We start from the raw sequence: 144,179 nt of genomic DNA, 5'->3' as shown, positions 1-144,179 counted from the left end.
TCTAGCAAAGTTTTGCCAGGGGCCCAGGTAGGGCATTAACAGGGAAAGGGGGGCACAAAGAAATACTTTTCTTTCTTATTCTCATTTAAAATGTCTCACTTTTAACAAATAATTATCTGAATCTTACAACAAATGTTTTCATCTGATGTAAAATGTATAGAAATTCATTATTGTACATAGTAATTTTTTTTTAGCGTCCCATCACAATGTCTTCAGAAGTAGCTAAGTACTGTATATGATGCCAGTATTTCCCACATTTTCTAGATTCTGTACCAGTACTGTGTGTAAAATGCCATCAAAAAGTCAATTAAGTTTTATTCTTTCTCACCTGTCTTTCTATCTCCTTTCACTTTTTAAAGGTTGCCATGTTAGAAAAAATATTTTGCCCTGCCATGCTGTTTATTGATGTGGCAAATGAATGGTTTATGAAAATATATCTAAATCTGTCATCAGTAATCAGTAATGATCATGTCTCACCTCTAGTCTTCTCTGTCTTAATTTCAGGTTTTCACCATGTGTTGTAGATAGTTCAGGAGGTTAACTCGACCAGGCAGTCTACTTTCGGGTACTGTTTAGAATACCAGAATAGGGAGGATGGTGTAGATTTAAGTTTATTAGACTGATACATATATACCAACAAGAAAGTGTACTTCACTGTGACAACAGCGTTTGTTTTCATTCAAAGGCTTTATGGTTTTTCCTATAATACCTGGTGGGCCGGTCTCTAGTCAAAATACCCGGGCTGATTTTTTGTCCCAGTCCAGCCCTGTGAGTGACTGACAGACTTTTAATCTTCGACACTAGGCACTGCTGGAAACTTTCTATTTCATCCCTCGATAACGACAAAGAAGAAGTTGACTTTAATTAGCTGACCCTTATTACTGTAAATATAGACAGAGAATATATGTGGTTAGTTATACTGATATGATATGGCTAATGTTATTTAGAGTATTCACCCCAAAAAATACACACTCCATTTTCAACAGTTTAGGTGAGGGGTTGGAGGCGCCGTACTCAGACTATACTATCCACCCCCAGTGAATTATTTCTTTATTTCTAATCATAAAGATTAAACATTCAAATGTGTTCCAATATGTTTAATTGTTTTACTTTATACACAAATTTAAATTAATCTTGTTTCCCCATTCAGGTGATTGCTGCTCTGCATGTCTTGTTTTTAGTTTTACTTCCCTTGTTTTCTCTCCCCTCATTTGAAGTATTTATTTGATGGAGTCAAACCTCATCTGGTTTGGCCATGAAAGGTCATTCATTTATTTATGAAAGCTATTTCAATCCACCTTTCCCCTACATCTAAAAAAAAAAAAAGAAAAAGAAAAAGATCATTAAGGCACTGGTAATGGAAGAATAATAGTGAAAACAGCTGGAAATCATCATGAAATATCTGAACCAACCTACTTGGTGGTCAGTGGTTAAGGGTCTGTCCTTGTTTCACTTGAGAATTTGACAACAAGACACAGGAGTTGGGGTCCATTCAATAAAGCTGTTGTTGCTCAGCAGTACAGTTTCCAGTATATTTGTTTTGTGTACCTTGCTGTTGTAACACAACCACAGAAACAGAGAGAGAGAAAGGGGGAGGTGAAGAGAGGTAAAATGCACAGAAAAGGGACCGAATAAAATGTAGTGGAAAAGAACAGAGAAGCTTCTCTAATAGTCTTTGGGTTCACTTACACAGAGGGTCGATCTTTTTGATTGCACTAAGGTAACTGAGAATAGATATAAAAATATTAAACACAATTTCATAACTTAAATTATTTAATCTTGTAGTAAATTAAGTCAGTGGGCTTTGATCAGTGGTTGTTTATCAATGGTCATGACAGTTTGCATATTAATGATCATAAACTGACCTCCCAGCCATTGTTCATTCAGTGGTGCTAGTTTCAGTCATTGTGCAAATGTGCTGTTTATAAGTTTGGAAACCTGCAGTCAGCTGAGACTGAAGAAGTCACCTGGATGATGATGAAACATTTCTCCCACTGAAAACGTCCGGATGAACAGAATCAACTTTTTGGGATTTACTTACCTGGATGATTGAGCATGCATCAAGACACTGTTACACAAGCTGTACACCGACTACTTTACATTGCATCAAAGTCATATCTTCAGTGTTGTCCCATGAAACGATACCAGTTATGCGTGTTCCTTTGCTTCCCTCTAGAGGACAGCTACTATAACAACATGGCAAGTGCAGTAACTTGCTAGGCTCTGTAAATATGAGCGACAGAGTAAAAGTTAAAACTCTAGGATGAGACTAGTGGATATGAACTTGACTTGTTAAACTGTCATTGCACACAGCCAGAAAAGTTGAAGGGGAAATATGTCTGTATCTTTTAGGTAAATGTTTAGCATCTGAAAGTCTTAAAATAGTTTTTCATAAACCTTCAATTTAAATTTGTGAATTTAAAAGGTGGACTTGACTTTATGATTACCATCATTTGTCAGCACAGGATTTAGTCAGTGCACTTCCTGCCATAAATGTCCAGTTTATGGATACATGTAAAAACATTTAAAAACAAAAAACAAAAAACCCCCACCTTTATTATTATACCGTAATCATCCTTACTGACCTGGCAATGCAAAACAGGAAGGTGCACACAACTGCAGAACTATTACAGAAGGAAGCAAATTATTAAAAGAAAAAATCTAAATTCAATTATTTTATTTTTTAGTAGCAAAGGACTCGTCGTAACAGCATATACTTTAATAATGAAATTTTGAATTTTGAATTCTGACCAAAATCAGACAATGTATGTGAAAATTTGGCATTTCTTCGCAATCCAAGAAGGATAAAAGTACTGTGGTTATAAAATAATTTTTTATAATTTTCTTAATTTATTTAACAAGGTAGTAAAATATTACTCAACAATAACGGAAATCCATGAAAAACGTTACACACAGTATATTTTAATGCTTGTACTGCTTCAGTTCCTCAGGCATGGTGGGGCAGCATCAGGGGTGGTGGGCGAGGTGGGCGGAGTGAGCCGGATGAGAGACAGTTGAGTCTGGGATGGGCCAATAGAAGACTTCCTGGCAACGGAGCTATGAAATAAAAATTGGAAATGGTTAACTGACTTGATACAGGAACTAAAAATCTTCACATTCATTTCCTCCACATAGCTAAATTCTAACTGTATTTTTTATTCAGGTTTACAAATTTACTTTGTGATCCACCTGTGCCTTAAAGACGTTGCATAGTAAAAAAAATTATATTATAAAAAGACATGCTAAAATCAAAAGTGTCTTTTCCCCTCTGGTCTAACTCACAAAGATGGAACTTAAAGCGGATTACCCATAAGCTGGAGAGGAAATAGAAAACCTTATAGAAAAATATAAAAAAAATATAATATATATAAAAATATAGAAAACCTTCATTTAGCCTTGGAAATTAGTTTGTTTGTTTGTTTGTTTTTTAAAAAAAGCAGCTCTCCGTAAACCTAGGAAATATTACAATTCATCATTCATTCATTTAACCTTAATTAGTGATGATTTCATTAATTTCTTCACAAATACAATTTTAACCATTAGAGAAAAATATTCATAACCATCCCACAGACCTATAGCTATTTACAGCTAACACTATTTACATTTATTAAGAGTCTTTTTCTCCAATTGATCTTTTTGAGTTAACTTCAATAATTACTTCCTCCAAACCATCAACGTGTCTGTTAGACCCCATTCCTGCTCAAAGAAGTCCTGCTATTAATTAATGCTTCAGTCTTAAATCTGATCAACCTATCTCTAATAATCGGCTATGTACCACAGGCCTTCAAGCTGGCTGTAGTTAAACCTTTACTCAAAAAGCCATCTCTAGACCCAGCTGTCTTAGCTAATTATAGGCCAATCTCCAACCTTCCTTTCATATCAAACATCCTTGAAAGAGTAGTTGTCAAACAGCTAACAGATCATCTGCAGAGGAATGGCTTATTTGAAGAGTTTCAGTCAGGTTTCAGAGCTCATCACAGCTCAGAAACAGCTTTAGTGAAGGTTACAAATGATCTTCTTATGGCCTCTGACAGTGGACTCATCTCTGTGCTTGTCCTGCTAGACCTCAGTGCAGCGTTCGATACTGTTGATCATAATATCCTATTAGAGCGATTAGAACATGCTGTAGGTATTACAGGTACTGCACTGCAGTGGTTTGTATCATATCTATCTAATAGACTCCAGTTTGTTCATGTAAATGGAGAGTCCTCTTCACCCACTAAGGTCAATTATGGTGTTCCACAGGGTTCGGTGCTAGGACCAATTCTATTTACATTATACATGCTTCCCTTAGGCAGCATCATTAGAAGACATAGCATACATTTTCACTGCTATGCAGGTGACACGCAGCTCTATCTATCCATGAAGCCAGGTAACACACATCAATTAGTTAAACTGCAGGAATGTCTTAAAGACATAAAGACCTGGATGGCCGCTAACTTTCTGCTTCTAAAGTGAGATCAAACTAAAATGACTGTACTTCACCTTAAAAATCTTATAAACAGGGTGTCTAACCAGACTGTGAGGAAAGTTGTTCTTGACCAGGATATGTCCCTAAATATGCATATTAAACAAATATTTGCTTTCTTCCATTTGCGCATTATCTCTTAAATTCTATCCCAGTGATTAAAAAGGGAAGAACAACAACAACATACATTATTATCAGGTTGTGCTAAAAACTGTGAAAAGCCTGTAGTTTTATCCAAAATGTTGCAGCGCAGAGAGAGCCAACACCAAGTGAGAGCACCTCGCTTTTTCAAGGAGCGGTTCTTGTTTGGGGTGGCTGTACGTCAGGAGTTAGAGGCGGTCATCTACTAGTTAGAATGCTAGTGGTTTTATTCCTGGCTGCTCCAATCTGCATGTCAAATATCGTTGGACAAGATACTAACCCCAAGCTGCACTACAGTGCGTCCATTAGAGCAGTGGTTCCCAAAGTGTGGGCGCACAGCCATTGCAAGGGCGGCGTGGTATGAACAAAAAAAAGAATGCTTGGACATTGATAGCATAATAGACGGGGCAAAGTGGAAGATGAAGCATCACCAAATATTCTTCCAAACCAACTTCCTTCCAAGCCAAAGACTGGAAAATATGATGAAGGATATCTTGCTTTTGGCTTCACCTGCAACTTTGGTGCCAAGGTAGGTATCCCTGGCAGAAATTGTTTCCCCTGCGTTGGGAGCACACGCTGGGCTGTCCCCATCATGGACCAACAGATTCCAACAGTTGTTTATGTTTTTAAACCCATTTTGCACTGAGAGGCATTTTTTGAAAAATGTATATTGCATCACTTGATAGCAGTATTGAATATTAGTACATGGTAAGAAAAAAAACAACCACATGCAAAATAATGGCACCATAAAGATGGTTTGTTTTTCTGTTATTTAAAAGAGGTAGTAGTTTATTTTACTCCAACCTGTAATTTGTTGCAGTTTACTTTTATTAGTTTCATTGTTTACAAAAGGTGTGAGGTGTGAAATAAACCGCAGTGGGATTTTCTTGTAAAACAAAGAGAGACCTAGCAAAAACTGTTTGGAAACCACTGCAATAGAGAATAAATGTTAGATAGTAAGTACTTATGAAAAAAGTGCTTGGGTTAAAGAGGCAAGTTGTATGAAGCGCCTTGATTTCTCAGGGAGCAGATTCCTCTGCTTCCATGGCTGTTCCCAGGACCCAGACTCAGTGCTGGAAATTATAATTATCTGCTCTTTACCTTTCTTCCTTGTCCTCCTGCTGCTGTCCATCCACAGAGCTCTCTGTCATTTGATCAGCACTTCTGTTGTCATCAAGTTCTTCCTCCACATTGCTGCCCATAGGACATCCCAAAGGCCAGCGCAGTTCCCCACTCTCCTGTTCACTGTGGTCTGTGGGCTCCACAACAATAGAGGGAAGACGCTCCCTCCTATAAACAAAGTCTTCAGGATAATCTGACTCTTCATTCATGTTGGCTTCAGGGAAGATCTGATCAGGGAACAAATTCATAATGCTCTTAGAAAATGTACATTGAAAATAAGTAACTGTAAGGACTGAAAGTCATGTGCTCATAAACAATACAATCTTATTTCAGTAGATGACGTTCTCAGCCTCCTTAGTTTTTTCAGGTACTGGAATAAATGCCAACTGGTTGCAAATTAACAGAATTATTATTATTATTATTATTATTATTGTAAAAAGGAATGAAATGAAAACCACAGTGAACTAAGATGCTACTCGGACAAGCTCTGCAGCATCAATTACAAGGCTGATATTCTGACAAGTTGAAATTGTGAAAAAAAAATAAAGAGAGAAACATACCTAAATGACTTTGAAGAAGGTTTCATTACATGTGATAGCAATATCAGTGAACGACTGCTCAACGTGTGTTTCAGTAGGCACAGTGACATAAATGGCTGTAACTGTTAAATGGTTTACTTTTGTTAAACCCACTGAATTAAAATGAAAGTCTGGGCTTTAATCACATCTCATGTGGTGGTGTTAACTGTAAAAACTGTCATTAGATCAGGCCTAAAATGTTCCTCTTTGGCAAAGTATATACTTAGGGCTGGATCAGGTGAGTCCTGAGTCCTGCAATAAGCTGCTGTTTCTTCTTCACTCATGTGTTTATACACCACTCTGCATTTAACCATTAATTATTATTAATCTGCTCTTTTCAACAGGGTGTCCTTTGTCCCATCTTCCTCCCCTCACCCCCAGCCATTTGGGGCAGTTGGCCGCCGCTCCCTGAGCCTGGTTGTCCAGGAGGTTTCTTCTTGTTACGAGGGAGTTTTTCCTTCCCACTGTTGCCAAAGTGCTTGTTTACAGGGGTTCATATGATTGTTGGGATTTTCTCTGCTTTTCTCTTTAGTGTTGAATGTGCCTTAAGGTAACTGTTGTTGTGAATTGGCACTATAAAAATAAAACTGAACTGAATAAAATACCTACCTGATAGGCTCTGCTTCCTCTCCTCTGAACTGGACACTCCTCCATCTGAGATTCAACTTGACTGAGAATGGTGTTCATACTACACACACACACACACACACACACACACACACACACACACACACACACACACACACACACACACACACACACAGGTGTGATTGCCATTGTTTTGCTTCTTTTAGCAACACACTCTGTATTTGGCTTCTAGTAATCTCCTCAGTTCCCGTTCACTTGATAAAAATTTTGTGTTAGTCATCTGAATGCCATCCTCACATTTTGTGCAGGACACAGCCTCCACAGTGGTGAAACACTCTTCGTGGATAGGGCTCAATCGGGTTACCCTGAACCCTCAGTTAGAGAAAACCTGTTTACTCTTTGTGTTTATACATCACTCTGCATTTAATCATTAGTTATTAATAATCTCTGGTTCTCTTCCATAATGTGTCTGTTTTCCTGTCTTCCTCCCCTCACCCCCAACTGCTTGAGGCACATGACTGCCTCTTCCTGAGCCTGGTTCAGCCAGAGACTTCTTGGTGTTAAATGGTTTTTCCTTCGCACTGTTGCCAAGTCCTTGCCCAAAGGCGGACCAAGCAGGGACTCGTTGGGGTTTTCTTCATAGTATTGTAGGGTCTTTACCTTACAGTATAAAGCACCTTGAGGCAACTTTTTCTGTGGTTTAGCACTTTATAAATAAAACTGAATGGAAATGAATTACTTTCCAGAGTGTGCCTCTCTGAGATATTCTCACATGCGCAGCCTCATTGGATGTGAGACATTCCATCATTTCCTTTATCCTGTCACAAATATTTTTGAAACACTTTGGCGACATAAGGTTCAAAATTTCTAAATCGGATTTGAAAGAATATCTAACTCAAGGTATGAAAATCAAAGATAAGATATACATGTCACATTTATGAAACTGTAGTGTTTATACAAGGTGCTGATGGGCATTAGTAGACTGGACTGAAATGCGTAAGGATGAAATCTGCATGTCAACTATCAGAGACTTCACACTCTCAAAGTTTAGAGATTTCCAACGGGGTTTTAGGAATGTCCAGCTTAGCTCAAGTTTACAGGAAGCAGTGGACTGAAGAATGACTTACTGGGTTTTTGCAGTAGAGAAAAATGTCAAGTGTTGGTATATGGTATACTGTAGGTATACGGAGGGAGACAGCTTCTCCTGCTGAGTTAATCTGCAGCTAATTACTAAGTACAAGCTTGATTAATGCCTCAACCTCATGGAGGGTACAAGAATGTAAAACCAAGAACATTTGTTTTCACTACTACTACTACTGGTTCAGACAGTAGTCAGCACAAGGCATTTTCTATTATCATTAAGGTAAAGACCATAATACACAATTCAAATCCTCAAACCTATAGAAAGTGGGTAGGTGGAAGGTAGAGTATTTAAATCTTGTAACTTACCTATGTGAGGCAGGAATGCAGCTCATGTCAGGCCCAAAGACTTTGAGCACAAAACTAAAAAGGTATTCCAAGGAAAATGGAAAAACCTAGACTAGTTTCGTTAAAAGTTAGTTACTGGGTGCTATCAGTCACTTTCCTGTCCTTCCTGCTAATCACAGGTTCAGTTTCCTCCTCTGGTTCTCTTCCCTTCATTGTCCAACAGTGTCATGTTTAGTGACGCACGCAGCACTTGGCATACACACTGGTGTGCAAACCTACTTTCCAATCTGACCGGCTCAGTGTCACCTTTAATTACAAACAAAACCTTGATGTAACATGTGCAGCAACACGTGACTTGGCATGTGCTGATTAACAGGTGAGCTGTCCTGGCAGCACACATTCATCCAGTTTGGGAGATTATTTTACATCATAATTAATGCTACAAGCTTTCCTCCATATAGCTTCAAATATGTATTAGTCAGCAGAGTTGTTGATGTCATAGTAATAAAATTCCCAGCTAAGGCCGTGGGAACTACTATTATGAGAACACAATTTAGTTTAAAATCATAAGAACATGTTTCATGTAATTAAACACATGAAACATGTTGGAATTCATTTGAGATAAAGTTTTACTAACACCTTAGTAAATATTAATAAATTATGTTAAGCTCAATCATATCACAGGTGTTTTCAGCACCTGTCCACCCAGGAGGTAGTGCTATTCCATCTGTAACAGTGCTATTGTCTATTTAGTGACTTGCCACAGATTATTCTAATTGAAATTCTCCTGGTACTTAACAGCGTACACTATTTTACTCTGTTTGTGTTGGGGGACCCGATCCTTGGGGTGGACCAATTTTTGACGCAGCGTGTTTTGGGGTTTAAAAGCCACAGAGACCCGGGGTCCATTCTTCGTACCTCGCTAAGTAAGTTAGCTGGATTTGATTGTTGACGATTTCGCGTGATCTTGGATCGTTCGGTTCTCCGAAGCTCATCCGGGACTTGCTGTCATAGCAACAGATCCGTGGCGTAAACCTGCTTGGGAGCAGGCTTACTTTATGTAAACAGGATTAGATCGCGGCCACTCAGGTATGTCCGCTTCATTTATACGAAAGCAACAGCGATATTTCTCCACTGGTTTTCCATAAATAAATATTATCAATGTAACTAAAGATAATGCAGTATTTGATTCTTTTATTGATTTCATACAGATACATACAGGTCATTTCCTAAAAAAAGGGAAATGTACTATTAAGCATTCTATTTCATGTATTTGATTATTTCAGATGTAATTCATATTTTAGAGTAGTAATAGTAAATTACTTCGTGTAATCAAGATGAGAGACCACGGCTATAAAAGCGATAAATAATTTAAAAAAAAATTATATATATATATATATATATATATATATATATATATATCCCAACTTACTGTGCATGCTTCAGTCACCCCTTGCATGGGAACAGGTAGAAGTGATGGAGTGTTATGTGAAACTACACACAAAAAAAACCCACAATGTCAATAAATGTCACAGTACAAAAAGCATTTTAATTAAGGCAACAACCAAATATTTTACATTGTACAAATAGAATTATGAGCTCATTTACCAGTTATGAAGGTGCTGCTGCTACTGCACCCCGGCTGCTCGTCTAAGGAAGAGCTGCCCCCAGGGATGCCCTCAACAATGGGTCTGGTGGCATTCGACCCTAGGGCCAGCTCCTCTGCCGGGGTGTGACGAGGGGGTGCAGGACCACCACCTGTCTTTATTTGCTCTGCCCTTTTCTTGGTTGCTGTTATAAACAAACAAACAGATTATTTCAGGGTCTCTTTTCAAGAGACTAAAAGCAATATAAGTGATAAATATTACCATTCTGTAGAATATTCTTATATTTCACTTTTACTTGTTCCCATGTTCTAGTGGGTCCTGTTGTGGCTCTAATGTGAAAGAGGATATAATGTAATATAATATAATAAATTACTTACGAGTTTAATTTGGCAACTTAATTCAGCAACTTTCTGCCAGCCCTCTCTCCTTGCTTTTGCAGCCTTTGCAGTGTTCCCTTGCGTTTTAATTAAACTCTGAAACTCCTGAAATCCCTCAATCAAGAGTTCTTGCTCTGCTGCCGAAAAATACTGAGCGCACTACTTCGACGTTTTCGCCGACCAATCAAAGGGTTGCCGATCAATGTTTCTACTATCGATGCGTAGCCCCTTTTAAGCCACCCAGTGATCTCACATTACTTCATCCAGCTATACTAATCGTCAACAACAGGTGTGTTCGGAGAACCGGAATAGCGAGCTCAAAGTTGGCGCGATGATTTGATCTTGGATGTGTCATTTGATCTTGGATGTAGTAAGCAAGGTACGAAGAACGGACCCCCGGTGTTTAGAAAAAAATCAATTTTAGCTGTTCCGATACTCCTGACACACAGGATCACTACAGGTTTTGACTTCAGTGGTTGTCCTTCTCTCCTGGATCGGCTAGAGCTTTCTTTTGGTGCCTTATCAGTTTTGACAAATGTCCAGCTGGGATAACGACATTTACTCAGGGCCTTCTTGATGTGCTGTTCTTCTGCTTCCCTGGCTGCTGTGTCTGTGGGGATGATGTTCGCTGTTCAATGTTGTAGCGTCCTGATGACACCCAGTTTGTGCTCCAGTGGATGATGAGAGTCAAACCTTAAATACTGATCCGTATGTGTAGGTTTCCGGTACACGTCAGCTTTTAGATGTCCCCCATTACTGATGGAAATCTCACAGTCTAAGAAGGCTAACCTGCCACTTTTCATATCCTCCCTGGTGAATTTGATGTGTCGGTCCATCGAGTTAATGTGATCAGTGAAATGTGGAACGTCCTGAGATTTGATTGTCACCCAGGTGTCATCCACATACCTGAACCAATGACTTGGTGGTGTTCCAGGGTAGGATGACAAAGCCCTCTTTTCCACTTCCATGTACAAATTGGCCACAATGGGTGAAACTGGGGAACCCATGGCACACCCATGTTTCTGCCTGTAGAACTGACCCTTGTATGTGAAATAGGTGGAATGAAGACACAGTTCCAAAAGCAAACACACGCTTCCGTGATTGGGATGCAAGTGAAGAAAAATGTAACATCATACGAGACATGGGTTCACCTGCCTCCATAATGACATCTCTCACCTTCTTAACAAAATCCAAGGTGCTCTGGATGTGATGTTCAGAGCTGCCTGCCTACCAGCGGGTTGAGAATCGAAGCCAGAAATTTAGAGATGTTATAGGTGACCGAGTTGATCATACAGACAATCGGTCTTCAAGGTGCATTCTGTTTATGTATCTTTGGTAAACCATACAGACTTGGTGTAGATTCCCCTGGGTATAGCCTGAAGTATAAGGTATGGTCAATAGCATTGTGTTCTAACTGCTTCAGACAATCTTTCACCCTCTTCCTGTAGCCGCTTCCTGGGTCTTGTTTCAGGGGCTCATAACCTGGGTAAAATGTAGAGTACCACCACAGTTTGACCCTGGTGACCCTCTAGTGTTGTTCGAACCTGAGGAAAATTGCCCACAGTTACAACAGCTAGATGTGGGTGAGGGCCTCTTAGAAGTTCAGATGGGCAGAACTCCACATGTGAATTTGCCTTTAGGGAACCAGACAAAGATGGCAAGATGGCGGCGCGCACAGACGCAGGGGCTCTATGCTCTCCACTTAGGTGCCTTTCTTTTTTGTTTCTCCTCTTTTTCTTCTTCTTTTGTTTTCCTTATTGTGAAGCCAAATTTTCCTACAACCATCTGGAATTATGCAAGATCGGATATAACAGCCAGATCCCCATTATCAGTGATTATCAGAGGGTGCACAACATCCCCCCGGAGATAGCGAGAACATCGGATGCTCCATGGATTGTTATCGGCTCTTCCAAGAAACGCAGTCGGCGGAAGGAACGCAAACAACAGCGGGGATGCCGGTTGGGCCTGCTAGCCAGGCTAAAGAGGCAGCCTTTTAAACCACCGCTCCCGAGCATCTTTCTGACCAACGCACGGTCGGTCGTCAACAAAATAGACGAACTGAACCTACTTCTCGCCGCACAGCCAATCGTCCGCGACTGCTGTGTCCTGGTCGTCACGGAGACATGGCTACAAGAGGGAATTCGCGACGCCTCCGTGCGGCTAGCGGGCCACACAATGCACCACAGTGACAGAAAGTCTACAGCGGGGAAAAGCATAGAGGCAATGTCTGTCATGTGCAGACCTTTCTACTTGCCCAGAGAACTGCCTGCAGTGCTAATAACAGCAGTCTACATACCACCAGACGCTAATGCTAGCTCAGCCCTTGCATACCTGCATGACATGATCTCCAAACAGCAACGGACATACCCAGAGGGAGTACACATCATTGCAGGGGATTTCAACAGAGCATGCTTAAGAACTGTGCTGCCTAAATTTGTACAACATGTGAAATGCCCTAAGAGAGGAAATAACATCTTGGATCATGTTTACTCAAATATTAAGCAAGCCTATAGATCTGTTCCCCTCCCCCACCTGAGCATGTCCGACCACCTCTCCATACTCCTTGTCCCGGCATACACACCACTCAGGAAGAGGACAAAGCCCACCACCAGAACCATTAACACCATTTCTGAGGAAGCTCTCGCTCAATTGCAGGACTGTTTTGCTCTCACAGAGTGGAGTGTCTTTGAACAGGATGACCTAGAGACTCGCACAACTGCAGTGCTGGATTACATCAAACACTGCATGGACACTGTCACCACGGAAAAGCGGGTCCGGGTCTACCCCAACCGTAAACCCTGGATGACAAGCAAGGTTCCGGCACTGTTAAAGGCAAGCAACTCTGCATACAAATCTGGGGACCAGGACATGTACAGCAGAGCAAGAGCAGACCTTAAAAAAGACATCAGAGCAGCAAAACTGGACAATTCAAACAAGCTATCAGATCACCTCTCTGATAACAACTCCAGAAAGGTATGGGAGGGCCTGAAACACATCACCAATTACAAAGCCAATGGGACAAATATAGATAATATGGACATCTCATTAGCGGAGGAACTTAACCACTTTTTTGCCCGCTTCGAGAAAACTGCAGTCACCCCCACCATGCACACCACCCTGCCCACAGCGTCCTCTGAGCACAGCCCCCACACATTTAGCCTCCAACAACATCAGGTCCGCAGTGTGTTCAGAGCAGTGAATCAGAGGAAAGCTGCTGACCCCGACGGAATACCTGGTAGAGTGCTCAAAGTCTGCGCCGACCAGCTGGCTCCTATGTTCACCAGACTATTCAACCTCTCCCTGACACATGCCACTGTCCCTCACTGCCTGAAATCATCAACAATAGTCCCAGTCCCCAAGTCCACCACCATCAGTAGCCTCAGTGACTACAGACCCATTGCACTGACTCCAGTGGTTGCAAAGTGCTTTGAGAAGCTGGTCCTAAAACACATAAAGGACTGCCTCCCACCCAGCTTTGACCCCCACCAGTTTGCCTACAAGGCAAATAGGTCCACAGAGGATGCAATTTCCACTGCTCTTCACTCCGCTCTGCATCACCTGGAGAATCCTGGGACATCAGTAAGGATGCTCTTCGTTGATTTCAGCTCGGCCTTCAATACTATCATCCCAGACATTCTTATAGACAAGCTGGTAAACTTGGACTTCCCCCCTTGTCAGTGCGCCCCAGGGTGGCTGTGGCTACAACGTAGCTTGCCATCACCAGTGTGTGAATGTGTGTGTGAATGGGTGAATGACTGGATATGTAAAGCGCTTTGGGGTCCTTAGGGACTAGAAAGCGCTATATAAATACAGGCCATTTACCATTTACCATCAAAAACTTCCTCACAGACCGATCACAATCAGTCAAGGTTGGCAACCAGCGATCATCCACCCTGTCACTCAGCACTGGCTCACCACAGGGATGTGTGCTGAGTCCACTATTATACACCATCTACACCAGTGACTGCACCCCTACGCATCCCTGCAACATCATCATCAAATTTGCAGACGACACCACTCTGATGGGGCTCATCACCAACGATGATGACACCGCCTACAGGGATGAGGTCCAGCGACTGTCAGAATGGTGTAACTACAATAACCTCACCCTAAACACCAAGAAAACAAAGGAAGTGGTCATGGACTTCCGCAAAACAAGAACTGATCCCCCTCCCCTATCCATAAAAGGTGACTATGTGGAGAGGGTGTCCTCCTTTAAGTTCCTCGGCACCCACATATCCGAGGACCTATCCTGGTCCACAAACACATCAGCCCTAGTAAAGAAAGCCCAGCAGCGCCTCTATTTCTTGAGGGTTCTGAGATGGAACAGGCTGCAGACTGAACTCCTAGTGTCCTTCTACCGTGCCACTATCGAGAGAGTGCTGGTGCACGCCATCCCTGTGTGGTACGCTGGTTGCACAACAGCTGACAAGAAGAGACTACAGAGGGTCATCAGAACTGCAGAGAAGGAGATCGGCTGTCCACTCTCCTCCCTGGACTTAATTGCCAGCTCAAGAGGTCTCTCCAGAGCCAGAGCAATTATTTAGGACCACCTCCATCCTAACCACCACCTCTTCAACATCCTGCCCTCTGGAAAAAGGCTCAGATCCATCAGGTGCAAAACCAACAGACTAAAGAACAGCTTCTTCCCGTGGGCTGTCAGAACTCTTAATGCAAACTAAGAGTGTGTACAGACTTCCCCAACACATCCACTCTGACACTGCTGTTGATCATCTATGTGCAATATCTCAGTCTTTCCATGTTCTGTGCAATATTTTTGGCTCATGTGCAATTATTTTGGTCCCAGTCTGTTTCAATGTTTCCTACACATACACCATGTATATAGTTCCACACACATATGTATACATATACACTGCTTTTTATTCTATTCTATTTATTATTTATTTTTATTTTTTCAGCCTTATTGTATATTGGTTTCTCTTCTTCTTATTTTAGCACCTTTGTGGTCCAGGTACCCAATTTCGCTGTGCAAGAAACTGCACAATGACAATAAAAAGCTCTAAGTCTCTAAGTCTCTAAAAAACATGACATTATTCTACCTTGAAAAGCTTTGATTGGTAGTATCCAGCCTATCAAAAAAAATTGTTGAGACTGACTCTCCCAAACAGAGACCTAGAGATTCAGAGTCCTACCACTGCACCACCTACTCCAAGTTGTTCCACTCTATTGTGGCATCCACCGGTTGATGTACATCACCTCACAGAGGAGTAGCAGGGAGTTGTAAGAAAAATGCTGTTTGAGGAGTCAGCTGCTTTTGCAAAGGATGCTAATGATATAGGCTGTATTACAAGTCTAGAGCTGTCACTAAATCTTAAAGATGACATCCCTGTGCAAAAAGCCTACAGCTCAGTTCCAAAGCCATTATTCAATGAAGTAAAGGAGTACATCCAGGACCTTTTAGCAAAGGGCTGGATAATCAAATCAAAATTTCCTTATGCTGCCCCTGTTGTATGTGTCCGCAAAAAGGATGGTACATTACGCCTGTGCACCGACTATCGGTTACTGAACCAGAAAACCATTCCTGATAGGCACCCTCTGCCCCGTATCCAAGATCTGATCGATACGCTGGGGGGTCATTGCTGGTTCAGTATTCTTGACCAAGGGAAGGCGTACCACCAGGGATTTATGGCAGAGGGCTCAAGGCATCTCACAGCCTTTGTAACTTCCTGGGGGTTGTATGAGTGGGTCAGAATACCCTTTGGCCTCTCCAATGCGCCTGCAGCCTTTAAGAGGAGTATGGAGGAGATGCTGAATGCATTTAGGGATGAATGTTGCATTCCCTACCTAGATGACATCCTCTGCTATGCCAAAATCTTTGAGGAGCATGTTGAGGGCGTCCGCAAAGTTTTGAAAGCACTTCAGCATCACGGTGTGAAGCTAAGGCCTGAAAAGTGTGAACTTTTTCGCAGACAAGTAAGATATTTGGGTCGCCTTGTATCAGCAGAGGGTGTGCAAATTAACCCAAAGGATCTAGAGGCTGTGCAGTCACTCAGGGCCAAAACACCACAGACCGTTGGTGATGTGAAACAGCTCCTGGGCTTCCTCAGCTATTACCATAGCTATATTCAGGACTTCTCACGTATTGCAAAGCCTGTGTATGAGCTACTCCAAGCCAAGTTTGACATGTCACGAGCACCATCTCACCAAGGGAAACCAAAAGGCATTCAGCTGTGTTCCAATACTCCTGTGATGTGGACTGGTGAACACCAGGGGGCACTGGAGCGACTCATTGACATGCTCACCCACCCTCCAGTCCTGGCCTACCCAGACTTCCACTTACCTTTCTTGCTACACACAGATGCCTCAGAACAAGGCCTTGGCGCTATACTCTATCAGTAGCAAGATGGTAAGCTAAGGGTTATTGGGTATGGCTCCAGAACGCTGTCTCCAGCCGAGAAAAACTATTGCCTGCACAGTGGGAAATTAGAATTTCTGGTGCTTAAATGGGCGGTGTGTGAAAAGTTTAGAGACTACCTTTATTATGCCCCACACTTCACCATCTACACTGACAACAACCCTCTGACTTACATAATGAGCACTGCTAAGCTTAATGCTGTTGGGCATCGCTGGGTTGGGGAGTTGTCAGATTTCCGATTTGAGATAAAATACAGGCCAGGAAAGGTAAATATAGATGCTGACACTTTGTCCCGCATGCCCCTTGACATTGAGAAGTACGTGACAGCATGTACTGAGGGGCTCTCTCATGAAGTTGTGCAAACCACATGGGGTGGGGCCAAAGCAGCCCAGGAACAGGATGTAGCTTGGGTCGCCATCCTGGCTCTTACTGCTAACACGAACCAAGACCCCCCAACTTCACTTCCAACCATAAGCAGTGAGGAGTTGGTGAAGGCTCAAAGGGAAGACCCAGCAGTGGGAGAAATCATTCGGCTAAAAGAGACAAATGCTGTAATGACAAACGAGATACGACAAACAGTAGGTAAAGCTGCAACGAGATTGCTTCATGAATGGAGCAAATTGTGCCTTGATAATGGACTTTTGTATCGACGTACCACTGAAAGGCAGCAACTTGTCCTCCCAGCAGTTTACAAGGCCAAGGTACTAAAATACCTCCATGACGACATGGGACACATTGGTACTGACCGAGTACTGGCCCTAGCTAGAGAGAGGTTCTACTGGCCATTTATGAAACAGGAAGTTGAAAACTATGTCACAAAGAAATGTCCCTGCATGAAACAAACAAACAAAAAAAAAAAACGGTTGGACATGCCTGTGCCCCAATGGGTACAATCACTTCAAACTCACCTTTGGATCTTGTATGCATAGATTATCTGCACCTAGAGCCCAGCCGAGGTGGATATGAATATATCCTGGTCGTAGTAGATCATTTTACAAGGTTTGCTCAAGCATGCCCAACCAAAAATAAGTCAGGTAAGACAGCAGCTGAGCGCATCTTTGGTGATTTCATCCAGCGTTTTGAATATCCCAGCAGGCTGCATCACGATCAGGGTCGTGAGTTTGAAAACGAGCTCTTTAGGACTTTAAGAGAGAAAGCTGGAATTGGACACTCAAGGACCACACTGTATCACCCCCAATGTAATCCCGCCGAGAGATTTAATCTGACTCTCTTGCAGATGCTTAGGACACTTGGTGACAAAGAAAAGCAATGCTGGAAAGATGGTAAAATGGCCTGTATTTATATAGCGCTTTACTAGTCCCTAAGGACCCCAAAGCGCTTTACATATTGTGAGGAATTGAAGTGTTATTTTTCTGCCATTTTTATTATTTTATTTTATTAATTCTATTTTTATTATTTTGTTATTGCTATTGCATCATAATTATATAACAAACATTTGCATTGACGCATTTATTAATAGTGATATTGCATTTAGATGTTTAAACACATTGGCACCCAATTAAGCTTTATTACAGGTGCAGTTATAACCACTTTAAACTGTTGAATTGAATTTATAATCTTAAATGTTTATATGCAGACTGCAGTGTGAAAGAGTAACTCTGTGCCAAAATAAGACAGGAAGTTACATGTTTTTGAAGTTACATGCTTTGCAGGAAGTGAAACCAAAACCAGAGTCTGAGCGAAAGTTATTCTGAGGAGCTAGTCGGCAGGTGAAATGGGGTGCGATTGTGGTTAGCACATAGACATACACGTAACCACACACACACACACACACACACACACACACACACACACACACACACACACACACACACAAACACACTTAGTTAGAGGGATCATTTATAGGGGAAAGTTTAAATTGTTTTGCATGGGGTTGCTTTTAGACTATATTAGGAGGAGCGAACATATAGGCAACTTTTGAAACTGTTGGAACTTCTGTTATGAAAATGATTATAATCATTTATACATAATTGCATTTTGTGCTATTATTAAAGAGCTGTCGCTCCTTGGTCAAGTGAGGGTCAAAAACTTTTGGTTGGCGTTATGATCAGCCAATCTACTGTGAGTTTGACTGGAGCTGTGGAAGGACCGCAACACACGCTTACAAGACATGTATATCAGGTTATTTTTATGATCTTTTCTATTTGTTTACATTCTTTGATTAAGTTTTAAGTAGTACCATTTAAGTAAGACATTTATTCAATATATTACACATCAGTTTCAGTTGTGTATGTGCTGGCCTTTGTCTGGGGAGAAGGTGAGAGGTGAGACAAAGTGCAGCTGCGGTGATGACATAACCACATACATACATACACATAGTAGTAGGCCGATTTTGTGGTAAAGAGTTCAGATTTAATTCTGCTATAACTGTAAGAGTGCCGGCAGATGTGACCAAGCTGTTTCAGGAAACCGATCTGCTGGTTCCAGCGATAAGCGACAGCGGTGTGGGGGAAAACATCTGCATGGAGGCGAAGACGCGATGTTCTTTTAATTGTGTCTCAAGTTGTCAAATAGAACATTTGTGGTTTTGTGATGACACAATGAGGGGGCGTCACAAAATATACTCTGATGCATATAAAACTGTAGTTTGATGTTAGGAGGATGAGAGTGTGGGGCTCTCTGCTCACGGAGTCAGCTCATTCTCCCACGCGTGTCTTTTCATTAAAAATCATCGTCTTTACCTTTTGGACCAGGGTGGTTACTTGCATTCCGCCTGTGTTTACTTCCCTATATTTTTTAACCTTAACAATATCCAGTCATTCACCCATTCACACACACATTCACACACTGGTGATGGCAAGCTACATTGTAGCCACAGCCACCCTGGGGTGCACTGACAGAGGCGATCCAGATCACCTTCAGCAAACAGTGCACACTTACAATTGTACGCAGCATGAGTCAACAGGGTATTCCCCTTACTTTCTGTTGTATGGGCATCACCCCCGTCTCCCAATAGACTTGTTGTTTGGCCTGGTTGGGGAGACAAAAACTGTCTCACAAACATTATGCTGAGAAGTGGGCAGAAAAGATGACTGAGGCATACAAGATAGCCAGTGACAATAGTAAACTGTCCAGCGCACGGGGCAAATCCTACTATGACAAAAAACTCAGGGATGTCGTCTTGCATCCTGGGGACAGGGTACTCCTTAGAAATCTTGGTGAAAGAGGTGGGCCTGGAAAATTCAAGTCATACTGGGAAAAGAGTATCTACGTAGTGAAAGCACGGGTAGCCGACAACCCCGTGTATGTAGTCTACCGAGAAGCAGGAGATAAGGATAAGACTAGAGTGCTTCACCGTAACTTGTTACTACTTGTGAATGACTTGCCAGTTGAGACTCCACAGCACATTCCTGGACCTTGTGGAGAAAAGAGATGTTATTTTTCCTGCCATTTTTTATCAGTTCATTTTACTATTTTCAGTTTTATTATTTGGATATTGTTATCGCATCATAATCATATAACAAGCATTTGCATTGATGCATTTATTGATATTACCTTAAAGTTTGCATTCATTTTAAGTTCACTTTTATTTACTTTATTTACTTTATGTACAGGTGCCAGTATAATCATATGATAATTTGTCATTGCAGGAGCACCTATGATTATTTTACACATTGCATTTGTGCCTTAAAGGAGTTGTGACTCAAGAAGTCGTCTCTTGAGGGTTATAAACTTTTGGTTAATGTTAGGATTAGCCAATCTACTGTGAGGATGACCTGAGTTATTGAAGGATTGCACATGCTTACAATACATTTGTATTCTGTTCTTTTATTATTTTTATTCATGTATACCTTTTTATTAAGTTTTAAGTAGTGGTATCAGATTGAGACATTTGTTTAATACCTTTTTTATACATTTTACATATAAGCCAAGATCATCACACATAGGATGGCCTCAGCCTGGTTGCATAAACAGAGAGGTCACATAAGGTGCAAGGCGAGGGTAACACATGCACAGACATACACACACACCCACACGCACACAGACATACAAGTGAGTTTATTTAGGTGAAAGGTAAGCATGCTTGCTAGGGTTGCAGTTTTTTGTGGGTGTAGGTGATGGTTTGATAAGAGTACAGGATGTCTAACTGTCTTGTGGGGACTGTGGGTGCGGGGACTGCACCGAGAGAAGGATGGAAGCCGATGTTCTTTTAAAAAGGGGTCAAAAGTTAACTGGGGTTTTGTGAGTTTGAGTTGACGTATGCAAATATTGTATCTGCTTAAGACATGAAGGGGCATTGTATTAACCTGCCCATATAAAACCTTCGTGTTGTTTATTGTTTGAGAGATCCACCTTTGATGTTCTGCAGGGTGTGTCTCCCACACGTGTGATTTTCATTAAAGTCATCGCTTGAATTCATCTTTTGGACCATTGTGGTTACTTGCATTCCTCCTGTGTTTTCTTCCCAATATTTTGAACCCAACATTTTGGGGGCTCGTCCAAGGGGGAAGTACAGGACGGAGAGGGGTCCGAGGTGTCAGGCGCTCAGGCAGCGGTCAGTGGTGACAGTGAGTGACAAGCCGGCATACATCAAAAGGTAGGCACCACCTGTTGATCTTGTGAACCAAAGTGTGTCAAATTGGGCTGTGTAAATTGAAAGTCTGCTCACTGAAATTACTGGTAAATGTCTGTTTTGACTTTGGTGAAAAATCTGAAATTGAAGTAATGATAATGAAACGTTGAAAATGATAGTACTGGTTAAAGAGAATAAGTGTATTTAAAGCAGTTGGACTGCAGAGTGAATTTAGTATGATAGGTAATTGGTGAAAGTTTGTGACATTCAAGTCTCAATTGAATATAAAGCCGGGCTTGAACATCAATATAATTGCTTGTGTGATTTTAGGTGGTGTTTTCAAATCAATTAAATTATCTTAGGACGGGACTAGGGAATAGTCTTAGGAAGCGCAGAGCTCAGATGTGACGGTCTCTCCTGGTCAAGGACGCTTGACCCTGACCTATCAACGAATAGGGTTAGTCCAGTTTGGCAATCTGTGGGGTAAGGGGCATCCCAAAATACGCTAAAGTGATTGAATCACTTTTTACTGTCCGGGATAGTACATTGCGCTTTTTTGGTCAGAGAAACCGGGTTTCAGGCGTGTAATATCAACTTAAAACTTTCAGGTGAAGTTTGGGTTGGGTCACGCTTTTAAATTGTGTTAGAACTTTAGAAATCAGGCTGCGGTCCGGGATCGATAAACGGTGACATTGGTTGCAAAAAACTCGGGGAGTTTGTCCGCTGGGCGGTTAATTTAAAGTTGTCAAAATTATTTAGGTGTTGATAATGTCAGGCCTGATATTTGTGGTTGTGATTGTTGGACGTCATTGTAATATAATGTAAAAGAAAAAGAATTTTGTCTGTGATCAGCTGGTGAGCCTGAGCGCGTGCTGCAGCGCTGGAGGTTATTTTTAGATGATGCGGGTGTATGCAAATGAGCTGACTGTTGTGGAGTGCACAAAGGAGTTTTATTTTTGTTCAGCGTGTTATTGAATGTATAATTATGCTTTGCAAATGTTCTTTATAATCAAATGCTGGTTTTATTTATTATAAGAAAGTGAATGAGGTTTTGTTTCACTGCTGTGATTGAATGATGAGGAACTGTGGTGTTTGAAAGTGTTTTTGATTTAAGCAAAGTATGGTTTTAAGCAATGTATGTTTGATGCTATGAGAGTTTAAGTTTCCTTTTAAAGCTTAAAAGTTTATAAATATATTACTTAACCCCGTTATCTGTTGATTTTAGTATAGTATGTGGTGTGTTTAAGGGAAGCAAACTGTAGCCTAACTGAGGTTATATGAGCGTGTACAATTTTAATTGATTACTGTGAATTAATGAGTGTATAAAGATAAAAGGACGTCCTAATTTAGTTGAAATTTTAAAGTCTAGTTTAAACTGTACTTATAGTGTACGGTAAATTAAGTAGAGGAAATTATAGGACAGTATCAGGAGAGAATTGGTAAAGATTTATGAGCTGTCTTGATACAGAGAAACAGGAGTTTGTCAGCTTGAAGTGCTGAATGATGCTCGGTCTCTGTGATCAAGTTCAGACATACGCTTTAAGCAAAAAATGAGCCACTAATAAGTGTGACAGATTGTTAAAGTGATAAAGTAATAAGAGCATCCATGAGCACACAATAAAGTGGACTTGTTAGGGTCAGTGTAGGACCAACTTTGTGAGAGGTTGAACTAGATTTGTACTTAGGGAAAACTTTAAAGATTATTTTATTTTAATTTAAAATTTTAGGCTGGATAAAATTATATAGAAATCCAACCATGCTGTTAGAGGCGTCCTGTAAGATTGAAATTACACGAGTGGTAGGGTCTTTGGTGGAGGTTAACTGTGTGTGTCATGTAGAGACGGAGGATGACCCATATGAATTGACAATATGGGAAGAAGTAGAGGCGGAGGACTTAGATGCTTATTTGAGCCGTTGTTACTTTTTATTTCAGGGGTTGATTGAGTTGGCCGGGAATGTAGACGACCCGGGATGGGTGCCTTCTTCTGCGGCTAACTTCCTTCTTTCAATGATTGAGGCTGTTGATAGTGGGTCTGATTTTAATATAATGGCATGATGGTGGCCGTGTGATTGCTTGTGACGTTCTGGAGTGATGTGATTTTAAATGAATAATATGGGTGATGAAAGTGTGCGGGTGAGATTGTGTGGATGTGGCGGTGTGTTTGAAATGGAGGAGATTTGGCAGAGTGTTGTTTCAAAGGGTGTGATTGAATGGGTGTAATTGTGAATTAGATGAGCCTGAGTTTAATTGGTGTGTCGCTCTCTTCTCTAGAGCATGGTGTGTATTTATTTATTATTAATGTAGGATGATGGCGCCTTGATGCAAGTCTGTGCTGATTTGATGCTCTGTGAATGGAGTTACATCACATCGTGCACACAGGACAACATACAGTGCTGGTGTCTTTATGAAATTACCGTGGAAAATAAAGGAGTGTGATTTAATGCGAATGTTGCTAACTCGGGGATGGTTTCTGACAGGTTGGGTAACTGTGTGTTGTTGAGCAGGTGGAGGAGGAGATAGTGGCTGATAAAGCGGTGAGACTGATTCTGAAACTGAAAGGCAGACGTAGCGAGGTAACCCGGGAGGAGGAGCCGAGTGACGTCATTTTGGGAGAGGTAAGTCTGTGTTTTAGGAAATGGCTGACAGCCCAAGTGTGACATCAAGTGGAGAAAGGGGCTATAAGCCTCTTAAGCAGCAGCTTGAACAGCTCAAGAGAGCCATTCGTTTGGCTGCTCTTGGAGCATCCAAATCAGTGGAAAAAGAGTGTCAGGCTATGGAAGCGGAGGTAAGTAAATTTATTGCTTCCCAACAGAAAGGATTGGAGGATAAAATAGCCCTAAATATAGTACAGATTCACCTTTCTTCCCGATAATGCTTCCAACTTCCTTGCCATGCATGAGCAGCCTAATGGTAAGGGTGACATTGAGCCCGCCTTCAATCAGAGATGTGAGCAGAAAATAAAACAACTGCAAAAAGAGTCAGAGGGGCATTCAGTCAACCGGAAAGCCAAAGGAGAAATTAAGGACTTAAAGGCAAAACACACACAATGTTGCAAGTGGCTGTTCTTGTGGGATGCAGCATGTTCCTGGATGAAGGAAGAAAAGGAGGATGTAACAGGAAAATCAGAAGACATGGTAAGTATCATGGAGTCTTTGAAACAATTGAAACAAGAACATAAGACACTAGAGGACCAGATGAAGAAGTGGACTCCAAAGGCAGAAGAAGCTAACAAATCTCACACCCCAAGATTATATCCCTGGGCCACATTGACACCCAGTGCCCCACCACCACCATATGTCATGCCTATGATGACTTTTGAAGGAGGACACGTGCGTGGCCCTGAGGGTCAAACAGGCGTGGTCCTGGGGGGAGTTGCAGACGTGCAATATGTGAGTGCACCCCTGACAATTCCAAGTCTTCCCTCTGAAGAAGGGTTTAGCGTGGTGGACACTCAGCCCATGGATGGGGGAGAGACAATGGCCTCAGCTGCAGATGTAGGCTTGTCCTCGCCTCACCATTCGCTGACCGGTGGTGACGTGGCCCAGGAAGAAGACCCGATGGAAGGACCGTCAAGGCCAGAGAACCAGACTGAATTGACCTCTCCAATGGGGGATATGACATCACCAGGAGACGAACTCACATTGTCCAAATTCAAGGAATTGCCAACACCAGCCCGGGAAGCACCGGTCCGGACAGGGATCCTGGCCAAATTGAAGAAGGAACGATGGGAAGGACAAGTGCATGGGTGTATGAATGAGGACGAACGTGGCCTGTTGGAGGTTTTGCATACACTGGATGTAGTTAGACAGAAGACAGCAAGAGAAATGTCAAAGGTAGAGAGAGCTGCCTGTGTGACATCATCAGAAGAAGAGAGTGATGAGGAAGAGGACATGAGAGAAAAAGCTGAAGCTGACCCAGGTCCAGTCATCAGCCTGAGGAACAGAACGGTGGGAAAAAATCCAACAAAGGAGGAGACTGTAGGAGCACGAGGAGTAAGGAGGTCTATGTTTGACCACTCAGAAGGTCAGGGAGGACAGGGAAAGCATAGGAAAGTGAAGTCTAAGCTAAAATCTGTTATGCCCCTAATAGTTGGACCTAAACAACAGCCAATTTATCGTGCATATAAGGTCAGAGATTTGGAAGCCCTGGCTTCCCAGCTCCCACCAATAACTGAGGGAGGAGCAAGTTGGTTAAGGAAGTTAGCGGCACTGACCGAAGGAGACGAATTGGCCATTGGAGATTTTAGAGCTCTGGCTGGACGTTGTATGGTGGGCGGAGGTCTGTCTGATGTAGAGGAGATAGCTAAGACCACTGAGTACCCTAATGATGTTCCCTATTACAGAGTGCAAAACGAAATAGCAAAGGCAGTTCGTGAAAAATATCCAGCACCCAACACTGGAGCAATACCAAAGATTATTTGGGATCCAAAAGATACCCCCAGAGAGTTTTTAGCAAAAGCAAAGGAGCAGTGGCTGTCGCAAACAGGCATACATCCCGGCCAGGAGGGGGAGCATCGAGCTTGGTTTCGTGCACCGCTTCTAGCTGGACTCCCAAACAAGTCGCAGCTGACCTAGAGAAGAATCCTGATTTTGCCGTGGCAGATTCTGTGCAGTGGGAGCGACATGTGACCCATCGCTTGCAGCACGAACAGGATAGTGTGAACAAACAAAAGAAGGAGCTGGAGGAGGCTCAGGCGCAACTGGTGAAATTACAGTTGATTGAGGCAAGAGATAAAGCGGGAGAGAAAAAGAAAGAAGTTAAGGAGAACACCAAGAGAATGATGGTGGCAACCCCACAGCCTGATCCTGTGCCTGATTGGCCGGATTTGGACCCGAACCTCTACCCTGATGACCGCTGGCCCGCTAAGGCACCAAGGCAGCACCAACCTGCAGGGAATTGGGGAACCGGGGGATCGCAGAGGGGGCGTGGTGGATCCTGGAGGGGAGGACAAAGGGCTCAGAGTGCAGGGAATCCCAGCAACGCAGTTTGGAGCCCTGGCTGCTTCAGATGTGGAGCACAAGGACACTGGGCTCGAAATTGCCCCAACCCGACCCCGAGCTATCAAGGGCGAGGCTACCAGCCCCAGGCACGTGGACCCCCGAGAGGAAGAGGTGGTTTCAGGGGAGTACATCAGGCACCAAACCCAAATGCGGCACCAGCTGCTCAGTACCCAGTAGTCGACTGGGGCTGGGGGGGCGAGCAGTTCTGACAAAACCCGGAGAGAGCAGACAGTGTGGGAATGGCAGAGCCCATCCTGTCGATGTCCGTGGAGGGGACAGAATTGTCCTTTCTGGTGGACACTGGAGCAACTTATTCAACATTGAAAGCCACACCAGACAGAACATCACTCTCCTGTCACACGGTTGATGTCGTGGGCTTTTCCGGTGTTCCAATGACTCTGCCTCTCACTGATCCAGCATTGACCAAGCTGGGAAAACAGACTTTGAAACACCAATACGTGGTGTCACCACAGGTGCCTGTAAACCTCATGGGCAGGGATCTGCTTGTGAAACTGGGAGCTACAATCATGTGTTCTGCAGATGGACTGACAGTTGCTCTGCCGGGAGGAAAAGAATTCCCGTGCCTGGGATCACTTTCAAAGACTCAATATCTAGTCCAAGACTCTGAACAACCGAAAGCCGACATTTACTGGGGCAGGTTGGTGGACGAAGACATTCTGAGACAATTCGTGCTGTGGAAACCCTAGATAATGAGCCTGGCCGTCTATTCCCCGCCACGAGATCCATTCCATGTTACCCTGTTCTATGATAGAGAAGATGATGACACCTATCGGGAACATTTCCAGTCTGAGCTTGAGGGTCAGACCTGGAAGGTGCATTGTAAAAACATTTACAGGTCCTTCTCAAAAAATTAGCATATTGTGATAAAGTTCATTATTTCCTGTAATGTACTGATAAACATTAGACTTTCATATATTTTAGATTCATTACACACAACTGAAGTAGTTCAAGCCTTTCATTGTTTTAATATTGATGATTTTGGCATACATAACTCATGAAAACCCAAAATTCCTATCTCAAAAAATTAGCATATTTCATCCGACCAATAAAAGAAAAGTGTTTTTAATACAAAAAAAGTCAACCTTCAAATAATTATGTTCAGTTATGCACTCAATACTTGGTCGGGAATCCTTTTGCAGAAATGACTGCTTCAGTGCGGCGTGGCATGGAGGCAATCAGCCTGTGGCACTGCTGAGGTGTTATGGAGGCCCAGGATGCTTCGATAGCGGCCTTAAGCTCATCCAGAGTGTTGGGTCTTGCGTCTCTCAACTTTCTCTTCACAATATCTCACAGATTCTCTATGGGGTTCAGGTCAGGAGAGTTGGCAGGCCAATTGAGCACAGTAATACCATGGTCAGTAAACCATCTTCATCTCCATAAAGCTTTTCAGCAGATGGAAGCATGAAGTGCTCCAAAATCTCCTGATAGCTAGCTGCATTGACCCTGCCCTTGATAAAACACAGTGGACCAACACCAGCAGCTGACATGGCACCCAGACCATCACTGACTGTGGGTACTTGACACTGGACTTCAGGCATTTTGGCATTTCCCTCTCCCCAGTCTTCCTCCAGACTCTGGCACCTTGATTTCCGAATGACATGCAAAAGTTGCTTTCATCCGAAAAAGTACTTTGGACCACTGAGCAACAGTCCAGTGCTGCTTCTCTGTAGCCCAGGTCAGGCGCTTCTGCCGCTGTTTCTGGTTCAAAAGTGGCTTGACCTGGGGAAGGCGGCACCTGTAGCCCATTACCTGCACACGCCTGTACACGGTGGCTCTGGATGTTTCTACTCCAGACTCAGTCCACTTCTTCCGCAGGTCCCCCAAGGTCTGGAATTGGTCCTTCTCCACAATCTTTCTCAGGGTCTGGTCACCTCTTCTCGTTGTGCAGTGTTTTCTGCCACACTTTTTCCTTCCCACAGACTTCTCACTGAGGGGCCCTGAGGAGCACTCTGGGAACAGCCTATTCGTTCAGGATTTCTTTCTGTGTCTTACCCTCTTGCTTGAGGGTGTCAATGATGGCCTTCTGGACAGCAGTCAGGTCGGCAGTCTTACCCATGATTGCGGTTTTGAGTAATGAACCAGGCTGGGAGTTTTTAAAAGCCTCAGGAATCTTTTGCAGGTGTTTAGAGTTAATTCGTTGATTCAGATGGTTAGGTTAATAGCTCGTTTAGAGAACCTTTTCATGATATGCTAATTTTTTGAGATAGGAATTTTGGGTTTTCATGAGTTATGTATGCCAAAATCATCAATATTAAAACAATGAAAGGCTTGAACTACTTCAGTTGTGTGTAATGAATCTAAAATATATGAAAGTCTAATGTTTATCAGTACATTACAGGAAATAATGAACTTTATCACAATATGCTAATTTTTTGAGAAGGACCTGTATATTGGACCAGAAGGTGTCGCCGCGGCTGTGAAATTAACTGATGAACAACTGCCTTGGTACAATGTGGGAGAGGATTCAGCTCCGCACATTACCTTAGCGGTCCATGACGGGCACGAGGCGAGGGATCTGGGACCGATGGTTAAGCGAGCACTGGATAACGCTTGGTGGCAGTCCACACAAATTCCTAATGTTTCCTATGCACAAAAATGTAAAATATATCGAATCAATTGTGTCTGTGACAACACAGCAGTGCTTGAACACAAAGAAATTTCCAGAACACATGGTAGGGAGAGAACTGATCATCCTGATGCTGTTGCTGAATTGTCTAAACTGCCTGACAGTCTGTGGTCCAAAGGGCCCACGGACGTTGGTCTGGCTACTTGTTCACCTGTTCTGTTCCAGCTCAAGTCAGATGTACCGATTAACAGACCGCAGTACAGACACAAACCAGAAGCGGAGGCAGGGATCGCAGAGACCATTGAAGGGCTGCTGCAGGTAGGAGTGTTAGAGCCATCATACGCACATTGGAACACACCTATTTTGCCAGTAGAAAAGCAGGGGACAGGAAAGTACCGTATGGCACATGATTTGAGAGCAATTAATGCCATACTGCGTACTGACACTGTGCCTGTGCCAAACCCATACACAGCTTTAACTGCACTGAAATGGGATCAAAAATGGTTCACTTGTATTGATTTAGCAAATGCATTCTTCTGTCTCCCATTGCATGAGTCACTCAGAGACATTTTCTCATTTACATACAGAGGCCGAAAGTTTAGATACACTCGGCTGCCACAGGGCTTTGCATTGTCTCCAGGCATTTTCAATCAGGTGCTGAAAGAGGCCTTGTCTCCATGTCAATTGCCTGAAGGCTGTACATTAATACAGTATGTAGATGATCTTTTAATTGCAGCCCAGTCAGCAGCGGCTTGTACGGCAGCTTCTCTGGTGGTGTTGAACAGACTGGCAGAATGTGGCTTCAAAGTAAGTAAAGAAAAACTGCAATTAGTTCGACCAGAGGTAACATTCCTGGGCCGGGTGATTGCACACAAATCAGTGGGGTTAATGAACACACACAGAGACCAAATTCTGACACATCCAAAACCGAGAACTGTAAAGGAATTGCTTTCTTTTCTTGGCTTGACAGGTTACAGCAGACAGTTTATCCCAAACTATGCAGGAAAAACTGCCCCTTTAAGGGATCTTATTAAGACAGCTGGCGTTCGAAATCTTAAGGCAGTGTTGCCTTGGACGCCTGACACTGAAACCGCGTTCATTTCACTGAAACAGGATTTGTCAAGAGCTACTGATTTGGCAACACCTGATTACAATGAACCATTTTATTTGGATGTTTCTGAAACAAATGGCATTGTAAATGGTGTGTTGTTTCAGAAAAAAGGGGGAAGTAGGCAAGTGCTCATGTATGTCAGCATAAAATTAAATCCAACAGAAGCAAGGCATCCCACATGCACACAACATGCAGCAGGGGTCGCAAAAATCATTCAGAAAACAGCACATGTAGTGAGAGAGCACCCCTTAAAAATACTGACTACACACAGTGTAGAGGCGTATGTCAATTCACAGGCGTTTACCATGACATCACTGGCACAACAGAGATTGAGCAAAGTCTTAGACGCCCCAAATTTGACATTCACTCATGAAGGCATTAACAGGGCAGATTTAATAGGATCAGGAGAACCACACGACTGCGTCAAAAAAGCTCAGGTGGAAGAGAAAATCAGAGAAGACCTGAAGGCGGAACCCATACCTGGAGCCGAAGATTGGTTCACAGATGGATGTTGCCACAGAGATGAAGAAGGACTGAAGGCAGGGTACGCTGTAGTCTGCAGGGTAGGAAATGAGTATCAGGTCAAAGAAGCAAGAAGAATTGAGGGACAGCAGTCAGCCCAGAGAGCTGAAGTGATAGCCTTAATTCAAGCTCTGAGATTGGCCAAGAACAGGAGAGTGAACATCTACACTGACTCAGCATATGCGTTTGGAGCAGCGCATGTGGAATTGGCCCAGTGGAAAAGAGCAGGATTCAGAACAGCAACCAATGCACCTATTTGCCACCAAAAGGAAATGGAGGAACTGGAAAAGGCTCTGGGAGACCCGGATGAGGTAAGCATCGTAAAATGCAAGGGTCACTCACAAGGAACCAGCATGGTGGCAAAAGGAAATCAGAAAGCAGATGAAGCCGCAAAGGAAGCAGCCGGCTACAAAGGACCAAGACAAATGATCCAAGTGATAGCTGAAGAGGAAGTGATCACCAACAGGATTGAGGAGGTGAGACAGGCTCAGGAGGAGGCCACACCGGAGGAAAAGGGGGTGTGGCAAAGAAAAGGAGCCTGTCAGGACGGTGGCTTGTGGAGGGGGCCAGACGGGCGTCCCGTGCTCACAGCCAAAATGGCGAAACAGAAGGTAAGTGAGGCCCATGGGCTTGCCCACGTGGGTGTGGCACAGATGGAGAAGAATCTGTGTCATTGGTGGCATCCTGACCTGAGAGAAATGATAAGGGAAAAGGCCAGGAGGTGTTTAATTTGTGGAGCACACAATCCCAAGCCAACGGTCAAGCCAGAATCAGGTAAGTTTCAGGTGCCTGAGAGCCCAGGAGAGGAGATTGTTATTGATTACACTGACATGATTGATGTAGGTCCTGGTGGAGTCAGGTATTTGTTGGTGTGTGTAGATGCTTTGACAGGCTGGCCCGAAGCGTGGCCAACAAGGAAGGAGGACGCGAAGAGTGTAATTAAGTGTTTAATCAATCATTACATTCCTCGACATGGGTTTCCCAAAAGAATTAGATCAGATAATGGAACTCATTTTAAAAACCAAGATTTGGCAGAAGTGGAGAAAATGTTGGGTGTTCAGCACAAATTTGGAACAGTGTATCATCCTCAATCTCAAGGGAAAGTAGAAAGAATGAACTTAAATCTGAAAAATAAGATAGCGAAGATTTGCACACACACAGGGCTGAGTTGGGTTGCAGCCCTGCCGATTGCTTTGATGACCATACGTTGCTCTGTTAATCAGTCCACAGGATATAGTCCCTACGAGCTGCTGACCGGGAGGCAGTTTCCGGCACCCTGGACAGTAGGCCCGGTGGAGCAGCCCAGGAAAACTAACAGGTCTCACACTGAATATTTTAATGAGTTGAAAGCACTTGTGTCCAGTTTCACAAAACAGGTGGCGTGTGAGAAACCCACGGGGAAAGGAGAGGTTCCGGACGCGAAGGCGGTCTGGCTGAAGGTCATTAAGCGAAAGTGGAAGGAGCCCCGCTGGACGGGTCCGTTTGAGGTGACTGCCCGGACGACGAAAGGGAAAGGTGACACTTGGTTCCACTGGACGCAGTGCGTAGCGGCAGACGAGGGCTTGCTGGGGGAAGGCCAAGCTCCATCTAACACGGTTGGAAATAAGAGGCAGAATAAATCCTCTCAGCCATGCAACGGGCCAACCAGTAGTCCACCTGGGAGGCCGAAGAGAGAAGAGCAGCCGAGGAGAAGATCGCCACGCCACAAAAAAGGAGTGGTAACGAACTGATAAGCTGAGAAAAGACTGTAACAAGAAGAAAGAGTTGAAGTCTTATGCTAAAGCACAAAAGTTGCATTACATAATGCCATTACAAGAATTAGAAATCTTAGAAGATTTGCCTGACACGATGCCATCACAGCAACCAGAAACTCGTGAGGGGAGAAAAGATATTAAGATGTTGCTTGCTGTGGTATGTTTGATGTCGGTCATGATACTAATCATGGCCATATGTTTTTTGCTTTATTTTTTGCAGACCGCCCCAAGCAAACTGTCTGAACGAGGAGGTCATTCCAGCCCAACACCAACCGAGACGCCAAGTAGTGAAAGTAAACCGTGGGTGAGAACAAAGCGTGAGGTCTCAGGTAAAAAGGACGAGTGTCTCAGCACATATGGTGGCTTAGAACTAGACTATGTTAATGGTTCTACAACGGCATTTACGTTTGATTTATGTGATGTTATAAATTGTAAGGGAGCAAGCAGTAGCTGGAGAGGCTATAACGTGTGGGTCTTTTGGGATTATGCGGTAAACACACATTGCGAAAGGGGAAGTCGGCCTTATGAAAGCTGGTGCCGGAACTGGAACCAGGTGAGGGGTTACACGGGAGAAAATTGGGAGCCGCCAGAAGTAGGACTAGAGAATGAGCTAAAACTTCAGAGGGATTATAGTTCATCTCAAAATCCATTGACTTTGTCATTGGGAAATTAGCGTCGTAAAACCCTGTATATTTAGTTTTAGGTGTAGAAACTGTAGGAACTGATCCAAAGGGTTAATTAAGGTTAACTTTCTTGGTAAAAGAGGCAAATCCCATAAAACTAGTTCGAGAAGATGCAGGAACATACAGGACTAACAATTCACCAAATGCTGTTATCAATGTTACAGGAAAAGGGGAAAGCGGGTCGTTGGACGCTGTATCAGAGGAGCAGGAACCAAAGGATAGACGAGTCCTGTCAGTGGACTATTCCAGATTAAAACCTCAGGAGTTGATCGAACGTGCCACAGGGTTCAGTGACAGCAATATCTGGCTGGATTGGATGGCTCAAAATGCGAGAGAACAGGAAGTGTCCAATTGTATAGCTTGTGCGTCTGCTAGGCCGCGTTTGTTTACAGAACCTGCACCTTTACATCCAGAAGACCACTGGGGCTATGACTGTATGTTGCGAATGACCAGAGGAGCGGTGAGTACTGGCAACTGTACTGTGTTGTCCAGTTTATTCCCACCGATTGACAAATACACCAAAGCAGGACCATTTATGCCCAGAAAAGATAACTATACGTGTTTTAAGTTTTCCACAGATAGAGTAAAATGTAAGCTGGGAGAAATTGACCCAAGCTGGTGCTCTGTTATCCAGACGGGGAGAACCACAAATAATGTAAGTGATGCGACCACTCTAATTGGGACATGGGCTAGAAGTGGGTTGTATTATTATTGTGGGCAAAAACTCTCTTGGTTCGTGTTCCTCTGGGAAGCGTGGGGACGTGTGCAATGGTGAGACTAGGAGCACCACTCACGTTAATTGGTAACCAGGTAAAGGCTATTCCACAGCACAACACACGCACATTGACATTGAGGCGCAAAAGACACATTTTGGTAAAACGAGGGGCTGAGGGGACACATGCTTATGATCCTAGGATGAATTCACCTACCTGGATTGATTCCATAAAGGTGCCCAGGGGAGTCCCGAATGAGTATAAACTTGCTGATCAAATAGCCGCTGGGTTTGAAAATCTTCCCATAATTTCTGCTTTCTTTCCAGTGACCCCAAATAAGAATGTAGACAGAATTAATTACGTCCATTACAATGTGCTGAGACTCTCTAACCTTACCAGAGACGCAGTGGAAGGGCTATCTGAGCAAATGGGTCCGACTTCTTTAATGGGAGTGCAAAATAGAATGGCGCTGGACATGTTATTGGCCGAAAAAGGCGGGGTTTGTGCTATGTTCGGTGATCAGTGTTGTACTTTCATCCCGAATAACACTGCTCCAGACGGCTCGGTCACCCGAGCTCTGGAGGGTCTGAGGAGTCTGTCTAAAACTATGCATGAAGACTCTGGAATTGAGAATCCGCTGGAGGGCTGGATGACCTCGGTGTTCGGATGGTGGAAAGGGTTAGTAATTTCGGTCATGCTTTCTTTATCTGTTTTAGTGGCTATTCTGGTCACTTGTGGCTGTTGTCTCATTCCTTGTGCCAGAGGTTTGATAGAGAAGGTGATTACGAGGGCAGTGGACCCCGGAGCTGTGACTCCAATGTCCATGATGCCATTGACAAACATGGAAGGAGGCATGTGGGTCGAGGAGTGACACGACAACCAGTGTTGGTGACCTCTGGATGTTTTTCCAGAGGTCATCAGAGGGAATTGTGGAGAAAAGAGATGTTATTTTTCCTGCCATTTTTATCAGTTCATTTTACTATTTTCAGTTTTATTATTTGGATATTGTTATCGCATCATAATCATATAACAAGCATTTGCATTGATGCATTTATTGATATTACCTTAAAGTTTGCATTCATTTTAAGTTCACTTTTATTTACTTTATTTACTTTATGTACAGGTGCCAGTATAATCATATGATAATTTGTCATTGCAGGAGCACCTATGATTATTTTACACATTGCATTTGTGCCTTAAAGGAGTTGTGACTCAAGAAGTCGTCTCTTGAGGGTTATAAACTTTTGGTTAACGTTAGGATTAGCCAATCTACTGTGAGGATGACCTGAGTTATTGAAGGATTGCACATGCTTACAATACATTTGTATTCTGTTCTTTTATTATTTTTATTCATGTATACCTTTTTATTAAGTTTTAAGTAGTGGTATCAGATTGAGACATTTGTTTAATACCTTTTTTATACATTTTACATATAAGCCAAGATCATCACACATAGGATGGCCTCAGCTTGGTTGCATAAGCAGAGAGGTCACATAAGGTGCAAGGCGAGGGTAACACATGCACACACATACACACACACCCACACGCACACAGACATACAAGTGAGTTTATTTAGGTGAAAGGTAAGCATGCTTGCTAGGGTTGCAGTTTTTTGTGGGTGTAGGTGATGGTTTGATAAGAGTACAGGATGTCTAACTGTCTTGTGGGGACTGTGGGTGCGGGGACTGCACCGAGAGAAGGATGGATGTTCTTTTAAAAAGGGGTCAAAAGTTAACTGGGGTTTTGTGGGTTTGAGTTGACGTATGCAAATATTGTATCTGCTTAAGACATGAAGGGGCGTTGTATTAACCTGCCCATATAAAACCTTCGTGTTGTTTATTGTTTGAGAGATCCACCTTTGATGTTCTGCAGGGTGTGTCTCCCACACGTGTGATTTTCATTAAAGTCATCGCTTGAATTCATCTTTTGGACCATTGTGGTTACTTGCATTCCTCCTGTGTTTTCTTCCCAACATTTTGAACCCAACAACCTACACCAAAGAGACAAACAGAATCAAACAACCTGCCAGGGGACAGAGGCAGTAGAAGGCAACAGACTGAAACAAGTGACTCAGACTCTGAAGAGAGTAATGGAACATTCTGGTTGAGGCTTCCTGTAAAAGAAAGAGAGCCCATCAAAGAAAAGACTTACCATAGAATATCTACTGCAGAACAGCCCGACCCAGTCTCCGCTGAAGAAAACAGTCATGCAAAAGTACCTGTCAGGGAAGAAAGCTGTATTGGCCGGCCAGTCATCCAAGATCAAGACAGTCTAGGAGACAACTTTCCAGAGGTACTTTCACTACATGACCCAGTCCCATCAGAAAGCGCAGATGATGAACTATCAGTTCCAAATGAGGAAGAACTGTCTGCACGCACCCCTCCACTATGTTCTACTAGCGACATGAGAAGGTCGACTAGGGAGAGGAAACCAAGGCAGATGCTGACATACCAAACACTGGGTGAACCATCGTACCAGCCTCATCCTACAGTTGCAATGCTCTCCTCACCCTATATGCCACCATGGACAGTTCCTTATCATATTCCAACACCCGCAGGCTTTACACCTCACCTTCCATATGCTTACACACCTTACATATACACCCCTTTGCTATACTGAATAAGTGTATGTGTCAATGTTTTTGAGAAAAATTGAGGTTTGAATGCCAGGAGCCATTCTTATTTTGTCAGGGAGCGTGTGACACACTGTAATGTGTGGTCACATTATGTGATTTAATTTTTGTATATTGTATAAGCTTTTAGGTGTAGTTTTGTTAAGGAAGGGCCTTAATTTTGTGATTTTTGTTGGAGACCCAACATGTGGTGTGATCCCTAGTTACGCCACAAGGGGGCACTTCCCCCCTAGTGAGATGGTTTAGTGCAGGGGTGCCCAATCCCAGTCCTCGAGAGCTACTGTCCTGCAGGTTTTAGATGCATCCCTACTCCAACACAGCTGAATCAAATAGTTGGATTACCAATTCGGCATGCCATCAAGTCTGGCAAAAGCCTGATAACGAGCCATTCATTTGATTCAGGTGTACTGGAACAAGGACGCATCTAAAAGCTGCAGGGCAGTAGCTCTCGAGGACTGGGATTGAGCACCCCTGGTTTAGTGTGACGCTACTGCTCGTCTTCAGATCTGGCGGAAGTGAGAGAGGAAACACACTACCTGTCGTCCGTCTCATGATTTATCTGTTTTCTTTCAGAACCAGACATAATCTGTCAGCCGCCCTCTTGCTTGGGGCGTGTTACATTTTCTTCATTTGGCAACAAAAGGAGAACCCTTCAACCCAAAGAACACCATCCCAATTGTCAAACATGGTGGTGGGAACCTAATGCTTTGGGGGTGTTTTCCAGCCAATGGACCAGGGAACCTAATCACAGTAAATGGGACCATGAAGAGAGCAATACATGAAGATTCTCAATGACAACATCAGGCAGTCTGCAGAGGAACTTGGCCCAGTGGATATTTCAGCACGACAATGACCCAAAACACACAGCAAAAGTAGTGAAGAAATGGTTAGGAGACAAAAACATTAACATTTTGCAGTGGCCCAGCCAGAGTCCTGACTTGAATCCAATTGAGAATCTGTGGAGGGAGCTAAAGATCAGGGTGATGGCAAGAAGACCCTCCAACCTGAAAGATTTGGAGCTCATTGCTAAAGACTAGTGGGCAAAAATTCCTGTGGCGACATGCAAAAAGCTGGTCTGTAATTATAGGAAGCGTTTGATTGCTTTAATAGCCAATAAAGGCTTATCTATAGATTACTGTGAAGGGTATGAATAATTCTGGACATAAAACGTTTTGCTCAAATGTCAATAAAAGCTGAGAATTTTTTTTTTCCCACAATGATGCCTCTTCTACATCGTCTTATTATCTTTTGGGAATTGCCTGTGTCATTTCTGGTCAAAAAAAACAAAAAACAAAACCACTTGCTGGTTGAATAAAAGTAACTTTAAGTCAAAATATGCCAGGGGTATGAATAATTATGGGCTTGACTGTCTCTCTCTCTCTCGCTCTCTCACTACGATCGATAGATAGATAGATAGATAGATAGATAGATAGATAGATAGATAGATAGATAGATAGATAGACACACACATATATAATGTATGTGGTGTTCAGTGTAAGGTGGGTGTGTTTATAAATAAGGAGGAGAAATGGAAGAGAGAGAGAGGAAAAGAGGCAGGTTGTTTGGAATGTCAAAGAATGAAAAGTTGGGGACAAGAAAAAAAATCTTGTTAAAGAGAGTACAGACAGATCACTACAGCTAAGGCAGCCAAGGACAAAAGAGGGATACAAACAGTAGTAAGAGATGAACAAACAATTTTAACCCTAACAATACGATTTTTCAAAACCATTGAACTAGATGAGAGGAAACGGCTTCGACTGCATTCCTGAGAGAATGAGTGACAAAAATATCACATGATGAGAACTGAGAAGGATAATAGAGAGGCAAGAAGGGTGGGACAGGAGAAAAAATGAAGAGAACTAAAAAAAGATTTTGGACAGTTGACAAAATAAGAGATTTGCATTTTCAAAACAAAAGCAAAATCTAGAACTGATTCAGGTCAGCAGTTCCTCTTTGCTCTATCACAAGAGGAAGGACAGGGAATAAAAGCAAACAAGGGGTGGTAATAAAAAGAGCTACTAATGCACAAAATGAAAAGAGGAATTGTTTCTGAACAGTTCAGTGCTTTGCTATTACCTTAAACTGTTGCAGTAGGAACTTTGGATTACTTTGAAAAGGGGCAGCTGAAAGACAGCGAGAGGGAGATCCAGACCAAAAAAGGTGTTGAGTCAGAGTTGGAGAAACTGCAGGCTTAACAGACGCACGGCTATGGGAAGAGAAGAAAAAGGAGAGACCCAGACAGACATTCAGGCATCTGACAGATATACAAGCGAGGGAGAGTGTAAGTGACAGTAAACTGAGGGAGGGATAGAGAACATGATGAAAAAGAGGATGTCTGTATGAAAACCTTTGCTCATGTTCTGTGATCAAGCAGAACAGCTAGAAAGGAAAGGCAATTGAGGAGGGCTTTGGAGTAGAATTAGGTCGTGATCTGGAGAAAGTCGACTGTTACTATAGACATAATTTTAAAGAGTCAAACGGGAGAAACTGCAAACTCTGAAGATTTAAAGTGATTTAAAGTTGCTTTAAATCCAAGTCATGGAAATCAGGGCTTCACTACAGCACTAAAACAAACAACCAAGCCCTCACCCCCTGGGAAAAATGTCAGCAGGGCCTGACCTAGGTGCATCTGATCTGGCAGAGGGCTACCGGACCACAGGACCTGTTGGACTCCAGACACTGTTGGATCTACTGGTTGGCGTCTATCAGGAATTCTACTCTTCACCCTTCGCAAGGGAGAAGTATGTCTCTGGTTTTCTCCAGTGGGGTGAGTTCTTGCCTCTTGTTTTAGGTGTGTGTGATTAGGTATTTTATTTTGTATATAAAAGAATGTAATTAGTCAACTCCTCACAATTGCACCTTTATAATATCTCTAAATATTACCCTGCTGGACATTATATGCTACTTGGCAACCATTTTGTTTTGCTCTCAGTCTCTCATTCAGTTGTATTTGTGCTGTTTAAGAGCTACATTTCAGAACAGAAAACCAGAACTTTCCTTTTTATTCAATAATAGATGGACATACAAGTATGACTCACGTCCACTGGTGTAAATATGTGTAAGTTATAGAATCCACATTCTTCCCCTCTTAAACAGTTAAGCTTCATTTGAATATAATTCACTGGTGATATAATCTGTAGTTTAGATGTAGCAGCAGGCTGTGGAATTGAAGTATAAAGAAACTGGCAATGATTTTTACTAGATATGGGATATAAGTATTTACAGAACACGGCTCATGCATGGAGAACCTTCAAACATAGCAGCAAAGTGAGCCATAATCTATGGAATTTTTCATTATCCATGTAAATAAGTTTGATGGAATCATACTTATATACATTATGATTCAATCATACTGGCAAGTGAGTGCCACAAAAACAGCAACTGACCTCAGTTGGGTGAAAGGCCTGGCAGGGGACCTCAAAGGACGAAATACAACATCTGATGAAGTCTACACTTCAGGCAGTCATTGACTTGAAATTAATTTAATCCAAGTATTAAATGCAGTCCTCATGTTTAAAATTGTTTGTTTGTCCAGTTACTTCAGAGCCTCTAAAATTATTGAAAAGCAGCTACAGTGAACCTTGAATTCAAGCTAAAGGTCTATACAAAAGTTGGTTTATTGTGCAAGTATATATGGCTCTATCTATGTGATTTAGCTATTGTGATAAAACAGAGCAAATGTTCTAATATAGACACTAAAATAACCACCAACTGACTGCTGTGGGAAATAAATGTAGGAGAGGCTACAATAAAAAAAAAATAAATAGATTTTGTCTTTAACAACTTTCTCACCTGCCACTTCAACATGCTCATGTTTATTCCTGGCAGATTTGATTTACATTTTCCAGGGATTGATGCTATGAAAGCACTGGGCAAAACTGCTCTAAAAGTAGCTGTGCAGGTTATGTGCACAGAATGTTAGAAGTAACTGAGGGCTACATGACTGAAGAGGACTAACTGTAACTGTAAATTTTGGGTTGTGACACCCTTTGTAGTTAAAAGCAACAAAGGGTGTCACGAAGACAAACTTCTCTGCTGACTTTTGGCAATCCCTTATGAATTCACTGTCACCCCAAGGATGGTTGAACAGGCAATAGGTCGCCAAGAATACAGTGATTTAATACCAGATATAATGATATAATCCCTAGGAGAGAATCACAGCTTACATATAAAAGCTGCTTTTTGTGTTCATCTTTTGATTTTGTATCCCCTCTTTCTTCCTCATTATTGACAGAATTGATCCATACATGTGACTGGCTATAAGTATACCAACTGTATTTTCCAGTAGGGTGGAGAAGCTATCATCTCTTCAGTGACGTGACATTCCAAATTTAACAAAACATGTGTTCAAGAATGAGGATCTGGTTTCAGGAAACCGCCTGATCAACAATCAAGCAGATTTCTGTTTTTAGCTGGACTTAAGAGTGTGAACGTCACAAGAAATAATCTTGCTTCAGACAGGCGGAAGACTCATGGGCATCACAGCTAAGGGGAAAATATTCAGTTATTTTATGCTGAGATGGTAGAGCATTATCAAGTATCTCTTTCAATAAAACAATTTTAATAGAAAACTAACATAGTTAAGTACAATAACAGTTACTGTAGGCAGGAAGAAGTGTAAAAAAGCACTAAAATATTACAGTAAAAATAACTCCTGCAATTAAATAATTAACTAACAAAAATTTGCAAGTATATTTAGAAATTACTTAAAATATTCAAAGTTACACCACTGACTGTGAGAAAATAGTCTGTTTGAATTTTATGTAATTAAGTAATTAGACAAGAATTAATACAGAATCAGTGTTTTAATTAGCTAAGCACTTCAGCTCTAATTCTACATACACAAATTATAATTTGTAATTTATTTTAGATTTTTTGTTGCACTTTTCTGATTCTACATAACTAAACTGTAAATCAGGCATTCTCACAGCACAGATAATGATCTGATGGATAAATGACTCATTTATTGCTCTCCCTTCTGCTTAGTCTGCTGTACATTAGAGGTGCAAAAATGCAATAGGGGAGATGTCTGTGGAAGAGCAGCACAAAATGCAATTTAACTTGACCTCAGTCACACAGGTCTAGAGACCGGTCAGTATTGTATACACACACACACATTAACAAACCACATCAAACCAAGTTCTACAAAAGGAAAGTGTGTTTTCATAGTCCTCTTGTTCCATCTCTTTTTCTGTCTGGTTTGCTTATGGTGTCTTACCTCCCTACATGGCTACCTAAACAGAAGATGTCATTGATGGGTACCAAGCCAGTGTCAATATTTACAGGAACGAGCAATGACTCCATTACTGCTTTTTCTTTTCTTTTCTCTTTGTTGTATACTCTTAAAATGTTATCTTAACAGCACTGGTCAACAGAAGTTTTAGTAGCAAAAACCATTTTAGTAGCAAATGCAAAATCCAATATAAAAATAAAGACATATTTTGGTGGCACTCTCTATTACAGCTCCAAAAAATAGAAAAAGCTTGGTGTCAACCATGGTGGCCAAGCTGTCATCCCTGTTACAGAACACCTTCCACCCCATGCAGGTCTTTTTGACAACACTGAGCAACTCCTTCAGCGACAGGCTGTGGCAACCAGTGTGTCAAGGAGGGATTTAGGAGCTTGTTCCTTCCAATTGCTTCTTTACAATGACCCACAGCAGTACAATTACTGTATCTTTGTATCTCTCACACACATACACATGATATTCTAATAACATCAGTGTCTGTTATTACTGTAGCGTACTGTCACTTTAATATATTTAACACCTGTTACGTCCCGGTGTAGGGGTACCGGAACGCAACATAAGGGTTAAAAGCAAAGTGACCTGTTTCCCAAAACCATACCCAGAAGCCGATTTACAAGTTAAAGGTGGTTTATTGTGTCTAAACTGAAGCTTAACTCCAGGGAGAACAAACAAAACAAGCTTATTCAAAAATGGAGGTGCTATCTAAACTCTAGGTGAAACAAAAACCAAACAAAAGACAAGTGCTACTCCTAACTGAATAAACAAGAGAAAACAGTACAGACAATAATAAGGCAGTTCACCCCTTCTGCTTCAGCACCTATTTACAAGTGAAAAGTAATCTATTTACAAAGCTCAACAGTCCTTAGGAAGACATGCGCACATAAGTCACAGAGTTTGGAGGCCAAGGACGGGTCTGCTGCTGCTGTCAGTTGCTGTCGCGAGACAACTGCTGGAGAGGGTTTTTCAAAACAGTTACTTGATCAGGAAGCCAATCAGCAGCCGCCAGCTGTCCAATCAGGAATGACCTGTAGACTTTTAAACACAGAACACAGAACAAAAAAACAGCCACCGGGATTCAAATTATGGCCCGGACCGTAACACGCCTTTAACACAAAGTGTGGAAACCAGTGCAGTTAGACACATTCCTCAGGCTAAGGCAGTATGCTGCACAGTTTGGAGCTTGTTGTCAAGTGTATCAACTCTAGTCCAATGGACTGCTTTCAAACATATCCTGTTCAAAACATAATGCGTTTGCATTTATATAGCACTTTCCTAGTCTTAATAATCACTTTGAGTGATTTTAGACCACAAGTCACAAGTTACATCCTTTTCCTTCTGGGTCAATTAAATGTCTTATTCAGTTCGGAGAGAGACATTTTTTCAGAGCCTTGGCGGTTATTAGCCTTGATAGAACTAGGTTATTTATTAGGTCATGTGCAGTGACTGTCCAAGGATCAGTGATGTGGATGACATGAAAATAATCACTGAAAATAACAATCTCATTATATAAAATAAAAAGCATCAAAGCACCACATAACTCTATTTATTACTTTTAGTCTACTAACCCAGAGAATTAGGCTTGTTGTTTTTTAAAATTAAATACATGAGGGTGACTTTTCACACTTTTGTGAAGTAACTTTGCAATAAGGTGTATATCTAAAACTGTTCTTTCTTCATCTAAAAAGTTTACACTGTATGTCTGTGTCACCCATATTCCTCTCTGGACCTGAGAATGAAACAAAAAATAATGGACTGGAAAACTTGCTTCTATTCATAAACTATAGCTGCTATTTTTAGTTGTAAAGACTGAGTCCAAATCTGACAGTTGCTATGCTGAAGAGGAACTCCATTTATGGAAAACAGAACAATGTTATGCTTAACAGCGAGGACACAGAACAGGGAGCAGTATGCATACTCACAGTTTATAAGAGGCATCTGTGTTTTTGGGGAACCAGTTGGCCACATCTAAAAAAGAAAGGAATGCAAATTTCACATTTAGGGATATCTCCATTCACAAATATCTAAAAAGTGTACATACCTGATAGTATTCTGCTTAAGAATATTTGACTTGGGTCCAGCTGGAATGTAATGGAATAGATTGTCAATTATTTAGGAGTTTTCTAGTTCTATTAACTACTCCAAGCCACGTTACAAGCAAACATTCACGCATATTTATGCACCACTTTACTCTATTTACGCAGAGCCTTATCGTGGCACTCAGGTGTGTACCACGCTATGAGTACCATACATGCTAAGAATCAACAAATCAACTCAAGATGCCGATTGTTGAGCTGTGAAAACAAGCCAGAGTATATGCAGGTCACTGTATGCTAGCACAAGGAGAATATGAAAATTTCACACAGAACAGTCTCAGCCAACTTAAACCCAGAGTTGTCTTGCTGTAATAAGACTCCTGAGCCAAACTGCTGACCACATGTCCATCTATAAACTTGTGTTTTTTGTTAGTTTGATTTATAACAGTTAGGTAGGTTTAACTCCATCTTATGCTGTAGAAAGCAATTTGGTGGCATTATTTGTGTCCAGTTGTCCTAGTACTTTGAAAGGTTTTGAAAAGTCAGTGCTGAATTCTATGAATTTTCTTTTCTTTTATGATTTTGGTCTTGAATCACCACATATCATCTCACAAACAGGGACTCCACAAGGGACTGTCCTGGCTCCATTACATTTCACATTGTATATATACAGCAGAATTCAATTACAAATTTGAGACCTACCCCATTCAGAAATACTTGGATGACATTTCCATTGTGGTGTGTGTCTGGAATGGACTGGGGAGCTTGCAAAAACTTTCAGCAACTGAAGTCACGAAAACAACCTCATATCTAAAGCCTCTAAGACGAAGGACATGATAGTAGATTTCTGAAGATTCAGGCCTCCTGCAGTCAAAGTTTGTAGGGTGGGCATAGAGGTGGTAACAAAATATAAATATTTAGGTTTATACCTAGACAACAAACTTGACTGGTCCCTGGATACAGACAAACTATACAAAAAGGGGAAAAATCACCTCTTTTTGTTAAGGAAACTAAGATCACTTGACATCTCTAGTAAACTGCTGCAGGAGTTCTGTCAGCCTGTGGTGACAAGTGTGCTGTTCTATGCCACTTGGAGAGGAAGGATCAGAAAAGGCATGCAAAGAGACTGGACAAACTAGTGAGAAAAGTTGGCTCTGTAATTGGAGTCATACTGGAAACACTGGGGAAGGTGTTGGAGAGATGCAGTCTAAATATGTTAGAAGCCATCCTGAATAACTGTAATCACGAATATCTTTATGGAACAAAAACATCCCATCATTACAAGAAGACTCTACTCTCAATAACGTAAAACAGACAGATGCAGAAAATAATTTCCCCCCACATTCATCAGGCTTTTTAACTCAAATAAACATAACAGATGAGCTATGTCAGACATAAATTTCCCATTGGAATCAGTAATTATTGTTATTCAGGTCATTCACAAGAAAAGAAAAGAAAGAAATCCATTCTGGGTTTTTATCAATTAATTAGTTCTCGCCCCACAGTTTTGAGACAAGCTTCATATATGTTATATCATTTTGTGAGGCTGGATCAGGAATGGTGTGCTATGACTTTTGGTGTTTATTACTTCGATAGTTTTTTAAATATTACTATTTTAATACAAGTTTTTGCCCATTGACATGAATGGGAAAGATTTATTTGTGGTGTGTTGGCTCCATCTTTTGGTCCCATTGAAACGGATTTCAAACTTCATTTGTGGTCTGTTGGCTCTCTCTAGTGGTATCCCGGGAGTAGTTGAAAGGGTGTATGCTTGCTGGAAAACTCCACATCCCACAATTTATAGCACGCCTCGGCCGAGTCAAACAACGGCGGCCACCACTTCGTTTTTATATTGCTTTTATTAGTGTTTCTAGGTCACAAAATAAACCTTTAAGATTTTTCCAGGCGAGAATGTAGCTGTGTAAACTTCAAATATCTGCTGGTTTCATCAAGACATCCCATATTAGCAACAGTGCTCTGACGATGTCGGTGCTGCCTGACAGCTAGCCGGCTAGCTAGCACGGCTTTGCTGACAAGCGACAGCCGGCCTGGATGACAGTGAGGGTGGCTTACTCTTTCGCAAAGTCGTGGTCGAAGCTGGACTTATTTTTCGTTTATATGGGCCGATGATTTATTTATTCATTTTAGTAACGGTGTAAACAGTGGAAGGTGGTGGATTGTCCAGATGCTGGTCGATGTGAAAAAATAACTCAGTTGGTGTGAGTGGTGGTGGCTAACGTGGAGCTTCAACAGCGGGCAGACGGTGGATGAGGGAAACCGGAGGCATGAGGAGCAGAGACCCGAGGCGGCCACCGGTCCTTGTGTCAGGTGAACTGAATTGCAGGTAAGGAGTTATGACCTGCAGTCTATCTGGGTCAGATATAGACCATGTTTATGTGTAGTTTATTTTCTTTGTGCTGACTTTCTACAATCAGTTAGGTGTGTGTCGGGCTGTGAGTTGAAAAGCTACAGCCGGCTGTGTGGGTACACCAACCATGTGTGAAAAGTGGTCCATAACGTAAGGCTTCAAAGCGTGTTCATGCAAACATTGTCGGGTCTGCCGTGGTACAATGGGACTTCTGCTCATGAACCTCTGTGCACAGTGTCTGCAAATCGGGGCTGTACGAAGTCACCTCATCTTTACACAAAACTGTAAGCTGTCATCTGTGAAGCGCGAGCGGTGTTTGTTTTTACCATAGTTCATGGTGGAGAATGGCTGCTCTGCTGAGTTTTGCTCTCTGTAGCTGTATGAATGGCAAACTACAGTGATTAGCAGCGGCATAGGCACACTTAAAATTTCTTCTGAAATTTTCGCTTTCTAGTTACTATTATTATTGTTCATGTAAATGGAGAGTCCTCTTCACAAACTAAGGTCAATTATGGTGTTCCACAGGGTTCGGTGCTAGGACCAATTCTGTTTACATTATACATGCTTCCCTTGGCAGCATCATTAGAAGGCATAACATAAATTTTCACTGCTATGCAGACGACACACAGCTCTATCTATCCATGAAGCCAGGTAACACACACCAATTAGTTAAACTGCAGGAATGTCTTAAAGACATAAAGACCAGGATGGCCGCTAATTTTCTGCATCTTAATTCAGATCAAACTGAGGTTATTGTACTCGGCCCTGAAAATTTTAGAAATATGGTATCTAACCAGATTCTTACTCTGGATGGCATTACCTTGGCCTCCAGTAATGCCGTGAGGAACCTTGGAGTCATTTTTGACCGAGACATGTCCTTCAATGCACATATTAAACAAATATGTAAGACTCCTTTCTTCCATTTGTGCAACATCTCTAAAATTAGAAATATCCTGTCTCAGAGTGATGCTGAAAAACTAGTTTATGCATTTATTACTTCCAGGCTGGACTACTGTAATTCATTATTATCAGCATGTCCTAAAAACTCTCTGAAAAGCCTTCAGTTAATCCAAAATGCTGCAGCAAGAGTCCTGACAGGGACTAGAAAGAGAGAGCATATTTCTCCTGTTTTGGCTTTCCTTCATTGGCTTCCTGTTAAATCCAGAATTGAATTCAAAATCCTGCTTCTCACATACAACGTCTTAAATAATCAGGCCCCATCTTATCTTAATGACCTTGTAGTGCCATATCACCCTATTACAGCACTTCGCTCTTGCTCTGCAGGCCTACTTGCTGTTCCTAGAGTATTTAAAAGTAGAATGGGAGGCAGAGCCTTCAGTTTTCAGGCCCCTCGTCTGTGGAACCAGCTTCCAGTTTGGATTCGGGAGACACACACTATCTCTCCTTTCAAGATTAAGCTTAAAACTTTGCTTTTTGCTAAAGCATATAGTTAGGGCTGGACCAGGTGACCCTGAATCCTCCCTTAGTTATGCTGCAATAGACGTAGGCTGCCGGGGATTCCCATGATGCATTGAGTTTTTCCCTTCCAGTCACGTTTCTCACTCACTATGTGTTAATAGACCTCTCTGCATCGAATCATGTCTGTTATTAATCTCTGTCTCTCTTCCACAGCATGTCTTTATCCTGTTTTCCTTCTTTCACCCCAACCGGTCGCAACAGATGGCCGCCCCTCCCTGAGCCTGGTTCTGCCGGAGGTTTCTTCCTGTTAAAAGGGAGTTTTTCCTTCCCACTGTCGCCAAAGTGCTTGCTCATAGGGGGTCATATGATTGTTGGGTTTTTCTCTGTATTTATTATTGTGTGATCTACTGTACAATATAAAGCACCTTGAGGCGACTGTTGTTGTGACATGTCAAGGCAAGACGAGACATGTCAGCCGTGTGGAACTATTTCAAAGTGAACGAAGACTCGCAAACAAAAGTGGACTGCAAATTGTGCTCAGCGAAATTGTCCAGAGGAGGCTCAAAAGGTAGCGCATTTAACACAAGTAATTTAATCAAGCACCTAAAATCCCAACACGACAACGAGTACAAAGAGTTTACCCATGCTTATTTACCCATGCTTATTAGCACAGAGTAGCATAGCTGATGCTATAGCAGTGGGATGGAAAATAGGTGGGTATTTTGAACATTCCGCCTTAGCCTGCTCCCGCCTCGAGGACGTTCAGGGACAGCTCAACCAGCCAATAAAGAGACTGCAGCAGGACGTACAGATGCACTGGAACAGCACGTATTACATGCTCCAGTCCCTCATTGAGCAAAAGTGAGTGCTGGGGGTGTATGTGTCCGAGCATGAACTCCCTGACTATCTCACCGCTCACCAATGGGCTCTTATGGAGACGACTGTTGCCATCCTCACCCCCTTTGAGGAACTAACTAAAAAAGTGAGCAGCTACGACGCACTAGCCTCTGATGTCATCCCAGCTGTGACTGTGCTAGTGAGACTTCTAAACAGAGAAACAGACGAGGACCACAGCGTCAAGACAATGAAAGCAACCTTACTGGCAGCTGTCAAGAAGCGCTTCAGTGACGTCGAGACCAACCCACTGTACTTCATCTCCACCATACTTGACCCAAGGTAAAGTCTGTGTGCTATAGGTATTCAATGATAAACTACAGTACTAAATGTAAGATTATTTTCCATCTGAAATATTATATATTTGTAACTAAAATACACAAATACAAATGTATGCAATATATATAATATAAAATACATTTCCCTTATTACTACCAGAAAGTCAAATGGCTGGCATTTGTCAATGAGTAAGTACTCGGTATCGGTATCAACGAGTACTGAAATGCAAGTACTCGTACTCGTACTCGTTTTCAAAAAAAGTGGTATTGGTGCATCCCTAGCCTAAGGGAAGCATGTATAATGTGAATAGAATTGGTCCTAGCACTGAACCCTGTGGAACACCATAATTGACCTTAGTGGGTGAAGAGGACTCTCCATTTACATGTACAAATTGGAGTCTATTAGATAGATATGATACAAACCACTGCAGTGCAGTACCTGTAATACCTACAGCATGTTCCAATCGCTCTAATAGGATATTATGTTCAACAGTATCGAACGCTGCACTGAGGTCTAGCAGGACAAGCACAGAGATGAGTCCACTGTCAGAGGCCATAAGAAGATCATTTGTAACCTTCACTAAAGCTGTTTCTGTGCTGTGATGAGCTCTGAAACCTGACTGAAACTCTTCAAATAAGCCATTCCTCTGCAGATGATCTGTTAGCTGTTTGACAACTACTCTTTCAAGGATGTTTGATATGAAAGGAAGGTTGGAGATTGGCCTATAGTTAGCTAAGACTGCTGGGTCTAGAGATGCTTTTTGAGTAAAGGTTTAACTACAGCCACCTTGAAGGCCTGTGGTACATAGCCGAATATTAGAGATAGGTTGATCATATTTAAGATTGAAGAATTGATTAATGGCAGGACTTCCACTATACAGCCAAGATTTCACAGCACTGATCTACATATTCCTTTTCCTCTGATTTCCACTCCTTCAGTCAACGCTGTGAGGAGTACTGACGGCTGGTTCAGTCACACTCCCAGGACTACTACTTGACAAAGTTTCATTTTCTGTGTTTTTTACTTAAAAAGGGTCCTGGTGTTATTTGTCTCTCAGAAACAGTTCACAACTTCCCTTCAACTCAATCCATGTCGCCTAAAAGTTAAATCTGTTTCTCCATCACCTGTTCAGTTTTGATGATTCAGTAAGGACATCTCCTGGTTTCATCTTCATGTTTCCCTCTCACCACATATCCAAACCGATATCATGACCAGCAGCTTTTACAGCTGTGGCTCCTGCAAACATCAGCTGATACTAGAAATTAATATTAAATAAATTCTAACAACAGCTGATCACTGTGCTGCTGTTGTTTAGCATGACATCCCCTGGTTTCCTCTTTTTGGCGTAAAGTGGGCGATAAACGAACGAGAGAAAAGCCGATCAGCTGATCATTGATCAGTTTCATGATTGAAGTAGCAACAGGAGGGGGAGAGAATGAGAGAAGAAGAAGCAGCTGCTGCAGCGTAATGACACGGAATAACTCCAATTTTGTGTCTTTTTCCATTCTAGCTGAAGTACGGGACAAACTGTTTTCCTTTTCACCTCAATACGAAACGCGTAATATTTTCTCTGAATATGGGACGATTCCGTTTTTTACAGGACTGTTGGCAACTCTACTAACTAACCTTATGAATAAAATAAAGTTCACTATCAGTAGCATCATAGCACCCGCCCAGCATCATAGAAACTCCGTCATGCTAGCTAGTACTAGTACAAGTTATTGTAACTGACTGTAAAAAGTCAGCACAACAAAAATAAACTACACCTAAACTTGGTTTATATCTGACCCAGATAGACTGCAGGTCATAACTTCTTACCTGAAGTTCAGTTCACCTGATACTCGGACCGGCGGCCGCCTCGGGTCTCTCCTCCTGGCTCCCCTTTCCCTCATCTACCCGCTGGCCTCTGTGGAAGCTCCACCATTGCCACCACCAAACAACTGACCATTTTTTACACATCGGCCAACATCTGGGCAATCCACCTTTCATTGTTTGTACCGTTACAAAAATAAATAACTAAATCATCAGCCCATAAAAACGAAAAATCACCATCAATGGCCAGTCCAGCTATGGTCTTGCCATCAGTTAACCCTGCCCAGGGTTTCGACCCCTGCTCTACGCCAACCAGGAAGCAAAACAAGTATGAATCCCACAGAATACTCTATAATTCTGTCATGGTCTGCAGAAGCAGACTGTGAGGGAGGACCCAAGTGCAGACACAGAAGGAGACAGAAATGAGTTTAAATAAAAGGAGAGCCATTCATTATGGCTGATTAAACATAAAATACAAAATGAGGCAAAACGAGGGAATGTTAGGGTGCCTGGATCATCAACCCAGAATTTTCAGTTTTACATTATTATTGAACTTTGATTTTGTCATTATTTATCATTTCTAGTCTTTTGGTTTCTTTATTAGAGTTCTCTGCCTTCTGGTTTCAGTCTCTGTTTTCAATGGTTGCTCTGTCTCCCCTGTCAGCTGTATCCCCTTGTCAATTCCATGTGTCTGTGTTATGTTTCCTGTTTTACTTTGAAAGTCCGTGTCTCATGTTAATGTGTCTGTGTTTGCTTCCCTTGTCTCGTTAGTCCTGATTTGTCCCAGCTGTGTTTCCCTCTAGTCTCCCATTCCCCGATTGCTCTCTGTGTATTTAAGCCCTGTGTTTTCTTTTGTCTGTGTCACGATCTCCCTCATCCCACAGTGCATGCGAGAAACTACAGGTTGGGCCATTTATATGGATACACCGTAATAAAATGGGAATGGTTGGTGATATTAAAGTCCTGTTTGTGGCACATTAGTATATGTGAGGGGGCAAACTCCTCAAGATGGGTGGTGACCATGGTGGCCATTTAGAAGATAGCCATCTTGGATCCAACTTTTGTTTTTTCAATAGGAAGAGGGCCATGTGACACATCAAACTTATTGGTAATGTCACAAGAAAAACATTGGTGTGCTTGGTTTCAACGTAACTTTATTCTTTCATGAGTTATTTACAAATTTCTGACCACTTATAAAATGTGTTCAATGTGCTGCCCATTGTGTTGGATTGTCAATGCAACCCTCTTCTCCCACTCTTCACACACTGATAGCAACACCGCAGGAGAAATGCCAGCACAGCCATCCAGTATCCGTAGTTTCAGGTGCTGCACATCTCGTATCTTCACACCATAGACAATTGCCTTCAGATGACCCCAAAGATAAAAGTCTAAGGGGGTCAGATCGGGAGACCTTGGGGGCCATTCAACTGGCCCACGACGACCAATCCACTTTCCAGGAAACTGTTCATCTAGGAATGCTCAGACCTGGCACCCATAATGTGGTGGTGCACCATCTTGCTGGAAAGACTCAGGGAACGTTCCAGCTTCAGTGCATAAAGAGGGAAACACATCATCATGTAGCAATTTAAAATATCCAGTGGCCTTGAAGTTTCCATTGATGAAGAATGGACCCACTATCGTTGTACCCCATATACCACACCAAACCAGCACTTTTGTTGTTCCAACAGTCTTGGAGGGATCCATCCAATGTGGGTTAGTGTCAGACCAATAGCGGTGGTTTTGTTTGTTAACTTCACCATTCACATAAAAGTTTGCCTCATCACTGAACAAAATCTTCTGCGTGAACTGAGGGTCCTTTTCCAATTTTGTTTTGCCCATTCTACAAATTCTGTGCGCCAATCTGGGTGATCCTTGTTGAGATGCTGCAGTAGCTGGAGTTTGTAAGGGTGCCATTTGTGAGTAGCTAATATCCGCCGAAGGGATGTTTGACTAATGCCACTCTCCAGTGACATGCGGCGAGTGCTACGCTGTGGGCTCTTGCTGAATGAAGCTAGGACAGCCACTGATGTTTCTTCATTAGTGACAGTTTTCTTGCGTCCACATTTTTGGCAAATCCAACACTGAACCAGTTTCACAAAACCTAGCAAGTTTGCTAACTGTAGCATGGGAGATGGGTGGTCTCGTGAAATGACCCGGTTACTGCGTTCACCAGATATCAACACAATTTCGGTCCGTTCCTCACGTGTTAACCTCTTCGACATGTCAATGGCTGTGAACAAAGAGAAACTTGTAAATAAAGAAAGAAAGAATAAAGTTACGTTGAAACCAAGCACAAAATTGGAGCGTAAGTCTGATAACATCATGGAGAAGCTCACGGCTCTCCAACGGGAGATTGAGTGACCAGTGTTGGACTGTTAGAACAGCTTTGAAATTCATATGAGTTGTTTGCAGTAAAGTTAAAACCACCATCACTTCATGCGGATACCCCTTCGGCGCCAGCTGCGGTCTCAAGGCTGGAGCTGAACAACAACACCCTGATAACGACTGTGTTGAGACTGTTCTTCCCTTTCTATGCAAGGCCACCTGGGTTGGCTGGAAGACTGTTTACTTAGCCTGGCAGGGCGAAGGACACTGTCTCAGCTGAACTCTGGACACATACACACACACGCACACAGACATATATACACATGCAGATGTACACTCATCCCCCCTCCCCCTCCAAACACCTTCGACGCTTATTCCCTTCCGATGCTGACGGTGGATCAAGGAGACCAGCGCATAGGCTGCAGGCCCGGATGTACTGTCTACATTGGCTGTCTCTCACCCTTTACCCATCCCTGTTGCTTGTCATGTGTTTCTTTGGTGTATTAGAGTTTTTTTCATGTGCTATGTGCAGAGGTGTTTTTTTTCTGTTCTCAAACTGATCTCCCTGTTGGAGCTCAGTCTGGGGGGAGTTATTTTTTTCTCCTTATCTTTCCTCATGTTGTGCTTTTCCATGTTATACCTCTCTGACCTGTCTTCCCCATGTGATGTTTGTGTAATGTATGTATGGTCGGAAGGGTAAGACGGCGCTGGCACGGCTGGCAGCCTTAACCCAATTTCCCTCGGGATGAATAAAGTATAATCAATCAATCAATCAATCAATCAAAATTGTTTTGCTTGTGACATTACCATTTTTATACTCCTGTAAGTTTTGTGCAAGATAGCAAACACAGCTACAGCCAGATTGGCGTCTCAGAATAGGTTGTGTGATTAATTCAAATTAAAGTCAAATATATTTAGCTTGAAACAAAACACAAACAAACAAAAAGGAGAAAATGGCAAAGATGAGAAAAATTGAAGAAGATTTGGAGGAGATCAAGCTGTCGCTTAACTCGTTGTCAACAGACGTCGAAAGAATAGTTAAGCAACAAGGAATGTTAACGACTTTAATGGACCAAATCAAAGAATTAAAAAGCTTGATTAAGGAAAAGGATAAAACAATCCAGCTCTTAGAAAGGAGAGTGGAGGATTTAGAACAGCATGCACGACTGGAGGATGTGATTATTACCGGTTTGGAAACCAAACACAGGAGCTACGCAAGAGTTACTGAGACTGGGAGTGGTGTGAGGTCTGGTGGAGATGAGCCCCCGGTGGAGGAGCAACAAACACTAGAGCGTCAGGTAGTGGAGTTTTTTGCGAGTAAAAAACTTCCCCTGCATAGCAATAACATCGCGGCGTGTTATACCCTCCCCAGAAAGAATGCAAGGGCACCCCCAGCAATAATAGTAAAATTTGTGAATCTAAAACACTAAACTGAGCTACTGAGGCAGTCCACACAACTGAAAGGGAGTGGAGTATATGTGAATGAACATCTCACGAAAAAGAACGCCGATATTGCCAGACAAGCCCGTATCATGCGTAAAGAAAAAAAAATCCAAGCAACATGGACAAGAAATTGCAAAGTGATGATAAAGCTCAACGGAACATCAGAAGAAGCCAAGGTTGTAATGATCAGGGATCTTCATGATTTGGACAACTACGGGGTATGATTACACTGTTGCGGTCGGACGGCAGAAGGTCTGTTATGGTGTGTTTGCTAACAACTAGCTGAACTTATTCAATGAAAGACACTATTTCTTACTGTCGGAGGGGGAAAATGGAAAGGTATGAGACAGTCGACTGGAAGAGTATTACTGTGAAGCTGCAGGTGGATAAGGAACTGGGATCGACGGTGTCACCATTATGCGCAGAGATGAGATATAGATCTGAGCCGCAGTTATTTATGGATCAGAAAGAACTGTATAGCTATGAGTGGTTTCTCAAAATATGTTGTGAAATACTTGGGTATGTCATAAGGATAACAGACATTTAAAGAATACCCAATCACAATGACTGAAGATTCAGATTACAAATTACATGATTTTGAAAATAATATCGATCCAGAAAGGAATGTGCTTAATGCAATTAATGTTACATGCAAGTATTATACTGAGAATCAATTTAGGGATAATGTTGACTTAGGCAATACAGATCAGGAAACATTGAACAAAATACGCAAAACAAAACTAGAATTAAATGAGATAATTGATAAAAAAAAAAAAAAAATTCTTAGTACAAAGACTACGCTTACAAAATTATGAACATAGTAATAAATCCGGTCAATTTCTAGCAAACCAGCTAAAAATAAATAAATAAAAAACAACTATATGTGCTGTTCAAGATTCATCTGGGAACACAATATACGAACCGAAACAAATAAACAACATTTTCAGGGATTTCTATAAAAGATTGTATTCACCACAAATAAACCCATCTAAAAAGGAAATTGATCAGTTTTTAGACAACATAACTCTCCCAAAATTATTAGACACTCAAGCAATGGCACTGGATTCGCCACTGACACCAGGTGAACTCCAGGAAGCCCTGATAAGTATGCCCAATAATAAGGCTCCAGGTCCAGACGGCTTTCCTGCAGAATTCTCCAAAGAATTCTGGATGATTCTAGCACCAGTTTTTTACAGAACATTGTTGGAAATCAAAGAAAAGGGCAGACTTCCATCAAATATGAATTCTGCAAACATTAATCTCCTGCTAAAACCAGGCAAAGACCCTGTATATCCCTCAAGCTATCGTCCAATATCCCTTATACAGGGAGTGCAGAATTATTAGGCAAATGAGTATTTTGTCCACATCATCCTCTTCATACATGTTGTCTTAATCCAAGCTGTATAGGCTCGAAAGCCTACTACCAATTAAGCATATTAGGTGATGTGCATCTCTGTAATGAGAAGGGGTGTGGTCTAATGACATCAACACCCTATATCAGGTGTGCATAATTATTAGGCAACTTCCTTTCCTTTGGCAAAATGGGTCAAAAGAAGGACTTGACAGGCTCAGAAAAGTCAAAAATAGTGAGATATCTTGCAGAGGGATGCAGCAGTCTTAAAATTGCAAAGCTTCTGAAGCGTGATCATCGAACAATCAAGCGTTTCATTCAAAATAGTCAACAGGGTCGCAAGAAGCGTGTGGAAAAACCAAGGTGCAAAATAACTGCCCATGAACTGAGAAAAGTCAAGCGTGCAGCTGCCAAGATGCCACTTGCCACCAGTTTGGCCATATTTCAGAGCTGCAACATCACTGGAGTGCCCAAAAGCACAAGGTGTGCAATACTCAGAGACATGGCCAAGGTAAGAAAGGCTGAAAGACGACCACCACTGAACAAGACGCACAAGCTGAAACGTCAAGACTGGGCCAAGAAATATCTCAAGACTGATTTTTCTAACGTTTTATGGACTGATGAAATGAGAGTGAGTCTTGATGGGCCAGATGGATGGGCCCGTGGCTGGATTGGTAAAGGGTAGAGAGCTCCAGTCCGACTCAGACGCCAGCAAGGTGGAGGTGGAGTACTGGTTTGGGCTGGTATCATCAAAGATGAGCTTGTGGGGCCTTTTCGGGTTGAGGATGGAGTCAAGCTCAACTCCCAGTCCTACTGCCAGTTTCTGGAAGACACCTTCTTCAAGCAGTGGTACAGGAAGAAGTCTGCATCCTTCAAGAAAAACATGATTTTCATGCTGGACAATGCTCCATCACATGCGTCCCAAGTACTCCACAGCGTGGCTGGCAAGAAAGGGTATAAAAGAAGAAAACTAATGACATGGCCTCCTTGTTCACCTGATCTGAACCCCATTGAGAACCTGTGGTCCATCATCAAATGTGAGATTTACAAGGAGGAAAACGGTACACCTCTCTGAACAGTGTCTGGGAGGCTGTGGTTGCTGCTGCACGCAATGTTGATGGTGAACAGATCAAAACACTGACAGAATCCATGGATGGCAGGCTTTTGAGTGTCCTTGCAAAGAAAGGTGGCTATATTGGTCGCTGATTTGTTTTTGTTTTGTTTTTGAATGTCAGAAATGTATATTTGTGAATGTGGAGATGTTATATTGGTTTCACTGGTAAAAATAAATAATTGAAATGGGTATATATTTGTTTTTTGTTAAGTTGCCTAATAATTATGCACAGTAATAGTCACCTGCACACACAGATATCCCCCTAAAATAGCTCAAACTAAAAACAAACTAAAAAAAACTAAAACTAACTAAAACTAAAACTACTTCCAAAAACATTCAGCTTTGATATTAATGAGTTTTTTGGGTTCATTGAGAACATGGTTGTTGTTCAATAATAAAATTATTCCTCAAAAATACAACTTGCCTAATAATTCTGCACTCCCTGTAAATGTAGACCTTAAAATAATCTGCAAAGCTCTCTCGAAGAGACTAGAGAAAATAACCCCCCTCTTAATTCATCCTGACCAAACCGGTTTCATAAAAGGTAGGCACTCATCAACAAATACACGTAGATTACTGAATTTGATAGACTACTCATACAGTAAAAACCTTGAAACTACTTTTCTTTAGATGCAGAAAAAGCGTTTGATAGAGTTAACTGGAAATTTCTATTTGCAACTTTACACAAATTTGGTTTTGGATCTCCTTTCATCAACTGTTTAAAAATATTATATAATTCCCCAACAGCTTGTGTCAGAACAAATGACCAGACATCCTCCAGTTTCTGTCTCCTGAGGGGCACCAGGCAAGGATGCCCACTCTACGCTTCACTGTTTGCAATTTTTATTGAACCACTAGCAGCAGCAATTAAACAGAATTCAGCAATTAAGGGCATAAAATGCAAGAATGTGGAACATAAAATCAGCCTTTATGCAGATGATGTGTGTACTCTTTCTCCAAAATTCACAAACCAATATCTCTGGGGTGATTGAATTGATAAACTCTTTTGCAAGAATATCAGATTACTCAATTAACTGGTCAAAATCTACAGTCCTTCTGATTAATTGTTCCTTCCATAATTCCTCTTCTACTCCACTGCAATCGGGAAATATAAAATATTTAGGTATTAATGTTTCTCCCAAACTTGCAGATCTAACTGAATTAAACCATATCCTACTTTTAAAGAAAGTAGAAGGTGATCTGGCTAGGTGGAAATGTCTACCCATATCACTTTATCCGCTATAAAAATGATGGTATTACCAAAAATAAATTATTTATTCTCAATGATCCCAACTAAACCGCCACAAGATTGGTTCAGATCTCTAGATTCATATATGTCCAAATTCCTTTGGAAAAATAAACCCCCACGTATAAGCTTAAAAACACTTCAAAAGACCAAGGATAAAGGAGGATTAGAACTACCTAACTTTCAGCACTACTTCTTAGCCAACAGGCTTCAGTTTATCTCAGGATGGCTAAAACATATCCTCTTAGATGAACCTTGGCTAGATGTAGAAAAGGCACTTTGCAATAATCTAGAGCTATCAGATCTACCATTTATCAGCTCAAACATCCAATGACATGAATGCTTCAAAAGCATCAGCATCAGCTCTTCTCTGACAGCATGGTGGGAGTTTCTAGAATTGACGGAGTCTTCATTAATCCCATGCAAACGTACACCTATCTGGAACAACCCTGACATATTACAAAACAATAATATGATAAACTTTCCAGATTGGAGTGGTAAAGGAATCAAATATTTAGAACATATACTAGAAGGAACAGAATTTATTTCATTTGACAGACTAGTTACACAATATGGGATCAACAAGAAAAGTTTTTTAGAATATCAACAAATTAAATCCATACTAAAAAAGAAATTTAAACCGGGTCAAGTTGAACTACAAACACCAGTGTGGTTCAATTTCTTACTCTTAAAACCCCCAAATTACTATCCAAAATATACAGAATGCTTTCTAAAACAGATGAATCAATATCACTTCCTATTGCAAAATGGGAAGCGGATTTATCAGTTAACTTAGACAAAACTTCTGGTCTCAGATATGCTTAAAAACCTTTTATTTAATTAGAAATCCCAGTCTTCAATTAATTCAATACAAAATACTACATAGAGTGCACTATACAGGTCATCGGATGTTCAAGATGGGCTTTACGTCTACCAACAACTGCTCACACTGCCAAACCAATTCACCGGACAATTATATCCACGCTCTTTGGTTCTGTCCACCAGTTCAGAAGTTTTGGCGTGAGATATGTGAAGACTTATCAAAGTGTCTGAAATGTAACATTCCAACTTCCCCTGTAGTGTGTTTGTTGGGCAGCTTAGATAATGTCACTACGGAAAAGAATATAGCCCATATGGTTTTCACTGCCCTATGCATAGCCAAGAAAACAGTCCTCATGAACTGGAAAAATAAAAATAATCTTAATTCGAACCAATATAGAAATTATCTATTAGATTACATTAGTCTTGATACAGCCTCTGCCACCACATCAGATCAATTGCTCTGGGCTCCTTTGATCAGCTCCATCACCTAGTGGGGGTGGGGGGGGTCATAGTTTGGTCCCACCTTCACTGTTGTGATTGGTGTGGGGGTAGGGACAGGCTTAGGGCGTCGGAGGGTTCCCCAGGAGCATCTTTCTTGGGGGGCTAAATCTGGGGTAGTGGTCATGGCCAATTAAGGGCTCTGTTGGCTCTTAGGTGACGGTTTCCTCGTGGCTGCGTGCAGCGGGGCTAGGCGAGGGTCTGTGCTGACGGACGTGGGTTACTGACCTGGTAGCCTGGCTGCCCCTGGGTGGGTCCGGGACGGGCGTGAGGTTCTGGGGGCGCTCCGTCTCTGGGCTGGGGCCCTGGCCGGGCCTCGGGGGCTTGGGTCCTGGTTGGTGTGTTGCCGGGGTTGTGGGCGGGTGGGTGTATGGGGGCCCAGCCCTGGCGCAGGGTGCCGCCAGTGCATCGAGCCACCTGGCGGGCTCTTCAACTGGTGGGGGAGGTTGTCACATCTTGCAGGAGCTTTCCTCTCTTCAGGAACTCTCTCTGCAGGAGGGGGAGATACAGGAGAGGTGGAGGAAGATCTCAGCCTGGGCATCTATTGTCTTGTGTAGTCTGGAAGATGAGTGGATGATGGGGTGGGTGCAGTTTTCTCTGTGGTGGGGTTGGGTGGGCTGTCCCGGGCTCTGTGGGGCCGGGCGGTGCTGCTGCACTGGACCCCGGTCCAGATGGGCCTGGGGTCACTTGCCCCTCCCTTCCTTCCCTCCCCATCTCCAGCTGCCTCCCTCTTCCCACTCCACCACAATCACCCACACATGCAGGGCCTTGGGGTAAAGGTGTGTCATCAGGGTGCAGAGGAGGCATCCCCCCCCCCCTCTGTCCACTTCTAACTGCCTGTGCCTTATCCCACAACTTAGACATTCACATTACTCACACTCTCATAACACATACATATAGGATCTTGGGGGCAGGCACGCAACACGGACTCCAAATTACCATCAGGGTGTATACCTCACCCCTGGCGTCATTGCCCACCTCTCAATTTTAAATACACGTAGACATTGAGGGCTATCAGGAGGGGCTATGCGCTTACCTGCTGCTCTCTGGCAGGTAGCTCCATGCCCTCCTGGGTTTTAAATGCACCTTAGAACACACATTCATCAACACTACATACGAGCGGGTGAAGGGAGGTTTGGAGTCTTCCCACACCCCCATTCTCTGCGGCCTGCTGGAGCGGGGGGGCTCGGAGGAGGAGTTGGCCGGCTGACTGGGGTCTGGAATGTGGGGCCTCCCTGCTGCTGCGGAGTCGGGGGGTCTCCTTCTCCCCACCGCAGGGAAAAGGGTAACACCACCTGGGTCTGGGTGCAGTTTCCCCCTCCAGGGCCTAGGGTATGTTGCGAAATCAGTTTTACCCCGGTTCTTTTTTATTCCTCGGGCCTCCAGAGATGGCACCGGACCCAGTAGTCATTTTTACAAAATCTTTATTCATCTTCATTTAAGCATGCACTTCTAGAAGGGAAGACGAGGCCGGTGTTCCTCTGTAACAATCTTCACCCCTTTGTTAGTCACAGCCAGCTTTATAGAGGCGACCCCATCATAAATCCCCCATGGTGTGCTGGAAACTCTGTATGTCTGTGTGTGTATGCACGAGCACGTGAGTGCCTGTGTGTGCGCATACCCGTATGTCTATGTGAGTGCACGTGAATGACTGTGCATGTGGATGTGTGAGTGTAACAGTTTAAGCCAGGGCTCTAGAGTGCGACCAATTTGGTCGCAAATGCGACCAAATTTTTCAGTGGTGTGACTAAAAAAAAATATTGCGACCAAATATTTTCGGGTAACAAAAAAAAAAAATAAAAAAAAATAAAAAATCTCTGCAACTCTCCGTGTGGTCAACAACAGACACACATTATGCCCCTATCGTGGACTAAACCAATCAGAGATAGTCAGGGGCGGGACCTCTGTGATTGGCCGTTGAAAGTGCAGGTGGAAGAGAGAGGTGAGTAGCTTGAATAAAGCGATATCAATTCATTAACGGATTACACACAAAGACGTAAACACAGAGCCGACCCGACGCATCAGAATCAGCTTTGTCTTTCTCGGCTTTCTCACCCCACGGCCTGAACACGGACACGCTGTCGGAGCTTAGCGATTCTGATGCGTCGGGTCCGCTGTGTTTCCGCTCTTTTTGCGCTAGATTCTGAGCTGCAGGTTTTGTCTCTCCAACCAAAATTCGCCGAGCCAGCAGCAAAAGAAGCAGCAAACTACGCTTCACATTTGATCAATGTCGTCATGAATTCCCTCTGACTTTTGTTGTTTTGCTTCCACCACGATAAAAATCACACTTCATGCACAGCTCTCTCTCTCTCTCTCTCTCTCTCTGTACTTCAAGAACAGTTTCCCATCTCAAATCTCTGTTTTCTGCATTATTCATTCGCTTATTACCCACCAGTCTACAGTTGTTTACAGCGCTGTCGGCCGCTGTCTTTTTCTTTTCTTTTTCTTTGTTTTCACTTAAATGACCTCGGACAAGAAAGCCTAATTTCTGCTGTTCAATACTGAAGAAATTTAAACTTCTTAAAATTATGCAAAATTGCAGAATATTGCAGAATATTTTTAAGGTTATCTGCTTTAAAACGCCAGACCAGAAAAATCTCCTTCATGTTTTTCTGTGATTTATTCTCAGTTACTTTCACACAAAGGCGTCTGCTGTGATGTTCACAATTCTGATGAAGTCTCATGTGTATCAGTACTGATAAATGATCAGAATTATAATATTTCTGACTGTCTGAGGCTAAATTGAATCGAATCAGGACTTTGAGAACTGGAATCAAATGGATTATAGAAATCAGTGATGATACCCAGCTCTAGTGAGCAGCCTAGGCCTGACAGAAGTGGATGTAGCTGTGGGTAATAAGAAAAGATGAAAAGAACTATTGATAACTTTTGTGTCAAGTTAAGGACTGATCCGTCTGAAATTCATAGCCAGCTCTGACACGGTGCCATCAATCTTTGAATGCTGAAAAAACAGCAGTGTATCCAGGAAACACATTATATGCTGCAATAAATGCACTGCCCAAGTGTCCCCTCTCCCCACTGCCTTTCAGCAGCAGGCAGCAGCAAACAGGTCGTCAGAGGAGGCCAAGATGATGATTAAGTTTAACATTTTCTACAATATTGAAAAAGCAATTTAAGCACAAGTTTGTTAGTTAATAATTTAGAAATGAATATTGTCTGTATGGACTTCCCCCCCAAAGAAAGTGCACATGTAAAACTGCGGTGTTAAGCGATGCAGTTGAAAAATTTGAGTGCGCCTAACTTTTGTGCCGGTACACCTAAATTTTTAAAGTTAGGCGTACCGGTGCGCCTATGTCAAAAAGTTAGTCTAGAGCCCCGGTTTAAGCACTGTGTGTGTCTCTGGTACGTGACTCCCTAGGGGTCATAAAAACCCCCTCTCTCTTCCAGACCACAATTATCAAGTTACAAATGTTGAGACCCCCACACAGGTATCCTCTGGGGAATTTCCACTCAGCATTAACTCCTCTTTGTCTTACTTTCACAGTTCAACTGGGGAGGGTCTCCTAAGATCTACTCCTAAGTTCATGACACAGTCAGGCCTTTATTTATATCCAGGGCAGTGTCAGTGTCTCTACCATAATTCTACATTCTATCTTAACACATTTCTAAACTCTAAAACAAACTAAACATTCCTACATGTCTAAACTCTAAAATAAGCTAAACATTTCTACAGGTACCTAGACCCGGTTCTTAGAGTACGCTTGGGGGTGTGATTGTGTGTCCAGTGTCTCTTTATGTCTGTCTCCACGTTGGTTGAGAGTGGAGCAATTGCTCACTCCTTGGTGGCTGCTTATCGAGGCCTAGAGCCTGGGGCTCGCTCTGGCCACTTCGGGGGTGGGGTGCCCTCGGCCTCTTGGCCTGGGGCTCGGTCACTCTGGCACAGCTGGCTGCCGGCGGAGCTCCCGGGCACGTCACTGCAACCCCCCCTGGCTTCTGCTCATGGCTGCTGAGTGACCCCTCATCTGGGGCTCTCCTCAGCTCATTCTAGGATAGTGGCGCGGCTGCCCCTCTGTTGGTCTTCCTTGGTCTCTTGTGTTCTGGGGGCTTCCCTCTGTCACTCACACTCATGTGTGAGTGACAGAGGGAAAAAAACATTATATATATATATGTATATATCTATATCTATATCTATCTATTTATACAGGAGTGCAGAATTATTAGGCAAGTTGTATTTTGAGGAATAATTTTATTATTGAACAACAACCATGTTCTCAATGAACCCAAAAACTCATTAATATCAAAGCTGAATGTTTTGGAAGTAGTTTTTAGTTTGTTTTTAGTTTGAGCTATTTTAGGGGATATCTGTGTGTGCAGGTGACTATTACTGTGCATAATTATTAGGCAACTTAACAAAAACAAATATATACCCATTTCAATTATTTATTTTACCAGTGAAACCAATATAACATCTCCACATTCACAAATATACATTTCTGACATTCAAAACAAAACAAAAACAAATCAGCGACCAATATAGCCACCTTTCTTTGCAAGGACACTCAAAAGCCTGCCATCCATGGATTCTGTCAGTGTTTTGATCTGTTCACCATCAACATTAGTGCAGCAGCAACCACAGCCTCCCAGACACTGTTCAGAGAGGTGTACCGTTTTCCCTCCTTGTAAATCTCACATTTGATGATGGACCACAGGTTCTCAATGGGGTTCAGATCAGGTGAACAAGGAGGCCATGTCATTAGTTTTTCTTCTTTTATACCCTTTCTTGCCAGCCACGCTGTGGAGTACTTGGACGCATGTGATGGAGCATTGTCCAGCATGAAAATCATGTTTTTCTTGAAGGATGCAGACTTCTTCCTGTACCACTGCTTGAAGAAGGTGTCTTCCAGAAACTGGCAGTAGGACTGGGAGTTGAGCTTGACTCCATCCTCAACCCGAAAAGGCCCCACAAGCTCATCTTTGATGATACCAGCCCAAACCAGTACTCCACCTCCACCTTGCTCGCGTCTGAGTCGGACTGGAGCTCTCTGCCCTTTACCAATCCAGCCACGGGCCCATCCATCTGGCCCATCAAGACTCACTCTCATTTCATCAGTCCATAAAACGTTAGAAAAATCAGTCTTGAGATATTTCTTGGCCCAGTCTTGACGTTTCAGCTTGTGCGTCTTGTTCAGTGGTGGTCGTCTTTCAGCCTTTCTTACCTTGGCCATGTCTCTGAGTATTGCACACCTTGTGCTTTTGGGCACTCCAGTGATGTTGCAGCTCTGAAATATGGCCAAACTGGTGGCAAGTGGCATCTTGGCAGCTGCACGCTTGACTTTTCTCAGTTCATGGGCAGTTATTTTGCACCTTGGTTTTTCCACACGCTTCTTGCGACCCTGTTGACTATTTTGAATGAAACGCTTGATTGTTCGATGATCACGCTTCAGAAGCTTTGCAATTTTAAGACTGCTGCATCCCTCTGCAAGATATCTCACTATTTTTGACTTTTCTGAGCCTGTCAAGTCCTTCTTTTGACCCATTTTGCCAAAGGAAAGGAAGTTGCCTAATAATTATGCACACCTGATATAGGGTGTTGATGTCATTAGACCACACCCCTTCTCATTACAGAGATGCACATCACCTAATATGCTTAATTGGTAGTAGGCTTTCGAGCCTATACAGCTTGGATTAAGACAACATGTATGAAGAGGATGATGTGGACAAAATACTCATTTGCCTAATAATTCTGCACTCCCTGTAGATATATATATACATATATACAAAAAAAAAAAAAAAAACACCCAGCACGCCCCTGCGGGCGGTTTATCCTTCAAGCTCGGGTCCTCTACCAGAGGCCTGGGAGCTTGAGGGTCCTGCACAGTATCTTAGCTGTTCCCAGGACTGCGCTCTTCTGGACAGAGATCTCCGATGTTGTTCCCGGGATCTGCTGGAGCCACTCGCCTAGCTTGGGAGTCACCGCACCTAGTGCTCCGATTACCACGGGACCACCGTCACCTTCACCCTCCACATCCTCTCGAGCTCTTCTCTGAGCCCTTGGTATTTCTCCAGCTTCTGTGTCCTTCTTCCTGATATTGCTGTCATTCGAACCGCTACATCGATCACTACAGCCGCCTTCTTCTGTTTGTCTACCACCACTATGTCCGGTTGGTTAGCCACCACCATTTTGTCCGTCTGCATCTGGAAGTCCCACAGGATCTTAGCTCGGTCATTCTCCACCACCCTTGGGGGCATCTCCCATTTTGACCTCGGGACTTCCAGGTTATACTCGGCACAGATGTTCCTGTACACTATGCCGGCCACTTGGTTATGGCGCCCATGTATGCCTTGCCTGCTAGCATCTTGCACCCTGCTGTTATGTGCTGGATTGTCTCTGGGGCATCTTTACACAGCCTGCACCTGGGGTCTTGCCTGGTGTGATAGACCCCAGCCTCTATGGATCTTGTACTCAGAGCTTGTTCTTGTGCTGCCATGATTAGTGCCTCTGTGCTGTCTTTCAGTCCAGCTTTGTCCAGCCACTGGTAGGATTTCTGGATATCAGCCACCTCCTCTATCTGCCGGTGGTACATACCGTGCAGGGGCCTGTCCTTCCATGATGGTTCCTCGCCTTCCTCCTCTTTCTTGGGTTTCTGCTGCCTGAGGTATTCACTGAGCACGCTGTCAGTTGGGGCCATCTTCGTGATGTATTCGTGGATGTTTCTTGTCTCATCCTGGACTGTGGTGCTGACACTCACCAGTCCCCGGCCCCTTCCTTCCGCTTAGCATACAGCCTCAGGGTGCTGGACTTGGGGTGAAACCCTCCATGCATGATAAGGAGCTTTCTTGTCTTTATGTCAGTGGCTTCTATCTCCTCCTTTGGCCAGCCTATTACCCCAGCAGGGTACCTGATCACGGGCAGGGCGTGGGTGTTGATGGCCCGGATCTTGTTCTTACTGTTCAGCTGACTCCTCAGGACTTGCCTGACCCTCTGCAGGTACTTGGTGGTTGCAGCTTTCCTAGCGCCCTCTTCATGGTTCCCATTCGCTTGGGGATCCCCAGGTACTTGTAACTGTCCTCTATGTCTGCAGTGTTGCCTTCTGGTAGTTCAATCCCCTCAGTTCTGACTACCTTCCCTCTTTTTGTTACCATCCGACTACACTTCTCCGAACGACATTCCAATGTCATTGCTGTATAGCCTGGTAGTGTGTATCAGTGAATCGATGTCTCGTTCACTCTTGGCATACAGCTTGATGTCATCCATGTACAGGAGGTGGCTGACAACCGCTCCGTTTCGTAGTCGGTATCCGTAGCCAGTCTTGTTAATGATCTCACTGAGGGGTTCAGGCCTATGCAGAACAGCAGTGGGGACAGAGCATCTCCTTGGTAGATCCCGCACTTGATGGTGACTTGTGCTATGGGCTTGGGTTGGCCTCTAGTGTTGTGCGCCACATCCCCATTGAGTTCCTGATGAAGGCTCTTAGGGTCCTGTTGATCTTGTACAATTCTAGGCATTCCAGTATCCAGCTGTGGGGCATTGAGTCATAGGCCTTCTTGTAATCAATCCAGGCTGTGCACAGGTTGGTCAGTCTGGTCTTGCAGTCTCGGCTGACCGTTCTGTCTACCAGTAGCTGGTGTTTTGCGCCTCTGGTATTCTTGCCAATCCCTTTCTGTGCCCCGCTCATGTATTGACCCATGTGCCTGTTCATCTTAGCCGATATGATGCCTGACAGGAGCTTCCATGTAGTACTGAGGCAGGTTATTGGTCGGTAGTTGGATGGGACCGGTCCTTCTTGGGGTCCTTGAGGATCAGGACCGTCCGACCTTCGGTTAGCCATTCCGGTGTCTCTCGTTAACTAGCAGCTGGTTCATTTGTGCTGCCAGACGCTCGTGGAGTGCAGTCAGCTTCTTCAGCCAGTAGGCGTGAACCATGTCGGGCCCTGGTGCTGTCCAACTCTTCATACTGGAGACCCTTTCTTGGATATCTGCCACTGTGATGGTTACTGGACCCTGTTCAGGGAGGTTGCTGTGGTCTGCCCTCAGATCCAGTAGCCACTGAGCATTGCCGTTATGGGTTGCGTCCTTCTCCCATATGCTCTTCCAGTATTGCTCCGTCTCCAGCCTTGGTGGTGCTGTTCTCTTATTGTTCCCTTGCCACTGAGAGTACACCTTTGCTGGTTCTGTGGAGAACAGCTGGTTTATTCTCCTGCCTTCTATCTCTCTGGTGTACCTCCTCAAGCGGCTTGCCAAGGCTGTGAGTCTTTGCTTGGCAGTTTCCAAGGCCTCAGGTATGGACAGATTGCTGTATTTCTTATGCACCTTCTTTGTCGCGCCTTTCTGCAACTCCGTTAGTTGGCTAACCTCCCTCCGTGCTACTTTGATCTTGCCCTCTAGCCTCCTTCTCCATGGACGGTACTGCCCCTTGTGGCTGTTCAACTTGTAGCCAAGCATCTCACTGATCACTGCTGCCGTAGTGTAGATCAGCTTGTTAGTGTCGGTAATCGTGGTTGTAGGTATCATGCCAACCCTTTTAACAAAAGATCTTTTCTAGCATGCAGCTCATGTACATAGGGCTTGAAGCAAAGAAGAAAACAAAACAAAGCAAACAAACAAAACAAAAAAGACCTTTCCACCTCAGATGAGTAACTACATAAAATTAAATTTCATTAAAATAATCAACGCAAAACAACCAAGAGTTTCAGTATTATTATTTTTGCTCTTTTCATCCTTGATTTATATATTTTTCTATTACTCTATTTTTAAACATGTTTTTAAACAAGGAAAATGAACTACTTTTTAAATCACTGTCATAACTATTCCACAAGTTAACTTCTCTAACAGAAACACATCTCTGCTTTATGTTTGTCCTTATCTTGTGTTTTTTTTTAAAGAAATCTGATCACCTTAACTCATATTGACTCTCTGACTTCAAACAGCTTCCGAGTACTGTGGCAAAGCAAGTTATTTTGTGCTTTATACATTATTTGTGCCATTTTGTATTCAACTAGGTCATAAAATTTTAGGGTATTCAGATTAATAAACAAAATGTTAGTTGGTTCTATATAGTTTGAGTGATTTATAATTCTCATAGCTCTTTTTTGTAACTTTAAAATAGGAAGAGTATTTGTTTTATATGCATTACCACATATCTCTAGACAGTAAGTCATATATGGAAGCAACAGAGAACAATAAAGTGTGTATGATGATTTCTTGTTCAGGACATGCTTTGTTTTGTAGAGAATAGCAATGGTTTTTGACATTTTTGTTTTCACATAGTTTATATGAGACTTCCAGCTCAGCTTATCATGAATTATCACTCCATGAAATTTATTTTCGTATACTCTTTCAATTTCAATTCCATTAACCCTTATTTTAGATACATTTTTCATTTGTTTAGTGCAAAAAATAATAAATTTTGTTTTGTTTATATTTAACGATAACTTATTTATATCAAACCAGTTTTTTAATATATTTAACTCCTTTTCCACTGTAGTCAGAAGCTCTTCTAGATTTTTACCTGAGCAATACAGAGTGGTATCATCAGCAAATAATACACATTTTCACAGTTTGGAAACACTACATAAATCATTTATATATAATATGAATAATTAGGTCCCAGCACAGAGCCCTGAGGAACACCGCAAGTTACCTTCAACTTATTAGATTTTATATTATTGATTTCGACATTACACATTACACAAGCTTTACACAATCAGTCACCCACCCATTCACACACACATTCACACACTGGTGATGGCAAGCTACATTGTAGCCACAGCCGCCCTGGGGTGCACTGAGAGGCGAGGCCAATAATGCCAATAATGTGCATCAGCACAACATAGAAGCTCCTGTCAGGCATCATAGTGGCTAAGAGCAGGCATATGGCTCAATACATGAGTGGAGCACAACAACATTTTTACCCTATAAAAGACCAGAGGGGCAAAACATCGCCTACTTGTAGGCAGCGCAGTTGCTCGAGACTGTAAGACCAGACAGACCAGACAGACCACCCTGTGACGGCCTGGATTGATTACAAGAAAGCCTATGACTTGATGCCTCACACATAGATTCTAGAATGCCTACAACTGTACAAGATCAACAGGACCCTAAGAGCCTTCATCAGGAACTCAATGGGGATGTGGCGCACAACACTAGAGGCCAACTCCAAGCCCATAGCACAAGTCACCATCAAGTGCGGGATCTACCAAGGAGATGCTCTGTCCCCACTGCTGTTCTGCATAGGCCTGAACCCCCTCAGTGAGATCATTAACAAGACTGGCTACGGATACCGACTACGAAACAGAGCAGTTGTCAGCCACCTCCTGTACATGGATGACATCAAGCTGTATGCCAAGAGTGAACGAGACATCGATTCACTGATCCACACTACCAGGCTATACAGCAATGACATTGGAATGTCGTTCGGACTGGAGAAGTGTAGTCGGATGGTAACAAAGAGAGGGAAGGTAGTCAGAACTGAGGGGATTGAATTACCAGAAGGCAACATTGCAGACATAGAGGACAGTTACAAGTACCTGGGGATCCCGCAGGCGAATGGGAACCATGAGGAGGCCGCTAGAAAGGCTGCAACCACCAAATACCTGCAGAGGGTCAGGCAAATCCTGAGGAGTCAGCTTAACGGTAAGAACAAGATCTGGGCCATCAACACCTACGCCCTGCCCGTGATCAGGTACCCTGCTGGGGTAATAGGCTGGCCAAAGGAGGAGCTAGAAGCCACTGACATCAAGACAAGAAAGCTCCTTACCATGCATGGAGGGTTTCACCCCAAGTCCAGCACCCTGAGGCTGTACGCTAAGCGGAAGGAAGGGGGCCGGGGACTGGTGAGTGTCAGCACCACAGTCCAGGATGAGACAACGAACATCCAAGAATACATTGGGAAGATGGCCCCAACTGACCGAGTGCTCAGTGAATACCTCAGGCAGCAGAAACCCAAGAAAGAGGAGGGAGACGAGGAACCATCATGGAAGGACAGGCCCCTGCACGGTATGTACCACCGGCAGATAGAGGAGGTGGCTGATATCCAGAAATCCTACCAGTGGCTGGACAAAGCTGGACTGAAAGACAGCACAGAGGCACTAATCACGGCAGCACAAGAACAAGCTCTGAGTACAAGATCGATAGAGGCTGGGGTCTATCACACCAGGCAAGACCCCAGGTGCAGGCTGTGTAAAGATGCCCCTGAGACAATCCAGCACATAACAGCAGGGTGCAAGATTCTAGGAGGCAAGGCATACATGGAACGCCATAACCAAGTGGCCGGCATAGTGTACAGGAACATCTGTGCCGAGTATAACCTGGAAGTCCCAAGGTCAAAATGGGAGATGCCCCCAAGGGTGGTGGAGAATGACCGAGCTAAGATCCTGTGGGACTTCCAGATACAGACGGACAAAATGGTGGTGGCTAACCAACCGGACATAGTGGTGGTAGACAAACAGAAGACGACGGCCGTAGTGATCGATGTAGTGGTTCCGAATGACAGCAACATCAGGAAGAAGGAACACGAGAAGCTGGAGAAATACCAAGGGCTCAGAGAAGAGCTCGAGAGGATGTGGAGGGTGAAGGTAACGGTGGTCCCCGTGGTAATCGGAGCACTAGGTGCGGTGACTCCCAAGCTAGGTGAGTGGCTCCAGCAGATCCCGGGAACAACATCGGACATCTCTGTCCAGAAGAGCACAGTCCTGGGAACAGCTAAGATACTGTGCAGGACCCTCAAGCTCCCAGGCCTCTGGTAGAGGACCCGAGCTTGAAGGATAAACCGCCCGCAGGGGCGAGATGGGTGTTTTTTATATATATACATATAACATCTACAGCCGACATGATCTCCTCAAGATTGGAGTAAGCTACCGCGAGAGCGTGACTAGCAAATTTGTCTGCTTACACAAGATACCGGTGGAAATAGCAAGGAGTCCGGGCTCCCCATGGATTGTTATCCCTTCGGGGTTGAGGCGCAGGCAGCGTCGAGAGAGACGAAGACGGCGAGGCTGCAGGGCTGGCGCGCTAGCCAGGCTACGGAGGCAGCCACTCAAACCACCGCTCCCCAGCCTATTCATCACAAATGCCAGATCCCTCGCGAACAAGTTGGATGAATTGAGGTTGCAAATAGCAGCGAATAACTTCATCAAAGACTCATGCATCCTTCTTATCACTGAATCCTGGCTACATCAATCCATTCCAGACTCTGCTATTGAGCTAGCAGGCTACACCACACAGTGACATGACCGAACAGTGGACTCCGGTAAGCGCAAAGGAGGGGGGCTCTGTATGTATGTAAACAACAGCTGGTGTACCAACACAGTGATAACAGACCGTCACTGTTCACCGGACATTGAATATCTGACTGTAAAATGCAGGCCCATCTACCTACCTAGGGAGTTCACCGTTGTCATAGTAACAGCTGTTTACATACCACCCGATGCTAATGCTAACTCGGCGATCGCACTCCTGCACACAAACATCAATAATAAACAGAGCATTTACCCTGACGCTGTACATATCGTAGCAGGGGACTTCAATCACGCAGACTTAAAAACAGCAATCCCCAAATTTCATCAGCACGTCAAGTGTGCCACTAGGGGTGACAAGATTCTGGACAAAGTTTATTCCAACATCAAAATGGGCTACAGGGCCAGACCTCTGCCACATCTGGGTCAGTCTGACCACTTGTCACTGTTTCTAATCCCTGCATATGCCCCCCTCAAGAAAACTGCTCCTACCATCACAAAGAATATTACCATATGGCCAGAGGGTGCCTCTCAGCAGCTGCAGGACTGTTTTGACAGGACTAACTGGGATATCTTTGAACATCAGGACTTGGAAATATTCACAGACAGTGTTCTCTGCTATATAAAACACTGCATAGACACTGTTACAGCAGTCAAATGTATCCGGGCCTATCCCAACCAAAAGCCCTGGATGACCCGGGAGGTCAGGCAGCTGCTGAAGGAGAGGAACATTGCGTTCAGGTCTGGCAATAGGGATCACTACACCACAGCCCGATCCAACCTGAAGAGAGGCATCAGAGAGACGAAGGGGGACTATAGGAGGAGGATTGAGGACCATCTGGAGAGTAACACCAGCCGGCAGGTGTGGCAAGGCATCCAGCATCTAACCAACTATAAGATCAATCTCGGAGCTGCGGACTTTTGTTCAACTTTTGGTACAGGAGGTTAGAGAACATAAAAACACACCTGGCGTTGGCAGAGGAGCTGAATATCTTCTTCGCCCGCTTTGAGACCATGGCACCGGTGGTATTGGAGCCACAGCAGCAACACGCCGCCCACAGCAGCACCACCCTCATCCTGGAAGAGCACGAGGTGAGGCGCATGCTGCAAGCTGTTAACTCAAGGAAGGCGGCGGGTCCTGACAGTGTGCCAGGTAGAATATTGAGGGATTGCGCAGAACAGCTGGCTGGGATCTTCACCAGGATCTTCAACAAATCCCTCGCACAGGCGACTGTCCCTCTCTGCCTGAAGTCCTCCACCATAGTCCCCTTGCCTAAAAAGCCCCACATCACTGGCCTGAATGACTAGAGACCGGTGGCACTCACCCCAGTGGTAATGAAATGCTTGGAGAAGCTGGTCCGCAGACACATCACAGCAGCACTGCCCCGCAGCCTGGACCCACACCAGTTTGCCTACAGAGCAAACAGATCCACGGAAGACGCTGTAGCCACAGCACTCCATGCTGCCATAACACACCTGGAAGAGCATGGGAGCTACATGCGGATGCTCTTTGTGGATTACTGCTCAGCTTTTAACACCATCCTCCCACACAAACTGGTGGCCATGCTACAAGACCTGGGGCTTCCATACAGCACCTGCATGTGGATCTATAGCTTCCTCTCGGGCCGTAGACAGAGAGTCAGAGTTGGCCATCACACATCCTCAGCCCTGAGTCTCAGCACTGGCTCACCCCAGGGCTGTGTTCTCAGTCCACTGCTCTACTCTCTCTACACACACGACTGCACTCCTCGCCACCACAGCAACATCTTTGTGAAATTCGCAGACGACACCACCGTGGTGGGGCTCATTTCCAAGAGTGACGAGTCTATGTACAGAGATGAGGTGGAGCAGCTGACTTCATGGTGTAAGGCCAATAACCTCCTCCTCAACACTTCAAAAACCAAAGAACTCATAATAGACTTCAGAAGGAAAAAGGCAGAGATCCAACCACTATTCATTAATGGGGACTGCGTAGAGAGGGTGGCAAGCTTCCGCTTCCTGGGAGTCAATATAGAGGAGAACCTTTCCTGGAGTGTGAACACCTCCGAGCTGCTGAAAAAGGCCCAACAGAGACTGTACTTCCTGAGAATTCTCAGGAGGAATAACATCACACAAAGACTGCTGGTGTCCTTCTACAGAGGCACCATCGAGAGTGTACTAATCTATTGCATATGCATTTGGTACACTAGCTGCACAGGAGCCCAGAGGAAAGCACTCCAAGTGATCATTAACACCGCCCAAAAGATCACTGGCTGCCCACTCACCACACTGGAAGTTCTACACAACATCCACTGTCTTAAAAAGGCCCAAAACATCATTAAAGACACCTCACATCCTGGTCACTCCCTGTTTGAACTGTTGCCCTCAGGCAGACGGTACAGGGCAATCAGTGTAAGGACAAATAGACTTAAACACAGCTTTTATCCAACCGCAATAACACATCTGAATACTGCAAAATAATGTCCATCACGCCACTCTTGTGTTAATCCATTCGCTGTCTGAGGCATGTATGTGGGAATGTACGTGAATGTTTACTGATATGTCTTATTAGTATTTTAAGTATTTTGTTTATTTTATTTATTATTTTGTTTATTTTTATTTATTGAAATTTTATTGTTTTATTTATTTTCTGATATTGTTAGGGATGACGCAATGATCGGGGACCTTTCTTAATTTCGTTGTACTGGTGACAATGACAATAAAGTTTCTGATTCTGATTCTGATATATATATTACAGCAGTGAGCTTGAACTCTCGGTCAAAGATTCAAGTTGCAGTTATTTATATTTCCTATCACCTTAAATCTTCACTCAAACACAAGTATCTTTGACAGTGTATATAAAGATGTATTATATATGAGAGACAAATATTGTTCGTCTAATATGTTGGCATTATTACATTTGGCTTAAGGCCCCCAAAGCGCTTTACACAACCAGTCATCCACCCATTAACGCACTGGTGATGGCAAACTACATTGTAGCCACAGCCACCCTGGGGCGCACTGACAGAGGCGAGGCTGCCGGAAACTGGCGCCACTGGGCCCTCTGACCACCACCAGTAGGCAACAGGTGAGGTGTCTTGCCCAAGGACACAACGACCGAGACTGTCCAAGCCGGGGCTTGAACCGGCAATCTTCCGATTACAAGGCGAACTCCCAACTCTTGAGCCACGTGCAGCAGTGGCTCAAGAGTTGGCTCAAGAGTTGCCTCAGTCTGTCCTCACTCTGGACACTTGCAGTTGTCACACATGGAAATCAAATGTGTGATAAGCTGCATGTGGCCAACAGTAATGTTTTAATGTTCTTTGTTATTAAACATTCGCACATAAATAAGTGACATGATATTCAGTACTTACTTTTGACAGTTCACTATTCGGCCGCTCCCTTCTGCCGTATTTTGCGGCAAAATTATCCACACCCACTGCCGCGCTATGAATTGTGGGACATATGGGACCACGAAGCGTGCACCGGACCACGCTTGATATTTGGGGAAATCAACGGCGCATTTGGAGTATGCATTTGAAGTACACTTCGAATTGGGAGAGCCGTCGTTGCGTGGCGGTGAGGTAATCGCACTTAAAATGCGTACTTCAAGCGTGCAGACCCTGAATTGGGACACAGCCAATGACTGCAATGTAGAACTGGATCAGCAGCTCCTGTGGAAGACTGTGCTTCTCAGGAAGTACCCACACCCTTTGCTGGGTCTTTTTGAGGACTTGAAGATCTCCACACCGGGCTGTCTGATATGATAAATGATTCCTATGTAGTACTATAGGTATATAGTACTCAAAGTGCTCTATGCCACATTCACCCAATCACACCCATTCAAACAAGCACTTTCTCTAAACTGAATGCTTCCGAACTACATTTACACTCCGATGGATGCATCAGAGAGCATCTGATGCAAGATACTAACTTGGGGTTAGTATCTTGCCCAATCATACTTGACATGCAGAGTGGAGGAGCCAGGGATCAAACCACTAACCTTCTGATCAGTAGGTGACCTGCTCTACCTCCTGAGCTACAACCTCACCCCTTATGGTGAGGGGTGGGTGGGGGGGGGTAGTATTGAGGGATGTTTCTGCTTTTCTGCAGTCTTAAGCAGCTCCAGGTTGTGCTGGAGCTGAACATGAGCTCCTGGAGCACCACTTTGCCATCACACTCTCTTTTATAAAAATAAAAGTAATGTCCATATCCACACTGTAAACTGCGCGACACTTTTGTTTCTCTGACAGATGAACTGAAATCAACTTATCGTAGCAGGAACCGATAAGCTGGATCGATAGGCAGGCAGACTAATGCCTATATAGCGCTTTTTAATATTTTATACTTTTTTATATTCAAGATATTCAGATACAAGCATATTCCCCTTATATGCACATAAAATTGTGCAATAAAATATTTTTAAAAGTTTCTTAAAATTAGGTCATTAGGCGAGCATGGTGTCACAATCCTGGGTCTGTGACTCACCATTTTGAGTTCAATTTGTATTTTTGAGTTTTCTTATGTTAGTTTGCCATAATATTAAGTATTGTTGTATTATTTAGTTAGGGTTTTGTTTCATCCATGTCACTATGATTTATGAGTCTTTTCCTGTCCTCTATATGTTTCTTGTCCTCTGCATTTTACTTTCCAGTGCTTTAGTCTGTTCCTATGTTTCATGTCTACGTTCCATGCTGTCAGGGACCTGGATCTGAGTGACCCAGGGTCCCTGAGCAGTTATGGACTTGTATCATATTATGTGTTTTTGCTGCACTGTACTGCTGTCCCTGTTGTCCATGCTTGTGTGTATATAGGCAGGTGTGTGTGCTTGTGTGGGTGCGGCTGTGACAGGCACCTTAAGGCCTGGTAGGTGTGGCGCTGCCAGGTGGTTGGCCACACCTGAAGATCATCACACACCCACGGTCTGCCACCACAGACCGTGACAGAATGATCCAGCCAAACATGGACCCAGCGGACTCAATGGAAAGGCTAAGGAAGGAGGTGACAGATAGGATTTACAAACTGTGTGACTGCTACTCGGGCAACCGAACTTGCTGTTCGCTCGCTTTGTGGTAGAGTATCACTTCCTGTTCCTGCTCAAACACAGTGGTGTTTCTGAGTAGCTTTTCTGCTTAGCAATTTAATTTAAATCTTTTGACACATCCCTTTTTCATAGTATAATCTTAACGTGCTTCATCTGAATCACCCTTTCTGTGTACTCACTACCTAATTTATAGCCAAAGTATTCACTCACTGTCTCTTTACTGTTTCGCTAGCTTAGCTCGTAGCCGACTCGTTAGCACCATGGCTACTTCACCTGTCCCTCCTGCACTTTCCTGCTCATTGTGTCAGATGTTTAGTTACTCCTCGGCCTCCTTTAGCAGTAATGATACCTGTGACAAATGTAGCATATTTGCAGCTCTGGAGGCCAGGATTACTGAATTGGAGACTCGGCTTCGCACCCTTCATTCACCCGTAGCTAGCCAGGCCCCTGTAGCTGGTGCAGCCGAAGATAGTGTAGGCCCCGCTAGCTGTTCCCCGGCAGACCACAAGCAGCTGGGGAAAGAGGGCGGCTGGGTGACGGTGAGGAGGAAGCATAGTCTTAAACTGAAGCCCCAGGTACACCACCAACCTGTTCATGTGTCTAACCGTTTTTCCCCACTCGGCGACACACCCGCCGGGGGTCAAACTCTGGTAATTGGTGATTCTGTTCTCAGACATGTGAAGCTAGAGACACCGGCAACCATAGTCAATTGTTTTCCAGGGGCCAGAGCAGGCGACATTGAAGGAAATTTAAAACTGCTGGCTAAGGGTACACGTAAATTCAGTAAGATCATAATTCACGTCGGCAGTAATGACACCCGGTTACGCCAATCGGAGGTCACTAAAATCAATATTGAATCGGTGTGTAACTTTGCCAAAACAATGTCGGACTCTGTAGTTTTCTCTGGTCCCTCCCCAATCAGACCAGGAGTGACATGTTTAGCCGCATGTTCTCCTTAAATTGCTGGCTGTCTGAGTGGTGTCCCAGAAACGATGTGGGCTTCATAGATAATTGGCAAACCTTCTGGAGGAAACCTGGTCTTGTTAGGAGACGGCATCCATCCCACTTTGGATGGAGCAGCTCTCATTTCTAGAAATATGGACCAATTTATTAAACCCCCAAAATATGACTATCCAGAGTTGGGACCAGGAAGCAGAGTTGCAGTCTTACACGCCTCTCTGCAGCTTCTCTCCTCCTGCTACCCCCCAAAACCCATCTCCACTGAGACTGTGTCAGCTCCCAAACAGACAAAAACAAAACCAAAACCCAGCAATAAACAACTTAAACATAAAAATCACAAAGAAAGAACAATACAGTATCCACATCTGAACCAAAGAGTAAAACAGTGAAATGTGGATTATTAAATATTAGGTCTCTCTCCTCCAAGTCTCTGTTAGTACATGACTTAATAATTGATCAACAAATCGATTTACTCTGCCTTACAGAAACCTGGTTGCAGCAGGATGAGTATGTTAGTTTAAATGAATCAACACCCCCGAGTCATTCTAACTACCAGAAATCCCGAAGCACAGGCCGAGGGGGCGGTGTGGCAGCAATTTTTCACACCAGTCTATTAATTAACGAAAGACCAAGACAGACTTTTAATTCATTTGAAAGCCTGATGCTTAGCCTTTTCCACCCCAGCTGTAAAACTCAGAAACCAGTCTTACTTGTTATCATCTATCGTCCACCTGGGCCTTACACAGAGTTTCTCTCTGATTTCTCAGACTTTTATCTGATTTAGTGCTCAGCTCAGATAAAATAATTATTGTGGGTGATTTTAACATCCATGTAGATGCTAAAAATGACAGCCTCAACATGGCATTTAATCTGTTATTAGACTCAATTGGCTTCTCTCAAAATGTAAAAGAACCCACCCACCACTTTAATCACACTCTAGATCTTGTTTTAACATATGATATAGAAACTGAACATGTAACAGTGTTTCCTGAAAACCCTCTGCTGTCTGATCATTTCCTGATAACATTTACATTTACAATAATTGATTACACAGCAGTGGAGAGTAGACTTTATCAAAGTAGATGTCTTTCTGAAAGTGCTGTAACTAAGTTTAAGAATATAATCCACCCACTGTTATCATCTTCAATGCCCTGTACCAACATAGAGCAGAGCAGCTATCTGAACGCTACTCCAACAGAGGTCGATTATCTTGTTAATAATTTTACCTCCTCACTACGTGCGACTCTGGATACTGTAGCTCCTGTGAAAACTAAGGCCTCAAATCCAAGTACCTGACTCCGTGGTATAATTCTCAAACACGTAGCCTAAAGCAGATAACTCGTAAGCTGGAGAGGAAATGGCGTGTCACAAATTTAGAGGATCATCATTTAGCCTGGAGAAATAGTTTGCTGCTTTATAAGAAAGCCCTCCATAAAGCCAGAACATCTTACTATTCATCACTGATTGAAGAAAGTAAGAACAACCCCAGGTTTCTCTTCAGCACTGTAGCCAGGCTGACAAAAAGTCAGAGCTCTACCGAGCCAACAATCCCTTTAACGTTAACTAGTAATGACTTCATGAACTTCTTCACAAATAAAATTTTTATCATTAGAAAAAATTACCAATAATCATCCCACAGATGTAATATTATCTACAGCTACTTTTAGTACCATCGATGTTAAGTTAAACTCTTTTTCTCCAATTGATCTTTCTGAGTTAACTTCAATAATTACTTCCTTCAAACCATCAACGTGTCTTTTAGACCCCATTCCTACTAAACTGCTCAAAGAAGTCCTGCCATTAATTAATTCTTCAATCTTAAATATGATCAACCTATCTCTAATAATCGGCTATGTACCACAGGCCTTCAAGGTGGCTGTAGTTAAACCTTTACTTAAAAAGCCATCTCTAGACCCAGCAGTCTTAGCTAATTATAGGCCAATCTCCAACCTTCCTTTCATTTCAAAAATCCTTGAAAGAGTAGTTGTCAAACAGCTAACAGATCATCTGCAGAGGAATGGCTTATTTGAAGTGTTTCAGTCAGGTTTCAGAGCTCATCACAGCACAGAAACAGCTTTAGTGAAGGTTACAAATGATCTTCTTATGGCCTCTGACAGTGGACTCATCTCTGTGCTTGTCCTGCTAGACCTCAGTGCTGCGTTCGATACTGTTGACCATAATATCCTATTAGAGCGATTAGAACATGCTGTAGGTATTACAGGTACTGCACTGCAGTGGCTTGTATCATATCTATCTAATAGACTCCAATTTGTTCAAGTAAATGGAGAGTCCTCTTCACACATTAAGGTCAATTATGGAGTTCCACAGGGTTCAGTGCTAGGACCAATTCTGTTTACATTATACATGCTTCCCTTAGGCAGCATCATTAGAAGACATAGCATAAATTTTCACTGCTATGCAGATGACACGCAGCTCTATCTATCCATGAAGCCAGGTAACACACACCAATTAGTTAAACTGCAGGAATGTCTTAAAGACATAAAGACCTGGATGGCCGCTAACTTTCTGCTTCTTAATTCAGATAAAACTGAGGTTATTGTACTCGGCCCTGAAAATCTTAGAAATATGGTATCTAAGCAGATTCTTACTCTGGATGGCATTACCTTGGCCTCCAGTAATGCTGTGAGGAACCTTGGAGTCATTTTTGACCAGGACATGTCCTTCAATGCACATATTAAACAAATATGTAAGACTGCTTTCTTCCATTTAGCAACATCTCTAAAATTAGAAATATCCTGTCTCAGAGTGATGCTGAAAAACTAGTTCATGCATTTATTACTTCCAGGCTGGACTGCTGTAATTCTTTATTATCAGGATGTCCTAAAACTCGCTGAAAAAAGCCTTCAGCTGATCCAAAATGCTGCAGCAAGAGTCCTGACAGGGACTAGAAAGAGAGCATTTTTCTCCTGTTTTGCTTCCTTCATTGGCTTCCTGTTAAATCCAGAATTGAATTCAAAATCCTGCTCCTCACATACAAGGTCTTAAATAATCAGGCCCCATCTTATCTTAATGACCTTGTAGTACCATATCACCCCATTAGAGCACTTCGCTCTCACTCTGCAGGCTTACTTGTTGTTCCTAGAGTATTTAAAAGTAGAATGGGAGGCAGAGCCTTCAGTTTTCAGGCCCCTCTTCTGTGGAACCAGCTTCCAGTTTGGATTCGGAGACAGACACTATCTCTACTTTCAAGATTAGGCTTCAAACTTTCCTTTTGCTAAAGCATATAGTTAGGGCTGGACCAGGTGACCCTGAATCCTCCCTTAGTTATGCTGCAATAGACGTGAGCTGCCGGGATTCCCATGATGCATTGAGTTTTTCCTTTCCAGTCACCTTTCTCACTCACTATGTGTTAATAGACCTCTCTGCATCGAATCATATCTGTTATTAATCTCTGTCTCTCTTCCACAGCATGTCTTTATCCTGTTTTTCTTCTTTCACCCCAACCGGTCGCAGCAGATGGCCCCGCCCCTCCCTGAGCCTGGTTCTCCCGGAGGTTTCTTCCTGTTAAAAGGGAGTTTTTCCTTCCCACTGTCGCCAAAGTGCTTGCTCAAAGGGGGACATATGATTGTTGGGTTTTTCTCTGTATTTATTATTGTGCTATCTACTGTACAATATAAAGCGCCTTGAGGCAACTTTTGTTGTGATTTGGCGCTATATAAATAAAATTGAATTGAATTGAATTGAACCAGTAGCTGGTGTTTCACTCCTGTGGCATTCTTGCCAATCCCTTTCTGCGCCCCACTCATGTATTGGGCTATGTGCCTGTTCATCTTAGCCGATATGAAGACAGGAACTTCCATGTGGTACTGAGACAGGTTATTGGCCGGTACATGGAGGGGTCCCTTGAGGATCAGGACTATCCGGCCTTCGGTTAGCCATTCTGGGTGCCTGTCATTGACTAGCAGCTCGTTCATCTGTGCTGCCAGATGCTCGTGGAGTGCAGTCAGCTTGCCAGTAGGCGTGAACCATGTCGGGGCCTGGTGCTGTCCAACTCTTCATACTGGAGACCCTTTCTTGGATGGCTGTGATGGTTACTGGACCCTGTTCAGGGAGGTTGCTATAGTCTGCTCTTAGATCCACTAGCCACTGAGCATTGCTGTTATGGATTGTGTTCTTCTCCCACATGCTCTTCCAGTATTACTACATCTCCAGCCTTGGTGGTGCTGTTCTCATATTGTTCCTCTGCCACTGAGAGTACACCTTGGCTGGTTCTGTGGAGCACAGCTGGTTTATTCTCCTGTCTTCTATCTCTCTGGTGTACTTCTTCAAGCGGCTGGCCAAGGCTGTGAGTCTTTGCTTGGCAGTTTCCAAGGCCTTGGGTCTGAGACAGTTTGCTGTAGGCACTTTCTTCATTGTCCTTCTTCACTGTATTTCTGCAACTCGGATAGTTGGCTAACCTCCCTCCATGTTACCTTAATCTTGGCCTCTAGTCTCTTCCATGGAGGGTACTGCTCCTTGTGGCTGTTCAGGTTGTAACCAAGCATCTCACTGATCCCTGCTGCCATAGTGTAAATCAGCTGGTTAGTCTCAGTAATGATGCCAGTAGGTATCGCCTGTAGTGCAGCATTCACATCATCTAATAGATCTTCTGAGGGTAGTTCACATAGTCTTGCGAACTAGCTACGGAGGATATAGGTTTCAAGCTTCGCCATGATCCTATCTTTCAGGTTAGATTCAGGTCATTGATAGAGGAGGTGGCTGACATCCAGAAGTCCCACCAGTGGCTGGACAAAGCTGGACTGAAAGATATGACAAAGACACTAATCATGGCAGGACAGGAACAAGCTCTGAGTACAAGATTCATAAAGGCTGGGGTCTATCACACCAGGCCCAGGTGCAGGCTTTGTAAAGATGCCCCTGATACAATCCAGCACTAAACAGCAGAGTGCAAGATGCTAGTGGGCAGGGCATACATGGAATGCCATAACCAAGTAGCTGGCATAGTATACAGAAACATCTGTGCCGAGTATGGCCCGGAAGTCCCGAGGTCAAAATGGGTAAAGCACCCTGGGGTGGTGCAGAATGACCGAGTTAAGATCTTGTGGCACTTCCAGATACAGACGGACAAACTGTTGATGGCTAACCAACCGGACATAGTGGCGGTAGACAAGCAGAGGAAGATGGCTGTAGTGGTTGATGTAGGAACAGCTAAGATACTACGCAGGACCCTCAAGCTCCCTGGCCTCTGGTAGAGGACCCGAGCTTGAAGGATAGACCGCACACAGGGGTGAGAGGGGAATATTTTTTAAATTGTTACATGACGGTCCACGGGTGCAGAAGTGCAACATAAGGGTTAAAAGGAAGGTGACCCAGCCCTGGTCCCCAAAGCCAACCCAGGTTCAGCCCTGAATTTATCTGGATTCGGGGCTGGTGTCCTCCAGGTTTTAGATGTGTCCTTGATCCAACACAGCTGATTTAAATCGCTAAATTACCTGCTCAACATGTATTGAACTTCTCCATGGGTAATGAACTAATCATTAGATTCAGGTGTGTTGACCCACGCTGATATTTAAAACCTGCAGGACACTGGCCCTCGAGGCCTGGAGTTGAAGACCCCTTCTCTACCTTTTTCTACTTTTTCCACTCCTTAATCATCCACTCCACGTACAAATCTATCGAACTGCGTACGTTTTCTGTTAAGCATTCTGAATTTGTTTTTTGCTTGCTATAAATTGGCCTCAAAACAGACTATAGCGGAAGAAAAGGAGGACAAGGCACAAAAGTTAAATATGGCGGCCACTTCCTCACTTTTGGAGCAGCACAGGAAGGCATTGGTGAATGATTTCAAAACATCTTTCAGCCTACTGGAGTCGAAGTTTGACGAAGTCCGATCTGCAATGAAAGATCATGGCCAATGACTCCGATGTTTAGAAACTATTTAAGTCAGTGGGTTAGGGAGCTCCACAATGTTTGTTCCAACCTCAGCAAGTCTAATGCTAAACCTTTGGCTAAATTAACGGACTTAGAAAGAAAGAAGTAGATGTCAAAACTAGAGATGGACCGATCCGATATTACGTATCGGTATCGGTCCGATACTGACCTAAATTACTGGATCGGATATCGGCCAGAAATAAAAAATGTAATCCGATCTATTAAATATCAAAAAAGCACCTCACAAAACTTGCGACATGGCGTAACTCTGCTCATAACCGTAGCACGTCGGAGCAGTGTGCATCACGTGATAGAGCGGCTGTGTGTGTTTGTAGCCTCGCTACCAAACCAGCATTTCATCTCCGAGGAAGTTATCCCAGAGAGAAGTAAAGCAAGTGTGTAAGTTCATCTCTGAATGTTTGTAAAGCATTCCCATGTTAAGCTTAACAACCGATATTTGGAGTGACTGCCTCTTCTCTCTCCCTCACCTTCCTGCCGCTACTTCATGAAACTGCTTAATGATCAGCTGATCGGCTTTTCTGTCGGGAGTCCGTCTCTCTTCTTTGTTTTTGGCCCACTTTGCACCAGAAAGAGGAAACCAGCGGCTGAACAACAGCAGCACGTTTAAGCTTGATAAGCTGTTGTTAGAATTTATTTAATATTACTTTCTACACCAGGATCCTTTTCTACCTAGCTGACGGCTGGTAACTGTGCAGGGGCGGATCCAGCAAAGTTTAGCCAGGGGGGCTGATAGGGCATTAACAGGGAAAAGGGGGCACAAAGACATACTTTTCTTTCTTATTCTCATTTAAAATGTCTAGCTTTTAATAAATAATTATCTGAATCTTACACCCAAAGTTTTAATCTGATGTAAAATATATAGAAGTCCATTACTGTATATAGTAACTGTTAAGTCTAATATACCCTAGTAAGCTATAGTACTTTTTCCTTTGGGAAGGTACCATCTGTGCAGTTTGCAATTCTGTTGAAGAAAGATGTTGAATCTATTTAATTATTCTTGAAAAATAATTTATTTCTGTGCATTTTTTTTTTCACACTGCATCAAATTAAAGTTGATTACGTCGATTAAGCATCATGAGGTGGAGGGTGGGGGGTGGTTCCCTATTTCTTTTTTTGCTGGAAGTTTGCAACCCTATTAGTTAGGTTGATTAATATTTCTGCTAAGTACTCTTTAAAATACCAGAATAGGAAGGATGGAGCAGGTTTAAGTTTATTAGATTGATCAGTGTTGCTGAACTATGAAATATTTTGGGTGCAGTGTATTTTTTACATACAGGTATAACAGAATAGCTTTAGTGTTGTTGTTTATTTAAACTTGAGTATGAACTTATACAAAATGCAGCAAGATATTAAAAAAACAGTTTTATTGATTAAAAAACACAATATCGGATTCATATCGGTATCGGCAGATATTCAAATTTATGATATCGGTATCGGTATCGGACATAAAAAAGTGGTATTGTGCCATCTCTAGTCAAAACCTGCGTATTCTGGGACTTGAAGGCGTTGAAGGTGGACGTCCCACAGAATTCTTTGTGGACCTGCTTAGTGAGGTTTTCAGGAAGGACAGGATCGGCCGGAGATTGCCAGATTTTAGATTACCCTGAAAGCCTGTTTATCTGGTCATTACATTTATCTGGTCATTACGCAGGGCTGAGAGACAGCCCTGTGAGTCGATTGTTCTGATTTTTTCCTACTCTTGGGATATGCAAGGACTTTTGTTCATGTTTCAGCATTACAGATTCATCTTCTTTTCTCTTCTCTCCTACGATTTACAAGCAGGGATGCTATTCATATCTCATTGAAGAGTTTTATCTTTACTCAAATGATTGTTATGGGTGCTAAAATTCTGCAAGCTGGAATGTCAAGGGTTTAAACCATCGTGTAAACAGAAGAAAGGTGCTCTCACACATAAAACAGTATAGTGTGGCTGTTGTCACACATATCTGTGGTTCAGATAACTCTCGTCTTATGTCTCGGTGGTAGGGCAGCATTTTCATTCCACTTTTCAGTATAAGGCCAGAGGTGTTTCTATTCCAACTGACCAAAATACTAAACCAAAACATATGGTAATTTATGATACTAGTGGCCGGTTTGTTTTTGTTTCGAGAACACTATAATACAAAAGTAGTGTTAGTCAATATATATGCCCCCAATATTGATAATGTAGTTTTTTCAGTGTTTTTGTTTTCACTGCTTGTGTGTTCTGAGCTCACACTCTCTCATACTTGGTGGAGATCTTAACTGCTGATTGGACCCTATATTAGACCAATCCTCCCCGAATCCCAGGAATATCAATAAGTCTGCCCTTTTCATTCAATCCTTATCTAACTGTGGTGTCTCTGATTTTTGACACTGTTTACACCCTAACAGAACTCTGTACACTTTTTTTTCACAGGTACACCATACTTATTCTAGGATTGATTATTTTCTCAGATAATCGGTTGTCTTCGTGGGTCCAATCCCGTGAATACCAGAGGATAGTAATATCATACCATAAAATGTGTTATCAAAGACTTTTCCTGATGTTCCTCAATCCAGACGACACTGGCATTTTAATTAAACTATACGGAAGATGACAACCTCCTAGAATTCATTTAGGAACAAATAAGCTTGTTTTTCTAAGTGAATACCACAGGCTAAAGTCTAAGGAGCTTGGAAAGAAAAGCATCTGGACTTGTTTAACTTTCTTGCGGACATTTCATCTGAGAAGCTTCTTCAGTTCTAAGAGCAATTGGCGGAGAGTCCCAGATTTTGAGCCCTATGGGAGTGTCCCCAAGAGGGTCATGGACCCCCTATTGATCCTCAACCTAGTCACACGAGCCAAGCTGTGAACATGGGTGTGGGTCACAATCAACCAAGGTTTCGGGTGAACCCACTGTGAAACCTAGCCCCACCCTATCATGTGATTTACTGAGGTCAAAAGGCCCAGGATGTGTGGGCATTAAGGCATCTGGGAAGGGATTTCAAAACTAGATTATAGATGGCAGACAGTTGGTGTTGTAAGCCCCGCCCTCTGTTGAAAGATGGTCGTTCACAGTGGACATAGATGGTTTCTTTCACTCCTCTTTCAAACTATCTGTCTTCTCTGTCCAAAATGTGAACACTGGCATCCTCGCAAGAGTGACCTTTGTCCTTTCGATGCAGTGGACAGCCAAGTCTTGTCCCGTGGAGGTGGCTCTTCTGTGCTGTGCCATGCGTTTATGAAGTGGCTGCTTGGTCTCTCCAATGTTGAGGTTTGAGCATTCCTTGCTACACTGCACAGCATACAGTAAAGTGTAGCAAGGAATGCTCAGACCTCTACGTCAGAGAGACGGTGAGAGAGAGAGAGAGAGGTGAAACATCTTCAAGAAACTTAAAGAAGCTCCTTAGACTATGATGACCTGGATGACTGAAAACCTTCACAGACACCACAGGAGAAACTTATAGCCTAATAACTTGGGATACACTGAAAACCTTTCTCAGAGGTCAAATTATTTCCTAAACAGTAAATATTTTTTTTAAAAAAGGCCCGTATATAATCACATGCTTTAGTTAACCAAATTAAAGAAATAGATCTGCTTTACGCTAAGGTAAAAAACCCAGACTTATACAACAAGCGCATGGAATTTCAGACTAAATGTGATCTCCTTTAAACACACTCAATCGTTTGTCAGCTTCTGAAGAGTAAGAGTTTGTTTTATATTCATAGCGACAAATCAGGTAAGACGCTAGCCAACCAGTTCAGGAGCTTTCAGGCAAAAGAACATATCACAAAAGTCAGAATGAACAATGGTAATATCACCTTGGATTTTTCCAAAATTAATGATATTTTTAAGACTTTTTACTCTCAACTTTACACCTCTGAACTCCCACAGGAAAGCACTTTAATGGATAACTTTTTAACGCTTTTGAACATTTGTACACTTTCCTCTGATAGTAAAAATAGATCAGACAAACCCATAATGCAAGAGGAACTGAGCGCAGCTATTTCCTCACTGCAGTCTGGAAAATCCCCTCGACCTGATGGTTTTCCCATAGAATTTTTTAAAGCATTTTCATCATTGCTTTCACCACAATTATGTCTAACCCTCTCCAATTCATGCACGTATGGTAAACTTCTGCCATCATATTACAAGGCAAGTATCACTCTTGTCCCAAGAGGAATGTCCAGTGGAATGTTCGTCCTACAGGCCAATCTCGACATTAAATGTTGATGGTAATATTTTGGTTAAAGTTTTGGCACGCAGGCTGGAAAATAATTTCCCGTCCATTATATCAAAAGATCAAACTGGTTTCATTAAAACCCTTTAAGACCTACCATAGAACCAAGTCCGCCAGAGCTTACTTTATATTTTTACATGCTGTAGTGCCATTTTTGGGAGCATTTCAAGTTGCTATACATCAATACAACTATTATAGCCCATATTTTAACAATATGTATGCATTAAGTCCATAGTAACTACATGAATCTCAAGAAAGTGCAATAAACTACAAAAAAATTGAAAATCGGTTTTGGTTTTTTTGCATATATTTCTACTTGGAGAAATTTGAGAGGCTTATCCCTCAAAACTTTAAATACAAAAAAGTTGCAAAAAATAGTTTACAACAACAGGAAATTTATTTTGAGTGTCTTCATAGTTTTATTTTTGAGATACACCAATTTTTATATACTGCAGGAAAAACGAAAAAAAAATCCTATGATGAAAATTTGCAAAGAAAACAGCATGTGCATCAAAGTAAACTATTTCCACAGTGCAATTTGAGTTCTAAGCATCCCAGAAACTATTCAGAAAAGCACAAAGTCAAACATGACTTATAAAAACACCAATATAGGCTTTAAGGCCTACAAGTAAAAAAAACTAAATTTTCCGCGGAAATGACGTCACTTCCGGTTTCGGGCAGGAAATGGCGGACATGCGATCATTCGCGCTGACATCTGTTTCAATGTGGGAAGTGTTACGAAAAGCTGATCGGATCGGCAAAACGTGTTTCTGGAATATTATGTTTTTGTTCCTGCAAGCGCTTTTCATGCAATTTTTGCAAAGCTATATGTGGAAGGAAACTGTGACCTAGGACAAGCTGATGGCATAAGATCTAAGTACAACTCCTCCGGTTTCATATGCAAAAAAAATGATTGCGCTAGCTTACGCGGTTCCGGTTCTACAGGGATTTAAAAATAGTTACACAAAACGGAGCATGCCCGCTCTGACCGGCTTTAAAGGGTTAAGAATCTTGACTCCTATTTCGATATCTGTTGTCTATTAGATACAGTGGCTTGCAAAAGTATTCGGCACCCTTGAACTTTTCCACATTTTGTCACATTACAGCCACAAACATGAATCAATTATATTGGAATTCCATGTGAAAGACCAGTACAAAGTGGTGTACACGTGAGAAGTGGAACGAAAATCATACATGATTCCAAACATTTTTTACAAATAAATAACTGAAAAGTGGGGTGTGCGTAATTATTCAGCCCCCTGAGTCAATACTTTGTAGAACCACCTTTTGCTGCAATTACAGCTGCCAGTCTTTTAGGGTATGTCTCTACCAGCTTTGCACATCTAAAGACTGAAATCCTTGCCCATTCTTCTTTGCAAAACAGCTCCAGCTAAATCAGATTAGATGGACAGCGTTTGTGAACAGCAGTTTTCAGATCTTGCCACAGATTCTCAATTGGATTTAGATCTGGGCCATTCTAACACATGGATATGTTTTGTTTTAAACCATTCCATTGTTGCCCTGGGTTTATGTTTAGGGTCGTTGTCCTGCTGGAAGGTGAACCTCCGCCCCAGTCTCAAGTCTTTTGCAGACTCCAAGAGGTTTTCTTCCAAGATTGCCCTGTGTTGGCTCCATCCATCTTCCCATCAACTCTGACCAGCTTCCCTGTCCCTGCTGAAGACAAGCATCCCCAGAGCATGATGCTGCCACCACCATATTTAACAGTGGGGATGGTGTGTTTAGAGTGATGTGCAGTGTTAGTTTTCCGCCACACATAGCGTTTTGCATTTGGGCCAAAAAGTTCCATTTTGGTCTCATCTGACCAGAGCACCTTCTTCCACATGTTTGCTGTGTCCCCCACATGGCTTGTAGCAAACTGCAAACAGGACTTCTTATGGTTTTCTGTTAACAATGGCTTTCTTCTTGCCACTCTTCCATAAAGGCCAACTTTGTGCAGTGCATGACTAATAGTAGTCCTATGGACAGATTCCCCCACCTGAGCTGTAGATCTCTGCAGCTTGTCCAGAGTCACCATGGGCCTCTTGGCTGCATTTCTGATCAGCGCTCTCCTTGTTCGGCCTGTGAGTTTAGGTGGACGGCCTTGTCTTGGTAGGTTTACAGTTGTGCCATACTCCTTCCATTTCTGAATGATGGCTTGAACAGTGCTCCGTGAGATGTTCAAGGCTTGGGAAATCTTTTTGTAGCCTAAGCCTGCTTTAAATTTCTCAATAACTTTATCCCTGACCTGTCTGGTGTGTTCTTTGGACTTCATGGTGTTGTTGCTCCCAATATTCTCTTAGACAACCTCTGAGGCCGTCACAGAGCAGCTGTATTTGTACTGACATTGGATTACACACAGGTGCACTCTATTTAGTCATTAGCACTCATCAGGCAATGTCTATGGGCAATTGACTGCACTCAGACCAAAGGGGGCTGAATAATTATGCACACCACACTTTTCAGTTATTTATTTGTAAAAAATATTTGGAATCATGTATGATTTTCATTCCACTTCTCACGTGTACACCACTTTGCATTGGTTCACGTAGAATTCCAATAAAATTGATTCATGTTTGTGGCTGTAATGTGACAAAATGTGGAAAAGTTCACAAGCCACTTTTGCAAGCCACTGTATATTATACACCCATTCTGGTCAGAATCCTGATTGCATTCTTTGCTTAGATGGGAAGAAGGCATTCATTCAGGTTGCTGCCAATATTTATTCCCAAATCCTTTTTATAACTGAATCTTTAGATTCAATTATATCATCGTAAATGTGGATATGGTAAACGCCCTCAGTTGAATAAAGCTCTTCATCAAAAGTCTTGGACTAATGGAGGCCTGGCAGTGCCTAATTTCCAGTATTACTATTGGGCAGCAAATACGTGCTTATATCTTGGATCTATTTCCAAAACAAAGATAATTGCCCTTCCTGGGTGTCCATGGAGTTGAACTTGGCTACAGACTCATCTATTCTTGCCATGATTGGATTTTCACCCACCCTACCCCCAAAACAGAAGCAACTGATAATCCAGTTGTCTGGCACACGGTGAGGGTGTGGACTCAGATGAGGAGGCATTTTGGCTTAAAAAAATTAAACATCTTAAAATATGTATCTCCCACTGTGATAAACCATGGCAGACCCGGAGACATTTTCAAGCTTTTCAGCATGCTTTATTGAGGCACACGGTTGCTGAATACACACATGAATGGTCGCAGTGTCCCAGTTGCCAGCCGACACATCCACAACACAACAACTCAGACTGTGCAAAGCCTTTCCATCTCACCTACAACAGCATTGCAGACCACGCTCCGCCACATACCCCCATTGCCCGACAGGCCGGCGAGCCATCCGGCTGAACCTACTGCCCCCCTGCCCAGACCGTTGGTGCTCCCGGGCCCTCATGAGGGACAAGGATGTGACCACTCTGGCGGTTGCCCACACATCCAGCGGCGCCCGTGACAATGTGGATCCGGGGGGATGCCCTGCGTATCCATCGGCAGCCCTGGAACTGGTCCAGGGGCCAAGCAGTGACAGCGCAGTAGATGTGGAAGTGAGCCGGGGCTCACCAACAGCTGGTCCACCTCCTCCGCCACCAGCAGGCACGCCTCCTGTACACTGGCAGGCGCGGACCCTTGGGCACCTCCAGCAACAGCGTGGCAGGTTCCTCCCACGTTCTCCGTGAGCTGACCTCCGGCTCAGGCTGAGCAGGTGAGTGAGCTGGTGGCAGGCCCAGGAGATGCTCCGCAGCCCTCCTCCGGTGAGCAGGAACGGGCACAGATCCCTGCCGGGCATAAGCCGCTACCACTTGATGAGTGGGGATGGGTGCTGCGGCAGGCTACATCCTGGCTGGTCGCATCCTGGGGCCTGACATGGTCGCCGGAACAGCCTGGACCTCCTCCACGCCAATGCTGTCGTGGAATGCCGGTGAGAGTGAGAGTGCCAGATTTTTCATCCCCTGTAGATGCTGCTGGGTCCAGTCTCACAGCTCTTCCGTGCTGGCCATTTTGGCCACCATTCAGGCCAGCTCCTCCCCTTGCCGGCCAGATTGTGAGTCTGCCATGCCCCCCATCCTGGGTTTTGGCACCACTTTGATAAAACATGGCAGACCCAAAGACATTTTCAAGCTTTTCAACATGCTTTATTGAGGCACACGGTTGCTAATAACACACATGAATGGCTGCAGCATCCCAGCTGCCAGGCGACACATCCACAACACAACAACTCAGACTGTGCAAAGTCTTTTAAGTTGGTGAGCCGTGATAGCAGATGCCACGCAGGTGCATCCATCTCACCTGCAGCAGCATTGCAGACCACGCCCCACCACATCCATATACACATTTTTTTCAGATATCTGCAGATCAGACATTTTCTCCAATCTCAGACACCAAATTTTCCAATAGCACCAGCTGCAATGTCAGGGATTTGCTCCTTAATGTAGTTCCAACTTGTAAAGGGTTAATTTCTCTTATATATATGACAACCTGGTGAGTATGAAAGGTTCCTTGATAAATAGGATTAAAACGGCCTGGGAACAAGATCTAAATCAGTCATTGTCTGTGGATACTTGGGATTTAATATCCAAGTTAGGAAATTTTACATCCTTCTGTGTCTGCCACTGTCTTTTACAATTTAAGGTTGTGAATAGTTTCCACATGTCCAAAGTCAAATTATCTTTTATATTTCCGAATGTGGACCCCTCTTGTGATAAATGTGAGGCTTCCCTTATCCATATGTTCTGGACATGTCCTAATCTCAAAAAATTCTGGAGAGACACATTTCAAACTTTGGCACTAATTCTTGGATACCATATGGGTCCTAATCCATTAGCTGCACTTTTTGGCACCACTGGAGAGACTGATGGACAGTTGATCTTGTCACAGTGTCGCAGACTGTCATTTGCTTCCCTTGTGGCTAGGCATGCAACCCTGCTAAGATGGAGTAGCTCAATGGCTGAGGGACCTTATGTGTTATTTAAGCCTCGAAATGATCCATTATTCAATTAGTAATACCAGCAGGAAATTTTTTACGGTGTTGGGGCAATTCCTGAAATATTTTTCCAGCCTTCAGGTTGAAAACCCCACTTCTAGCACTACTCAGTGAATCCTCTGTTTTTGTTGCTGTTGTTGTTTTGTTCTGTTTTTTGGAGGTGTTTTTTGTTGTGTTTTGTTTTTAATAAAAACCTGGCTCAAGGAACAGGGCTATTGTGTGGGATGGGTAAGGGGTAAAGTGGTAAAAGCAATTAAAAGATATGAGAATGTATTGTTAAGCTGTATTTTATTACATCAGCTTAAGCAATAATTGTGTAACCTACTTACTTATTGTATAACAGTTGTGTGTATCTCTTTTTTGTTGTTGTTTCAATCTAATAAATATATCTTTAAGAAAAAAAATGTATTTAGAGCACACTAATGAATTTTCCCCCACTGATAAATTACTGCAAAATTGTTAAATTAGGAAAAAAGGATATTTTTAAAATAATGCCACTGCATTACCATTTTTAGGTCCATTATTTCAAAGAACACTGAAATAATAAAGTAAAATAATTGAAGTTTGCAAATCATTGTCTCTTCTCTCCTTTCTCACAGCTGAGCCTCTGGTAAAGGAGGTTAAGAAAACCCGCATCAAAAGAGAAGACTTTCACATCTTGAAGGTGATTGGCCGGGGCACATTCAGCGAGGTGAGTGAGAATTGTACCTACTATTTTATATAAGTAGAATTTTTAGGTATTGACTTAAATTCTACATTTAAGAATATGAATTATTTAGCTGCCCTTTTATGTGGAATGGGGCTTTACTGAAAGGAACTGGACCTGTCTGCAATGATACTACTTGCACTCCACATAGTTTCTTCTTAATCATTTCTACTTGATCTTTTAATATCAATGTCAAGCCCACCAAAATGGGTAGAACTCTGTCACGGCGGGGTATGCCAGTGAGTTTGTGAAAAGGACCAAAAAGCAGACACTAGAGAGGTGAACTGAAGTTGAAACCAAGAGCGAGCCATTTATTATGGCTGGTGGACATGAACATAAAACACTAAACTGAAACCCAAAATGGGAAAACTAAAAAACTACTGTATTTTCAGACCATAAGGGAAAAAAACAGTTGGATAAGTCAAACTTTCCTCAGCTCATTCTTCTTGCTTCCTCCACTTCCGTACCATTGATTCATTAATGTTGAATTCTCTCGCATCTGCTCTATTCCCATGTTGTTGCAGTATATTAATGACTAACCTCGTATTGTGGATGGATTATCTCAGTTGTTCTCCTGACTGACGTTTAGTCCATTTACAACAACCTGCTATGCAATTGCATTTGTCCCTAACCATCAGGAACCCTCACGGTAACTTTTATTGAGTGGAAAAAAGTTACCGTTCATCCTCCAGCTTCACTATGTTTGTTATACTAACATAGCTGTGTAGCTAGTGATCACATAGCACATCATTATATACCAGCTAGCCCAACTTCAGTAACCCTACAAAAGTCACTGCTGTTTAGTTTTTTTTTTGTCTTCAGTTTTGTTGGAAGTGTTAGCAGAGCTGTGCGTTTTAATTTTTCAGAAATCTCTCAGTCAGAACATGCTATATCATGTTTAGGTGGAAACTAGCAAGGTAACTTCCTGCTAACTTCTAACTCCGTTAAATTTAATACATTCTGTTTCCGTGGATGCCTGGATGAGATGAAAGAATTTAGACAGTTTTTAACTGTCAGTGATGCCGCAGTGTTCGTTTGACTCCGGGACCTGAAGTGGATGGAGTTTAGGACCCAGATTACTCCGCGAGGCTCCTAACTACAGTAGCCGTAATGCTCCGACAATCCATGAAGCAGTGTGGCTTCGTAGCTTACCAAAGTCATACTAAAACATTTTTGACAGATTTTTGAGTGCCGTGTACCACATAAAATTGGTTCGAGGTCAGTAAGCACAACCAGAATTCATACATAAGATTACCCGATTGTAAGGTGCACTGTTCATTTTTGAGAAAATTAAAGGATTTTAAGTTTGCCTTATAGTGCAGAAAATATGGTATGAAAACTGTGACATGGCTGAGGTAACTATGAAAACTATAAATCAGCTATGACAACTGTGATAACTATGATGACTATGATAACTAAGGTTACTATGACAAGACATGAAGGGAATCTCTCTCTGATCTCCAGGGTTTTCTGCACAGAACAAACAGGTTAAGTAACTTACAGGCTGAAGGCAGACCACAACAACAAACAAGAGAGCAAGATTCACTAACTATTTCAATGATCCAGTGTAGACTGAAAGCAACTTAAATAATAGCAGGAAAAGACATCCATCCATTTTCTTCCACTTATCCAGGACCGGGTCGCGGGGGCAACAGTCCAAGCAGAGAAGCCCAGACCTCCCTCTCCCCAGCCACCTCTTCCAGCTTGTCTGGAGGAACACCAAGGCACTCCCTGGCCAGCCGAGAGATATAATCTCTCCAGCGTGTCCTGGGTCTGCCCCGGGGCCTCTTCCTGGTGGGACATGCCCTGAAAATCTCACCCAGCAGGCGCCCAGGAGGCATCCTTGTCAGATGCCCGAACCACCTCAACTGGCACCTTTCGATGTGGAGGAGCAGTGGCTCTACTCTGTGCCCCTCCCGAATGGCTGAACTTCTCACCCTATCTCTAAGGGAGAGGCCAGCCACCCTTCGGAGGAAGCCCATTTCCGCTGCTTGTATTCGCGATCTCATTCTTTCAGTCACTACCCACAGCTCGTGACCATAGGTGAGGGTAGGGGCATAGATCGACCGGTAAATTGAGAGCTTCGCTTTTACACTCAGCTCTCTTTTCACCACAAAAGACCGTTACAGCGGCCACAGTGATGCGGACGCTGTACCGGATCCGTCTGTCGATCTCCCGTTCCCTTCTCCCATCACTCATGAACAGGACCCCGAGATATTTAAACTCCTCCAGTTGGGGCAAAAATTTGTCCCTGACGCGGAGTGGGCACTCCACCCTTTTCCGGCTGAGGGACCATGGTCTCAGATTTGGAGGCGCTGATTCTAATTCCCACCGCTTCACACTCAGCTGCGAACCGTTCCAAGGCGAGCTGGAGGCCATCACCCGATGACGGCAACAGAACCACATCATGTGCAAAAAGCAGAGATGAGATCTTGAGACCACCGAAGTGAAAGCCTTCCGCCACTTTGCTACGCCTAGAAATTCTGTCCATAAAAATTATGAACAGAATCGGTGACAAAGGGCAGCCCTGGTGGAGCCCATCACCCACCAGGAACGAGTCCGACTTATTGCCGGCTATGCGGACCAAGCTCTTGCAACGGTTGTATAAGGACTGAATGGCCCATAGCAATGGGCCAGACACCCCATACTCCCGGAGCACCCCCCACAGGACCCCCTGAGGGACACGGTCGAATGCCTTCTCCAAGTCCACAAAACACATGTAGACTGGTTGGGCAAACTCCCATGTGCCCTCAAGTATCTTCGAGAGGATAAAGAGCTGATCCAGTATTCTACCAGAACGAAATCCGCATTGTTACTCCTGTATCCGAGGTTCAACTAACGGACGGACTCTCCTCTCCAGCACCCTGGTATAGACTTTCCCAGGGAGGCTGAGGAGTGTGATTCCCCTGTAGTTGGAACACACCCTCCGGTCCCCTTTCTTAAAGATGGGGACCACCACCCCGGTCTGCCAGTCCAGGGGTACTGCCCCTGGTCTCCACGCAACATTGTAGAGATGTGTCAACCAAGACAGCCCTACAACATCGAGAGCCTTCAGTGCGGACCTTGTCCACCCCAGGGGCTCTGCCACCAAGCAGTTGTTTAACTGCCCCCAGAGATTTGGCCGGTTATCCCCTTCGTGCCCAGACTCTGCTTCCGCCATGGAAGACGTGCCAGTGGGATTGAGGAGGTCCTCGAAGTATTCCTTCCACTGCCCGACAATTTTCTCAGTCAAACTCAGCACCACTCCACCTGCACTATACACAGTGCAGGTAGAACACCGCTTTTCCCTCCTGAGTCACCTGACGGTTTGCCAGAATCTTTTCGAGGCAGTCCGAAAGTCTTTTTCCATGGCCTTTCGGAACACCTCCCACACCCGAGTTTTTGCTTCAGCCACCGCCCGCGCCGGATTCCGCTTGGCCTGTCGGTACCTTTCAGCTGCCTTCGGAGTCCCACAGGCTAACCAAGCCCAGTAGGACTCTTTCATGACAGTCACCAACTACCTAGCGGCCACAGCTCAGTGCAGCGGCTGCGGCAATGGAGGTGCTTAATATGGTCCATTTGGACTTAATGTCCCCAGTTTCCCTTGGAATGCTGTTGAAGCTCTGCCGGAGGTGTGAGTTGAAGATCTCGCGGACCGGGGCCTCTGCTAGACGTTCCCAGCACACCCTCACTGTACGTTTAGGCACGCCAGGTCTGTCCAGTGTCCTCCCTTGCCGCCTGTTCCAGTTCACCACCAGGTGGTGATTAGTTGACAGTTCAGCCCCTCTCTTTACCCGAGTGTCCAAAACATATGGCCTCAGGTCTGGTGATACGATTACAAAATCGATCACCGACCTGTGGCCTAGAGTGTCCTGGTGCCACATGCACTTATGGACACTCTTATGTTCGAACATGGTGTTCGTTATGGCCAAACTGTGGTTTGTACAGAAGTCCATAAACAAAACACCACTCGTGTTCAGATCCGGGAGATTGTTCCACCCAATCACGCCCTTCCATGTCTCGCTGTCATTGTCCACATGAGCACTGAAGTCTCCCAGTAGGACAACAGAGTCCCCAGGAGGAGCACCCTCCAGTGCCCCACCCTGGGACTCCAAGAAGGCTGGGTACTCTGAACTGCCGCTCGGTGCATAAGGACAGATGACGGTCAGGACCCTTTCCCTGACCCGAAGGCAAAGGGAACAAATCCTCTCGTCCACTGGGAGAAACCCCAACATACCAGCAGCAAGCCGAGGGGATACCAAGATAACCACCCCAGCCTGCCGCCTCTCACCAGGGGCAACTCCAGACTGAGACAGAGTCCAGCCCCTCTCCAGGAGACTGGTTCCAGAGCCCAAGCCAGGACTTCCGCTCCTGGCTGCCGCCCAGCTCAAATTGCACCCAACCCCTACGGTGCCTCCTGTGGGTGGTGGGCCTGGAGGAAGAAAAGACATAATTGCAAACAGGTGATTTCATTATTTCCAGGTGTGAATTGACTGAACCGAACAGGTTTAAGCTAGAAGCAATGGAAGAAATTGAGGATTCTTATAGCAGTGGTCAAGTCATGAGTTGTGCATGTATTTGATCCACAATAGCTGGGATAGTTGGGAGACTCAGGTGAACTGGTTGAAAGAGGCAAAGCACACAAGGTTAATAGGAGCCTCTGAGACGATGTCCAAAGCAATTACATGAAACTGAAAAATGTGGTTTATCAGGAGCTGGGTAGCTTCTAAGGCTAAAGGTAACTCAGACAGAGTGCCAATAGTTGACCATTTCTTTGAAGAAATGGTCAATTACAGTCAGATTGACTGATAAAGGTGGAAATCCATTGACAAAGTCCAAGGCAATGTGGGACCAAGGGCGACTGAGGTAAGGAGGCAGTTTTGGCAAGCTGACAAGAGGAGAAATGGAAAGGGAGGACTTATTTTGAGGACATACAGAGCAAGCAAAGAAGTTCTCACACATCCTCTACCATGGATGACCACCAAAACAGGCACTGCAAGAGGGCACATTTTTTTTCCAAGACGGCATGCGAATTAGGTTGTGTGGGTCTAATATATTATGTGAGGACTAACTTTCAAAAGGACTCAGAGATGACTAAGCATTCCGGTACAAGGACACAGCTCATGCCTCTGAACATTCTGAACCACAGACCAGATTGATGTTTCAGGAACCAAATCTGTAAGTGATGGTTAAGTTGAATCTGGTAAAGAATAGTGCCCACTTTGCCTGATGAGTGTTAAAACGCTTGGCAGTCTTCAAGATAAGATCTTAAAATTTGTTGTCCACTCTACATATTTTAAGCTCTTCCGGCCAGTTCCTTGAGGGGAAGTTTGATGGCCAGTAGTTCTCCAACATCATAATTCCGTTCAGCTGGGGAGAGAGGGCAAGATAAAAAGCAAGATAAAAAGCACAAGGATGCATTTCACTTTCATTTTTTTTTTTTTTTTTTTTTTGATAACACTGTTCCTACCTACCGCAGAATCCAAAGTGTCCATTGGCTCTAGTTGGATGCGGACAGCAGCTGAAGCAAAGAGCTTTTTACGGAGTTGAAAGTTCCACTGAAAGCAATCTTAGGAGAAGCCAGGTTAGTGAGAGAAAAGGCTATTTTACTTTAGTCACAGATGAAACAGTGGTAGAAAATGGCAAACTCCAAAAAGTATTGAAGCTTTGTTCTCTGTGGGGCCAATAAACCACTGCTTCCACCTTCACTGGAAGAGCCTTTACCTGCCGTTTTTCCATGATAAACCCAAGGAATAACACCGAATCAATACGGAATTAACAATTCTCTCCTTTGACATAAAGGGCTTTTTCCAGTACATTAGAGAACTTGATAGAAATGAAGCTTAAAGTCTTCAGAAATGGACTGAGAATATCAACCAGATTAAAAAAAGACAAAGCAGTTCGGGAAGTCTCTGAGAACCATTATTAACATTAACATTAATCATTAAATAAGACGCTGGAAAACCACAGACATCAGAGACCAAGAGGCATTGCCAGAGATTCAAAGGGTCACAGTTCATTATTGAAGGCAGTTTCCACTCATCCCTCTCCGTGATACGCACCAAGTGGTGCACATTTTGGAGATGTAGCTTAGAGAAAACCATGGCCCCCTGCAGAAGTTTGAATGCAGAAAAAAGTAGTTGTGATGGATATTCTTAACTGCAATTTTTTCAAACCTCAAAGAGTCTTGTCTTTTTTCACCACAAAGAAGAAATCCACACAAAGAGGTGGTTGAGGATTAACAACTGACACCCAGCTATGAGTGAGTCTTTGATGTATTTCACCATGGCCTCGTGTTCAGGTAGTCTGGGGAGATTAAAAAAAAAATGGTGACAGTTTAATACTTTTCACTCTTACTGGCTGCAGTGAGTCTGTTTTTCACTGCAGAACTTTTCAAAACTTGTTTGCTGGCTTGGTACTGCCAATCTCAAGTGATGTTCAACGTTTATTTAAGTGAGGCAACAGCAGAAAACCCAATCTCACAGAGATAGGGTGTGGCAAAGGGAAGCAGAATGCCCACAGCTCTCTGTCCTATGAGTGGATTCTCCCTCTCCACACCAAGCCAGCAAAGCAACAAGGCCTCACACAGGAACCCTGACATAATAAAGCAAACAGCCTTGATTGCTATCTATATTGTTCACCTGTAAGACAAAGTTTGTCCTTCACTACATCAAGAAGTTGTTCCTTACTTGAAATATCACATAGGCACCTTGCAACTATGTCATTGGACAGAGGGATGGCCCTTAATTTTGCACTGTTTGTCTCATCAAGCACCACCACCAACCTTCCCATTAGTAGGTCACTTGCTCTATCACCTGACCTACAGTCACCCCGTTGTTGACAGCTAAAGCTGCATGGAGTATGAGGTCCTCTGCTATCATGTGTCCATTTCAACGACCATCTACAGATGTGACACCACTAAATGCACAGATTACTAACATAACTGAGGTGACTTTCTTTGTTCTACCATAAAAGTGATTCTGGTGTTAAGCATTAGTTCTGCATGACTTTTATGTTATTTGGGAAGTATTTCTGCCAGCTAACTTATGCCCCACCTATCATGACTCTGCCACACACTTTGAGAATCACTGGACAAAACTATGTTTAGTCCAGTCTCCTCAGCGATCAGCTGACTGTGACAGGAAGATGGCGCCTTTGCTCGGCTTGACTTCTATCTGCCTGCGTTGTATTGTATTTTATGCTATTATAATAGCCCTGACGTTTAATATATGGAGCTATGCTGCTGTGATTTACGACCGTTCTTCCTTGCTCCACATCAAAGAGTCAATGGAATGTCTTTATGATGATTGGGACAGTTATAGAAAAACTTTCCCCCGACCATTTGTGTGCTCTTCCACCTCACCGGATTACTTCTTGCTACCTACGAAATGTGCCCTAAGCAATTCCAAGAAGAAATCAAGGACAAGAGGCTGCAGGGCCGGCATCCAGGTACACATTAGATGAGCCTACAGATCAGAGATTCCCTGACTCGTCTGAATGCGTCCCTAGTTTCTGCTGCCAGTTACCCTTCCAGATTTGGTTGGAAACACATTCTCACAGCCACTACAGCATGGATCCTGCCAGTCTGATGCTCTGGATTTTGCCGATTACCTCTCCACCGCTGTGTCCTCGCAGCCTGCATCGCAAAACCGGTGTTTGGTCCCGCCGGTTCTGTGGCGCTGCTGGAGACCACGCGTGCGGACACGGTGTTTGCTGTCAGTTCCACTCCGACAAGCTGATGGGAAACCTGCGCTGCCAGGATTCAGTCAGATTGCGCTCTTGAACGCCCGCTGGATTTTCTGTTTCTCACTGAAACATGGCAGAGTGATGGTGAGTTTATTCACCTAAACAAACTGCTTCCTGCAGGCTGTTCCTACTTGGGCACCCCCTGTTTAGGTCGCCGTGGTGGAGGACTTGCTGTCGTCTTTAAGGACAGTTTCACTTGCAGAGGTATGCAAACTGAAAACTATTCTTCTTTTGAGTCGCAAACAATTAAGGGGGCTCTACAAACATCTTTTATTGTGTTTTAGTCTATCGCCCTCCTGGCCCTGCTACTGTGTTCTTAAAGGATTTTATGGACTTCTTATTCCATTATGTTTGACAATTCTTTACTCCTTACCAGAAATGATGTAAATACACTTATTCAGTCCTTTAATAGGGAATGCACATCCATTTTGGACCAAGTGGCACCTATTAAAACAAGCTCGGCCTTACAAAAGAAGACATGCCCTTGGATAAATGAGTCTATCTTAAACTCAAGGAGAATATGCCCCAAAACGGAACAACTATGGAAGAAAACCAAACTTGAAGTACACAGGCTCCATCTTCGAGATCTCATGCTCTCCTTAAATGATACGGTGAACACTGTTAGATCAGAGTATTTTTCTAGACTCATACCAAAAAACAAGAGAAATCCCAAGTTTCTTTTTGACAAAATCAGTGCTATGTTATACCCAGATGTGGTAACTTTAGATGTACACTCTAAAGTAGATAGTAATAAACTCCTCTGATTTTTTGTTGATGAGATTAAAGAAATCAATGCAAAAATCTCCCCAAAGCTTTCTTGTTCTCCAAGTGAGGCACTCCCTTTGCACTCCTGGTCAACTTTTAAAACTGTAACATATGATGAAATAGCAGCATTGGTTGGAAAAATGAAGCCATCCTCAAGCCCCTCAGATATTATCCCCACTAAGCTTTTCATCAATGCTTTTGACACCATTGGTCCTTGGGTTGTGAACCTTTTTAATGTTTCTCTTCAGACCTGGGTGTTCCCCAGCTTTTTTAAAACATGCCATTGTGGAACCAAGGCTCAAAAAACCCAACCTGGATCCAACACTACTTCAACATTTAAGACCTATCTCCAAACTCTCATTTATGTCAAAACTCTTTGAGAAGGCAGTTGCTGTCCACCTTACAGCATACTTGGAGAAATACAACATCTATGACCATTTTCAATCTGGGTTCCGTAAATTGCATTCCACTGAGACAGCACTACTGAAAGTCACTAATGATATTATGATGTCAGCAGACTCCAGAGAATACACAGTCCTAGTCTTGTTAGACCTTACCTCAGCCTTTAATACAGTCAATCATACTATCCTGATAAACAGACTGAGAGACCTGGTTGGGATGTCTGGCTCCGTTCTAGACTGGTTTTCATCTTATATATCTAAAATGAATTTTAGTGTGTCTGCAAACCAGATCATGTCGGAATCTACAGAGTTGTTATGTGGAGTTCCTCAGGGCTCTGTACTGGCTGTACAGCTATATTTTTCATTTAAGACTGCTGAAGCTCATAAGCTCTGCAATCTGATTGACTGTTTAACCAACATTAAACAATGGTTGAACAATAATTGCTTACAGCTAGTAGTAAGAACCGATAGTGAACAGATAGTAAGAACCTGCTTTTTTCACTTGAGGAACATTTCAAAACTTAGATCCATCGTGTCTACAAGCATTCTCGAGATGATAATACATGCTTTTGTCTCTACAAGACTCGACTACTGCAACAGTCTGTTTACTTGTCTAAACAAGAAAGGGCTAGCTTGTCTACAGGTTGTCCAAAACTCTGCAGCGAGGCTACTGACCCGGTCGAAAAAGGCAGCTCATATGACCCCTGTGTTAAAGTCGCTGCACTGGCTACCAATCAGATTTAGGTTCCATTTTTAAATTCTAGTTTTAACTTTTAGAGCACTACAGGGACACCCATCATCAAACCAAAACCTTTTAGTGGTCCCCCACACTCATTTTAAAACTTGAGGGGACCGATCTTTCCAAGCTGTTGCTCCCAGACTGCGGAATGCACTTCCCCTATTTTTACAGTGTTTGGACTCGGTGGAGACCTTCAAAAAGCTTTTAATTAGACCAGGGTTTTTATGATGTATTTATGACTGTACTGTGTTTTTACCTTATAAAGCACTTTGTGACACATGTCTGTGAAAGGTGCTATATAAATAAACTTTACTTACTTACCTTCTTGTTACTGGAAAGGAATAGTGAAACTGGTTGTGGTTTAGGGAGAAAAAATGAGGAGTATAATTAATTATTTTGCCTATGATAAATCAAGAAAATTTTGTAAGGCTGCTAAAGATCTAGAAAGGTCTTTAGCAGCCATTTCCCCCTTCAATTCATCATACAAATCATGTAAACAGGCACCTTGGGGAGCCCTTCTCTTTCACCCTGCTTCTCCAGCCAAAATTCAGAAGCCAAAGGAATAATCAGTAACACTCCTCCTACCTTGCCAGAAGTAAGGTAGGATCCATGCTCTAGGATCCCCCAGTGTGGAACTTGAAGACATTGAGCTTGGAAACACAGTCATCAAAAGAAAGCTCAGCAATAGTTTTTGGGACTGCCCGTGCCCATTTTGGAGCTCATTCCCACATTAACTCCACGAGAAAGGCTATTTTTGAATGGTGAAATGAATATGTTTTATTTTTGTTCACGTTTTTTTGTGAGTGAGAGTCAGACAATCTCCACTTTTCCCACTCACCCAAAAAGATTTTAGGTGTAGGCAGAGGCTTTTCTTCCAAGCTGTTCGACCAGCTTAGGTTGAGACTGGGTTAAAGCCAGAGGTGGGTTAACAGATGAGTCAGACAGTGGGCCAGAAGATTTTATCATACCTTTAAGTCTGGCTAGCTGCTTGTTGACTGTGCCCTATTCTCTATGGATATGGTGTAATATTTGCTTGTGTCTTCCAAATTGGATTTTGATAAGGTTTCCGAAAGAGACTCAGGTGCAGGCCAGGGTATTCCTTTAAGCGAAGAAAAGTGCGTTTATTTACAGTGAACACACCAAGTGGCTATATACAATGTGCAGGGGAAAGGGCTCCGTGTCGCCAGGGTCCGGGGGAAACAGGGTTAGGGGAAAAGGTGCTCCACACTTTCTGTACAAAAGCTCCTCCTCCTCCTCAGTTACTCCTCTCAGAATCCGGTTCCAAAAACGATCGAAACACAAAAGGTCAGGTTAGCGGGATAATAACAAAGGGCTTTCAAGATACAGGTTGGCAGATACACAAGTTTGACTGACGCTGATAGCTCAACGATCCAGTGAAGACTAGCGTAGACTCGCCATCTTAAGTAGTGCAGTAATCAGCTGGGATCAGCGGCCGGTGCGGTGATGAGAGCAGGTGTATGGGCCAGCAGCGGGAGCCCGCAATGAGCGTCGCCACAGCGAGAGAGAGCGAGAGGGGGAGAGAGCAAAAAACCACAAACATATTACCTAATAGAGGGTCGACCAGCGAGGCACAGGGACCATGACAGATTTATTGGAGGGAGATGCACAGGATCCACTGAGTAAATTAGTTGGCTGGATCATTTTATCAATGCCACCAAAACAGAAGGAACTAAAACTATCAGAAAGTCCAACAAGTTTATTTACACCACAAAGTTCCCCAATCATAGACATTGATTTCTAGTCAGTAAAGTCCGGGATCCAACAGAACAGGTAATTCCACAGAATCTCCCACAGAAAGCAAGACCTCTCTCTCCAGCCTCCAGGGTATTCTGCACAGAGGAACAAATCGATGGTAGAACACAACAACAAGCAAGAGAGCTAGGCAGCGAACCACTACCACTAACTGTGGTTCCAACAAAGACTAAAGGCAATCCATATTGACTAGTCATCTGACCCAGGATTTGAGTATGCCTGGACCTGTTAGTTATTTCTGTAAAGAGGTACAAGTTAATTTGTTATTTCCTGAGTGTATTATTTCCTTATGCTTTTGAGTTTGCCTAGTTCTCAGTTTCTTGTTTAGTCGGTTCCCTTTCATGTCTAGCCTGTCTGTCTCTGTCTAGTCTCCATGTCTCACTGTCTCTATCTCTGTCTCTCTCTCTCGGTCTCCCTCTCTCTGTACCTCGCTACCTCTTCCTCAGTCATGTCTCTGTGTTTGTTTATCTGTTCCTTGAGTCTAGTTGTATATCTCAGTGTGTTTATGTTTCCTGTTTTATTTTGACAGTCCCTAGTCTCATGTGCGTCATGTTCATTTACTTCCCCTGTCTCATCAGTTGGATTATGTTCATCTGTGTTCCCCAGGTGTGTCCTCTGCCTTGATTTCCTTTTGTGTATATATTGTCGGCCCAGGCATTTTGACTACCACCAGGTATTACAGGAAAAGCCATAAAGCCTTTGAATGAACACAAATGGTGTTGTGACAGCGATGTACACTGTCTTGTTGGTTGGTATATATGTATGATTTCTATACATTTTACATCAGATGGAAACTTTGGTTGTAAGATTCAGATAATTATTTATTAAAAGCTAGACATTTTAAATGAGAATAAGAAAGAAAAGTATTTCCTTGTGCCCCCCTTTCCCTGTTAATGCCCTACCTGGCCCCCTGGCATAACTTTGCTAGACCCGCCCCTGCACAGTTACCAGCTGTCAGCTACACAGAAAAGGATCCTGGTGTTATTTGTCTCTCAGAAACAGTTCATAACTTCCCTTCAACTCATTAATGTCGCCTAAAAGGTAAACCTGTTTCTCCATCACCTGTTCAGCTCTGATGATTCAGTAAGGACATCTCCTGGTTTCATCTTCACATTTCCCTCTCATCACATACCCAAACCGATATCAAGACCAGCAGCTTTTATGGCTGTGGCTCCAGCAAACATCAGCTGATACTAGAAAGTAATATTAAATCAGTTCTAACAACAGCTTCTCAAGCATAAACCTGCTGCTGTTGTTTAGTGCGACATCCACTGGTTTCCTCTTTCTGGCGCAAAGTGGGCGATAAACAAACAAGAGAGAAACGCCGATCAGCTGATCATTGATCAGTTTCATGATTGAAGTAGCAACAGGAGAGGGAGGGGGAGAGAATGAGAGAAGAAGAGGCAGCTGTGCAGCGTAAAGACACAGAATAACTCCAGCTTTGAGTCTTTTTTCACTCTAGCTGAAGTACGGGACAAGTCGCATTCCTTTTCACCTCAATACCATTTTCTTCTGTTTGTCTGTGATAAGATTGTTTTCAGAGCCATTGCCCAAGCAAGGGGGAGGGCACATCCAACCTCCTCGGCCGTAATTGGTCCAGCAAACAAAAAATTACCATCAGCCCACCAGGCAAATGCCCAGTATGCCCAAAGGCCAGTCCAGCTGTGGTTAGTGGTCTGCACTTTGTTTCTGCAATTCCAGCAATAAAGCTGCTTTGAGTTGTGTTCTCCTTAACTTTTCCTGCCACACACAGCTGTAGACAGAGTTTTAATTCATTTGAAAGCCTTTTATTATTATTATTGTAAAGTATTACTTTGTTGTATTAAAGTATTTTATTATTATTTTATTTGTTGTTACCTATCATCCACCTGGGCTTTTCTATTTTACTTCTCAGACTTTCTTATCTGATTTAGTGCTCAGCTAAGAGAAAATAATTATTGTTGGTGATTTAAACATCAGTGGAGATACTGAAAATGGCAGCATCAAGATGGCCTTTAATTGATTATTAGGCTCAATTGCCTTTGCTCAAAACAGAATAGAACTAACCCACCACTTTAATCACACTCTGGATCTTGTTCTTAAACTATGTTTAAGGATATAATTCTGCCACCTACTTCTTCTTAATTGCCATGCGCCAACACAGTGCATTGCAGCAATATCTTTGTACAACATCTCTAAAATTAGAAGCATCCTGTCTCAGATTTATGCTGAGGAACTAGGTCATGCATTTTTTTACTTGTAGGCTGAACAATTGTAATGTTTTACATGCATGGAGCGTACTGACAGGTACTAGAAAGAAAGCATATCTTGCTAATCTTGGCTTTTCTTCATGTGCTCCCTGTTAAATCCAGAATCAAATTTAAAAACCTTTTCCACACATACAAAGTGTTGAATAATCAGACCCCATCTTATCTTAAAGACCTCATACTACCATATCACCCCAAATGAGCACTAATTCTCAGGAAGCTGGATTACTTGGAGTTCCCTTGGGGATAAATAAAGTCTCTATAATTCTGATCCTGTTCCTAGGATATTTAAAAGCAGAATTGCAAACAGAGCTTTTAGCTTTCAAGCCCCTCTTCTGTGGAACCATCTTGGATTTGGGAGACAAATGCCCTCTCTACTTTTAAGATTAGGCTTAAGATGTTCCTTTTTGACAAAGCATATAGTAAGGGCTAGATTAGGTCACCCTGAATCCTCCCTTGATTAATGATACAATAGGCTTAGGCTACTGGGGGCATTCCATGATGCACTGTGAATTCTTCATTCATCTCGTTTTACTCACTATGTGTTTATACAACACTCTGCAGGTAGTTATTATTAATCATCAGGCTCTCTTTCACATTGGTTTTTGTCGTGTCTTACTCCCCTCACCTCCAACTGGTTGCAGCAGATGACTACCCCTCCTTGAGTCTGGCTTCCTTCCCACTGTTGCCAAAGTGCTTGCCCGTAGGGGGTCATCGGATTGTTGGGGTTTTCTCTGTTTTCTCTGTATAATTGTAGGGTCTTTACCTTAGAGTATAAAACGCTTTGAGGCAACACTGTTGTTGTGATTTGACACTATATAAATAGAATTCAGTTGAACAAACTGAATTGAAAAAGAGCAACCAAAAGAACAAAAAAAAGTTCCCCAAAGCAATGCTTTGAGCTATTATACTGAGAGGTATTCTGATGTTTGGCAGGTGAATGAGTGTTTGTCAAAACATTTAAATATTCCAATAAGCAATGTTTCATTTGTACATAATTCAATGCAGAACATGACCATCTCTCACTGTTAGAATGTTTTAGACAAATCACCAATTATGACAGTCTTCTCGTTTTGTGCATGCAATCGTTTAAGTGGTTATTGTGCTGCTTTTGGTCTTGTCACTACCACAGGTCGCAGTGGCAAAGATGCGAAACACACAACAAGTGTATGCTCTGAAGATTATGAATAAGTGGGACATGCTGAGGCGAGGAGAGGTACACAAGCACATATAACCTCACATTCACAACACTAAGAATAGGTTTATGACAACATACAGTGGCTTGCAAAAGAATTTGGCCCCCTTGAACTTTTCCACATTTTGTCCCATTACAGCCACAAACATGAATCAATTTTATTGGAATTCCATGTGAAAGACCAATACAAAGTGGTGTACACGTGAGAAGTGGAACGAAAATCATACATGATTCCAAACATTTTTTACAAATTAATAACTGCAAAGTGTGGTGTGCGTAATTATTCAGGCCCCTTTGGTCTGAGTGCAGTCAGTTGCCCATAGACATTGCCTGATGAGTGCTAATGACTAAATAGAGTGCACCTGTGTGTAATCCAATGTCAGTACAAATACAGCTGCTCTGTGACGGCCTCAGAGGTTGTCTAAGAGAATATTGGGAGCAACAACACCATGAAGTCCAAAGAACACACCAGACAGGTCAGGGATAAAGTTATTGAGAAATTTAAAGCAGGCTTAGGCTACAAAAAGATTTCCCAAGCCTTGAACATCCCACGGAGCACTGTTCAAGCCATCATTCAGAAATGGAAGGAGTATGGCACAACTGTAAACCTACCAAGACAAGGCCGTCCACCTAAACTCACAGGCCGAACAAGGAGAGCGCTGATCAGAAATGCAGCCAAGAGGCCCATGGTGACTCTGGACGAGCTGCAGAGATCTACAGCTCAGGTGGGGGAATCTGTCCATAGGACTACTATTAGTCGTGCACTGCACAAAGTTGGCCTTTATGGAAGAGTGGTAAGAAGAAAGCCATTGTTAACAGAAAACCATAAGAAGTCCTGTTTGCAGTTTGTCACAAGCCATGTGGGGGACACAGCAAACATGTGGAAGAAGGTGCTCTGGTCAGATGAGACCAAAATGGAACTTTTTGGCCCAAATGCAAAACGCTATGTGTGGCGGAAAACTAACACTGCACATCACTCTGAACACACCATCCCCACTGTCAAATATGATGGTGGCAGCATCATGCTCTGGGGGTGCTTCTCTTCAGCAGGGACAGGGAAGCTGGTCAGAGTTGATGGGAAGATTGATGGAGCCAAATACAGGGCAATCTTGGAAGAAAACCTCTTGGAGTCTGCAAAAGACTTGAGACTGGGGCAGAGGTTCACTTTCCAGCAGGACAACGACCCTAAACATAAAGCCAGGGCAACAATGGAATGGTTTAAAACAAAACATATCCATGTGTTAGAATGGCCCAGTCAAAATCCAGATCTAAATCCAATCGAGAATCTGTGGCAAGATCTGAAAACTGCTGTTCACAAACGCTATCCATCTAATCTGACTGAGCTGGAGCTGTTTTGCAAAGAAGACTGGGCAAGAATTTCAGTCTCTAGATGTGCAAAGCTGGTAGAGACATACCCTAAAAGACTGGCAGCTGTAATTGCAGCAAAAGGTGGTTCTACAAAGTATTGACTCAGGGGGCTGAATAATTACGCACACCCCACTTTTCAGTTATTTACTTGTAAAAAATGTTTGGAATCATGTATGATTTTTGTTCCACTTCTCACGTGTACACCACTTTGTATTGATCTTTCACGTGGAATTCCAATAAAATTGATTCATGTTTGTGGCTGTAATGGGACAAAATGTGGAAAAGTTCAAGGGGGCCGAATACTTTTGCAAGCCACTGTAATGGGGACTCAAACTTTAAATCCTTTGGCCTTTGTTATTGTTAATTCAGCATTATATTTTTCTGCCTGCTGCTTTTCATTTGTCTGGCATCGAGTTCTCTTCATGCTTTACACAGACAGCATGTTACCAAGAAGAGAGGGAAGTTTTGTTAAGGGGTGACAGACGCTGGATCACAGAGTTGCACTATGCCTTTCAAGATGATAACTACCTGGTATGTTTATACATGGTCAATCAGATAAATGTGTTTTATAAATGTGTCGTCTACATTTTAGCATTTTATATTTAACTTGAATCCCATTACTAATTTTCACAACCTTCCAATCCTTTCTCACTCAGTACCTGGTGATGGATTATTATGTAGGTGGAGACCTGCTGACTCTCCTCAGTAAATTTGGGGATCGGATCCCTGAGGACATGGCTCAGTTCTACTTGGCAGAGATGGTTATGGCCATTGACTCTGTCCATAGACTGGGTTATGTGCACAGGTAGACTGCTTATTGATTTTTTTTTTTTTACTTTTGTTCTCTTTTTTTAGGGCTACAGTCATACAGAGTTTGCAGAGAAACCTTATCTAAAATATATGTATCAGAGATATGAGGTTCAAATATTAATATTTGCTCTCTCCTAAAACTGACTAACATAAAGAAACTATAATCATTTGATCATAATGACTTTTTTTGTTAATGAAATCTGACATTTAAAGGTTGAATAACCCTATTTACCTGTTTTCTTACACAGAGACATCAAACCTGACAACATCCTGTTGACAGCTGATGGGCATATCAGACTGGGAGACTTTGGTTCCTGTCTGAGGCTACTTGATGATGGGATGGTGAGAGTTCATTGTGCGCAAGTAACAATGGACAGACAGACAGCCATTAGTTTTCACAAAAAAAGATGTGCATAAAAAGCAACACTGTCTCCTAAAAGTAGTGCTCTCATACATTCTCAGTTACATTGTTAAACTAACTCATAGCAACAGTCTAGCTTTACAGTAAAGATTACAATATGTCATGGAATACCTGGAGAGAGGAAGATCTGCACATCCCTTGAATACAGTCCACAGGGCTGGACTGGGATAAAAAATCGGCCCGGGCATTTTGACTAGAGACCGGCCCACCAGGTACTATAGGAAAAGCCATGAAGCCTTTGAATGAACACAAATGGTGTTGTGATAGTGATGTACACTGTCTTGTCGGTATATATGTATGTTTTCTATACATTTTACATTATGACCACTCTGGCTATAAGATTCAGATAATTATGTTTTCAAAGCTAGACATTTTAAATGAGAATAAGAAAGAAAAGTATTTCTTTGTGGCCCCCAATCCCTGTTAATGCCCTACCTGGCCCCCCTGGCAAAACTTTGCTAGACCCAGCAAACATCAGCTGATACTAGAAAGTAATATCAAACCAATTCTAAAAACAGCTTATCAAGCTTAAACCTGCTGCTGTTGTTTAGCGTGACATCCACTGGTTTCCTCTTTCTGGCGCAAAGTGGGCGATAAACAAAGAAGTAAGAAAAGCTGATCAGCTGATCATTGATCAGTTTCACAATTGAAGTAGCAACAGGAGAGGGAGGGAGAGAGAATGAGAGAAGAAGAGGCAGCTGTGCAGCGTAAAGACAGAATAACTCCAGCTTTGAGTCTTTTTTCACTCTAGCTGAAGTACGGGACAAGTCGCATTCCTTTTCACCTCAATACCATTTTCTTCTATTTGTCTGTGACAAGACTGCTTTCAGAGGGAGGGCGCATCCTACCTCCTCGGCTGTAATTTTAAAACAACAACAACAACCCCATAAAAACAAAAAAAAAATCAGTTTACTTGTCATGGAGCTTGCTTATTTGTTTATTTTTAAGACAGGACTAAAAAAACACAGTGATGATTTTGCTACATTCTAGTACTTCCTTGAAGCAGGTCATGGCTTTTAGTTATTTCTATTTTATTTTTTTTTTAATCTATCTTCTTTTCTTTGCAGGTTCACTCGTCTTTAGCAGTCGGGACTCCAGACTATTTGTCTCCAGAGATCTTAAGAGCAGTTGAGGGAGGTGGAGGTTATGGTCCTGAGTGTGACTGGTGGGCTCTGGGTATTTGTGCTTATGAGATGTTGCTGGGGACCACACCTTTCTATGCAGAGTCTATTTCTGAAACATATGCCAAGATCATTCACTTTCAGGTACATACAAGTAGCTTTAATGTCATATAAATGCCAAAATTAAAATTTGGAGTATAATAAAATTTCTGCACACATTTTAATAGCGATGACAGATTTTCATTCACTTCTGCAGCAAGTATTTTTAATGATCCGTCTGCATGCTGGTAAAACAAACAAAATAACAAAATGCAATTTCAGCAATTATTATGGACCAAATGGGCCTTAATCACTTTATCTACACCAAAAAGATTAGGTATTTAAAGAAGACAGTATCTGAGTATAATTCTCCCAGCTGAAACAAAATTGTACCTAATTATTTCCAAATGTTTAAATCTATGTTTATTCATTTGTTTATACAATCTAGTGTGTATAGCATAATGGCACCAGTTTAATATCTATGATGCAGTGTAAACAGAAATAAGCACTGCTAGTCTGGATTGTCTGTTTGTTTCAGTTTTGTTTTTCATATGTCAGTGGAGAAACTTAAAGTAAATTTTTTTTCAAGGGTTATAGTACCATGAGATATAGGTGGTTTAAAAACCTTTGGTTGACTTATCAAGTTCATAATAACCTTCATGTGATTTCTGATAAAGGAATGAGGTCATAGTTGTTCTAAGCTTCATAAACACAATTATTTACAATGTTTCATGTTAAATGTATATTAACTGGCATTTACATAATAGTTTCTATTCAAACTGACCACCTTAGTCTATTCAAGCAATGCTTTTTCTGTCAAGCAAAGGCAATTTGAAGTTTACTGGCACTTTGACAGAGGGACTGGATAAGTGTGGAATTGAGCACAGGTGGGCTTTAAATTAAATCTAAAACACAATCTGCAAAAGTTTAATAAATATGGATACTTTCTGAAGTAACTGCATATAAATATAATAAGTGTATAGCTATAGGTTCTGTATACTTTTATATTTGTGTAAAAGTTTGTCATAAGATGGAAGACGAGAAGTGAGGACCCAAATGCAGAACTGGGGAGGCAAACTGGGTTCAACTTAAGTCAAACAGTTTATTGAATAGCTGCTGAAATCCAAAAAGTCCAAAGGAAGAAATGTCCCCTCTTGGAAACGCCAGCAATAGTCCTCTGGCGTGAGGCCCAAGCGGTCTACTACTGCCCAGCGGACATCCACTAACCTGCTCCTGGCTGCTGCGGGCAGACTAAGAGCCTCTGCCTGGGCTCCCCTGACACCACACCCTGAACCCAGTGCAGCTGAGCCACAAACCACACTCTGCCACATAAACAAACCAACAATTTATGGAATGCCCGGAAAAACAAGGCCAGGATCATAAGAGCTTTTAACAGCATCAAAGCACTCAAAATAATGTTGCTAGAAAAAAACAACAAAGTTAACAACTTTCTTCAATTGTTACTTTTTTTGATAACCCTTAGGAGTATTTTGAGTTTCCTTCTTCTGGCCCTGAGATTTCAAAGGAGGCTCGTTCCTTCATCAATGAACTGATCTGTGACAGGGAAGTCCGTCTTGGAAGGGAAGGCTCCAGTGAATTTAGGAATCATCAGTTTTTCAGTGGACTGGACTGGAGTTCCCTGCATAAACTCCCTGCACCTTTCCTGCCTGAAGTCTCTAATCCAACTGACACATCAAACTTTGACATCCTCGATGACTGTCTTAGTGAAATGGTAACTTAAAAGAATTTTCATTTAGTATTTGTATGTGCCATACACCAGCATAAGTCTGATATAAACATATTTGGTAAACTTTCATAGCCAGCATATAACATTAATAAATAAACCAGCCTAATCCTATAAAGCTGCTGGTATGGTCTACATGGAAAATGTGTGTAACTTCTGACAAAATAAGAGCAGTTGGTGGTTGTTTGTATGAAAAATTTGAAATCTGTTATGTTTTGCAGGAGACACTATCTGATGTAATGGACAGAGCTCCAATAGGAGTACACTTGGCTTTTGTTGGATACTCTTACACTGCTACCAGGTGAACTCAAGTTTAACTTATGTAGTTCAGCTAACTTACCATAACTACCTTTCACATCAAACTTCTTCCACTTATCTGGGGCTGGGTCGCAGGGGCAGCAGCCTAAGCAGAGAAGCCCAGACCTCCCTCTCCCCGACCAACTCCTCTACGGAAAAACCAAGGAGTTCCCAGGCCAGTCGAGAGATGTAATCTCTCCAGTGTGTCCTGGGTCTGCTCCCGGCCTCCTCCCAGAAGACCTCACCCAGGAGGCATTTTAATCAAATGCCCAAACCACCTGAACTGGCTTCTTTCCATGTGAAGCTGTAGCTCCTCTACTCTGAGCCCCTCCCAGTTGGCTGAACTCCTCACCCTATCTTTAAAGGAGAGCGTCAAAGCGAAGCTCTCTATTTACCGGTTGATCTATGTCCTTACCCTTATCCCCTCAGGCTTCTTAAGTTCTAAAGCCAAAGGTTTGAAAGAGTTGTGAAAAACCACAGTAGGGGTCTGTCCCCTTTGGATGTGGTGGTCAACCCACTCTTAATCGTGTTAATCAAGGTGTGAAAAACAACACAGAGCTAATGCACCAGGTGTTTCTGGAAAAAAAGCAACAACGACAACAACAAACGAAAAAGAAACCGTGAGACCGTGTCCAATCCTAACATGTGACCTGTTGAGGTCACCTGTAGCAAGGTGTGAGTGGGGTTGAAAGACTTCATTATAGGCAGTTGACAGCTGGTGTCATAAGCCACCAACAATTGTTGAAATAAGCCACCACCTTAGTTTAACAATTGTTGAACTATTTTACTCTTTAGGTGTCATTCACAAATACCTCATACCTATCAGTGGCTGTAGCTCAGGTAGTAGAGTGGGTCTACGTCTTAGGTACTAGGTTCTTAGGTCTACCTCTTAGGTACTATCCTTAAGAGGTAGCAAAGTGGTTTACTTTACACTTCCTCCATGTGTGTGTTCGCCATAAGCAGAGCTAAGATGGTGGCGTGTTTGCTAGGATTCTAGGTGGGTGAGTTTGTATTGCTAAGTTTGGCTCTGAAAGGGTGCCTTCTTTGGGGATCTTCAGAAGTCCATAGGTCCCTATATACAGGATGTAGTATCCCCATGGCAAAGTTGTTGTAGGGAATAAATTACTTTTCTTATAATATACTACTTTATTGTGTCTACATTTTATAGTCAGACAGGTGCTGTTGACCGCAGTCAAGATATCATGATGCAGATAAACCACACCCAGCTTAGGGAATGTGAGAATCTGTATGGACTCGGAAAACTGGTAAGTCTATCTCACTCTAGAAACTGCATATACCTCAGAGCTTCCATTCAAAAGACACCTATGATCATGTAATTATCATAGTCAGCAGATTTTCCTTTTTATCCCACTGATGATCTGCATGTGCTTTAAATTCAGAGTCAGCTATGGAAAGTTACAGACAATCTACCAGACAATCTGCCTCCACTGTTTGAGCTTCCACTTACTTTAGACCGAGATGCTGCTGCATCCACCCACACCACCACAGTGGAGGAGGCGATATCAGGACTTGATGAAGACTTGAAGAGGTATCAGCTAATATAATCTCTTCTGCAGTCCATCTACATAATCTGAATATAATTCCTATCTCTTCTCAGTTTACAGTAGGCTTTATTTATTGCACTTCATCGGATGTTAAATCTTAGGATTTTTCAGAAAAATTTAATATGGAAATGGTTTGGTTGGGTCCCTGAAGGACTATTTCAATATGAATAAGCTGCAGTATATTTTGCATTTCCTTTTTGAGGTCAAAAGGCCATTAACACCGTGGACATCTGGCTAATTGTTATTAATGCATGTTAATTCATATGCTGAGATATTACATACGGACAATGATGACTATGAAATGTGGTAACAAAATCAATCCAGCACTATTTACCACCACTGGACTTCTGAAATCTGTTCTGAAATGCATATCGACTGTGACATGTAGCACCTGACTACTTGTATTAGAGTATTAGTATTTATTCCTTCATTAGGCCTTAAATAACTTCCATGAGCTGTAAAGCAGATCAAGTAGGTTTACTTGAACTCTAAGTTGATCAGCCCTGGGATTGGCAACTCTGAGTTTTCCAGTTCCAGAACAGCTGATCAGGAAAGAATCATGCAGGTTGAAACGAGAATCTCAGCAATTGAAGAAAATGTAAATAAGCTCCCGACTAAGGTAAAATAAATAAATAAATAAATAAATAAATAAAACAAAACTGAAAGAGAAGATAACAAAAAGACATTCAGAAGAAAAAAATCGTAGTGTGCTATATTGCAAAATTCTTATTGTTTTCTCAGTTATACTGTTAATGATAAAGTGAGCAAGTGAGTAAAATTATACTTGCATAGCACCTTTCAAGACAAAGATCACAAAATGCTTCACAAGGAAATGCCATACATAAAAAAAAAAAACTTTATTAAATGCAAGTATAAAAAGATTAGTTTTGAGTTATTTTTTGAAAGCGACAACTTAGTCCAAAGATCTGAAGCTCAGAGGAAGAGAGGTCACTGTCTATAGTTTTCAGCCTCATATGGTGTTTGCTGTTTGTCATTGACAAACTCCAGTGAGATCTGGACGCCACCACCTGATGAACCCAACAGAATCACCTCTTATCTGCTCAGAATTGGTGACAAAGGGCAGCCCTGGCAGAGTCCAACACTCACAGGGAATGATCCTGACTTACTGCCTGCAATACAAACCAAGCTCTCGCTACAGGGACTGAATAACAACTGGCCACACACCCAATACCCGCAAAGCACTCCCCGCAGGATATCCCAAGGGATCGGTATAATGTCCACAAAAGACATGTAGACTGGTTGGCCAAACTCCCATGAATAACCTTGAGAGTATAAAGAGCTGGTCCAGTATTCCACAGAGAGTATGAAAATTGCATTGTTCCTCCTCAATTTGGGGTTTGACTAATGGAGAGACTGTTCTTTCCAGTATCCTGGCATAGACTTTCCCAAGGAGGCTGAGCAGTGTGATCCTGTATAGTTGGAGCACACCTTCCTGTCCCTCTCCTAAAACAGGGGAACCACTCCAGTCTGCTTGTCCAGAGGCACTGTCCCAGACCTCCATGCAATGTTGTGGAGATGTGTCAGACTGTCCTACAACATGAAAAGTCTCCAGGAGCCTCTCTGTCACTTCGCAGTTGCTTAACCACATAGTGACCTAAACCCCAGTGACGGGCAAGTCGTCCCCCTTCTCCCCAGGCTCTGCTTCCATAGGTTCTCAGTTATCAAGGTCATGGTTTTCTAAGGAGCTTGGAAAGAAAGCAACTAGACTTGTTTAATTTTCTTGAAGACATTTCACCTCTCATCCGAAAAGCTTCTTAAGTTCTAAAATCAAATGGTGAAGAGTCCCAGGTATTTAATCCCCAGTCGGTGTTATCCTTCAAGAGGGTCATATTAATCATATGACTCATCACATGAGCCAAGGTGTGATAAAAGCCGTGGGTCATTGTCAGCAGAGGCTTTGGGTGAAACCATTGTGAGAGCTTGCCTCACCCTAATATGTACCCATTGAGGTCACCTGATGCAAGCTGTGAGTGGGGATTGAAGCGCCAGAGAAGGCATAAACTTAATTGTAGGTAGCGTTGTCAAGTACAGACATGTTTTAAAGGTTCGTTAAATAGTATGAGGTATTTTTTACAATGCTAAACTTTACGGTTTTGACTGCAGATCAACTTTGAAACCCTAACTATGATGCAACTGCAACATATTAAAATTCATTTTTAGAATTAGACACTGAACAGAGCTTGCTTTATCCTACAGACGATTTCATGAAGCAGAGATGCGATATTGTGAGCTGGAGAAAGAAATGGATAGATTAAGGGAAGAAATGCAGGAATGGAGAATCCCCAAGAAGACAGGCAAGTGAGCAACACTCATCCTTCACCACATCATCATCTTCTTTGTCATCAACATCAGTCCATACAGTCTACCTCTGTTTAAGTACAGTCAATATCGTTCTGACACGGTGAAGATCTTTGTCGACTTTTATCTATCAGTCAACCAATATTTATGTGACCATTTATAAAAGCAGGGAAATAGACAGAAGTCTAGTCCATGTTAAGATAAAGATGTATTTTAAATTTAGTCCAGTTAATCCAAGTATTTTAGTAAGACACATGGAACTATATACAGTATCTCACAAAAATGAGTTCACCCCTCAAATTTTTGTAAATATTTTGTTATATGTTCTCATGGGACAACATTGAAGATATGACACTTTGATACAATGTAAAGTAGTCAGTGTACAGTTTGTATAACAGTGTAAATTTGCTGTCCCCTCTAAATAACACGACAGAGAGCCATTAATGTCTAAACTACTGGCAACAAAAGTGAGTACACCCGTAACTGAAAATGTCTAAACTGTGCCCAAAGTGTCTATATCTTGTGTGGCCACCATTATTTTCCAACACTGCCTTAACCCTGTGGCCATAGAGCCCACTAGAGCTTCACAGGGTGCCACTCCTCTTCCACTCCGCCATGATGACATCATGGAGCTGGTGGATGTTGGAGACCTTTTGCTCCTCCACCTTCAATTTGAGGATCCCCCACAGATGCTCAATAGGGTTAAAGTCTGGAGACATGCTTGCCCAGTCACGTACCTTTATCCTGAGTTTGTTTGGGGCGATCGTGGCTCAAAGAGTTGGCAGTTTGCCTTGTAACTAGAAGGTTGCCGGTTCGAGCCCCGGCTCGGACAGTCTCGGTCGTTGTGTCCTTGGGCAAGACACTTCACCTACCGCCTACTGGTGATGGCCAGAGGGGCCAATGGCGCGATGTGGCAGCCTCACTTCTGTTAGTCTGCCCCAGGGCAGCTGTGGCTACAACTGTAGTTTGCCTCCACCAGTGTGTGAATGAATAGTGGAATTGTAAGTGCTTTGAGGGCCCCGAAAAGCGCTACATAAATGCAATCCATTATTATTATCAAGACACTGGTCTTTTTGGAGGTGTGTTTGGATTGTTATCATGTTGGAATACTGTCCTGTGGCCCGGAGTCTGAAGGGTGGGGTTCATGCTCTGCTTCAGTATGCCACAGTACATGGTGGCATGTACTGATGTATTAATGGCATGGTTACCTCCATTAATTGTAGCTCCGCAGTTCCAGCAGCACCCATGCAGCTGTAGACAAGACACACTTGTCTTTGTATTCCTCACCTGGTTGCTGCCACACATCCTTGACACCATCTGAGATAAGTTTATCTTGGTCTCATCAGACCACAGGTGATCCATGTCCTTAGTCTGCTTGTCTTCAGAAAACTGTTTGTGGGCTTTCTTGTGCATTATCCTTAGAAGAGGCATCCTTTTGGGATGACAGGCATGTGATGTGCGGCGTATGGTCTGAGCGCTGAAAGGCTGACCCTCCAAGCCTTCAACCTCTGCAGCAATGCTGGCAGAAATCATACATCTATTTTTAAAAGATAACCTCTGGATATGAGACTGAGCATGTGCACTGAGTTTCTTTGGTCAACCATGGCGAGGTTTGTTCTGAGTGGAACCTCTCCTGTTTAACTGCTATATGGTCTTGGCCACCGTGCTGCAGTTCAGTTTCAGGGTGTTGGTAACCTTCTTATAGCCTAGGCCATCTTTATATAGAGTATCAGTCCTTTTTTCAGATCCTCAGAGAATTCTTTGTCATGATGTGCCATGTTAAACTTCCAGTATGACCAGTATGAGAGAGTGTGAGAGCAACAACACCAAATTCAACACACCTGTTCATCATTCAAACCCAAGACCTTTGTAAAACTAACGAGTAACATGACACCAGGAAGGAAAAATGGCTAATTGGGCACAGTTTGGACATTTTCACTTAGGGGTGTACTCACTTTTGTTGCCAGCGGTTTAGACATTAATGGTGTGCTGAGTTATTTAGGGGGACAGCAAATTTACACTGTTATACAATCTGCAGACTGACTACTTTACATTGTATCAAAGTGCCAAATCTTCAATGTTGTCCCATGAAAAGACATAACAAAATATTTACAAAAATGTGAGCGGTGTACTCACTTTTGTGAGATACTGTATAACTCACTGTATTGTCCTGAAAAATATATGTGGGCTTGAATGAGTTCCAGACGACACTGATCTACTATGAATAAACAAAGTGCTGTACAATCCCAGCCATGTCTGTTTATATTGCTGGCCTCAGTCAGAACATGGTGATGAAAAATCCATTCTAAAAATACCCCTGGTATGCAGAAAATTGGATGTTAATACAGTGTCATGAGGTTTTTAAAGATCAGTGATACTGCTGGACTGATGGATAAATGTGGTGCAAAAGCATGTACACATAAAGCATGTGCCTTGCTTAATTTGGGACTATTAAAAAAGTGAGTAGCCAATTTGACTTCACAGCTTTCACCCACCTGCTTTCTTCCTCTATTTACACGAATTGTTCTTCTTTCTGTTCATCTCATATACATACTGTTTTTTAATCGGTTCTCTCTCTTCTTTGTGTTACTACAAATATGGATGGCAAACAGTGCACACAAACAGCCAAATGCCTGCAACAGTGCACACACATCATAAACTCTGACATTCCTCTCTCTCATCCAATGACAGAGTTGAGTAGCTGCCCATCATCTCTTGCTCTGCCTGCCCACTGTGTGGAAGCAACAAGGGATGTAAGCCTATCTTTAATCCACTTTCATATTGTCTTTCTCTGCCTGACATGAGAAACAAAGCACTTTTTAAAAACAAGCATGTATCTGTCTGATTCTCCAATGCATTTGATAAACTATTAGTGGTTGTCGCAGTTAGCTTCACCCATAGTCTCTGTGTATATTCACTACTGAAACTTGCATTTGTTACAGAGAGGGAAAGCGCCTCCAGCCTGCCATTACCCACTGGTGATTCCTCTCCACCGCCACCTGCTCCTGTTCCACAGGGTACAGACATAATACTATACAAAATATTGTATCAGTTACAGTTAGTATTCTACATTAGAATGTCTGAGTAAAAAGAGTAAAAAAAGATCGGGAACATCAATCAAATGAATCTGTGTCTCCCATTTAACTTCCACATTGGTTGAGTAGAATAGATTTTTGCTCAACAGATATGTAAGTTGCCAGTCTCCTTGAAGTAACTTTGGGAAAGACTCTGTCCTTGTTTGGCTAACATTATTTTGCAGGTTTCAATTATGGGATGTTCCACAATATGTCAAAGCTTCAACACGTCTTCAGTGAAATGTTTTTATTTGATACTTCATTTCATATACAAGACACCGTACAAAACATAAAAAAATATTGTTGTGCTTTGTTCTGAGGGGCTGATATCTTTTTGGGTCTTGGGTTGATTTTGAATGTACTATTTATTTATACTGAAAATACCATCACCTCTACTCTCAAACAGTTTCAGATCTTGGTGTAGTGGATTACAAAAATCACTTGAGGTTTTGCAAGTCAGTATATAGTTTCTACAGATTTGTCAGCAATGTCACTGTCATTAAATTTATTTATATATTGAGTTCATTTATATAGCATAAAACCACAACAATTGCCTCAAGGCACTTTTTATTGTAAGGTAAAGATCCTACAATAATACAGACAAAAGTCAAAGGAGTTTGCAAAGAAAAGCGTCTGGACTTCTTTAAGTTGCTTGAAGACGTTTCACCTCTCATCCGAGAAGCTTCTTCAGTTCTAAGGTCAAATGGCCGAGAGTCCCAGATTTAAACCCAGTGGGAGTATCCCCCAAAGAGGGACAAAGGACCCCTGGTGATCCTCTAATCACATGCGCCAAGGTGTGAAAGCGGGTGGGGACCTAATCAGCCAGGGTTTCGGGTGAGCTCATTGTGAAACCTGGCCCCACCTTGTCATGTGAATTCCTGAGGTCAGATGGCCCAGGATGTGAGTGGGCGTTAAGGCGTCTGGGGAGGGAACTCAAAACTGGATTATAGATGGCAGACAGTTGGTGTCGTAAACCACCGCCTCTGTTCAAAGATGGTCGCTCACAGTGGACATAGATGGCCTCTTTCACTCCTCTTTCAAACCATCTGTCCTCTCTGTCCAAAATGTGAACATTGGCATCCTCGAAAGAGTGACCTTTATCCTTAAGATGCAGATGGACTGCTGAGTCTTGTCCTGTGGAGGTGGCTCTTCTATGTTGTGCCATGCGCTTGTGAAGTGGCTGTTTGGTCTCGCCAATGTAGAGGTCTGGGCATTCCTCGCTGCACTGTACAGCATACACCACGTTGTTAAGTCTGTGAAGTTAAGTCTCTACATTGGCGAGACCAAACAGCCACTTCACAAGCGCATGGCACAACATAGAAGAGCCACCTCCACACCTCTACATATCATATGACCCCCTATAAGGAAGTGCTTTGGGAACAGTGGAAAGAAAACCTCCCTTTGAACAGGAAGAAGACTCAGGGAAGGGCGACCATCTGCCCTGACCAGTTAGTTAGGTGTGAAGGGAGGAGAGCCAGAGATTAATAATAACCAATGATTAAATGCAGAGTGGTGTATAAACACATAGTGAGTGAAGAAGAAACACTCTTCTTCATGCATCATGGGAAGCCCCTAGCAGCCTCGACCTAATACAGTGTTAATCCAGCCGTAACGATTTGCTTTGTGTGCATTGTCAAAAAGGAAAATTTTAAGCCTAATCAAAAAAGTAGAGTGGGGGTCTGTCCCCCAAATCCAGACTCAGAGCTGGTTCCACAGAGGGGCCTGCAAGCTGAAGGCCCTCCCTCCCATTGTAGTTTCTTTTTTTTTTTTTAAACCTGTCCTGTCCAGCAGTTGTGGCAAGCAGAATTATGTTCTGAATACTTTGTTGTGCTAACCATATTTGCTTTCCCAAGGGAAGCACCATAGAGTCTCTGTAGTCTAATGTTTTTGTTTTATTGGTTTATTTTACTATTCATATGACTGTCTTGTAGATGTTATGCAGGACGAGACAGGGTTAAAGGCCAGACTAGTGAAAGATAGTGAAGATGTAAAATTATTGTAAAATTATTAACAAGGTAATCGACTGTGGGAGTAGAGTTCAGGTAGCTGCTCTGCACTGGCACATGGTAACAGGACTGATTCCTACTCTCCCAGAGCACTTTATTCCTCATTCACACAAGCACATTCTTCTATGCTTAAGTGCATTTTATCTACCAATTACACACATTCATACTCCAATGGATGCATGGGAGAACAACTTAGGGTTAGTATCTTGCCCAAGAATATTCAGGAATGTGGAGTGGTACAGCCAGGGTCTTAACCACCAACCTTGCATCAGTATATGACCTGCTTTACCTCCTGGGCTACAGCTTTACCTCCTGAGCTACAGCCACATGGCGTTAAAGATAATAACATTGGATGATTTTTTAAAAAAAACTTAGTTACAGCACTTTCAGAAAGACATCTACTGTGATAAAATCTATTCCCCACTGCGGCATAAACCATTATTGTAAATGTAAGTAATATTGACAAATGATCTGACAAAAACATTTTGAATCAACTGAACGCTTTTCAGGGAGTTTTTAGGACATGCTGCTAATAACTAATTACAGTAATCCAGTCTAGAAGTAATAAATCTATGAATTCGTTTTTTTTCTCAGCAAACGTTGCCCATTGGGGAAAAATGATTAGAAAAAGAACAGGTTGGCTATATACCGAGGTCTTCAGTTTAGGACTACGCTTCCTCCTCACGTCACCCAGCCATCCTGTTTTCCCAGGAGCTTGGGACAATCTGCTGGAGGAGTGCTAACAGTGCCTATGCTAGCTTTGGGCACGCCAACAGGGGACTGGCTAGCTATGGGTTTTTCAGGGGTGTGGAGTTGGGCCTTCGATTCAGTGATCAATCAAGTATCATTACTACTATAGGATGCACAGAAGTAATAAAAACATCTGAAACCCTGCGTAAGAAAGGGCATGAGGGATAGGTGAAAAGGTCATGGTGCTAGTGAGTCGGCTACAAGCTAAGCTAAGGTAGTGAGTCCCTAGAGACCCAGTGTGAATTCAATAAAGGTACTGGATTACAATCCTTGATATTATTGTGTGGATATATACTTAGTGTGAATATAATTAGTGGGTGGTTCAAGACAAAGTGTGCTTTGGATAAGGTACATGATGATTAGACTATGAAATAAGACGCGTTTTTAATTAAACGTTAATGAAACGTGTTTGTAAATGCGCCTACTTTGCAAAAGAATGCATTTTATTTCACTATACTTACTAGGATGTATAATGATAAATATGAGTTCACTGCACGGTTTACATCCAACTCCAACTGACCTGGTGGTGAGTTGGATCAGGTGGTGGGGGAGGACGCTGGACAGACCCGGTGCACCTAAACGTGTAGTGAGGGTGTGCTGGGAACGTCTAGCAGAGGCCCCAGTCCGTGAGATCTTCAACGCACACCTCCGGCAGAGCTTCAACAGCATTCCGAGGGAGACTGGGGACATTGAGTCCGAATGGACCATGTTCAGCGTCTCCATTGCCGAAGCTGCTGCAGTGAGCTGCGGCCGCAAGGTGGTTGGTGCCTGCCGTGGTGGTAACCCCCGAATCAAATGGTGGACACCAGAGGTGAAGGGAGCCACCAGGCTGAAGAAGGAGTCCTATCGGGCTTTGTAAGGAGTAAATATTTGAACAAGACATTCTTCAGGCGAAATAAAGACACTCAAGACAGTTTAGATGGTAACAACGTGCGCACGCTGGGTGAGCGCTGCTGTCTCAGGCCCACAACCAGCGTATGCGGCAGTTCTTTATTTATAGCGTTTCAGAGTGTGTGTGTGTATGATCTCAGAGTGTGTGTGTGTGATTCTGAAGAATGGGCCCCTCTTGGTATTTGGGAGTGTATAGATAAGAACGTCCTGCTCTCCCCTTCCTGGGAGTGAAACGGCTCGTAGAGAGCCAGGTACAGAGGAGATGTACTGGGTGAATCATATCTGAGAACACTATGCTTTTGTCTTTCATTTAAGCTTCACTTCAGCGAAACAGTAAAACCATAAAATACGATTAAATGGAAAGAATAAATGGGTAAACAACTATTAACACTAAAATTAAAGATAAACTTTCAATAACATATGAATAGAAGTGGGAAATCTCTTAACAGGCTTGGTTAGCCTGTGGGACTCCGGAAGCAGCCGACAGGTATCGACAGGCCAAGCGGAATGCGGCTCGGGCAGTGGCTGAAGCAAAAACTCGGGTGTGGGAGGAGTTCGGAGAGGCCATGGAAAAAGACTTTCGGACTGCCTCGAAGAGATTCTGGCAAACCGTCAGGCGTCTCAGGAGGGGAAAGCGGTGCTCTACCTGCACTGTGTATAGTGCTGGCGGAGCGCTGCTGACGCCGACTGAGAAAATTGTCAGGCGGTGGAAGGAATACTGAGGACCTCCTTAATCCCACTGACACGCCTTCCGAGGAGGAAGCAGAGTCTGGGGATGAGGGAATGACCCGCCAATTTCCGGGGCGAGGTCACTGAGGCAGTTAAACAACTCCTTGGTGGCAGAGCCCCTGGTGTTGATGAGGTCCGCCCGAGTTCCTGAAGGCTCTGGACGTTGTAGGGCTGTCCTGGTTGACACGCCTCTACAATGTTGCGTGGAGATCAGGGGCAGTACCCTGGACTGGCAGACCGGGTGGTGGTCCCCATCTTTAAGAAGGGAGACCGGAGGGTGTGTTCCAACTACAGGGGATCACACTCCTCAGCCTCCCTGGGAAAGTCTATGCCAGGGTGCTGGAAAGGAGAGTTCGTCCGCTAGTCGAACCTCGGATACAGGAGGAACAATGCGGTTTTTGTCCTGGTCGCGAACACTGGACCAGCTCTTTATCCTCTCAAGGATACTCGAGGGGTGCATGGGAGTTTGCCCAACCAGTCTACATGTGTTTTGTGGACTTGGAGAAGGCATTCGACCGTGTCCCTCGGGTGTCCTGTGGGAGGTGTTATGGGGAGTATGGGGTGTCTGGCCCATTGCTACGGGCCATTCGATCCCTATACAACCGTTGCAAGAGTTTGGTTCGCATTGCCGGCAATAAGTCAGACCTGCTCCCGTGGGTGATGGGCTCCGCCAGGGCTGCCCTTTGTCACCGGTTCTGTTCATAATTTTATGGACAGGATTTCTAGGTGCAGCCAAGTGGCGGAGGGCTTTCGCCGGTGGCCTCAGAATCTCATCTCTGCTTTTTTGCGGATGATGTGGTCCTGTTGGCTTCATCAGGTGAGGGCCTCCAGCTCGCACTGGAACGGTTCGCAGCCGAGTGTGAAGCAGCGGGAATGAGGATCAGCACCTCCAAATCTGAGGCCATGGTTCTCAGCCGGAAAAGGGTGGAGTGCCCACTCCGGGTCGGGATGAGTTCCTGCCCCAAGTGGAGGAGTTCAAGTATCTCGGGGTCTTGTTCGCGAGTGATGGGAGAAGGGAGCCGGAGATCGACAGACGGATTGGTGCTGCGGCTGCAGTGATGCGGACGCTGCACCGGTCCGGCCGTCGTGGTGAAGAGGGAGCTGAGTGTAAAAGTGAAGCTCTCAATTTACCGGTCGATCTCGTCCCTACCTCACCTATGGCCACGAGCTGTGGGTAGTGACCGAAAGAACGAGATCGCGGATACAAGCGGCAGAAATGAGCTTCCTCCGAAGGGTGGCTGGCCTCTCCCTTAGAGATAGGGTGAGAAGTTCGGCCATCCGGGAGGAGGCTCAGAGTAGAGCCGCTGCTCCTCCACATCGAAAGGAGCCAGTTGAGGTGGTTCGGGCATCTGACAAGGATGCCTCCTGGGCGCCTCCTGGGTGATGTGTTCCGGGCATGTCCCACCGGGAGGAGGCCCCGGGGCAGACCCAGGACACGCTGGAGAGATTTTACTCTCGACTGGCCTGGGAACGCCTTGGTGTTCCCCCGGATAAGCTGGAGGAGGTGGCTGGGGAGAGGGAGGTCTGGGCTTCTCTGCTTAGGCTGCTGCCCCCGCGACCCGGCCTCGGATAAAGCGGATGAAGATGGATGGATGGATGGATGCACGGTTTACTGGATTTCTATTAAAATTATGGGAGGCTGTGACTCATGAGGTAGACTGGTTTGTCCAGTTGTGTTGATGTTTTAATCCAGTCTCCTTGTCAAATATCCTTGGGTTAGATATTGAATCCTAAATTGACACTGATCTTTAGTTTGCAAGTTTAAAGAGTTTATATTAAAAAGGGGGGGGGGGACACTGAAAATCTACTTGGCCACCTGCTGAAAAAAACAACAGCCAAACAACAGCACAACAGGGAAACCACAGCAACACCAGGTACTTAGAAAGTATGACAATTTTATTAACTGCTGACATGTATTCAAACAGTTTTTGTCCTATTGATCTTACCAAGTCAGCTTCAATAATTACTTCATCCAAAGCATCAATGTCTATTAGACCACACTCATAAAAGATTATTCGAAGACTGTCATCATCAAATGTGGAATGGAAACATCAACTGTGATTCATTTGTAGAGGAATGGCGTGTTTGAATTAATTCATCCAGGAAGTAGATTTGTATCATAGGACATTAGTGAATGTTACGATCTTCTTATGAAAGGGTTTAATCTCTGTGTTGGTTATGTTGAACCACAGAGCAGTATTTCATAATGTTGATGATAACATTTTATTACAGACATTATAATATACCACTAGTAAAAAGGGGATTATTTATTTATTTAAATGTTATTTATTGATATATTCAAGCTTGTGTGGGTAAACATGCTTCACTTAGACAACATACATTTATCTATGAAGCCACATGACACAAATCAGTTAGTTTCATTTTTGTAGACTGATTTTTTTCTCTGATTCTCTGATTTCTCTGTAATATGTTATATGTATTGCAGGTTCTTTACCTCGCAATATAAAAAGACACTGACTGACCATTATGCTGTTGGTGCTGTATAAATAGAATCAGAGCAGTTTTGGGTTTAGTCTTCCCCAAGAATACTTTACCTCTAATGGCCAAATTCAACATGATGTACAATTCAGTTTAATGAATGATTAAAGAAAAAAATTTTGTAATGTTCTTTCTTTGTCCTACAGATTCGTCTGCCACAAGTAAAGAGTGAATCATACCTTCTGGTGTGTGCAGAAGGGGGGAAGCTCCAAATATGGAGGAGACACTTATCCTAAGCTCTCTGAAGATGTCACCACTAGAACAGGAGAAGAGAACTGAGCCTCAGCTTTTTGCTCACTCCTTGCCCGAGCCCCTCACAGCTTTCCAAACTTCCACCTGAAAAGAAAAAGCAGGTTAAACACTGTTAATATCAACTGTCATCAAAGTGTTGCAGGAGATTCAGATGAATATTTTGATATGAAGAGAAAAGCAGTTGCTGGAAGCTAATGAGGAAGAAATGATGAAGACATCTTCTGACCTGCCCTGCCTGCTTACCAGCCTGAAAGTCATAGAAGAAATATACTGATTTCAGAACGCACTGAATTTACTTTGTTGTGTGAACACTGAAAGGGAAACGAGCTGGATAAATTGCTCCCTAACACACTACCTTTACGCATTTCAAACCATATTGCTACAATTTTTTTGTATTATGTATCAACACAGTTTGTACTTGTGTTCCATAACAATGGTTTGCTGTGTGACTTTAGAACTGAAATTGTTGACCACAATATCTCTTTGGCACCTCCATGACTCTTACAGTATGACCAGTGTGCTACAAGCAAAACAGTTCAGCCAGCCAAGTGAAATGAATCATGTGAGGGAAATAATATTTGGTCTCATGCTGAATTTGTGACTTTGCTCAATTACAACAAAAAATGAACAGTTTTTAATATTTATAGTAGTTTTGTTTATGGAAGAGAAACAGAATACCAACCAAATATCCAGAAAAATCCAACCCAGCCACAGTCCTGAGTCCCACAAATTAGGCTTTTGCCCATGTGGGACATAGATTACAATCAGTCAGTTCCACACAGCTGGAGCTTGTTGTTAAATGTTTACATCATATTCTATAAATCATGTTTGTGGTGACTGTCCTGTGAGGACCACATATCTGAAAGAAAATCTGTTCTTCATGGCCTCAGAAACACAGGCCTACATCTTGAGTTGTTGAAAAAGTATATTAAAATATTTATTTAAACAAATCAACTTAATAAGAAAGAATTGTTCAGTCAGTGACATAGTTAATATCCACAGGGGGGTTCAAATGTTAATGAAAAATTAAGGTTGATAACAAGAGACGAACATACGAGAGAGACTACAATTTGCTGTGAGACTGAAATAACTGTACTATAGACATAAGTGACGTTCTATATATTGTGTTCTATATACTATATATATCAACCTACTGAAGATGGGTCTTGGATGGTTTTTCCAGCATGACAATGACCCAAAACATACCACCACCACCACAACAAAGGAGTTTTTAAAGAGAAAGTACAAAGTTATGGAGGGGCCTAGGCAGTCTTTAGACCTCAATCCTATAGAAAATCTGTGTAGGGAGCTGAAGTTTCAAGTTTCAAAGCAGCAGCTAAAAAAGAATTTTGAGTTTCTATAAAGAGGATTGGGACAAATTCTTCCTGAGATTTATGCAGATCTGTGCTTGTCAACAAGGGTTTCCCCACCATCTACCATGTTTTTTTTTCTTTGGGATTAAGTAGTTATTTATTAATTTCAACCCCCTTAACCCTAACCCCAATACCGTAACATTTATATCATATGATCTTTAAGGAATTTTTGTTGATATTCTGTCTCTTCCTTCAAAGGAAACTATCATAAAAATTCGAGGCTACTCATTTTTTTTGGTAAATCTTACAATTTCAGCAGGGTATCAGATAACTTTTTCAACGACAATATATACACGATAGGTTTTCCTCCTCTTAGGATAGTGAGCAGGGCAGTGGAGCTGAACTTTGTGAACTAGTTCGCAGGCTCTTTTTGATTTTAGTTGACCAACTCAGGTACCAAACACCATTTATATGTTCGACCTAAAAATCTATACAGAGTTAATTTCTAGGCTCTGATATCTTTGCTTCCCACAAGAAAATAACCTTGTAAAAGGAATGGGATGGACAACACTACATTATCTGAATGGGAGTGAGAATGAGAAATCTACTACTAAAAATTTAAGGACTAGCAGCAGAAATTAAAGTTATACATGTCATACCAATTTTGGAGTCCCAAAATGTTTGTGTCTTGGCGGTGAATGAACAAACAATAAATACTGCTAAAAACTACAGAGACAAATTACATAGATTGATAAAAGAGTTTGCTTTAAAGTGACTACAATCACATTAAACACGGTAATCAATCAATTTTATTTATATAGCAATTTTACTGACAACAACTGTTGACCCAAGTACTTTGCAATACAATAATCAGATAAAACTTAAAAGGAAAGTAAAATAAAAGATAAGAAAATAATAAGAATAAAATAATGACAGACTCATATAGAATTAAAGCCGCAAGCAGCGTTATGAGGGCCCTTGCACCCCATCGCGTCGAGCCACGCCCAACACCTATAACCAGCACGTCCGATCTGATGTCACATTGATGGAATTCATGCATTTAACCACCAGCTAACATTTCATCTCATTCAATCATGATTAAAGTCGTCCCACTAGGTGGCGCTCTAACCATTACTGATAAATGGCATAACAAACATTTCCGAGCTCAAGTCTCATCATGCCTGCGACCTTTGGGAGAGATTGGACATTGTGTTTTTGAGTGACAGCAGATTACTGCTTTTTGACGAGTGATTGAAACTCCACGTGCTGCCATGACCACCCCGTTTCCCTGAATGTAAAAAGCTTCGCAAATTAACATCACAAAGGTCTTTAGCTTTCACACACTGGAGATCGCGTCGATCTGACGAAATCCCTTGGAGGAGTTCGTCAAAGAAAGGTGCCTGAAAAGAGGGGAAAATAGCGCCAAAATTACACATTCATTTTAAAATGGCTGACTTCCTGTTGAATTTGGGATATTGCTCCAAGAGACTTTTTTGTACATCTTCATATCTTCCATAAGCTTACTAGGTTTCAGGCTCATAGACGAAATGCAGAGCAGGGGCTGATGTTTTGAAACATTGTAGGGGGCGCTGTGGAGCCAATTTGCAAGATTCCATAAAAATGATCACATAACAAAAAAGCGTCTGTGAAGGTTCTCAGTCATCCAGGTCATCGTAGTCAAAGGAGTTTGCAAAGAAGAAAGTCCTCTCTGTCCAAAATGTGAACATTGGCATCCTCGAAAGAGTGTCCTTTATCCTTAAGATGCAGATGGACTGCTGAGTCTTGTCCTGTGGAGGTGGCTCAGAGAGGACAGATGGTTTGAAAGAGGAGTGAAAGAGGCCATCTATGTCCACTGTGAGCGACCATCTTTGAACAGAGGCGGTGGTTTACGACACCAACTGTCTGCCATCTATAATCCAGTTTTGAGTTCCCTCCCCAGACGCCTTAACGCCCACTCACATCCTGGGCCATCTGACCTCAGGAATTCACATGACAAGGTGGGGCCAGGTTTCACAATGGGCTCACCCGAAACCCTGGCTGATTAGGTCCCACACCTGCTTTCACACCTTGGCGCATGTGATTAGAGGATCACCAGGGGGTCCTTTGTCCCTCCTTGGGGGGATACTCCCACTGGGTTTAAATCTGGGACTCTCGGCCATTTGACCTTAGAACTGAAGAAGCTTCTCGGATGAGAGGTGAAACGTCTTCAAGCAACTTAAAGAAGTCCAGACGCTTTTCTTTGCAAACTCCTTTGACATAACAAAAAAGCCTTCATCACATTGGAGGTGTGCGCCAAATTATAAGACTTTTTAAACTTTCCAAGCCCCTCAAAAGCCACTTCGTTGTTCATGGTGAACCACGTTGCCAACAGGGTGCGCCGTTCAGTTTAAAGTCACAATTTTCGCACTGAAGCATCATGAAGGACTGATGGTAATATTCACCGCTTTTGAGGTGGCCACGATAAACCTGTGAAAATCAGTACAACAAAATGAAAGACATGACATTTCCTGTTGCCACTAGGTAGCGCTCTGCGTATTCCTGACAATGGGCACATCAATCTGTTCAGGGCGGGTCTGACATCATGCCTGTAAAGTCTGGTTCTGATCAGACTGGATTTCATTGAGTTATACTAATTTGTTTCTTCATGGCGAGACATCAAAGTTCGCCATGCTGCAGGGCTCACACCCTTTCGCGAAAACTCACACTTTTCACTGTAACCCAAGACCAACTCCTTAAGGCTTTCCTGGAGAAATTTGACGCTGCAGATGTCACCCATCATAATACTGTACCCCAAAGTGTAAAACGTGACATTTTCTGCTCCCACAAGGTGGCGCTGTCCCTGGTGTCAAATATGGCAGTTGAAATCTGTTCAGGGTTGGAGCCTTATCATATGTGTGCTCTTTGGTCCACGTCGGACCATGTATGACAGAATGAGAGGCAATAAGATTTTCATGGCGAGTCATCGAAATTCGCAGTGGCGCCACCGCCTCACGAAAACTCAAAAGCTCCGCAATTTAACATAGCCCAGGTGTGTAGTTGACACTGACCAAAGATGAAGCTTATATGACCAAATCCCAAGGAGGAGTTCGCAAAAGTTCGAGGCATGGAAATGGCAAAATTAGAGCCAAAATGTGACCTTCAATCCAAAATGGCGGACTTCCTGTTGGGTTTGCGTCAATGGTCCCACTGACTTTTTTGTTCGCCTTGGCATGATACACATGTGTGCCAAATTTCATACATGTAGCTCAAAAGATGTGTTCGTAGGGCTGCATTTAACAAGGCATAGGTGGCGCTCTAGAGCCATTTCCCAGTGCTCATATGTAAAACCATTAAAATACAAAATTTTTCACCAGACCTGGCATGTGTGCAAAATTTCATGAGTTTTTGAGCATGTTTAGGCCCTCAAAAAGGCCCTTGTTTTGCCTGAATAATAATAATAATAACTAGAAAGTGCATTTTCTGAAGAAACTGCAGTGTGAATGCTTGAATCTGAATGTATTCACTAAAATACATTAATTGCTGAATTTTAAGTTAAAAATGTTGAATGAGATGACAAATACAGAAATTTGCACCTGCAAACAAAAAAGCTGAACTGCTAAAAGCTGACAAGCACAGAGAAGAAGTTGGAAAATAGCTGAAAATGTTTTAATTGTAAATTAGAAAAATAAGAAATGAGAAAAGACAATTTAGAGTCAGATAACATCTGAATGAATATTAAAAGTTCATATTCTTTGAATCACTGAATGACTAAATGTGATCCCTCCACTTGAATTCACACAGTTTAAAAAGTTTAAATGTCTGAGCTTTGAAAGACATGGTGTTGGAAAGAGAAGAACGATGGCGACGTTTTGAGGGTAAAATGATGGCTGTAGAGCAAACACTGTGGACACAGCAGCAGTTGAAAGAGAAGTGTTTAAGATGAATCTTGGCACAGTGAGAGACAGAGCTCGTTAGGCAGGCAGGTGTGAGCCTGGTTGCTATAGTGACTGCACCCAATGGCTCAGTACACACGCACACAGACATGCACCTCACTTTTGCTGCTTAAAATGAACAGAAAAGTCAGGCCGAAACAAATCGTTCCCAAATGAAAAGTACAGGTCCTATTGACGAAATTCTTTCACCGTTAGCGGCAGCAATGTCCAGTCTACCTAATTCTCAGTTTTCATGCCTGTGGAGTTTATTATATGGACGTGGTAACAGTGTAAAAACACCATGCTCTTCTGATTTTCAAACGAACCTTCTGAGCCATTTTAACATTAGAGTCTATGGAGGAGTTGGAGGGAGGAGGCTGTGCTTTGGTGAGATTTATGAAAGAACCGTAACACCTAGTACAATAGTAAACACATTGGATGAAAGAGGACAGCGATTGCTACGTTTTGAGGGTAAAATCATACCTGTAGAGCAAACGCTGCGGACACAGCAGCAGTTTTAAAAATATTTTAAGATTAATTTTTTCGCTCCTCTCACTCTAGCAGTTCAGCTGTCTCACTCTAGCCCCAACATTCCGTCCCATACACACCCATTATAAACTCTGAAACGGCTGAAAAACATCATGAAACTTAAACTGGAACTGAAGAAAAGTATAACAGATATTGAAAAGATAAATACAAGTTGAATAGTTGAATGTCTTGTCTTCGTTTTAAAGTTTGAATGGTAGCTCTATGTCAACGTATGTTGAAGTAGATACAGTTTGAAAATGAGTAAGTTGAATGAGGATTTGAAGGGTCTCCCCATTGAAATACATGGGAAATTTTGTTGAAAAAGTTGAATAATTTTAAAAATATAAATGTTATAAATGAGAAAAGTAGAAGCAGTCATGTCCAAAAGAAGAGGAATCTAACGGTGTTTGAATGGTTTTTCTAAGTTGAACGGTTTTGAAGGAGATAGAGTACAAAAAACGTACGGAATCTATAATAATAAAATAGAATAATAAAGATTACAACAACAATACTGTGAATGCTTTTACAAGCATTCACACTAATAATAATAAAGATTAGAAGAACAATACTGTGAATGCTTTTACAAGCATTCACACTAATAACTAGAAAGTGCATTTTCTGAAGAAACTGCAGTGTGAATGCTTGAATCTGAATGTATGCACTGAAATCAATTAATTGCTGAATTTTAAGTTAAAAATAAAAATGTTGAATGAGCTGGAAAATACAGAGTTTTTAACCTGAAAACAAAAGTGCAGAACTTTTGAAAGCTGATGTTCACACAAAAGAAGTTGGAAAATAGCTGAAAAGTTTTTAAATTAAAATTTGGAAAACCTAAGAAATGAGAACAGAAAATTTAGAGTCAGAAAACATCTGAATGAATATTAAAAGTTCATATTCTTTGAATCACTGAATGACTAAAGTGTAATCCCTCCACTTGGATCCACACACTTTTAAAGGTTTACATCTCTGAGCTTTGAAAGACATGCTGTTGGAAAGAGAACAACGATGGCTTCGTTTTGAGGGTAAAATGATGGCTGTAGAGCAAACACTGTGGACACAGCAGCAGTTGAAAGAGAAGTGTTTAAGATGAATATTGGCAGAGTGAGAGAGAGCTCGTTAGGCAGGCAGGCAGGTGTGAGCCTGGTTGCTATAGTGACTGCACCCACTGGCTCCATACACACGCCAAGACAGACATGCACCTCACTTTTGCTGCTTAAAATGAACAGAAAAGTCAGGTCGAAACAAATCGCTCCCAAATGAAAAGTACAGGTCCTATTGACAAAATTCTTTCACCGTGAGCGACAGCAATGTCCAGTCTACCTAATTCTCAGTTTTCATGCCTGTGGAGTTTATTATATGGACGTGGTGACAGTGTAAAGACAGCCTGTACTTCTGGTTTTCAAACGAACCTTCTGAGCCATTTTAACATTAGAGTCTATGGAGGAGTTGGAGGAGGAGGCTGTGCATGGGTGACATTTATGAAAGAACCATAACACCTAGTACAATAGTAAACACATTGGATGAAAGAGGACAGCGATGGCTACGTTTTGAGGGTAAAATCATACCTGTAGAGCAAACGCTGCGGACATAGCAGCAGTTTTAAAAAATATTTTAAGATTAATTTTTTCGCTCCTCTCACTCTGGCAGTTGAGCTGTCTCACTCTAGCCCCAACATTCCGTCCCATACACACCCATTATAAACTCTGAAACGGCTGAAAAATCATCATGAAACTTAAACTGGAACTGAAGAAAAAGTATAATAGATATTAAAAAGATAAATACAAGTTGAATAGTTGAATGTCTTGTCTTCGTTTTAAAGTTTGAATGGTGGTTCTATGTCAACGTATGTGGAAGTAGATACAGTTTAAAGAGGAGTGAGTTGAAGAAGAATTTGAAGGGTCTCCCCATTGAAATACATGGGAAATTTTGTTGAAAAAGTTGAATAATTTTAAAAATATAAATGTTAAAAATAAGAAAAATAGAAGCAGTCATGTCCAAAAGAAGAGGAATCTAACGATGTTTGAATGGTTTTTCTAAGTTGAACGGTTTTGAAGGAGTAGGACTACAAAAAACGTACGGAATCTATAATAATAATAAAATAGAATAAAGATTACAACAACAATACTGTGAATGCTTTTACAAGCATTCACACTAATAATAAAGATTAGAAGAACAATACTGTGAATGCTTTTACAAGCATTCACACTAATAATAATAATAATATTAATTAAAGCTGCAAGCAGCGATATAAGGGCCCTCGCACCCCGGCACGTCGAGCCACGCCCAACACCTACAACCAGCACTTCCGATCTGATGTCACATTAATGGAATTCATGCATTTAACCACCAGCTTAAATTTCATCTCATTCAATCATGATTATAGTCGTCCCACTAGGTGGCGCTCTAACCATTACTGACAAATGGCATAACAAACATTTCCGAGCTTGAGTCTCATCATAACTGCGACCTTTGGGAGAGATTGGACATTGTGTTTTTGAGTGATAGCAGATTACTGCTTTTTGGCGCGTGATTGAAACTCCACGTGCCGCCATGACCACCCCGTTTCCCTGAACGTAAAAAGCTTCGCAATTTAACATCACAAAGGTCTTTAGATTCCACACACAGGAGATCGCGGCAATGTGATAAAATCCCTTGGAGGAGTTCGTCAAAGAACGATGCTTGAAAAGAGGGGAAAATGTCGCCAAAATTACACATTAATTTTAAAATGGCTGACTTACTGTAGGATTTGGGATATTGCTCCAAGAGACTTTTTTGTACATCTTGATATCTTCCATAAGCTTACCAGGTTTCAGACTCATACATAAAACACAGAGCAGGGGCTGTTGTTTTGAAATTTTGTAGGGGGCGCTGTGGAGCCATTTTGGGCTATTCAATGAAAATGGTCACATAACAAGAAAGCCCTCATCACATTGGAGGTGTGCGCCAAATTTCAAGACTTCTTAAACTTTCCAAGCCCCTCAAAATCCGCTTCATCTTTCATGGTGAACTGCGTTGCCACCAGGGTGCGCCGTTCAGTTTAAAGTCACAATTTTCTCACTGAAGCATCACGAGGGACTGATCGTGATATTCACCGCTTCTGAGGTGGCCACAACGTACCTGTGAAAATCAGTAAAACAAAATGAAGACATGACATTTCCTGTTGCCACTAGGTGGCGCTCTACGTATTCCTGACAATGGGCACATCAATCTGTTCAGGGAGGGTCTGACATCATCCCTGTAAAGTCTGGTACTGATCAGACAGGATTTCATTGAGTTATACTAATTTGTTTCTTCATGGCGAGACATCAATGTTCGCCATGCTGCAGGGCTCACACCCTCTGACGAAAAGTAACAGTTTTCACTGTAACCCAAGACCAACTCCTTAAGGCTTTCCTGGAGAAATTTGAGGCTGCAGATGTCAACCATAACAATACTGTACAACAAAGTGTAAAACATGACATTTCCTGTTCCCACTAGGTGGCGCTGTCCCTGGTGTCAAATATGGCAGTTGAAATATGTTCAGGGGTTGAGCCTTATCATATGTGTGCTCTTTGGTCCAGGTCGGACCATGTATGACAGAATGAGAGGCAATAAGATTTTCATGGCGAGTCATCGAAATTCGCCGTGGCGCCGCCGCTTCACAGTATCGCGGAAACTCAAAAGCTCCGCAATTTCACATGGCCCGGGTGTGTAATTGACACTGACCAAATATGAAGCTTATACGACCAAATCCCAAGGAGGAGTTCGAAAAAGTTCGAGGCATGGAAATGGCAAAATTAGAGCCAAAATGTCACCTTCACTTGCAAATGGCGGACTTCCTGTTGGGTTTGCGTCAATGGGCCCACAGACTTTTTTGTTCATCTTGGCATAATACACGTGTGTGCCAAATTTCATACATGTAGCTCCAATGATGTGTTCGTAGGGATGCATTTAACAGCGCATAGGTGGCGCTCTAGAGCCATTTCCAAGTGCTCATGTGTAAAACCATTAAAATACAAAATTTTTCACTAGACCTGGCATGTGTGCAAAATTTCATGAGTTTTCGAGCATGTTAAAGCCCTCAAAAAGGCCCTTGTTTTGCCTGAATAATAATAATATAACTAGAAAGCGAAAATTTCAGAAGAAATTTTAAGTGTGCCTATGCCGCTGCTAATCACTGTAGTTTGCCATTCATACGGCTACAGAGAGCAAAACTCAGAAGAGCAGCCATTCTCCACCATGAACTATGGTAAAAACAAACACCGCTCACGCTTCACAGATAACAGGTTACAGTTTTGTGTAAAGATGAAGTTACTTTGTACAGCGCCGATTTGCAGACGCTGTGCACACAGGTTCATGAGCAGAAGTCCCATTGTACCACGGCAGATCCGACAATGTTTGCATGAATACGCTTTGAAGCATTACGTTATGGACCACTTTTCACACATGGTTGGTTTACCCAAACAGCCGGCTGTAGCTTTTCAACTCACAGCCCGACACACACCAAAAAAAACAGCCGAGAGAGCACAGACAACGCCCGAGAGGCATGATTGCAGGTGCCGCTCAGGTGGGTCCACCTCCCCTGCAGCGGCACTGCAGACCACGCCCTGCCACACACATCAAACACGTAAAATAAATATTTATGCACTTTCGCATTCACTTTTTGTTTTTTGTTATTTTTACACAGTGTTCTGAATGATGAACAATGGTCTACAGCCAATCTTGTGTATTATTATACAAACTTTGGTTGTAAGATTCAGATAACTATTTAATAAAAGCTAAGTATTTTATATGAGAGTAAGAAATCAAAGTATAACTTTGTGTCCACCTTTCCCTGTTAATGCCCTACCTGGCCCCCTGGCAAAAGCTTTGCTAGATCCGCCCCTGTACAGTTACCAGCTGTCAGCTACACAAAAAAGGAGCTTGGTGTTTATTTGTCTGTCAGAAACAGTTCATAACTTCCCTTCAACTCATTCATGTCACCTAAAAGGTAAACCTGTTTCTCCATCACCAGTTCAGCTCTGATGATTCAGTAAGGACATCTCCTGATTTCATCTTCATGCTCCAGCAAACATCAGCTGATACTAGAAATTAAAATCAAAAGAATTCTAACAACAGCTGATCAAGCTTAAACGTGCTGCTGTTGTTTAGCGCGATAAATAAGAGCGAACAGCCGATCATTGATCAGTTTCATGATTGACGTTTCAACACGCGAGAGAATGACAGGGGAGGCTTCGTAACGACAGAATAAATCATAATGTTTTCTCTGAATGTGGGACGATTCCGTTTGTACGGCAACTCTATGAACTAACCCTTGTGAATAAAATAAAGTCCAACGTCAGTAACTTAGTGCGCACACAGCTGTATATAAACTCCCGTGGCAGTACGATTGTAAAAGGTCAACGAAAATAAATTACACCTAAACTCGGTTTATGTCTGACCCAAATAGAGTGCAGTTCATAACTTCTTACCTGAAATTCAGTTCACCTCACGCTCCTGCCTTCGGTTTCCAGCATCATCGGCCCATATAAACGAAAAATAAGTCCAGCTAAAACACATACTGTCGGCGAGCGACCGGGTGCTGACACGAGTTTCACCCGCCTCAATGTAAGCCAAGCCTGGGTGCTTTTTCACGAAGGGTCGCTAGCGGCGCTAGCTAACTACGCTAGCGGCGCTAGCTAGCTAGCCGACTATCAGCAACACGTAAGAGAATTGTCTGCCTCTTGGCATAGGCACACATAATAATTAAAGCTGCAAGCAGCGTTATGAGGGCCCTCGCACCCCGGCACGTCGGGCCACGCCCAACACCTACAACCAGCACGTCCGATCTGATGTCACATTGATGGAATTCATGCCTAGAACCACCAGCTAACGATTCATCTCATTCAATCATTATTATAGTCGTCCCACTAAGTGGCGCTCTAATCATTACTGATAAATGGTATAACAAACATTTCCGAGCTCGAGTCTCATCACGCTTGCGACCTTTGGGAGAGATTGGACATTGTATTTTTGAGTGACAGCAGATTACTGCTTTTTGGCGAGTGATTGAAACTCCACGTGCCGACACGACCACCCCGTTTCCCTGAACATAAAAAGCTTTGCAATTTAACATCACAAAGGTCTTTGGATTCCACGCACTGGAGATCGTGTAAATCTGATGAAATGCTTTGGAGGAGTTCGTCAAAGAAAGTTACCTCAAAAGAAGGGAAAATGTCGCCAAAATTACACCTTAATTTCAATATGGCTGACTTCCTGTTGGATTTGGGATATTGCTCCAAGAGACTTTTTTGTACTTCTTGATAGCTTCCATAAGCTTACCAGGTTTCAGACTCATACATAAAACACAGAGCAGGGGCTGTTGTTTTGAAATATTGTAGGGGGCGCTGTGGAGCCATTTTGCACTATTCAATGAAAATGGTAAAATAACAAGAAAGCGCTCATCACATTGGAGGTGTGCGCCAAATTTCACGACATTTTAAACTTTCCAAGCCCCTCAAAAGCCACTTCAATGTTCATGGTGAACCGCGTTGCCACCAGGGTGCGCCGTTCAGTTTAAAGTCACAATTTTCTCACTGAAGCATCATGAGGGACTGATGGTGATATTCACCGCTTTTGAGGTGGCCACGATGAACATGTGAAAATGAGTACAACAAAGTGAAAGACATGACATTTCCTGTTGCCACTAGGTGGCGCTCTGCGTATTCCTGACAATGGGCACATCAATCTGTTCAGGGCAGGTCTGACATCATGCCTTTAAAATCTGGTACTGATCAGACAGGATTTCATTGAGTTATACTAACTTGTTTCTTCATGGCGAGACATCAAAGTTCGCCATGCTGCTGGGGTCACACCCTTTCGCGAAAAGTCACAGTTTTCACTGTAACCCAAGACCAACTCCTTAAGGCTTTCCTGGAGAAATTTGAGGCTGCAGATGTCACCGATCACAATACTGTACTCCAAAGTGTAAAACATGACACTTCCTGTTCCCACTAGGTGGCGCTGTCCCTGATGTCAAATATGGCAGTTGAAATATGTTCAGGGCTGGAGCCTTATCATATGTGTGCTCTTTGGTGCAGGGTGGACAATGTATGACAGAATGAGAGGCAATAAGATTTTCATGGCGAGTCATCGAAATTCGCCGTGGCGCCACGTCCTCACCATATCACGAAAACTCAAAAGCTCCGCAATTTAACATGGCCCAGGTGTGTAGTTGGCACTGTCCAAATATGAAGTTTCAATGACAAAATCCCAAGGAGGAGTTCGAAAAAGTTCGAGGCATGGAAATGGCAAAATTGGAGCCAAAATGTCACCTTCACTTCGAAATGGTGGACTTCCTGTTGGGTCTGCATCAATGGTCCCAATGACTTTTTTGTTCGTCTTGGCATGATACACATGTGTGCCAAATTTCATACATGTAGCTCAAAAGATGTGTTCGTAGGGCTGCATTTAACAAGGCATAGGTGGCGCTACAGAGCCATTTCCCAGTGCTCATATATAAAACCATTAAAATACAAAATTTTTCACCAGACCTGGCATGTGTGCAAAATTTCATGAGTTTTTGAGCATGTTAAAGCCCTCAAAAAGGCAATTCATTTCAATGAAAAATAATAATAATAATAATAATAATAATAATAAAAAGCTGCAAGCAGCGATATGAGGGCCCTCGCACCCGGCGCTGCGTCGAGCCACGCCCAACACGTACAACCAGCGCTTCCGATCTGATGTCACATTGATGGAATTCATGCATTTAACCACCAGCTAAAATTTCATCTCATTCAACCATTATTATAGTCGTCCCACTAGGTGGCGCTCTAACCATTACTGACAAATGGCATAACAAACATTTCCGAGCTCGAGTCTCATCACGCCTGCGACCTTTGGGAGAGATTGGACATTGTGTTTTGAGCGACAGCAGGTTACTGCTTTTTGGCGGTGATTGAAACTCCACGTGCCGCCATGACCACCCGTTTCCCTGAACGTAAAAGCTTCGCAATTTAACATCACCAAGGTCTTTAGATTCCACACACAGGAGATCGCGTAAATCTAATGAAATCCCTTGGAGGAGTTCGTCAAAGTATGAGGCCTGAAAAGAGGGAAAATGTCGCCAAATTTACACATTGATTTTAAAATGGCTGACTTCCTGTTGGATTTGGGATATTGCTCCAAGAGACTTTTTGTACATCTTGATATCTCCAATAAGCTTGCCAGGTTTCAACCTCATACATAAAACACAGAGCAGGGGCTGTTGTTTTGAAATTTTGTAGGGGGCGCTGTGGAGCCATTTTGCGCTGTTCAAGGAAAATGAACATATAAAAAGAAATCCTCATCACATTAGAGGTGTGCGCCAATTTTCAAGACTTTTTAAACTTTCCAAGCCCCTCAAAAGCCACTTCATTGGTCATGGTGAACAGCGATGCCACCAGGGTGCGCCTGTTCAGTTTAAAGTCACAATTTTCTCACTGAAGCATCACGAGGGACTGATGTTAATATTCACCGCTTTTGAGGTGGCCACGATGAACCTGTGAAAATCAGTACAACAAAATGAAAGACATGACATTTCCTGTTGCCACTAGGTGGCGCTCTACGTATTCCTGACAATGGGCATATCAATCTGTTCAGGGCGGGTCTGACATCATCCCTGTAAAATCTGGTACTGATCAGATTGGATTTCATTGAGTTACACTAATTTGTTTCTTCATGGCGAGACCTCAATGTTCGCCATGCAGCTGGGGTCACACCCTTCAGCGAAAACTCACAGTTTTCTCTGTAACCCAAGACCAACTCCTTAAGGCTTTCCTGGAGAAATTTGAGGCTGCAGATGTCACCCATTACAATACTGTACCCCAAAGTGTAAAACATGACATTTCCTGTTCCCACTAGGTGGCGCTGTCCCTGATGTCAAATATGGCAGTTGAAATATGTTCAGGGGTGGAGCCTTATCATATGTGTCCACTTTGGTCAAGGTCGGACAATGTATGACAGAACGAGAGGCAATAAGATTTTCATGGCGAGTCATCGAAATTCGCCGTGGCACCACGGCCTCACAGTAACCCGAAAACTCAAAAGCTCCGCAATTTAACATGGCCCAGGTGTGTAGTTGAGACTGACCAAATATGAAGCTTGTACGATGAAATTCCAATGAGGAGTTCGCAAAAGTTCGAGGCATGGAAATGGCAAAATTAGAGCCAAAATGTCACCTTCACTTCCAAATGGCGGACTTCCTGTTGGGTTTAGGACATGGCCATAATAGACTTTTATGTGCGTCTCGAACGTTAGATATGTGTTCGAGTTTTATACATGTAGGTCATACCCATCTCGGGGCTCGCGTTTCTCATTTTTCTAGGTGGCGCTACTGAGCCAATTTTCCCTGGACATGTCTACGGACATTAAAATACGTAAATTTTCACCAGACCTGACGAGTCTGCAAAATTTCATGAGTTTTCGAGCATGTTTAGGCCCTCAAAAGGCCGATTCATTTGCCGAAATAATAATAATAATAATAATAATAATAATAATAATAATAATAATAATAATAATAATAATAATAATAAGAAACAGAGCAGATACAATAGGGCCTTCGCACTTTTGTGCTCGGGCCCTAATAATATTAATAATAATAATAATAATGAACAGAGAAGATACAATAGGGCCTTCGCACTCTCGGTGCTCCGGCCCTAATAATTAAAGCTGCAAGCAGCGATATGAGGGCCCTCGCACCCCAGCACGTCGAGCCACGCCCAAAACCTAAAACCAGTGCGTCCGATCTGATGTCACATTGATGGAATTCATGCATGTAACCACCAGCTAACATTGCATCTAATTCAACCATTATTATAGTCGTGCCACTAGGTGGCGCTCTAACCATTACTGACAAATGGTATAACAAACATTTCCGACCTCGAGTCTCATCATGCCTGCTACCTTTGGGAGAGATTGGACATTGTGTTTTTGAGTGACAGCAGATTACTGCTTTTTGGCGAGTGAGTGAAACTCCACGTGCCGCCATGACCACCCCGTTTCCCTGAACGTAAAAAGCTTCGCAATTTAACATCACAAAGGTCTTTAGATTTCACACACTGGAGATTGGTTCAGAATGATGAAATCCCTTGGAGGAGTTCGTCAAATTATGAGCACTGAAACTAGGGGAAAATGACGCCAAAATTACACATTAATTTTAAAATGGCTGCCTTCCTGTTGGACTTCGGATATTGCTCCAAGAGACTTTTTTGTACATCTTGATATCTTCCAAAAGCTTACCAGGTTTCAGACTCATACATAAAACACAGAGCAGGGGCTGATGTTTTGAAATTTTGTAGGGGGCGCTGTGGAGCCACTTTGCGTTGTTCGACGAAAATGGTCACATAACAAGAAAGCCGTCATCATATTGGAGTTGTGCGCCAAATTTCAAGACATTTTAAACTTTCCAAGCCCCTCAAAAGCCACTTCATTGTTCATGGTGAACTGCGTTGCAAACCAGGGTGCGCCGTTCAGTTTAAAGTCACAATTTTCTCACTGAAGCATCATGAGGGACTGATGGTGACATTCACCGCTTTTGAGGTGGCCACGATGGACCCGTGAAAATCAGTACAACAAAGTGAAAGATATGACTTTTCCTGTTGCCACTAGGTGGCGCTCTTCGTATTCCTGACAATG

At 42.9% G+C, this 144,179-nt stretch overlaps 1 protein-coding gene across 4 annotated transcripts; it reads left to right on the top strand.

Moving 5' to 3' along the window:
• The first annotated feature begins 38,374 nt into the window (after positions 1-38,374).
• LOC116316876 (myotonin-protein kinase) lies at positions 38,375-129,831 on the top strand. 4 transcript variants are annotated; one of them, XR_005614708.1, is made up of 15 exons: positions 38,375-38,989; positions 92,957-93,048; positions 107,845-107,928; positions 109,711-109,806; positions 109,932-110,080; positions 110,334-110,427; positions 111,574-111,771; positions 113,150-113,398; positions 113,632-113,711; positions 114,876-114,972; positions 115,108-115,256; positions 117,490-117,591; positions 120,283-120,344; positions 120,534-120,608; positions 127,687-127,697. XR_005614708.1 is itself a non-coding variant. In XM_039618915.1 (15 exons), exons 1-15 carry the CDS (start codon positions 38,824-38,826, stop codon positions 127,774-127,776), a joined length of 1,779 nt encoding a protein of 592 aa, XP_039474849.1. In that variant the 5' UTR covers positions 38,375-38,823; the 3' UTR covers positions 127,777-129,831. The 4 variants fall into 4 exon arrangements, 3 of the variants coding, with proteins under 3 accessions (XP_039474849.1, XP_039474850.1, XP_031591383.2); XM_039618915.1 differs by having other exon boundaries at positions 117,490-117,587; positions 127,687-129,831; XM_039618916.1 differs by lacking the exon at positions 120,283-120,344 and having other exon boundaries at positions 117,490-117,587; positions 127,687-129,831.
• The last annotated feature ends 14,348 nt before the right edge of the window (positions 129,832-144,179 follow it).

Source organism: Oreochromis aureus, linkage group 10, assembly GCF_013358895.1.
Source record: "Oreochromis aureus strain Israel breed Guangdong linkage group 10, ZZ_aureus, whole genome shotgun sequence".
NCBI classification, from domain to species: domain Eukaryota; kingdom Metazoa; phylum Chordata; class Actinopteri; order Cichliformes; family Cichlidae; genus Oreochromis; species Oreochromis aureus.
The sequence above is the reverse complement of the archived record's forward strand: the minus strand, read 5'-3'. Positions and strand labels throughout refer to the sequence as shown.

Coding starts and splice junctions, on each gene's coding strand:
- LOC116316876 (XM_039618915.1), top strand. CDS start 38,824: ATGTCAGCAGGGCCTGACCTAGGTGCATCTGATCTGGCAGAGGGCTAC. Junction 115,257..117,489: donor CTTGATGAAGACTTGAAGAG/GTATCAGCTAAT, acceptor TTTATCCTACAG/ACGATTTCATGAAGCAGAGA. Junction 117,588..120,282: donor GAGAATCCCCAAGAAGACAG/GCAAGTGAGCAA, acceptor ATCCAATGACAG/AGTTGAGTAGCTGCCCATCA.